Source organism: Saccostrea echinata, unplaced genomic scaffold (assembly GCF_033153115.1).
Source record: "Saccostrea echinata isolate AGI-Se365-2 ecotype Australia unplaced genomic scaffold, CSIRO_AGI_Sech_v1 ptg000028l, whole genome shotgun sequence".
Classification (NCBI taxonomy): domain Eukaryota; kingdom Metazoa; phylum Mollusca; class Bivalvia; order Ostreida; family Ostreidae; genus Saccostrea; species Saccostrea echinata.
The window spans coordinates 11,562,996-11,683,463 of NW_026889777.1; the positions used below are offsets into that span (position 1 = coordinate 11,562,996).

The 120,468-nt window shown below is 32.6% G+C and overlaps 6 protein-coding genes and 1 long non-coding RNA gene across 7 annotated transcripts; all 7 read left to right on the forward strand.

Annotated features, from left to right (window-relative positions):
* Positions 1-15,834: 15,834 nt before the first annotated feature.
* LOC133194121 (uncharacterized) lies at positions 15,835-114,557 on the forward strand. Its single transcript, XR_009722042.1, has 2 exons — positions 15,835-15,869; positions 114,176-114,557. It is a non-coding gene; the product is annotated as an uncharacterized LOC133194121 (long non-coding RNA).
* On the forward strand, positions 27,293-53,085 carry LOC133193871 (uncharacterized). The gene is made up of 21 exons (XM_061329786.1): positions 27,293-27,927; positions 30,633-30,740; positions 31,340-31,534; positions 32,570-32,706; positions 33,063-33,278; positions 34,129-34,260; positions 35,244-35,407; positions 35,782-35,853; positions 36,685-36,864; positions 39,355-40,474; positions 40,882-41,021; positions 41,323-41,460; positions 42,883-43,012; positions 43,326-43,469; positions 43,728-43,978; positions 44,739-44,886; positions 45,292-47,217; positions 47,439-47,491; positions 49,491-49,602; positions 49,939-50,054; positions 51,584-53,085. Exons 1-21 carry the CDS (start codon positions 27,293-27,295, stop codon positions 51,782-51,784), a joined length of 6,318 nt encoding a protein of 2,105 aa, XP_061185770.1. The 3' UTR covers positions 51,785-53,085.
* On the forward strand, positions 55,339-63,532 carry LOC133193872 (ficolin-2-like). The gene is made up of 6 exons (XM_061329788.1): positions 55,339-55,443; positions 55,617-55,635; positions 57,049-57,131; positions 57,491-57,587; positions 62,185-62,349; positions 63,294-63,532. The coding sequence occupies exons 1-6, from the start codon at positions 55,339-55,341 to the stop codon at positions 63,530-63,532; spliced, it is 708 nt and encodes a 235-aa protein (XP_061185772.1).
* On the forward strand, positions 65,601-71,613 carry LOC133193873 (ficolin-2-like). The gene is made up of 6 exons (XM_061329789.1): positions 65,601-65,921; positions 66,043-66,061; positions 66,524-66,606; positions 68,392-68,488; positions 70,677-70,841; positions 71,375-71,613. Exons 1-6 carry the CDS (start codon positions 65,601-65,603, stop codon positions 71,611-71,613), a joined length of 924 nt encoding a protein of 307 aa, XP_061185773.1.
* On the forward strand, positions 82,476-83,681 carry LOC133193874 (neuronal acetylcholine receptor subunit beta-4-like). Its single transcript, XM_061329790.1, has one exon. The coding sequence runs from the start codon at positions 82,476-82,478 to the stop codon at positions 83,679-83,681; it is 1,206 nt and encodes a 401-aa protein (XP_061185774.1).
* Positions 88,050-96,312, forward strand: LOC133193753 (polypeptide N-acetylgalactosaminyltransferase 11-like). The gene is made up of 12 exons (XM_061329686.1): positions 88,050-88,150; positions 88,344-88,731; positions 89,190-89,271; positions 89,657-89,823; positions 90,719-90,846; positions 91,120-91,364; positions 91,792-91,909; positions 93,412-93,564; positions 94,068-94,199; positions 94,767-94,859; positions 95,484-95,747; positions 96,171-96,312. The coding sequence occupies exons 2-12, from the start codon at positions 88,380-88,382 to the stop codon at positions 96,297-96,299; spliced, it is 1,863 nt and encodes a 620-aa protein (XP_061185670.1). The 5' UTR covers positions 88,050-88,150; positions 88,344-88,379; the 3' UTR covers positions 96,300-96,312.
* Positions 105,178-110,727, forward strand: LOC133194119 (uncharacterized). Its single transcript, XM_061330095.1, has 5 exons — positions 105,178-105,249; positions 106,702-106,730; positions 107,278-107,355; positions 108,853-108,994; positions 110,442-110,727. Exons 1-5 carry the CDS (start codon positions 105,193-105,195, stop codon positions 110,547-110,549), a joined length of 414 nt encoding a protein of 137 aa, XP_061186079.1. The 5' UTR covers positions 105,178-105,192; the 3' UTR covers positions 110,550-110,727.
* Positions 114,558-120,468: the final 5,911 nt, after the last annotated feature.

The window sequence follows — 120,468 nt, forward strand, 5'->3', positions numbered from 1 at the left end:
AACGGGGGGGGGGGGGGGGGCTCCCCCACCACTTTTTGGGAGAATAGTGGGGCTCCCCCACCACTTTTTGGGAGAATAGTCTTGCTATAGTTTATATATATATATATATATATATATATATATATATATATATATATATATATATATATAGTATATAAAAATTCATTTATTGGTTGCTTGGTCCCTGAACATTTTGTTGCAGTATATATCGTCAAACTCTGGCAAGTCATTGTATTTAAGGTTACATATCAAAATTAAGTTGAAGATAACAGTTATACTACAAATGATGAAAAGTTATAAAAAGATTCCCCTCGAGTATAGGCATTTTAGTAGTTTTTTTCGGGGGAGGGCGTGTTTCTTGTTTTTTGTTTGCTTGTCATTTTTTGGAAGGTTGCCCCCCCCCCCCCTTCATAAGCACGGGCCTGTCAAAGGCATAATAATGGCTCTTTAAAAGGCATAATAACGCCTTTTGAAAAGGCATAATAACGCCTTCTAGAAAGGTAATAACGCCTTTTTAAAAAGCGTAATAACGCCTTTTAGAAAGGCGAAATAACGCCTTCCTTTTAGAAAGGCGTAATAACGCCTTTTAGAAAGGCGTAATAACGCCTTTTTGAAAGGTGTAATAACGCCTTTTGAAAAGGCGTAATAACGCCTTTTGAAAAGGCGTTATAACGCTTTTTGAAAAGGCGTAATAACGCTTTTTAATTTTTTTTCTTCATAGATTGATCCTAATAGGCTTTCGTACAATGACGTACATATTAACTGATATATACAATATTTTACTACTTAAAACAATAAAATGTTTTTCTATGTTAATAAGGGTCTTTTACAAACAAAAAAATATATTTATCTAACTTCGTGGTGGTGGTGGGGGGGGGGGGTGTTAAAGGTTCTAAATTTTTTTCACAAACAAACTGCATTAATATACAGATGGGATAATTTGACTATGCTGCAGCGATAAAAATAAAGACGGGAGGTGGTTGTTACCGGCCTTTCAGTGAAGATTTTCAATAGTAAAAATAATGTTTGGAAAAAAGTGGGGGAGGGGGGCAGCCCCCGATACTAGGTGCCTGCTAAAAGTTTATATTCATATTGAATTCGAAATTTTTCTAAAGCAAAAAAGTTTTTATTAATGTGTCCCGAGGGGGCCACTCCTTTAGGGCGAAGGCATGGACACTTGTTTCACTGAGGCCCGTAGGAGGCAATTTGTTTTTTTTTTGGGGGGGGGGGGGGCACAGCCATTCATTTTTCATTTGACAGTTGAGGGGGCACTACCAAAAATTCCCTGAATTCCTTGACAAGCAAAAAAAAAGGGTCTTCAACTACCAAAATTTCCAAAAAAGGTCATCAGACGTTTTTATTGAGGGGGCACAAGCATATAGTATCTATGTTTACTATAGTAATCTATATATCGGCAAAATTATAGGGGGGGGGGGCACGCCCCCCCCCCCCCGGCTCCTACGGTCATGTGTTTCTTTTATAATTTATTTTTACCCAGTATAATAAAAACACCATTGCAAAGTATCTAACTTAGAATCACAGAGGACCCCTTACCCAGAATCGCAGTCATGTACACTTCCAGAGAAAATGTTATCAGGTTGTAATTTTGGAATTCACTAGAGGGAGGTAAATGCAAAAATTACAACATTATAACTACCGGTATTGTCTTCTACGATAATTTATCTATCCAATCATATATATGGCATGCTTGTCTTTATTTTCCATTTTCTCCATAAATAAAATAGCAAATTAATATCACACCATGAAGTGGAATGTATCTTCGGATCTTCGGTTTTTTCGCCTTCGCATCTTCACACTTTCGCCTTCGCAACTTCACAGTGTTAATTTTTTCCAAGTTTTCTAGGCCTGTAGAACAGAGGAGGTGTGTGTGTGGGGGGGGGGGGGGGTGGCGGGGGGTTAGCTCTGGTACTTTTTTGTGTGCCGCCGTTATTTATATTGCAGGTTGTGAGAAAAGTTTGGAGAAGGTACAAGGTTATGTTTGACAGGAATACGCGAGTTTCGAGATTGTAACTCTCCTACGATAGAGGCGCAAAAAGTATCCATATCAGCATGGAAATGGGACAGGTTGTTAATGTATACAAACACGCATAAATAAATGAACGATGGCTATGGCTTTTAAAATTCATTAAATGTTATAGAAAGATGATAATGCTTAGCAATGATCATTTTGATGGTTTTATAAAGCTCTACTGTACATATTTACAAAATTTACTTTCATTCAGGATACTAGAAATCGAAAAAACCGTCATAGTCTTTGTAAGAAAAATAATTCTTTGATTGTACAAACCTTTTCTAAAAAGTTATTGGGCTATTTGAAGTTATTATAAGGGAAAGAGTCATTCAGAATGCCGACGTACAATGATCAGATGCGTGTGTATTTATGAGAGATCCATATCTTTTCCCTCGTTTGATAAGTTCTTATCCTCTGATATTTTATTTTGTTCCGATTTTTATTTTCTTTTGTTCCGACTTTTTGTTCGTAGAAAAAATTGACGCCTTTACTTTAATTCGGTAATTTTCAAGTTGAAGAGTGCATCCCGACAATCAGTTATGATGGTATATCGATGATGTAATGTATAATTGTCCCACCTGCCTGCTTACGCGGGAACTCCCCTCCGTAACGAAAAAGCGCACCAAGGGAGATAATCTCGAAACAAGCGTATTCAACATAACCAAGGGGAGTGTTCTATTAGAATCCTTATATATGTTATCGTTAGTTTTAAAGAATTTTCTCTGACGACATCTGGAAAACCAGATCATCAAAAGTCAAAACGGTTACTACGACTTTTCAACACTTTATATAACCAGTCCCTGTGATAATTAAAAAAGAAAAACCCAGCCTATTTGACTCCATTTAATAAGAATGGAGTGCGCTAATGTTCCTATCTTCTCCTTGTCATCTGCAAACTTATTTTGCAACCAAAAATAAAAAAAAAAAAAATCCTGATTCAACACACAAGTACACGTACTCTGAAGCTAATATTATAATATTAAACAGATGTCTGAGTTCCTCATTGAGAACCAGCAATCTGTTGAAATTACCATTGATCTAATTGTGCCCTTTATTACTGTAGCACACTTTTTTTATGCCCCCGTAATCGAAGATTCGGGGGCATATAGTTTTTGCCCTGTCCGTCCGTCCGTCTGTCTGTCTGTTTGTCCGCAAAAACTTTAACCTTGCCCATAACTTTTGATTGGTTGGAGCTATGCCTTTCATATTTATATGTGTATTCCTTAAGACAAGACCTTTTTTAGGTACCATCATATTTGACCTTTTGACCTTGACCTTGGAGTTTGACCCACTTTTGCAAAATTTTATGAGACTTTAACCTTGGTCATAGCTTTTGAACAGTTGGTGCTTGGGCTTTCAAACTTCACATGTGTATTTCTTGTGACAAGACCTTTATTTGGATACCAACAACTTTGACCCTTTGACCTTGACCTTGGAGTTTGACCTTCTTTGAAAAAAATTTAACCTTGGTCATAACTCTTGAACAGTTGGTGTTAGGGCTTTCATACTTCACATATGTATTTCTTGTTACAAGACCTTCCTTTGGATACCAACGACTTTGACCTTTTAACGTTGACCTTAATGTTTGACCTTCTTTAATTTTGAAAAAAATTTAACCTTGGCCATAACTTTTGAATAGTTAGTGCTAGGGTTTTCATACTTCACATGTGTATTCCTTGTCACAAGACCTTTCATGGATATCTACATCTTTCATTTTTGAAAAACTTTTACCTTGGCCATAACTTTTAAACAGTTGGTGCTAGGGGTTTCATACTTCACATATGCATTCTTTGTGAAAAGATCCTTTAGATACCAATAACTTTGAACCTTTGACCTTGACCTTGGAGTTTGACCTACTTAAAAAAAAATTAACCTTTGCCATAACATTTGAACGTTTGGTTCTACGGCTTTCGCATTTCACAATCATGTGTATCACTTGTGACAAGACCTCCCCTTGGGCACCATGTGACCTTGACGTTTTACTTACTTTCAAAAAACTTTAACCTTTGCCATAACTTTTCAACGGTTGGTACCCGGGCTTTCATTCAAAATTCATTTCATGAATTATGAATTTCCATTCATAATTCAAAAACTTTTACATGAAAAGAATACGTCCCTTGTTGAGGCCATTAGTTCGACATTAAGTTATGTCGATGACGTTTTATAAATGAACAATCGCATATGTTGATCCGCATACCCAAACTGAACTCTTTACTAGAGAAGACATTGATGACTAACTGTCAACTAAATTTTATGATAAACGTAATAACTTTATTATATGCCATTATCACTTGCATATCGGGTTATTTTCTCCCTGGAGATTCGATACACAAGAGCATGTTCTATGTACAAACAAATAAGTTGATAATATAAGGGTATCAATGATCTCATGTACAGTCACCATTTTGCAAATTCTATGATCGATACAATTACCTTGTTTACAAAAACAATCTGTCGTTAGGTTGGTTGACTCACTTGACTGATGTCTTTCATACAAAATGATATGTTCATATGGAATTGACTGCGTATTTCTCCATTTTTCGATCATGGCAAAGGGCGTGCGGCTGGTGTAATCTCTCGACAGGGAAAGCTTACTCCTCCATGGCATCTGAGCCCACTTCTGATGTTTTAAAAGTTTGCTCTGCTCACAATTTATATTGTTTTATTGAACTCTCCAGCATGATTTACTGTCAATCAGACGGATCCTTGCGGTTTTGTCTCGATATGAGAATGTTTAACTCGAAGACGCGTAAGGATTGCTATATGCTTCCTCGGTTTGATGACGTCATAGATACCTTGTATGGAGCCAAGTTTTTCAGTAAACTGACCAACACCTACCAGGTCGTATATTATTCATGAGAATTTCTTGACGTTGTATTTCTTGAAATTCTTCAATAGCTTTTTACTGACATTAGCCCTACCAAGTGAAAGGTTAACCAGACGCTCCCTGGTGTCTTTTGTATGAGTTCATTGGGATAAATCGAGTCAACATATGAATGAAAGTAATTATTGTTAATTGATAAAACGTCGATATATCTGAATGTTGAGTTAAAGCCCACAGAAGGATTTTTCTTCTTCTCATAAAGGTATTTGAATAAAGTTTGCTTCATAGGATTATACAAACTGGAGCACAATTAGATCCCATCGAAATTCTAACACATTGTTGTAAAACATGGTCTCCAAAGACTACATAGATCTTGTGAAAGAGGAATTATGGCATATTTTTCACATCAACCTCAGAGTACTTGTTTGTAGAATCAGACTGTGTTTAAACAAACTAATTGTATAATGACTTGTCACAAGACAGGAAAATTTCCAAGTTCAATTTTTCTTAAAGAAGCCGTTCTATGATATCAAATCACCTAATCTTTAATTTATCGTAAGGAATGGCTATATATGAAGTGTTGAAAATGATACGTTTGGGTGTTACTGTCTTTGGGAGAAAAAAAATTATGATTTTAAAAGTTTTGAAAATGTAAAAGTTCGTCAGAGATTGTAACATCCATAATTTATATGATTTACACAATTTCGTGAATATGTTGAAGCATAGTGCGTTTTAAGTTTCTCCTTCAAAACAGTTAATATTTTTGTAAGAGGTAAAAATAAGAGATTGGTAGAACATTTGCTAGGACCTGCATGTATCTTTCCTGAAGTTAAAGAATCCGAGTAGATAGGATAAATCGAATTCACTTTCGTTGACAGGAAAATTAAGACCATTTAAAGACTGAAGCGTGTTTCTGAGGAATTTCATCCTTAGAGAGTGAACCTTGGAGTATAAGTTGGATTTCCGAAAAAATAAAAGAATTAAGCCCATATTCTTCTAGCAGATCGCTACTAGTAACTAGATGTCCTTGAGATGTGTAAGTCATGCATGGATATGAATTCTGCTGTTTTACAGATTCTATATCCCAATCAATTGATCAAAATTTCGGTTTCAAATACATACAGGTAAATACTGTTAAACTGGTTACCGGTATTTTTGTCGTACAATTTTGCTGTCCTACTGCCGTATGTACATGTGTATATAAAGCTATATAATCGATACAGGATACAGGATTCTACCACATCTTGTCCCAGTTTTGGGAAAAACAAAATAATAAAATCGTGCATTTTTAATCCTATTCGGTAGTTAAAAATGAGATATATATATCATAATAGACATCTGAGAGGAGAGGGGTTAAAGGGGGTCCTTTAGATTTTCATTCTACTACAATATGTAGTTCATCTTTAATAACTTTTGTCAAAGATGACCATGAAAAAAGATAAAAGGTGTACTGAACAACAAAGATTTGTATTTTTGGGACGCTATAGGTTTCCTGGTTTCAGTTCGATCTTATTATTATTTAGAAGAAATTCAAATTCTGAAACTGATAAAAAATTTATTAGTATTTAGCTTTACATATGAATCATACATAACAACTTCCAGATCGAACATAGGGCAAAACGCTGTTGTTGGGGGCCAATATTCAACAAGGTCAATTAATTATTTTCAACACGTTTATGTCATAAGTGCCGAAAAAAATAGATTACAAAGATGTTGAAAAATGACCGCGGGTATAAATTCCACGACTTTTGGTCTCAATTTTCAACGTTGAAAACCTCCCCTGGTTCAATATTCAACGTTGAAAAATGAACTTCGGGTCAATTTTCAACACGAGTCAAAATTCTACGTTACAGTCCCACCCCTTCTTCGTCATGTATGATCACGCCTCTCGCCCCAATAGCTGTCCTCGTTTTTATAGGAATCAATATAAATTTTATTTGCAAATAACGTTTATTAAATATTATCCAAAAATAATGTATGATATCCGAGTTAAATTGACATTCCTCTACAAGTGTTAAAGACAATAAAAAAAAGAAAGCACGCGTTATATCTTTAAATTTCATAAAACTATAGAGTATACATTTATGTGAAACTGTTGTATAAAAAAGTTTATCCCATGTTTACCCCCTTATCCCATGGATATGACTCATTGAATATTTTTCATATCCCACAGTTAAGTGCAGTTGTGACGTCACAATGGTTTTTGCGTTAGCGTGATGAAGTAAAATAAAGTGGAGTCCTATATAAAGGCCAAGGCTCGGGGATAAAAAAACACACAACTCGTTGGATGAAAATCATATCCAACTACAAATCATGGGAGATCCTATATTTAAATTATGATTAGTATCCTTAATATTTATTTTCGTCTTACTCATGTTGCCTTATAAAAGTTTGGGGGAAACATTCACATTAAAAAGCTTTCTAATATGCATGTTTACAGTTTCAACTAGCTGCAAAACTCAACAGAAAAAAAAGTTGGCGGATATCACAGATCTACGACGCTTGCTATTTTTGGACTTATTTTCCTACAAAACAGCCTATGTATCTCTCAAAATATTCTTAAGACATTTCTCTACTGGTGTTATAATTTTATTATCCTTTTCGAGGTTCGTGAAGACGCATATAACAGAATTTCTTAGATCTTTAGCAGAAACGTATTTATTTAGCTTTTTAAAAGGCTTGCCTGACTTATGCAATCAATATGTATAGAACGTATTTAACACACTCATTCAGTAGAACATTTCCAAAGAAAAGACACGAAGATTTACCCGTGACATTTGGCGCGAAAAAGCGCGAAGATTTACCCGTGATATTTGGCGCGAGAAGGCGCGATGATTTACCCCCGTGACATATGGCGCGAAAAGGCGGGAAGACCCGTGACATTTGTGTCCCCCTTTCCTAGAAGACAAATGGACTAATCCAGTAGTAGAGATCGAAACGCAGAAAAAAGGTTTCACGGACATGTCCGTTTAGGGAATCACATGGAATAAACAGTTGCATGCGAAAAATTAAAGGAAGTAAATGCATCAATATTTTGGATCAGTTATATTATGATTTTTAACTCTGCTAACTGATGTTGTTAAAACGCAGATAACAAATTCCGATGCAAATCAGCTTGTTCAAAATTTAACTGGGTAGCTGTCAACCTTTACTTTCGCACCAGAGAAAAAAAATTATCCCTTGCCTGCCTGCATGTCGTTCGTGGCGTCAAAAATGTCTTTAAAAAAATTGGTTTCAATAAACTGATGGCAGATATGTATTGTGAAAATAGAAAATAAAGGAAACCCTTTCCCCCGTGATATTGATTGCTGGAAAAGTAAAATCCATCTACATATTTTGCTTTTGCAAGAATTCCCGGTCTAGTATTTTGATATGCACATTTAAATATATTGACAGTTTTCCATAAATATTTATACAAAAGTAGCTTGTTTTTGGAAATTTGAAGGGGGGGGGGGGAGGGTTGGTGGGGGGTGTGCACCGCCAATGAGTGTCATACTTAAATAGGAATATATATGTATAGAAAAAAAAATCTTTAAAAAATCTTCTCAATAACAACAAAGCCATGATTAGTTATATTTATGTGGAAGCATTCTCAGGTAGTGTATATTTAAGTTTGTTCAAATCAGGATCCCGGGGGGGGGGGGGGTGTTAGGTTTGGACCACAATATACACATGTAGGAACAATGTTTTGCTTAGGGATACATGTATATATAGGAAAGATCTTCTCAAAACAGCAAAGCTGTAATCAATCATATTGATACGGAAGCATATTCGGATAGTTTAGTTTTTAAGTTTGTTCAAATCGTGACCCCTGGTGGTAAGTTTGGTCACAATATTTGATCAAAGTTTATGCTGATGAAAAACAGCAGGGCCATAGTATCTCAGGTGAGCGTTGTGACCCATGGGTCTCTTTTTCAAACTTTAGACGGAGTAAAAACGGATTATTGTTGATTCATACTTTCTTTTGAAGGAATTCTTTTTTAAGGATCTATCTTTTAAAATACGTGTGCATGTTCATTACACCAAGACGATTTTCACACATTCAAGCAAAAAAATAGCACGATTATGATAAAACTAATAACAAAGAATAAATAAATAAATAAATAAATAAATAAATAAATAAATAAATAAATAAATAAAATAAAGATATTAAACGATTCTATCAAAGGCATGGTTTATTCAATATAATTCCATACATTTACGGTGAAGTTACGTTTGAATTTCTTTTTCTCGACATTTTAATTAGAATGTGCAGCCGCACTTTCCGTCCGCTCCGCAATAAGGAATGTTACACTCCTCCCCCAAATCAGAAGTGGAGTAACCTTTACAATCCTTCACTGTCCTGCAAGTTCCTAGAATAAGAACCAAAAGTGTCAATTACTGTCGATCGATCGATCGATCGAGAGAGAGAGAGAGAGAGAGGAGAGAATTCCTTGCTAAGACTCATCATGAATGTTGATATGCCAGCAAAAAAGGTGTTTCCTCCCTCCTCTTATCCGTTAAATTAAACGTGTAGAATTTAAATTAACACCTCATCCAGTAAAAATGTATTTGTTAAATATCTGTAACATTTATTTGAAAAATAAGTCGCTTTGTAAAAACAAAAATATTTTGCTTAATGAGTAAAAACAAAATGTGAAAAAATCGAAATGCTCTATTCTGTTTTTGATGATCTGCAATGAAACAAGGTATCTCTTTTAGCTAGAAGTTACTCTCTCTCTCTTTCTTTCTCTCTCTCTCTCTCTCTCTGTGTGTGTGTGTGTGTAGACACACATACACGACTATATATATATATATATATATATATATATATATATATATATATATATATATATATATATATATATATATATATATATATATATATATATATATATATATAAAGTCATAATTATAATCTTCTACCAGATGCAATACAAATCGAATACTTACTTTCGTCGTGTTTGATGGCCTCTTTAATCTGTATATTTTTATCAGGCCTGTACGGGTAAACCTTAGCTCCATTCCTTGTTTTGATTCTCGCTATAATATAAAATATTTACATTTCCAAATATTTTTCCTTAAGCTTCTTTGCAAATTAGAAAAAGTTCATGTTCTCATGAACTACCGTGGGATGAGTAAGAATATTTCCATTGTGGTATGATTGAAATCAGAAAATGGTGTAAACTTTTTCAAAAATGATCGTTAAATGACAAAAATATGCGGCAAGTCATCAGAATTCATCAAATTCATCTCTTAAATAAATAAATCTCCCTGTAGGTCAAGATCGAAAGCATCATTGCAGTAGATTTATTAAATGAGAATATACAGAAAATAGCTAGATCGAGACGGAATGCAAAGTTAATGTCTTTCGTTTTGGGGGGAAACATTAGCAAAATCAGAGGCAAATGCATACAGTGTCAATATCAATTAATATACAGACGATCTTATCTTGAAAATCATATAACAATTTGATCAATTTCAAAGACCAACGAAGTAAGTTTTCCTCGTTGTTTCTACATCTGTAAAGATTTCATAAATCCTCATATGATTTTTGTTACCGATTGAAGAGGCACATATTGCTTCAACACCCCACCCCCTTCCTATATCCATAGTTATTGGATTCATCGAGCACATTGCGATTATTCTACAGTCACTAGTACTGCATATATACATGTATATACTTACTCAAGGAAGAGACTCCCAGGAAGAGAAGAGTTAAAATCATAAACTTCCAACAATACATGGTGTTCTATCAACAAATGGACCAAATGGACCGGATAACAAGCTTAATATAATATAGAAGTTTTAAGATAGGTGTCTTGTGTTTGATTTACAACATGGACAGATGTGAAGTTTTCAATATTGATATTTTTTTCTCCTTTTTAAAAAAGCATAAATGCTGCAGATTTTTAATTGATTGGATTTGAAGGGATGTTTACTGCAAAAGATGTTGACCATAGTTTGTGTTGTGTCTTTTTTGTGTCGCCCACGACGTATTGTTTTGGTATCTTAAGATTTGTAGAGTATAATTGATTAACATGTCTGTTATGTTATATCAGATTTATAAGAGCCATCTGACGCTTTATCGATGTACATATACTTTTGTTAACCTTATCTCCACTGTGTCGTAAGCAGGTCAATACCTGCCAACACAGGTAAAATAATAAAAACATCAATCATAAAAAAAAGATAATTAATAATAAATTAATTTTAAAAATGTCCTTTTTCATAAATAAACTTCAAACATCTTAATACAACATACCATAGACTGCAAAGCTCTCTTGTCTTTAATATGAAACAAACAAGTTTAAGGACATACGCAACGTAGTTTGAACTTTATTGTCTTTTCCCCTGGAGATGAAGAGTTCCAATAACTTAAAGAAACTGTGTGCTACATTTTTATGTCTATATATGCTGTTGTACACTTCTTCTAAAACAAGTTTGGATAAACAAAACATTTGGAATATATGTTTAGTAATTTTTGTATATTTTTCTTTGAATTATACAAGAATTCTAATTAATTGATATCTTTTCAAAACCCCTGGTAATGCATGCTGATTTTTTGTCTATGAACATCTGATGGCACTATAATCTTAAAGTAAGAATATCTTGAAAAATTATCAGTAGGTAAGGTACGTTGCGAATGTCCTTAAAACTCTTCGTATTATAAAAAAAAAAATGGTTGCATTTTTAAGTCTTCAGGACAATTTGATTTAACAATGCATATTGATTTAGCGAATGCTAGATTTAATCGTTGCTACAAGTACTGCTGAGAATTTATTCTGCATATCTAACTAAAATTTAGGAACCTATCGTTTTCCTATTAATAACACAGGCACTTGGGGTATGGACCCCCCCCTCCCCCCCCACCTTTCCATTTTTTTTTCTTTTTAAATCTGGGGTCGAGGCACCTTTTTCCTATTTTTGTATTCTAATATGCACTGTATGTTATCAATAATGTAACTCTTTTGTCTCTATAAGCTGTTTTTAAATATATCGTTTTCGACTGATACATAAAAAGAGAGTTCTCTTGGAAATGGAAAAGGGGGGGTCCATATCCCAAGTGCCTGTGATTTTGATACACTGTATAAACTATTAGAACTTGTTTTCGATTGACAACATGTTAATTGTTATTTGTCAGGCCCGTAGCAACGGTTTTAAAAATTGGGGGGGGGGGGGGTAACCTCCCAAAAATATCTGATAAGCTAAAAAAAAATGAATTTCACAGTGCTCGACCTAACAGCACCAAAAAAGGAGGGTTAACTAGCAAAAACTTACTAAGCAAAAAATTATTATAACAAAAGACTATACTCAGAAAAGGGGCGACTGTCCTCTCCCCCTACCCCGCGTTCTACGGGCCTGTATGTGTTGAAAATGTATAAAACAAGTACTGATTTTGTAGTGACAAAATTAAGTTATTTTCTTTCTGAAAGAGCATATATACACAATCATATATTCATATACACATCAAATGTACTTTGGGACGTTTGTATGTTATCTTAACACTATAAAAGTTACGAAACATTTCGTTTTTTATTTTTGTTTTCGTTTGTATGTTTTTTTGTTTTTTGTTGTTTTTTTTTTTTGCCAAATTCTGGTGGAAACAAGAATTTTTTTTACTCGTAGATACCAATAAATCTATATTTGGTTACTTTATATTTGCAGTAACGACAAGAAAGATTTTTTTCTCTCTCTCACTAAATCAGTCCAAGGAAAGAAAAGAAACAGCGATATACTAAGGAATACAATACCAACACCACAAAAATTTAAATGATCTCAACCCCTTACTCCTAACAATGAGAGCCTCTCCATTAAAAAGAACCACCAAATTTATATGACATGTATTTTAGCCTGATAATAGCTTGCTGTATATGTTGTCGAATTCACAAAACTCTATAACAAATTCAAGACGTTAAACCGATGTTTCTGCAAACTACAATATTTAGCGATTGTCCGCACAGGCAATAGAAAACCAGATGAGGGAAGACATAAGTAAAACTAGTGAGATTTCAAATTTTCTACAAATCTTGACAGTTGATATTAAAGAATTTTTTTTTTGTAGTTGTTTGTAATCCACTGTGATATCTTGAATATTCATCACAAAATAAAGAAAACAATTCAGATGACTAGAATATGGAAAATTTCTAAATAATAACACCCATGTCATTTCACTATGAAATTCATATCGGTCTAAATTTCAACAGTGAAATTATCATGATATTATATAATTGGAATGTTGGAAGGTGCAAAAGCTTTGGAAGGGCATACAAGTACTTAAGCCAGTTAAAGACATGAACAACTGAAAAATATAAGCAAATCAGACTCTGGAAAGTTAGCTTTTTATAGCAAAATTGTGAATTAAAATGAATATAAATTGCAAAGTTATTTAAAGCTACCTTTGAAAAAAAGATATAGATCTGTATTAACAAAATTAAGGATCACTGCCCATCCATTATATATTGAAACGGGTAGATACTGTAAACCCCCTATTCCTAGAGAAAAACGTCTATGCTATTCATGTAAATTGTTTATTGAAGTTAAGATGAAAAACATTTTGTTCTTTATTGTTCAAATATGACTAATATATATGCAAGAATACTGATATATTTAATTTAACACATATACTAGTGATAATCCCATTAGAAAAATTGTCAATCCTACAAATATTACAACTGCTATAGAAGGATATGTTGTTTCTTGAAAAAAGTGCTTTGACACTAGAAAAGAAAGTCAGCAATGAATACTTAGAAAAAAAAATACTCTACAGAATGTTTGTCACTTTGTATATGCATGTTATTAACCGTGTTAATTTGTTTTATATTATTAATGTTCATGACTGTATGCCGACATGGTGATTGTCAATAAAGTGAACTGAATTAAGGAAAGACTATTTGATTCCGAAATTTTGTGGAGATATATTATTTATTTCCATGCCTTTGCTGGACAGAATATTTATTTTCTCACTGAAAAAAAAGACTGAGAAGCAAAAAGGGGGACTATCCAAACTTGAAAAATCTATTTGGTGATTTGAGGGGGGGGGGGGATTAGTATCAACGGTCAAGTTCCTATTATTTCTTGCCAGATTATTTATTTTCAACATTTTAAAGCGCATATTTATTTCGAAAATCTTTCAATCCTTGCCTTTAAAAACAAGTGGTCATCTAATTGCTTATTTAAGAGATAAACGTTTAATGGTTTCGCTGTTTTAACTGCATGTATGAAGACTTATGCAAGTCGTAGATTATGCAGATCATACTTTTAAGCGACTCCCCCCGCGTTACCCGTTGTATATGGTGTAACAATTCGTTTGAAAAACCGCCAATCAAACATTCGATCTAACGACAGATTATATTTGCAAACAATGTCCTTGTATCTATACCACAGAATTTGCGAAATGTTGACTTTAAACGAGATCGTCGTCGATATATCTAATTGTCGAATTGAAGGCCTTAGCAAGATACTTTTCATGTAAAAGTTTGGGGAAATTCCGCTTTATAGAAATAGGTCTGCTAATGAAGGGGCACTATTTTTACCCATTATTATTACTACCTATTATTGGGTTGAAATTCCAACAGATTGCTGGAAGTCCTTGGTCACCAAAGACTACGCAGATATTAAATAAATATACCCTATGAGGAAGTTCTTTAAGACAGTACCAGAACTACCTTTAACTGAGCATACATTACAGGTAATATACACATATATATATGTACAATTATATATGATACAAGTAAAAATAATATATACTGCTGAAAACATTCATTTTCTGCTCTGAGAAAAAAAAATGTTAGTAAAAAAAATATATAGGTGAACAAGTTCATAATAATTAATTGATTTAAATTTAATTTCTGTTTTGCGTTCCTTGATCATTTCCTTTCCGATTTTTCTTGTTCCTTGTATTGATGTAATATATACATATATGTACAAGAACATGCATGGTATCTGTTCGTTCCTATTTCATATGGTCGTTGAAAGTTGCATAATTCTGATTCCAAAGTTTCCTTATAAGTTTTTTTAAGAGACAAAATTCCTAATTAGGACATGCAATCTCATTATTTATCTCCATAAATAACATGAAAATTAAACTCACTTAAAAGTTAATAAAGCTAAGAAAACTAAATACATCTTAGAACTCTTTTTAAAAGAATGAACGTCGACATATAGCCTATCTCTGAAACAAATCAGCTAGGTACTTTTATAATTACTGAAATCAAGGTAATGCCAAAGTATAGCAAACTCAGTAAGTAATTGAGCCCAACTGCAGGAAATCAGAGAAAATTATAGATTTTCTTTCTTGGTAGTATGTAAATAAACTTCTGTGAAAGTTCCATTGAATTTCAACTGGCCCATAGGAAGCAATTTTGGGATGGGGGGGGGGGGGTGTCAACCAAACAACTAAAATCGTTATTTTTTTCCCTGACGTTATTATTGAAGGACCATAAGCATAAAGTAGCTATGTTTCCTATAGTATACAATATATCTATAAATTTATCCCTATGGCCATGTTCTTTCAAAGGTTTAAGAAGATTGAGTTGCGTTAACAAAATGGCTACCCTCGCAGTGGCGTAGCTAGCAAAAAATTTACTGTATTCAAAAAAGACAAGGGGTCTGGGGGCCTCTTTGAGGCCCCCAGGGAGCGAAGCCCCCGGAAGCTCATGGAATTTAACAGTTTTAAATCAGAAAATTACCTTGAAATATTTTATTTTATCATATATGCGAATTCAATTCTATATATATCCAACTACAAAAAAAAATTAACATTCTCCATTTGAAATGTTACATTTTACTTACCGATTTTGAAATGTTACATTTTACCTATCGATTGTTTTGAAATTATAGTACTAGCACACTGCAGTAAATTTGGGTTTTAAAATTTTTAGGGGAATAGCATATTTTATGATTTTCTATTGCTTTGAATTGACAATATTATGAAATTCGTTCTTGAAATCACAAGCACATGTTTCGGTACTAATTTTTTAACCCATAGTTTAATAAAATACTATGGGTTAAAAAAATTATTACCGAAACGAGGTCCTGTGCTTGGAATACTAAAACCATTACAAGAAACGAGTACACTACATCAAAGATCTTATAATATAAAAGCTGAAAATATTATAGTTTATTCGTAGTGAAAAAATAAATCCATATTTTTTTTTTAATTCTAAAACATATATTATTTTGAACTATTTTTGAACTTTTGACACCTTTTTTTTTTTTTGAATTTTCATTTTTGTTGAAAAATCTGTGTACTCATTTGCGTTGTTGCGTAAAGGGCGCTACGCCACTGCCTCCGCCCTTTATCGAGTATACCGTAATTTGCTATGGAAAACCTCAAATACCCGTGGGATCAACTAAAAGTATTAAATAGGAGATGCACAATATGGCAAGATGTTGTGAAAGTCTCAATAAATCTAATTCGGTGGTATGGTGGGAGGAGTTGCAGATAAGGGACGGTACGGTACCCCCAATGTTATATATAGAAGGAATGGCAGTGTCCATGTTCTGTTGTGGAAAAACCTAAATTTATATATGTTTGATTGAAAGTAAAATAGGAGATGCACAATGCCACTATGTATAATGAAGATTTGGTGAAAGTTTCATTAAACATGTTAAATACATTTAATCACGGTGTCTTAGAGGGACTTGTGCACTATAGATTCTCCTTAGATTTAAAAATATTTTAAGGCTATAATAAAAAGGAAATCGCTAAATTTCAAGATAAAGGAGATGGGTGAACATGACGAGCGATAAGCCTATAGTGTGACAAACATGAAGATGAAAAATTAAATTTCAATTATATCAAAATTTTCCTTGATATTTCGTCTAACATTAAAATATACTTTATGTAAAATCTCTACAATTTGCATAAATCCCTCAAAGATTGAAATTATTTGCCTGTGAAATATTAGACACACACTAAAGCGGGCAAAAAGAGTCATTTTCTCATACTATAACACTATTTTTCGATATGAGTGGGTCTTTGCTCCACCTTTTTGAAAGTTAATCCTCAAAGTTTGCATAAAAATATACATTTTTTGGTTACCAAAAATATGGAGCAAAGACCCACTTTACCTTTAAAATATACTTTTATGACATAACATTCGCATCTTTACGAGAAATACTTGAAGTCCATTAAGTCAAGGGTCACATCACAAACATGATTTAAATGCCACTGTTCGTCAGGACTTGTGTAGTCTAGTAGTTAGCGTGCTAGTCTCGAAAGAAAATGATACTCAGGATTTTTATTGCTAGGGTTCGAACCCCACGAATACCACATTAATTTTTTTAATAAAAGAATAAATTTTGCTGAGAAAATTTTCCTCAGAAAAGTTTTGTTTATCACACTTTCATAAATTTCAATAATGAGAACTTTACTCTAAATATTAAATTCACAAACTGAACATGATATTTATATTTCTGAAGCTATAGGCTTTCTGCACGCTATGTTCGCCCATCTCCTTTAATTAATTCTAAATAAAATTTAAATAAATTCCACATGCAAAAACGTAGAAGAACGTGTGGTATAGCAAAAAAATTTGAGCATATTAAAGGAAATAAATGCTATAATTTCAATGACATCCGAGGAAAATATTTGTAAAAGTAATTTTTTTAAATCCACCTCTACAAGATTCTGCCATAAATTGTCTCGAATCACTCTTAGGGGAATATCGGTGATTAGCGTTAATAGCACTTGTATTGAGTTCAGCTCAAAGCTAAATCGGACGGGATTTCTTGGGATGTATAAGCCCAATCTGGACCAAACTCGCATGATGCATCTATGGATGGACAATACCAGACCTGCTTCAGATGGATCTGACCAATATTTTTCAGATGAATGACCAGGTTAAAGTTTTTGGAGCAGTACCATTCTAAAGAAACTACATGTATATAAGCCTTAACTATACCTAAACTTGCATGGAGGAGGATGCAACTAAAGGGATATGCACTACCAGACTTGCTTCGGGTGCTGAATCTGACTTATGCTGTCCAGATGAGTGACAAGGTTAAAGTTTTTTTGTAGTAGTTCTGTCCCTATAAGTAACTATACACATGTACATGTATATATGTCATGAATAAAATTTCATTTAAATGATGCGTCTATAATTTGGGATGGACATTTCTAGACTTGCTTCAGATTCTGGATCCATCTGACTTACATTTTCCGGAGGAGTTAAGTTTTTGGAGAAGATACATTCCCAAGTCACTATAAGTCCTGCCAAACTGAACATTTGCATGGATATTCATCTCGGGATGAACTACAAAAAAAGGTGCGAGGTTTGCCTTACTTAGATAAGATTCGTCGAGATGAGCTTCGTAATATCTTTGATTTAGTGCCTAGATGCTTTTTATTGTCTTCCCCATTCTGGTCCCTACCCATGTTTCTATTGAATATATTTAGCCTCAGTTCTGAAAGTTATGACAATCTTGGACTCAATGATATATATAGCTCAGTGGTTACATCGATGCATTATGATGATAATAATATATACTTTCTTTTTTTCAAATCTGCTTTATTTCTAATGAAAACCAATTACTGTTGATCAATGAACCAATAACCACAATGAACTTCCAAAAGTAAATTTTATATGGGCCTTTTTTAAAAAAATACACGTATATATATACGTTGCAGAAAAAAGTTTCATCAAAACAACGGCAACGTAACTGCTTATTTTTCATCTTGGGAGAAAGATAAGTCTTGGCACAATTCGACTCACTTTAACGAGGTTCGCTCCTGAGCTTTTGAGCAGATTCTTATCTTAACCTATATTTCAAAAATTCTGCATAATGTTTTAATTCTTACAATAAATTTGGATTCTACAATGCCAGTTTAACTATATTCAGTTAAAACTCCATGATTAAATTCCATACCAAAAGCATTAAGTGAGGAACTATATTTTGTGGCGGAAGGTTTTTTAGAAGAAAATGATCATTGATTTAAGAGTATGTTAAGTTTGGATTCCTATTTTTACATGTAGTCTGCACACAGAGTTCTTTTGTGCAGTGGACTGTTTTATACTGGTCCTAAATTATCTATTTAAAAAACTGTCATGAATTCTATCATCATATTTGATAAATATAGCAAATATATTGTGGAAATGAAGAAAAAAATAGCCCTAATTTAAGCTTAAAATTAGCACTATTTTAGTAATATCTAAAAATTAACATCACAGACCCCCACTTTTAATTTTCTTTTCTGAATATATACGATACTTTTAATCATTCTTCTTAAATTCAGTAAAATGTCATTACTTTCAAATGATTTTTTTTGCTTGTTAAATTTTAATACCAGAAAAATGAAAATGTTTGAGTGCAAAAAGGTCAAATAATTGAACATGCGGAGTAATTCAAAAATTTCTTCGTTGTTACAAATTTTAATGTGTCTATTTAAGATGAAATAAGACTGTGTTTGTTCACCATAATTTATTTGAACAAAAATATTGAAGGAAAAACTTTAAAAATTGATTTATGTGTAAGACGTATTTACAGTGCAAAAAGGTCAAACTAAATGCTCTGTAGCGCCAAAAGAAGCGCATTGACCCCCATTTTTTGTTTTGATTTTTAATAAAGCTATGTGTATAAATTCTAAAAATATACTTGATAAAAAATTCTCATTACTTTTGATGGCAGGATCCAACCTCCTTAAGAACGATTAGACATGCCACTTTATTTGCAAAGCATTGTGGGATGGAATTGTTAAACCGAAAGTAAAAAAAATATAGATTCCCACCTTTTATCGTTCTTATGTGGTCAGGTGGAAATTGTTTTTGAGGTTACGTAATAATTTAACAACTCCAAATCTTCCAGCGAAATCGCACTAGGAGAGAAGGCAATCTAAGGTAAAAGTGCGTGTTTCCTCTACAGATAAAACTGCTCTTTTTTCCTGCTCCCCCCTTGGCTATCTCTCTTGTTTCGTTTCTTTAAAATATTATGTTTTTAAAAGATAAACGCAGATCATGAGTCATTTTATATATACAGTATTGGAATAAATTGATTTAAAATGCATAAGTGAAATCCCAAACCCCCCAAAATAGAGAAAATTGAGATTTGTTGTCATAGCCAAAAATCTTCAGAGAGTTTCTGCACAACTTTTTACAGAGTGACAGGGATCAATGGTAGATTATATATCTTCCTGGACCATGTTACATAATATTCACCCCTGCAAACTTAGTACTGTGTCTCGGGACAGGCCCTCACCACAGAATGCCTCCTATATATCAACAATGTAGCAGAAAACTGCAGAATCGCTCTGAAACAATTTTTGAGAAAATAAACGAAGTTGCATTGAAAATAACGGGTGCGTCGATTTACCCAAATGGACCCAAACGGAACCCACATGGACCCAAATGGAACCCAAATGGAAACCCAAATGGAATATTAAACATATATTATCGTTTTCTCAAGTTGTTACATATTTAAAATGATGAAAATAATGAACTTGCAAATGGAGAATATTAATTATTCATTTCTATTATTGTATTTTAAAATACGAATTAATCTTTTATTTCTATTTGTAATAACTTTTGCAAATCATTGAATACAAATTTGAAGTATTTCACTTTAAAATTTATATAGTTTTATTGGCTGTAGGAACCCCGGGGTGGGGGGGGGGGGGGGAGGAGGCAAGGGGCCTGTTAATTAATGCGTATTTTAAAATACAGTGTTAGAAATGAATAATTTATTAATATTCTCCATTTGTAAGTTCATTATTTTCATCATTTTAAATAAGTTACAACTTGATAATACCATAATATATATTTAATATTCCATTCCGTTTCCATTTGGGTCCATTTGATTTCCATTTGGGTCCATTTTGATTTCCATTTGGATCCATTTGGGTCCATTTGGGTAAATCGACGTGCCGAAAATAACTGTCAAATTAATTATAACAAACCTTTTTGAAATTGTGGATACCTTTCATGCAAAAAAATTAAGTAATATAATGGAAGAATTCAACACTTTCTCTCAACATCTTTTATCGAAAAATTTACACACTTGTACTTTGTTAACATTTGGAATTTTCTGGATTGTTCATAGTATATGCACTGGGTTTGATAGACTTATCTGTATTTCTTTGCTTACATTGCCAACAGAGCATGCATTCTATTGTTAAACCTGGTCCATAGGACAGTTATCATTTTAATGATAGAACATTCTTCCTAAAGCAACCTACTTAAAAATACTAAGCACCATGACTCAAGATTGCATTTAGATTTTTATTATTATAAATTCAATGTGTCAAAATGTGTTTTTATCTGTAAATTTAGATGTAAAAATCCATATTTCCCAAGGTTTCTTCCATTTATAACCAGAAAAACAATGTTGGAACAATGTCAATTAAAAATCGTGTAAAATCTTGAAATGGAATATGTATCACATTAATAATTAGGACTAATATAATAGCGAGTGCAGTGAAGGATGCAAAGCCCTGTTTGCACTGAAAGCTCTTACAACAAGCCAGGGTGAAGAGAAAATTTGGACTGTTCACATTAATCCAAATTATTTTTTTCCGTGCGCAGTAACCTCTGGATCTACAATCCTTCACAAAATGGATCTCTTCATAATAGGGCTGGGACGATACAACTTTTTCTATATCGATACGTGTCACGATATTTGAGCCACGATACAATACATATCACGATATGTTGAATTGGTTATAAAATCTATTTTTTGTATTGAAATGAACAAAACATTTCTTCACAAATAAGAATAGTTAATTGAAAGTTGTATATCTGTTTTAAAACAAAATTATTTTACACAAGTGATGTTTATCATTATGTATTTCATATTTATATTCATATTTAGCATATTTCTTTTATATATTAAACCCAAAATGTTAAATAAACAAAGAAAAACATAGGTCAGAAATTTTTTTGGCAATATTTTGATATTTCTTCATACATATTGATATGCGTATCGTCTTCACACAGAATCGATATCTCGATATATTGTCCCAGCCCTACTTCATAAGCTACATTCTTGTGGTAACAACAAAAGTTCATAAAAATAACCTCAGCTTGTTTTAACATCTGTTTAATGGACATTGCAGATAGATAGTAGATTAAATGTTCTTTGCAAAAACTATGCACTTTTCAGTTCAGACTAAAGGTCATGGATATGCAACTAATATACGTCATGGAACGTCACAGTCAAGACCTTCTTAATGTCTTGTGCGATTTCAAGAGGTGTATCTAAGTTAAAGAAGTTGAATACTCAGTTTAGTATAAATATGCAACTGTGTTTACCCCAAACAGTCGCACCAACATATTAAACCAATATTGCCATGAATATTGAGTAATAAATTGATAGTAAAGTATGAAAAATTTTGTAGCAAAAGACTTGAAAAAAAAGTTTTAAAAATAGTTTCTGTTTTCTGTTGATTTCTATAGTGCAAAACACAAGTTTTACCAAAATTTTAGAGTATATATATCTCTATTTGTTTTTCAAATAGTTATGTTTTATTAAAATTCTCCTAAATATATTTATAAATATGAAAAATCAATCAAATGTGTCAGCTTCTGAAAAGTGACATGGAAGTATAGGTGGCAGAACAATACTTTGTTTGCATTTTTTAAAAACTGATTTTCTCTGCTTGAGGGAACACTTGAACAGTTTTGTGTCCTGACCTCGTCTTAGCCCTTAATGATAAAATGATAATAAGACTTTAGTTATCACAGGATGTACCAAACAAGAGATTAAAAGATTTTTCTCTCTCTCCAGGGTTCGACACTTACATTTTTAGGCTTAGTCTGGCCGGACTAGTGCCTCAATACTTTAAAAAAGAGAAAAGAAACGTCATTGTTTAATAACGATTAATTTAAAATAAAGATAACAGTGATTTTTTTTAAATAAACAAAGCATTTGTTAAAATCTCATGATCAGGAAGTGCGATCGTATTCCTAATCTCGTTTTGTTTTCTTTAATGTTATACATATCATCCAAAACATCTTTATGTGTTATACTACATCATGATCGCTAAAATATTTAGTTTCATATCAATCAGTCCCAAAATAAAGCGCCAAGTTGGCTCGGAATTACTTAACTACCCGCCAAGAAGCTAGAAAGCTAAAAATACATGCGGGGTTTTCCAGTAAAAGTTGTGGAGAATTGAACATCGTTAATTTATTCAATTTGTTTTCCAGAAATTTTTATTGGCCCATTCGGACTAATTAGCCACAGATTTTATTAGTCCGAATGAAAATGTATTAGTCTGAGACTAACAGACTAACATTAGTGTCGAACCCTGCTCTCTGTGTGTGTGTGTGTGTGTGTGTGTAATATATATTATATTAAAAATATTTATAATATATTTATAAATATAGCTTTAGGGATAAGCATGAGTTGTTGTATATTTTTAAAAAACAAGGAAGTTAATAATGCAAAGCAGTTCATTATTGTGATTAAATATAAATACTGATAATTGTTATATCACGAGGTTAAGAAGGGTCTGAAGATGGTATAGCTGGGAGGAGTTATTGTATTAAGAAAATTAATCCCCCCTTGCATCTGCAGTGCACCCCCTTCCACCTCCCATCTCAGGGGACCTTCAATCCAGTACAGTTCCATTTAAAAATACACAGTTACATCTGTACCAGCTGTTGAATCTATGTTAAAAGTAGTCTGTTGGTAGTTTTTAGAAAAACAAAAGCCAAAAAAAAACCCAAACTATATCCTGTCTGTAAAATTCATTTGAAATTAGGTTTAATTGTGACATATGGAATAAGATTATACACCAATATTTCAAGATATGATTCACTGAAATATTTAATGCGTAGATAAGCTTATCATCAATGCTTACAGGGAAAACATTTATTTAAGATAATTAAGACAATTGCAAACTAAAAAGCTAAGTTTATAAATATAAAATTGATAAATATGTTTTTTAGGCCCCCTGCCAGCCTTGACCTATATAAAATGTCATGTTTCCTTGTAGTTTAAAACCGCAGAGCTATAGTCAAACAAGGAAGTATTTCTGTGTAGACCAGCTCGAGTTAACTGCCTCACACATTGCCAAATTCACGGAAATTGAAATGCAGGGAAGCACTTATTCAGACAAACCCCAGTTAGTGTGCTGAAACATTATGTACACGGGCAGGTAAGTTGAATTATGATTTTCTTCATAATGGAACCAAGCATGTGTAAGTTAATTATGAAGTAAAAAATACATGATAATAAATTTGTCAAAAGTCTTTTAAAAACTGATATATTATTCCTCATGCTCTTTGTTAAGGAAATGATGCATGACAAAGGGCGTGCTGTATATGTGCATTACAAACATGTGTCAGGAAAAAAAAAAACCAACATAATAATTGGATTTAAAAGAACTTTTCTAAATAGGTTCAGGTAAGGAAGTGATATACCAATTTAGAGGTGGATATTGAGTGCACCAGTGTACAATAGCTAAATACAGAACTATTAATGGTGTAGTTGTGTTTGCATTATGGTGTTACATACCTGAGAAAGGGAGAAATTAACATCAGGTAATAAAAGATGTATGTTCTACCTAGATCATGATGATTTACCTCAAAAGAGATTGGTGGATCCAAGTTTTAGTGAAGATAATTAGATTTCATTTTAATGAGTTTATATTTAGTAAATTTCTTGGAATGTTCAAATCAAAACAGGAAACAGACAAAAGGAATGTAAAAATTCTGTTTATTTATCATGTCTGTGAGAAATGTCCTTTTGTTGAAAATTTAGAGATTTTTTGTGCATTAGATGGAGCTGCATACATTTAGCACTTTTATTTAAAGAAATGGAAAATTTACATACACATTGTTTAATGCAAAAAAAAAAAAAAATGTATATGAATTAATTAATTAACAAATTTCATATCTCTTAGCTGTTTATTTTTGTCCTTTATTGCAAACTTAGTATTTACTGTATATATTTCTTAATGAAAATATCAGTTTTGGATTTCAATGAACAATGTTGCCATGGTTACTAAAAATAGAAATTTCTTTGAAATACTTTCAAAATGCATGGTTACTAAAAGTAGAAATTTCTATGAAATACTTTCAAGATGCTACTCTTCCTACAGTTTTCGTCTGATTTCAATATAATTTGGCACACAAGTAGACTACAATAAGATGCATAATTCTCTTTATCATTTTTTTTTATTTCAATGAACAGTGTAGGCATGGTTACTATAGTTAGAATACTTTCAAAATGCTACTCCTTGGCATGCAAGTAGACTACACTGAGATACATAATTCTCTTAAAAAAAGCTTATCCTTTATTCAGGGGCTGACAAATAGATTTTTTAGGCACTTGTCCAAGGGCAAGTGCATGGTCAAAATTCACTTGCCCTACCTGAAATTTTGCTTGCCCCACCATGACCATAAACTAATACTTTATATATTTATATAATTTAATTCTGGTTGTAACGCTGTATTTGATTGGATAAAAAATTTACTTTATATCGTATAAAATGGGTTGCCTACGTCACAATGACTTGCGTCAAAAACGTATCGATCCGCCTGACGTTACATTCAAATTTTGTACAAATTGAAGTCAATTTTTAAGGACAATCATCTTTTTTTCTTGCACCAAATGAATGAAAATTAAATTATAAGGAATGAATTTAATAGCTACCCAAACATAGCTACAAAACTGGGTTGGAACAGTTTACGCTTTTTTATAAACCGCTTCGCGGTTTATAAAGCGTAAACTGCCCCAACTCAGTTTATACCGTATAAAATGGGTAGCTATTAAATTCATTCCTTAAATATATTAAAAAATAGGAAGACAAATATTGAGTAGATCATGCAAGCCCCTATGCCTAGCTTTATTTATTAGACTTGCATGTGGATTTAAATTTTTTTTAAGTCACTTGCCTGCGGACAAGTGGTTGATAAAATTTCACTTGCCCACCCCTAAAATTCACTAGCCCCGGGCATCAGGCAATGGAATTTGTCAGCTCAGTGTTTATTTATGCCCCGGTATAAAATGGCGGAGGCATGTATAGTATTACCCTGTTCCATCATTCCATCACTGACTTTCCGTTTATTATCTTGACAACAGTTGCATACATTCAACTCACATTTTAATATGGATATGTCATAGGGATATGCAGGTCAAGTTTGAATTTGGTCATGGTTCGATGATTTTTGAGAGAGTTATCCCTCTTGAACTTAGGAAAAAAAAAAAAAAATTTCCATTTCCACTCTCTAACTTTTGTAGAGATGTATTTATAAGGATGAAATTGCGTATGCAGGTATTTTACTAGAATATTTAGGTCAAGTTCAAATTTGGTCATGGTCCAATGATTTTTGACAGAGCTATCCCTCTTGAACTTAGAAAAAATAAGAAATTTTTAGTTTCCACTCTCTTACTTTGGTAGGGATGTATGTATAAGGTGGAAATTGCATATGCATGTATTTTACCAGAAAATACAGGTCAAGTTGGAATTTGGTCCTGGTCCGATGATTTTTGACAGTTTTCCCCCATGAACTTCGAAAAGATTTGTGCAAACAAATTTAAAACTAAATATTTGAAATTTTGGTGCATGTGGGGGCATTTGTGGCATTACAACACATCTAGTGATTTTGATGCTGTGGTGAAGTTCTACCTTTAGTTGATTTAATTTATTTTTGTTTTTTAGATCGGAATTACTTTTGTTTTTGTTCTCTTACCATTCTTTCTGATGCTCCTAACCAAAAATACAATTATTTTGTTGTAGAAGATGTCCATTTCCATTACAAGATTCAATCTGTTGGTTTTTTTTTTTTTAACCACGACTATTTGAGCAAATGCCTTTCTAAAAATATTAAGCTATTTACTCATTTGTACTTTTATCTTGGACAAAGATGTTTGGAGATGTAAAAATTTAATTATAGCAAAACAAGTGTAATTATATGAATGTTAATATTGAATTTTGTACAAGTTTTATGATTGGAACAATTATGATTACATTTTTTTGTATTTGATTATAATGTTGATCACTATTTGTTACTGATAAAACTGAAAAACAATTTTTCATTGGTCCAATATGGATCAAAGCATATTTATCATATATATCCGATGCAGATATTATTACATATTATAAATATATGGTATGTAAATGTATTGCTAAGAAAATGTAAATTAACATTTTAGCTATTTCAGTCTATGTGTGCGTATTTTGAAATGTGAACACCTTTATATTTCCTCTTTAATACTTTCAGTGATATATGGGAAGTTTTCCTGAATTTTTCAAGCCTTATATTTAATCATCACCTGTCAAATTGTTGCTATTAAATTTTGTTGTGTTGTACGGTTGACACACACTTATTTCAGGGCAAAGCAGTTTGATTGCTTAAAAACACGGATGTAAATAGAAATTACTCAAAATCACTAAAAAGCATGTGATAAATAATTTTGATTAATCGTATTATGTGGTAAATTAACACTTGGCTTATAGTTTTCTTTTTTTTTCCAGAAACCGTTAAGATCATTGAGATAAGTCCTTAAGAGCTATGAAGGACTTCGAGGAGTTTCCTGTCGTACAACGCCTTAAAGGCCGGAATCATTGTCTTGGTGACAAAGACTGTGTAGCGAAGGTGGTCTTCCACGGAAATTATGCAATCGGTACTTTAGACAAGTGTGAAGGAAAGTCCCATAAGGTTGCAGCTTCAAGTGCAGACATTACAAAACAACCACGGTATAACTGTCAGGGTCAAGGTTATTCAAAGGTCAATCAGAAGAAAAACCTGACAGAACAGGCCAATAGGAGAACAGTGGGTAGAAATGCTGAAAATTTACATGCAATATCTTACAACAAAAGAGAGAGACAGGGGGACAGGAAGAATATAAGTAAAATGAAGAAAACTGACACTGTGTCTGCATTATGCTCAGACAACAATAAGATTTGCCAGGAAAAAGGCAAAGAGGATAAACCTGAAAAGTTTGAGGAAGAGAACAGGGAAAGTGAAAGGAAGAAAATGAAAGTAGATCCTAGCGGCCAATGTAGCCACTCAGCCAGGAAAGCAGGAGAAAAGTATGAGTATAAATCAAAGAGTGTAGTCCATGCAGGGGAAGAAAAGAAAGACAGAGAAAAAAGAGACAAATCTGAGATAGACAGAAAAAACAAAGAAAGGCAGATCAAAATGAGGTAATGTCATTTGCTTTTCTTTTTTTGGAGACAAGTGCACATATAGCATTTACAGTGACTCCACAAATAAATTAAGCATGAATTATGTATACATATCCAGTCTGGTTTTGAGAATACTTGTATAAATTTGTAACAATATTTGTTTCTACTCCATCACTAACTGGATTCAAATAAAAAATAAAAAGAATTAAAAAAAACAATGAATTAAAGTAAAGAATTACTTGTAATTTGTATGCCAAAACTTTTTTCTCTTTTGTAAGGTATGCAAATTTTGATGATTCATCTTTGAATAAATTATCCAATTTGACAGCAACTGTATGTGAATTTGCATGATTTAAAAGCGAAAGTGCTTCTTAGGTTAAATATAACCAATTACTTGATTGATGACCCACATTTTGTATCCATGCATTTCAGATTAATTAAATTCAAATACTTTAACGTGTGTCTAGTTTTATCCATGTTTATAGCCTGTTAAACTGAATTTTGTGAAGTTAATTGTGCCATTTAAGTTTTACCCATGTTTAACCCTTTTAAATTTTATGAATTGAAATAATTGCATCATAAACAAACTTCATGTCAATGTTATTTCCTTGCTTTTTGCGTGATTGCATGTGAGGCATATGGGAAGTTTTAATTTCCTCCTACATGATCTTGAATGTTTAATTTATATAAAAAAAAGCAATGTCAGCTTTGGTCAATCTAATTTACCATCCGTTTCCGTATTAAGTTTTTGAACTGTTGTGCCAAAATTTTACAATGCTTGTGAAATTAATAAAAACTGAATTGAAAAATGTAAAATTGAGGACTTCCCGGATCCTTGATATATATATATAAATATATATAAATATTTATGTTGACTGGTGTTAGGTCTTATTTATTCTATCATTCATATCCCACTTCAAACAAATAGAAGATAGAACTGTAAAATAATTGATCACACAACATTTTAAAATTACAAAGTGCCACAAAAGATTTGATGGCAAAAAATTATAGGACTTAAGCTTTGTTACACATTATATGATAAAAATGCAAGACTTAGCTATTTAAGGAAATGGACAACTAATTTGACTGAAGTTGAACCCTTTGACCATGTTATACTGTATATAAAAATAAGCCAGTTATGACATGTGGGTGGAAGGGGGGGGGGGGGAAGGGTTCAAAACATGAACTAGCATTCATGCATAAAATTTACAAAGCATAGTAATAAAATTTACAAAGCATAGTAATAAAATTTACAAAGCATTATAGTAATAAAATTTACAAAGCATTATAGTAATAAAATTTACAAAGCATAGGAACAAAATTTACAAAGCATAAAAATAAAATTTACAAAGCATAGAAGTTGTCAGAGATGAAAAAGCTCCAAAATAAACATACATTGCACATGCATCCTTCAATGTACCAGCTACTTGTCATTGTGGGAAATTTAATGTAATATTTTAATTTAAATAGAAATTTGACAGTGCATGAAGTAATTGTTTTACGGTATACATGTAATTCAAGGTTGAGAATTTTTTTTTTAAAATTTGCATACTATTTCACAATTTCATTTTCTTATTTATACATGTTATATGAACATGTATTATTTAAAATTAGATACATTAGAGAAAATAAGCATGCCACCAGAATTTGTTGTGTGTGTTTTTTTTGTTTTTTTTTTTATGGTAAATTTGTGATATGCAGCTGATATTGCATATTTAAATATTTCACAATTTCAATTATTGAATATTTTATTGCAATTTTTTTTCCCCAGACAGTTAAAGCAATCATTGCAGACACCAGTTGATACATACACTTCAGAAATTTAATAAATTAAAGTCTGCTTGTGTTTAAGTGAAGTGGGCTAATTTGAACATAGCCATTTATGATTATATTGCAAGCACGAAATTGTACAGATTTAGTGGCGTAGCTCCATGTTGTAGGAGTATGGGGGCAGTGAACACTAAAAACAAGGAAGCCTATGTGAAATGTTTATTTTTATAAATTTACAGACATGAGATCTTCTAGCATTCAACTTCAAATTCTAGTAAACAGGATATAATAATGTTATTCATATCCATAAATAGATAAATATTGTATATATATTTTCAAGTACATGTATTGGAAAAAAAAAGAAAAATGGTGCAAAAAAAAAAATGTAAGCCAAAATGTAAACAGGAAATGATTAAAGGGCGGTGAAAAAATATCTTAAAAATAGATATATAAATTGAAAAAGGATATTATAATGATCAATTGAAAGTCAAGTGCTATTCAAACATGTTTAAGCAATTATGAAACTATGACAGTTGATTCTTTTTTTTTGTAATAGCTTTGAAACATAGACTAGATTAGAACTGTAATATTTAGGTACTGCATAAACTATCTCTGTGTTAATAACTTTTGAAAATGAAATTAAATTTAAAATTATGTTTAGTTCTGCAAATTTTGAATGTTAATCATTTTAAACAATTGAAGACATGTCTATATTTGTTAATGATTGAGACTTTTCCTTTTATAAGGCATCATAATTTTGTATATTGATGACAGTTCCAAAAACTTGTTTTAGCAGTGCTTTGCATCATAAATGTACTTGTCTGCCTGCAAGGTCACAGTTTAACCAACAAAACACAAGAACCTATAATCAAATCATGATTAAAACAGAGATCTTTGAGTTCAGTACCAGTACCTGCTTTGTTATATTTATTTCTGTCTACTAAATGTTATAGGTTGAATGGAAGAAAAGAGACATCTCCCAAAGAATTGTTGTGTGACCCAGTGGAGAAGATGGCCAGATACTGTGAATATTTGGAACCAAAGAACTGGACAACCAAAAGGTATAGGTTTATTGAAGTAGGTTCAGTCAACTCATTAACTCTTTAATCATGATAATGCTAATAAAGAGGTGAAGGAACATCAGCCAATGAAAATTGTCAAAATATTAAGTGCAGCAACCATTGAATACTGTAGGAATGCAGAGTAAGGCAACCAATGAAAACTTTCAAAATGATTAAATTTAAACATTATTCATGAACAAAATATTGGGATTAAAAAGTTTTTAAAAAAATGAACAATTTAAAGATTTTCAAATATGTTGAATTCAGAAATACATTACAAGTTAGATATGTAGTGTGTTTCTAGAAATAAGTATGTCAACTTGTTTGCAGTGAAAATTAAACAGAAAGTTGTAGCACTGTGAAGAAATTGTGTTGAATAAAACTTCATTTTCAAAATTAAGTACAGTCAAACCTCATTATCTCAAATATGACGGGACCAAGAAAAACTGAGAGATATTTGAGAATTCGAGATATCAAGGGTAAAATACTTAAAGAATAAGTCGCGGGACTTCCAAATCACTTTGACATATCCATAGTATTCAAGATATCAGTGTTTGAGATACTGAAGTTCAACTGTATTTCAAATTTTTGTTATCCAGAGATAGCCATGCCAAAGATGACAACAGATTCAAAGAGAATTTGGAAAAAAGTTTGAAATCAGAGAAGGGCACCAGCTTTAATGACTTAGAGAACCAGCAAAAGGAATCCAATATGAACACACCAAAGAACTCAATTCAAGAAAAGCAACTGACACATGGCACGAGTCAGCAAATTCACCAGCTCCACAGGCAAAAGTAAGTATTCTGGATCAAATGAAGATATACTAAATACATCTGTACTTTATCAGGGTTATTTTCGCCCCATGTTATTTTCACCCTTTCACACTTAAGAACAATTTTGCCCCATTCAAATTCACCCAATCACAGTTCTATTTATTTAAGTTAACTGTGTACTTTGAATTCACCTTGTTGTAAATTTGCCCACCTGTGATTAGGGCAAAAGGGGCAGAAATAAAATGGGGGTGAAATTTTCCCTGTACATGTAAACGTACATAAGATAGAGCACACAAAAGTGTAAAGTTCCTTTTCAACCGATTAGCACAATCATAAATAAGCACTCCTGAGTCTTGAAAACAACGTGTAATAGCTTAATCAATTTGTCTAAGTGTGAACATGAATTAGCGGAGAAGAAAGGCACTAAAATAAGTATGTTTGAGTAGCTGATTTTTTCAACACAGCAGTCACAGTCAGGTCAAGAGGTCAAATTTGTCATGATAAGACAAATCTGCTGTCAGAAAAGAACTAAATAGTGCTCAACAAATCAAATTTTGTTGTTTTATTATCCAAAGTTTGTAATTCACTAAACTTGAGAAATTCAGGTCTCATGGCATATATATCTTCCTGATTTTTACAATTGAAAATGGTGCATGTTTTAAGACATTTTTATGACAATGTTATTTATCTTTAATGCTTTGTACAGAAAGTATCAGTAAGTGGAATTTGAGAAATAATTATCTATTTTTTTTTGTTTAGTTTTTTTAGGGTGTACTTGTACATGTATATATATATATATATATATATATATATATATATATATATATATATATATATATATATATATATATATATATATATATATATATACACCCTATAAATGTGATTATTCATGTAAATGGCAAAGCTGTTTGTGCAAGAATTACTATTCACTATTAGAAATATTTCTTGTGCCAATAGTGAATCAAACAGTCATGCATGGACATGTGTATGAGTTTATGCACAATTAAATATCAGTTAACTTAGATATGTGTGTTACTTTGTTATCTTTTGCAGGAGTGCTGAGGAACACATGGGAGATCTAGGAAACCTGGTGGGGGATCTAAACTCTTTGTGGGGCCTTGCGTCCTTAACTTCTCCAAGTTACATAACCTTTTCACCTGAAAAGTTGTTCATTAAAGGCAGATTTAATGGTATGAAAAAATAATACAAAAACAAAAAAATAATTCTCTTAAAGTTCAGTTCTGAATAAGAGCTTAAATGTAGAAGTGCTGACAAAATGATTAATGTTTTTTCATTTTTTTATGGTGATCTTCATGGTTAATTTACTCATTAAAAAACATTATGATATATTGTGGAGAAAGAAAAAAAAAGAGTCAAACTGCATTTTAAGGAGAAACAGTAAACCCTTTGATCATGCAGTTCAAAAAAAAAAAAAAAAAGATTCCCTCTTGCTATTGAAACTAATTCAGACTTCAATGCCACAGAAAAAAAATCTTTCTTTTTTTTTTTAATTGCAATACAACTTTATTATATTTGAAATATTTAGAATGCAAAGCAAAATCAGATGAAGAAAATCAAATTTCAAAAGACACAGAGTACAAGACCAAAGAAGGATTAAATCTGGATAAGGAAGTTGGCTTTAAAGAGGACTTGGTCCCCGAGAAAGGGGAGAAGGAAACTAAGTATGACAAAAACATCATCAAGCACCCTAATGACCTTCAGAAAGAGATATCTGACCTTGAGAAGGACATCGAACAAAATGGTAATTTGATTTACTAACATATTGCGATTAGAAAATATATTTCATTGCTAAATTAAAAAAAAAATAGTCAGATAGTCCTTTAGATAAAACACAATAATCAATATGGACATTTCATATGGTCTTAGAAAACAGCTGCACAGACCTAATTTTAAATTTTTGAAACTAAGGGACTTGCATAGTCTAACTCACAAATTCAAATTATTTGCTATGACCGTATAAGCATACATTTTGCCTTCTTTGCAGAACTTGTCTTAACACAGTTCAGCATGAAACATGAAACACCTTTAATATTTACTTATTTTTCCCCTTTATTTGTTAAACCATCAGCCATTTGTCTTTGACAACATTCTGTAGCATTTTTTAGTAGAACTTATTAGATTATTTCCATGGAGATGTTTTTGTGCTATATTTGACTTCTAGTGTCCATGTATTTGTTATGCAATGATATTTACATTTGCCAACGCGCTTCCTTAAATGACAATTAATACTAATGAAATTGACACTCAATTTTTCATGATATGAAGTAAATCATGTGATCAGACTTTCGTACGTACAGCGGGCAAATTGCACGAGACATTTGGAAAGTATATTCTGTTGTGTCACATGATATCGTACATAAATGTTAGTTGCGCTTTCATAATCGAGTCTGAAAAGTGTAAATTGTTTATTAACAATTAATTGTTTTTTTAACAAGTTGGTTGCTGCATGATCAAATCTGCTATTTTGCCTTTCTGGCATTATAGGATTTAATCAGATGACCAACTTCATATCATATCCCAGTAAAACTCTAAATTTCCTTTATCTATTTTTCCATATAAAGTAAATTAATTGTTATTTTTAACATTGACAGAAAAAATTTTCCGAGAAATTCAGGAATGCATCAATGGCCTTGAATTTAAGTGGTCTCTATGGACACCAGAAATCGTAGAAGAAATGCTACAAGTATGCACTGTATATCAGCGTACATCCACAGCACTGAATGGTAAGATTATCAGAGGTAGATGTGTAATTATATGTGGAATGGGTTTCTGGATGAGTTCTCTCCCCTGATCCAGATCCTCCTAATATTACATATAGCCGTACTTAGTAACATATTGTGAGTCAGGAGTTTGTTTTTTGCCAAAACAATATTGTTATTTTTGTGCATTATGTCAATATTTTCTGTGTTATGCATCATTATTTTTTTGTTTAATGTCACGTGTTAAAGTGGGGGTGTTTCTGTCTAAATTTGGCATTGAATGAGTAATAAATGTTTGATTATTTCCGTCATGTTCGTAAATGTACACTTAGTAAAAAAATCTTTCCTTGTAATCACTTCCTCAAATTTTATGCATGTATTTGTATGTCCTTGTCTGGTTCTTTTTATAGGCGGCCTTTTATAGGTTTAAAAAAAAAATTCAAATGCAAAGTGTATACAGATTTGATGTTTTTCAGCACAGTAAAAACACATCCTAAGAAATATTCATCCCTGGAATTATAAGCATGTACCTATATATACAAGAAATTCATTGTTTGATGTAGACTTGTTATATAAGAGTAGTTGTACAACATTTGTATAGTTGTATGACAGGGGCTACATTTTACATATAAAATACATGGTTACTGCGTTGAGATATAAGTGATTTTTGAGCGAGGGTAAGAAAGTGTGATAAAATCTGAGGTTTGCTGAGCCTTATGTTTTTTCTGACCTGAGACCAAATATCCTTTATATTTTAATTAAGACAGTTACCACATATTTTGTTTATCCTGCAAGATAGTTTTACATTTGACCTCCCAAATGAGCTATTCTCAACAAAATTAAGACAGTTGAAACTATGATGCCATGGCATAAACAGTGCCAATTTTATGACATATTATAATGCTTTTAAAGAGCTATATTTTGACATTGATGGTTGTTGCAGGAAAAAATGCTTTATGTAGTCTGTATGTATATGTATATAAGTCTTTAATTTCTATTGTAAAAAGCATGCAAGAAAAGAAGACCTGAGGAAAAAGAACACAAGCGTCACATTCACAAAGCAGCTTTAAGCAGGCTCCCTACATCTGATCAGAGAAGAAAGGGAGATAAATTATTCAGCTCAGACCCTAGCGACAGTGATGGCAGGGGACATAACTCTTACAGAGGCAGGGTAAGATTGATATAAACGTTATTTTCTCTTTTATACTGTAAATGTATTGCATTTAGCTGTGTATTCTTTTTAGCGCCTTTCACGGAATGCAACTTCCACTAATTCACGTACAATGCTAAATGTCTTGCACATGTAGATATAAATTAGAACATACGGAAATGTGCTAAATCAAATCTTCGCTAACTTGTTCAAAAATCAATTTCCGCCAAATATCGTACACGCTGAATATAATACATTTACAGTATTAGTAATTTACAAGACACATTTGCAATACAGTGGTTAGCTTGAGTATGGAAATTTCCTTTAAATTTTTTCCTCACTGACTGATGAAGTTATTTCATTGTGAACAAATAGAAAGTATTTTTTTTTAATAGAAATCCAATGGAGAGGATCTTAGTGAGAAAGAAAATAGAAATCATGATGATGAGAAAGATAGAGACGAGAAGGTTGGTAGAAAAGGAAACTATCTCCTTATGACTGTATACTGAGTTATTTTCACCCCATGTTATTTTCGCCCTTTTACACTTGCAAACAATTTTGCCACGTTTTAAATTCGCCCAGTCAAAGTTCTGTTTAAGAAATGCTACTGTGTTCTTTGATTTCGCCCCGTTTTAATTTTGCCCACCTGTGAGTAGGGCAAAAGGGGTGTAAATAAAACTGGGGTGAAAATTTCCCTGTATATAATGGAAATCATATCAAGATGTGTTCTAGTTTTCAAGAGGAACTACACAAAAAGACTAACTAATATATAAATCTTCCTGCTCGGAAAAAAATTGCATGTGCACAGTTGTTAATGTATCCTGATTTTGCAAGTAACAAATTATTTAATTAATAAAAAATTATGAAAGAAATGTGTATGAAATAAAGAAGGAAACCATCTAAAATTTTCAATGTTGGTCTTTGGGAAATAAAAGTTTCCATCGTATATCTTATTATACTCTGCAAACAAACTTCAGGAGATGTGGGGATGAGGGTATGGAATATACTGATATCACCCTGTCCTGTCTATCTGACAAACAAACTTCAGGAGATGTGGGGGTGAGGGTATGGAATATACTGATATCACCCTGTCCTGTCTATCTGATTTTTTCCCATCTTTTAACATACACTGTATGTTTAGAGATTATCATTAAAACTGTTCGTATTATCTCTGAAGCTTCCCTAAGAGTGTTTTTTTTTTTGCTATTTGTTGATTTAGAATAACGGAGTTATCATTCCCATTAGGAAAGATCAGGTCAGAGACAGAATTTATTTATGAATATTTGACTCTAATTTAGGAGGATCCTCCCCTGAACAGAAAAGGACCGACACAGGAGCTGTATGCACGATCAAGGGAAGAAACTCCAAAGAAGATGGCAATAGATCCTAACTACAAGTATCGTAGAAAACACGGCCAGCTTCGAGATGGACTGAGACCATTGTCAGATTTTCTGGGACATTTACTTCATATTGACCAGGTAAGGAGGAAATTTAAGTCCCAGCATACTGCTTGTCGTAAAGACATTTTTATCAATTATATTAATGTTATCAATTATGATCAAAATCATGCCTACACATGGTTGCCTTTGTGAGAGAGATACAACTCAATACATTTTATAATAGTGAAAAGGATAAAAAAAAATGGAATGTTGATACAAGCCTTTGTGGGAAGTGATTTCCATAAATGGATGGAACAATGAATTACGCAGGTGAGTTAAGGCTAAATATAGGCATTTCTATGCAAATAATCTAATTAAAATGCCTAAGGACTATATTTATTATACAGAGAAAGTTAAAACTTATTGTCTAATACATACTTGATACCCACGACATGAGATAGCCAGTACACATTATGACGTCATATTATGACGTCATTGTCCTTTACTACACAAGATTATAAAGGGGATCAACAAAAATGCTCCGGCGCAAGGGCATGCTCTATTTTATTTAACTGAAACAAGGTATATTTAGAAGCAAAATATTCTAAATTTTGCTGGTATTGCTGCACAAATATCAACAGCTCAGTCGCATAATTTCTATTAGTAAAGTTTTAAGTTGAATAAGGGTAAAAATGTACAGTCCGGTATAAGTTTCCTCAAATTCCGATCAAATAAGAAAATGCCTGGGATTTGTGCAGCAGTTTTATTAATCTATAGAATATTCTTCTTAGCATTATACAATTTTTATGTAAAAATAAATAGGGTAATCCCTTGCGCCGAAGCTGTTTTGTTGATGTGATTAATACCTCCAGTAGGCAAGATCAGTGACGTCATAATATGACGTCATAATGTGTACTGGCTGTAACATATCGTGGGTACTAAGTATGCATAAGAAAATAAATCAAAACTTTCTCTAAATAATAAATATACCTCTTGTGCGTTTTTATTAGCTCATTTGCATAGAAAGGCCTATACCTAGCCTTAACTCACATGTGTATACTAAAATCAATCCTTGTTATCCTGAACTCGATGGGACCAAGAAAACACTTCAAGATATCTGATGATTCCAGATATCCAGAGTAAAATACTTAAACAAGAGGCCCATGAGCCACAATGCTCACCTGAGTAACTTTGGCCCTGCTGTTCTTCACCAGACTTTCCCCCATGTAATACACCTATTGTGGTCCTATCCTATCCCAGGGGTCATGATTTTAACAATTTATAATCTACACTACCCCAGGATACTTCCATATAAGTTTCAGCTTTTCAGCCAAGTGGTTCTTGAGAAGAAGATTTTTAAAGATTTTTTGTATATATTTCAATGTAAAAAGTGGATTCCCTATTGTGACCCCGCCCTACCCCCAGGGGTCCTTTAAAAAAAAAAATTTAGAATATACACTACCCCAGGATACTTTCACATAAGTTTCAGCTTTTCTGGCCCAATGGTTCTTGAGAAGAAGATTTTTAAAGATTTTTTTTCAATATATTTCAATGTAAAACTTGGATTCCCTATTGTGGCCCCACCCTACCCCCGGGGGTCATGTTTTTAACAATTTAGAATCTACACTACCCTTGGATGCTTCCACATAAGTTTCAGCCTTTCTGGTTCAGTGGTTCTTCAGAAGAAGATTTTTAAAGATTTTTTTCTGTATATTTCAATGTAAAACTTGGATTCCCTATTGTGGCCCCACCCTACCCCCAGGGGTCATGATTTTAACAATTTAGAATCTACACTACCCCAAGATGCTTCCACATTAGTTTCAGCTTTTCTGGTTCAGTGGTTCTGGAGAAGAAGATTTTTAAAGATTTTTTCTATATATTTCAATGTAAAAATTGGATTCCCTATTGTGGCCCCGCCTTACCCCTGGGGGTCATGATTTTAACAATTTAGAATCTACACTACCCCAAGATGCTTCCACATTAATTTCAGCTTTTCTGGCCCAGTGGTTCTTGAGAAGAAGATTTTTAAAGATTTTTTTCTGTATATTTCAATGTAAAAATTGGATTCCCTGTTGTGGCCCTGCCCTACCACCGGGGGTCATGATTTTAACAATTTAAAATCTACACTGCCCCAGGATGCTTCCACATAAGTTTCAGCTTTTCTGGCCCAGTGGTTCTAGAGAAGAAGATTTTTAAATGACCCCACCCTATTTTTGCCTTTTCTTGATTATCTCCCCTTGTAAGGGGATTTGGCCCTTCATTTTAACAATTTAACTTCCCCTTCACCCAAGGATGTTTTGTGCCAATTTTGGTTAAAATTGGCCAAGTGGTTCTTGAGAAGAAGTTGAAAATGTGAAAAGTTTACAGACGGACGGATAGACAGACGGACGGACGACGGACAATGGGTGATCAGAAAAGCTCACTTGAGCTTTCAGCTCAGGTGAGCTAAAAATAAGTGGTTGGGAATTCATAATCACTTCAACATATCCATGGTATTTGAGGTATCAGTGTTAGAGATATTTACATTTTAATAAAAATCAGCATTTTATTTCAATTTCTTTTTTGTATCAGAAATCATTATTCTTGTAGGATATTCCTCCAGATTTAATGGCAGAGGTGAAGGGCTTTATTGAGGATGTTAATCCCTGTCTCGTGCTTTGTTTGAAAAAACAGACAGAAAATGACCTTGAACTTTGTGAAATATGTACCTGCTTGATGGCCTTGACCACTCACTTTGGCAACTGTAACAGCGAAGTCTTGAGATGTAACCTTTGCACTCAACTTTTCCGACTCGTACAACAACATGTGCTTCTTTGTCGAGAAAATGACAGCAGTGCCACATGTCCTGTGCTTGTCTGTCGAAAAATTTCATTTTTGATTGATGAAAATCCACTATTGATCTTCACCAAAGAGGGCAAAATTTGGAGGAAATTGAAGAAGTATATGGGAGGGTACATTCAGAATAGAAAAGAGAAAACAGACACCAAAGTAGAGGATGTTGGAGATACATTATTCTCAATGACTAGCTTGACCAGTATAAATCCATTCGGCTTCCAGAGCTTAGGTACTCCAGTTAATCCTCCCACTGTGCAGAAAGTTCCGCGTCCTAGCACTCAGTACATGCCCTCACTGACAATAATTCCTGAGGACCAAGACAGGAGCCTGAATGTACCAGACAACCATGAGCCTCCCGCTCCCTCCAGAGTGTCCAGTTCTGAGCCCATTGTGAAGAAACGAGATGATGGAACCATTGAGTTTCTAAAACCAAGTTTTCGTCCTAAGATAAAACCAAGGAAACCTCTGCTCAAATTCGGATCCGCGGGGAAGCTACCAGTACATCCACCATCTCCCATGGTTACAGGGCCCCCACCTTCATTTACTATACCCAAAAATGAGCCACTCAGGTCCCCCACAGGGGGGAAACCGATCCGAAAAGTTTCCTTCAAAATGGAAAGGCAACTTTTTGGTAAATTTCGTGATGTAGAACCAGATGCCTTCCCAGAAGCCACCAGTTCTGTTCCGACGCCCGTGGAGAGTGAAGATACCTCGGAATCAGAGTCTCAGTCATCCATACCATCCGAACCGTCATCTCTGGAAAAAATATACGGCTTCCAGCTCAAGAGCATCCGAGAAGGAAGTCAGCGCTGGCATATGGAGGATCCTCAGTTTCTGTCTTTGAAAGAAAAACCTACTGGATTCCCTGGAATAGGTAACATTTTACAGTGTCAAGGGTCAAGACAGATAAATTTCATTTTCAGGAAAGATATTTGTTGTTTATTCAAGTGATTGTTACAAAAATTGTTTAGATAAATGAAGTGGCTGATTACAGAACCTATAAATGATTTGTTACGTGAGAAAAGGTACACATGTACATGTAGGTCCAGGGGAGGTGGTGTATGGATACATAGGAGGTGGTGTATGGATACAGAGATGTTTAACTTGACCTCATGACTTATTGTTGACATTATTATTACAGGGGAGGTGGTGTATGGATACAGAGATGTTTTACTTGACCTCATGACTTATTGTTGACATTGTTATTACAGGGGAGGTGGTGTATGGATACAGAGATGTTTTACTTGACCTCATGACTTATTGTTGACATTGTTATTACAGGGGAGGTGGTGTATGGATACAGAGATGTTTTACTTGACCTCATTAAATACTGGGAGGAGCTTAGATTGCAGTATAAAGAGTTTGGAAGACTGCTACAAAAGAGTGTCAAGGAGGAAGGAGTTATCTACCCTGACTGTAAAGTAAGAATAGGAGTTATTCATCTTGAAATGACATTTTTGTGTAAATTCACCTTGTTTGAAGAGAAATAAACATTTAAAGCACAGCAAGAAAATATGTTTATTTCACACATTTGAAACTTTAAGATGAAAAAAAACCCCACAAACACCATTTGACATTTTTATCATGGTATTTAAGTAATATTCCAATTGAAGGTGCCTGCCTCAACCCAATGTAAAACTTGCTTTTTAAGTGAAATGTTCCTTAGAGATTAAACTTTTTCAGATATCATTTTAATATTGAGATGACATTTTTTTTTACCAGAAAAAGCTGATGATCATGGGACACAGATACCAGAAAGATTTCCAGTGGGTTCGACTGACGCACCTTGGACGTGGAATGTTTGGGAACTGTCACCTGGCTAGCGATTACAATACCGACTACCAGTTCTGTATTAAAAAGGTCAGAGGCTAAATGTCAAGTGTGCAAATCAGTGTATTAATTGTTGTACATTGTAAAGCTTGAACCTTTAAGCATATTTTTTAACCTGTATTAAACTAGATAATCAAAGTAAATTTTTTTTACGAAGGTTGTCCGTAAAGTTCGTGGACAAACTGTACATTACAGCCTTGGTGTTTGTTTAGAGAGGAATAAGGCTTAATATCTTATTAATACTTTATTTGTACTGTCTATCAGTTTTCAAGAAAATCTAACTGTTTGAAAATATGATTATCAAGCTTTAAAAAGATTTGTTATATGTTCACCCAGCAGCGTCAAAATACGTCATAATATAATTGCAAGTTAGTATAAATAAAAATTCCTCAGATTCTCTCAACGTAATATCATTCAAGCAATACTATTTTGGTGTCATTTTGCCCATTTATAAAACATGTTGATTAACCAGTTTTCATTTCAAAAGCTTTTTCATATATGATGTAGTTTTAAATATCCCCCAGTTTTCTGAAACTTCATGCACCGTTAGAAATTTGTCAACATTGAAGACGTTGTGCACTTCGTGCAAACATCCTCCAATGCCTTAAGAACGTCCTTTCCTGTCACTTATCATCCTTCAAACTAAAAATGTGACTATCCAATAATAATAATTTATACCATTTAAATACAACTGAGCAGCTGACAATTAGTTTTTGATTCCTTTAGTTTTCTCTGTTCTTTTTTAATTAGAGTTCATACAAAACGTTAAAACTGCGCTCTGCTCCAAATGGTCAAAATTTCATGCATTTTTAGACAATCCACACGGACATAATTATGGATTCTTATATGACTTTCAGAGGCATATGTGAACGATAAAATTTTAACTCGATAGTCTGACTTAAGATTAGGCTTGTCTACTTCATAGTACAGTTTTTACGAGTTTTAGCGCAATGTCCATTGCAAAACAGAGAAAAGGATGTTAAAAAATTGACTTCGGTTATTGGGCAATTTTTCCATTACTCTGGGTCCCGATACCTCCTTATCAAAACCTTAAATATTACTTTTAATTATTAGAGTTTTTACTCAACAATGCAAATAAGAATAAAACCCTGTAAAAGGAAGGTAATAGGATATAGTTTTTAGGAAATTACAATTTTATTTGTAAAATTAGTGCCCTGTCCACGAACTGTACAGACAGCCTTTGCATTCTTTGACTGTAAGAAAATAATAAGACAGTATGAAAATCAATAGCAAACTTATAGATGTTATATACATGTACATGTACTCAGGGATTATATTGAAGGAATTAAAATTGAAATTGTGCAAATGAGGAAGGGATGAAAATATATTATTCAAAGACATTGATACTGCACTATACGCCAAAGGCATCACGGGCACTAAGTAAGTAAAGACGTTGGTAAAATTAAATAATTCTTAAATAATTGTTCACAGATCCACATCTCCAAGTACCGAGAGGACGAAATAAAGATCTGGTCTGACTTAGATCATCCTAACATTGTAAAGTTCCATGGAGCACTTCGACGAAAGGAGAAAATCTACATTATTTCTGAATTCATTCCTGGTATTTATATATTTAACATTTAGCCTTAAATCAGTTGTATGTGTATATACATGTATTTTCAAAGACTGTGTCAAATACTGAATATTGTTTTCATTTTGGATTATTCCCATGGAAATTTTTGCTTCTATGGTACCTTTCTGTTTGATGGGAATATATATTGACATCAATTTCAACAACATTTGAAAAATTTATGGTGTATTCTAAAGGATTTTCACACCGCACAATCAAGACAGTTGCACTTTTTTCTTCCAGTTAATGAGTATTAAACTGGCCAAGAAAATTTGATAAGTTTGATGAATTTCTTGATTTGCAGGAGGTAACCTCACTGAAGTCATAAACTCCCAGAGGACCTTGATGAGACGTCTGAGTCAGAGAAATGCTTTACGGCTTTTTAATCAGCTTTTAAAAGTCCTGATATACCTTGAAAAGAAGTCTGTTATTCATGAAGACATCAAATGTAAGGAAATTAATTTTAATTGATTATTTTTTTTTTAAATGTTATCTGTTTTATGAGGATTTGTAATTAAAGATGATTTAAAGCACAACTTCGGTTTAGAAGTGTATATTAATTGAAATCACAACAAATTTATTTGTTACCTAGTAACTTTCAAATTCAGAAGTACATTCTAAACAATATTTTTCAAATCTGTGTACAAGTATTTTTACTTTGTTCTTATTGTTCTGAATTTAATTTCCATTTATTCTTTGGTTCCAGCTGACAATATTCTCTTGAGAGAAGATGGCAAAGAAATAGTAGTGGCAGACTTTGGGGTCGCTAGGAGGCAGACTTCAAAAGTTTCCAATCTCGTAGGCACACCCTCCCACTTCAGTCCAGAGAAAGCAAAGTGCAGTGGGCATAATTTTAAATCTGACCTCTGGGCAGCCATGTGTGTCCTTGTTCATATTTTGAGTGGGCATCCCCCATGGGTGAAGCGGTATCCAAACGCAACAGCCATACATTTCCTGGTAAAGAATGCATTTTTTACCAGACATATGCATATATATATATATATATATATATATATATATATATATATATATATATATATATATATATATATATATATATATAGATATATATATATATATATATATATATATACGTACAAAATATTTAAATAAAATGCAGCAGAATTTAGAATTAAGGAAAAGGTATAGTCATTGACTTGGGATGGTGCCTTGGATCACCTGATTTTTTTCAGGACACCCTATTTTCACGCAATGTTATTTAAGCAAGACAACATTTTCACAAGTTCTGGTTATTGTTGTTTATAATCTTAAATAATAAAGATAAACACACAAATGATATTTTTTGGAGCAAACATCCTCGTATTTTTTGAAAAAGTTCCCGCAAATAAAAGGGATTTTACATTATAAACAGAGGGATCTATCATCATGTCATACCAATATTTTGTTGTGCATCACAATATCAAAATTTTACATTCATTCAATAATCATTTTCAATAGATATCATTCCTTGTTAAAGTATGTAGCTCACAGTCTAAGCCTGATATCTATATCAATTTTATTCTTTTTAATTAAGAGATATATTTGAAAGCTTTCTTTCTTTTAGAATTATTTTATTTGTGCACATACATGTATGTTTAAAGTTTTAAAAACCTTTCAGCACTCTGGAATTACTAGATTTTTTTCATACCTTTGAAACTATTTGTTAGCTATTTTAATATATATTTTTTTAATATATTTGGTTGAATTTAATTATCAGATCGCTACCAAGGAAGCACCCGTAGAAGACATTCCGAAGAACATACACCATGAGTTACAGGACCTGATAAAAAGTGGGCTAGAGAAACAACCCCAAAATCGACCATCTGCCAAAGAACTGCTGCAGCATCAGGCATTCCAACTTATAAGTAGGTTTAATTCTGATTGTAAGAAAATGTTAAGTTTATAAAAAAAAAAGGGATTCCTTTTAATATAATATCAGTTATTGTGATATTTCATTTGAAATATTGATAATTTTTCTCTGATAATTCTTATAAGTTTAATAGAAACTCATTTTACTAGTTTAGTAATGAAAAGTGTATGTATGTATACTGCAAATTTTAGAAAATCTGGTTGAAAATATTGCAGTGGATTTTATTACTAGCAGTAGACAATTTTTATTCAGATGAATACTCTTTTCTTTGTTTGGTTCATATATGTAGTGATAAGCTAATTAATATGTGATTATGAATAGAATGATGTATTAACTAGTGTATATATCCTCATCAAATAAAGGAGGTTTTAAGATTTTTGCTTCTTCATTATTTCTGTAGATGAAGGGGCAGACAATCTGTACTCAGTTCTCAATTCTGGGAGCTTGACTGATGATGACACGCGTCTGCCATCAAACACGCTGACGGGACCAACACGAGAGATACTAGAGGAAGTGGAAGAAAGCCTGAACAATCCTAATGAAATGTTTAAAGATCGCGTGGTCATTAGAGAAGATATTACAGATATTTTGGGCAAGACCAACAAAATGGAAGATACTGCTGCAGCCAAGGTGCAAAGTGAAAAAAAATTGAAAAATGAACTTCCTTCAGACAATGTAGACTTTAGATTTCCAGGGAGTATGATGGTCAGAGAGAAAGAAAACCCAAACATTTATTCCAAGCTGCAAGAGTTAGTCCTAGACGTTGGTTCAAAAGACTCAACAAGTGGCGGAAATCATTTTATTGAAAGCTTGAAGAAGTCCATCTCAGCCACTCCTGAGGAAATCTACAAAGAAAGCATGAAAGATCCTGAGGACTTGCTGATGCAATACCTTTATGATGACTTCAGTCATTTAACTCCCATAGACACGAACCTAACAGTTCTTCCTCTTTATTTGGCCGGGGAGGCAGACATGAACCACGAGAGCAGTACCAAAGAACCTCCAGAGGATGATAAACTAAATATTTCTGGAAGCTTTTATAACAATTTGCCAATTTTTTTGTTAAAGGATGATGAGCAAAAAGATGTGGATGATGATGAAGAATCCGAAATAGATAGGCTTCATGCAAGGGCCTTGAATGAGCAGCTTTCAAAAACAAGCAGCACCAGTGATCTTTTGGGAGTGGGATCCCAGAGTTCCCAAATCAATAGTGGTAGTCACGGGAGCAGTGAATTCAACCAGGACCACATCATCCAGACCCTAATGGAGGAGCCTGAAAATGCAATTGGGGCAGGGGGGAGCAGTTCAAGAAGTCGATCGGGGTCAACAAGGAGTGATGGGACCAGCAGGAAATCAAGTCATTCTTCTAGCTCAGCCATTAGTGAATCAGTGTTAAATCTTTTAAGTAAGCCTCCAGATGGTGTCAATGACAGCCACAACAACAGTAATGCAACAGTTGGAGGAAACCTTCCAAATTCCATCTTGTTTGACTTTGAGAGCTCTACTTCTAAATCCAAATCAAGTGAAAGGTACTATACCCCAAAGGAAAATATTTCAGGGGAAGATGAAGCGAAAGAGGAAGAAACAGGGACCAATGATTTGCCTCAGAAGACAAGAGATGAAGAGGGACAACAAATTCCTTCAGATTTGATAGAAGGAAATCAGGCTGCAGGAGACACAGTGACAAAATCAGCATCCAAAATGATACCCATTCCATTTGGAAGAGAAAGTACTGGAACTCCTCCATTAAGCACCATGTGGGAGGAATGGAGTAAGGATGCAGGTATTACAGAAGATGACCTTTTTGCTAGTGATGAGCCATCAAACGGCAAATCTGGGGACCTTACGAGCAAATCTGAAGGGTCCTTGAAAGGCAATTCCAGTTTAAATTTAAGTGGACAAGAGTTTAGTGGACCCCAAAGTGAATTAGTGGCTCAAGAACCAATAAGACCATTTAAAATAGCTAAGGACCCAGATGACCCCAGTAAGCAAGAAGTAGTCGTGGACCCGGATCCTAGTAAAGCTCTCCCCACTCCTGTCAATTTCAAGAGAGAAACTCCCAAGCTGAATCTGCAGATTCAAAATCCATCAAAACCAAGAGACAGTTCAAAGCGACTCTCCAACCCAGATATGAAAATGCCTTACAGTCCACTGACTCCCCAGAAGTATTACACTCCACAAATAACTCAGAGAAAGCCCCCTTTTTCACTTACAACTCCAACATCCGGGTACTATACCTCAACCCCAGACAGCATCCTTAGAGGGGCCTTCCCTTCCCCACGGTCAGCTTCTCCCAGAAGCCAAAAGGAACAAGATGAAGAATATGGTAAGATGAGTTGATATTTATGAGATTGTAATTGTAGTAGAAATTCAACAAAGAAGTGCTTTTGTAAGCAGTATCTCACACTGTAATTTGTGTTTTGTCTGGTATCATTCTTTTTGTGTCTCTTCGCACTTAGATCATGCTACTGGTAAATTGATGAATGTACTAATAAGGAGATTCGGGACATTTTAATTCTTTATATGAAATATGCTTTATTTTAACAGAGAAGCTGGTCAGAGATTTGTCAGTTCACAGTGGGGAACCTTTACATGAATTGGTGAGTGATTAATGTACCTAATACTGTACAGTAAAAACTGTATAATCTGACACCTATGCAATCTGTTTCACTATCTATTGCAACCTCATTTTTTTTTCATTTCCACCTTACTAATCTCCATATTGTTTACACTGTGCAATTTGACACCCTGTCTATTCTGACACAAAATTTGTCTCTCAGTGCCTGTCGGATCAGACAGCTTTTCCCTGTATCTGACAGTGATTAGCACTATATGCTCTTGGTATCAAGAGGGTACATTTCAGTATTGTACTGAATATCCTGAAAATGTTCACACCTGTTTTAAAGATGAACTTTGGTATCTTGAACACATATCTTAAATACCTTGCATATGTAATGTCAGCAGGGATTATTGCAAATTTTAGCACCTTTAGTTTACCATCAGAAGAATTGCTGCTTGTACTAGAGTGTCAAGGAGCAAAATGGAAATGACTCTTAACTAGGTCCAAGAAAAATAAGGAGTTGAATACAGAAAAAATTGGTTATTATATTGAGAATAATATATGGCAAAATCTGTATCACACCCATATACAGTCAAACATCATTATCTCAAACTCGAAGGGACCAAGAAAATACTTTGAGATAACCGAGGATTTGAGATATCCAGGGTAAAGTACTAAAAGAATAAGCAGCTGAGACTTCAAAATGACTTCGACATATCCATGGTATTCGAGATATCTGTGTTCCAGATACTGAAGTTCAACTGTATATCAACCCAAGACTCCAATATCAGCCTGAGAGCCATAGGCCAAATTCATAGTTCTAAATTTCATGAAGAACATTTTCAAGCCCACCAAGATTGTCATTGATCCTTTGTTTTCCCCTCTGGAATGTAGCTCAGTAGATCTGACACACCTTTTTGTAGGTTGATAGATGTAGTACTTGTTTAGTAAGGTAATATTTTATGGCCAGAATGCTGCTGTACCTGACTTGGCGGAATCTCTGTGTGTATAAGTATTGTAATAGCGTTTCTCCTTGCACTGTGATTTACCTTTCAGCTTTGTATACAAGCTTTCATCTGTGAGTGTTTTTCGTACTGTATTGGGTTCTGCATATTCATGATAAAGTTCTCTGTTGAATTTTCTGATTTTATGTTCATATAGTTCCCAAATTTTCCTCGTTAATGATTCTAACACTCTGTCCCCCATTTCTATCTCTTTTGGTGATCATTTTTCCATTGTTTACTTAAACAATAAAATGCTTTCTTTGGTTGTTAGTACAGGAATTAATGTTGCAGCTGTTGCAGAAAAAATGCATTACCCGCTTACGTGGGTTATGTAATTTTTTCAGCAATAGCTGCAATGTTAATTCCTGTACTAACAAACAAAGAAAAACAATTTTTTGCTTATATTTATATCTGCGCAAATAATCATTTAAAGTAGGATTTAGTAGATGAAATAGTGTGTTATTGATATGTACATCATTGTCTGTTTCATTGATGGAACAGCCACTGCTCCAGAAATCTATAGAGGTGATATGCTTAGTGGTGTTTACAGACTGATAAATGGCAATGGTTTTCTTAAGAAATAAAGGAGATAATATTCAGTTGATATAAATATTTAACTATCGTCTACTCCCAAGTAGAATAAATCCGAAGCACTCCAAATGAAAAATACAAAGATGTTCAGGAAAGGTTTGATACATGGTGTGATAAAGGATGAAATAATGGGTGATAAATAAATACAGAGTGTGTATTAAAGGCCATGTGCCTGTGTTCATATCAGGGATGCAAAAATCCTGTATTATTTTACAAACATATAGTAAAATGAACTCATGCTTACAGCGAAGTGATTTTCATTCCTAGTAGTTTAAAAAAAAATATCTTGAACTTAATGGTTATAATGAATTATGCTTATAATTAATCACAATTTTTTACCCCTTGCACTTGCTATATACATGTACTTTGTATATAAGCTTGGTTACACTGCCGATCAGTATGCCTTGAATACTTTAAGATAAATTTAGCCATGTTCTATTCTAGGACGAACCAACATATAATAGGACGGAGCTACAATCATCTTTGACCGAGGAAGAGGAGTTCGAGTACAGCCTTAAGTTTGTCATTGATAATTATGTCACCGCAGAGACAAATGGTAAGCACTGAATTAAATATCAGCTTTGCATTCTTACTTCTGTTTATCATGTGAAAATTTAAATATATATACATGTATATATATTGTACGTACTACAAATACATGTACTGGTACATATACATAAGTAAATACTACTGTGTCTCTAAAAAATTGTCATATATTGATTTGTTTTGGTCTGTTTAATATTGTGGGTAATATTTGATTTCTTATATGCAATTTCATAAGGAGGGGGTGGGGGAAGGGGGGTTATACTTGATTATTGGTATTTATTCTCAGAGATTAAAGTGATGGTCACATCTAATTTGTTACAAGACTTTGTTTTTTGGATTATTTCAGATAAAAGCATCAAAGTGGAAATTCTGAAGTTGGACGGAGAACCGTTTACAACAAAGTTGTCATATGAGTACAGTACCCGGTCGTGGAAAAATTTTGTAGAGGAAAACTTTTCAAGGGTATTTGTGATTTTTTTTTTCTAATAAACGAGCCTGTTTGTCTAAATGCCTGTGTGTCATTTGTGAATTGTGTGCTGTTTGTGATCTTGATTACATTTTCACATTTTCTCTCAAAACCACAGAGTCAGTTTCAATTATACTTGTAATAAGGTAAATGTGGATGCATGTAGAAATTCATTTTTTTTTTTTCAAATGAAGTACTTTGATCATTTTCTTGTGGTGGTGGTGATGGGGAGGGGGGAGGGGGTCTGGCTAATAAAGCTTTTAAAGTTCCTTCTTTAGGACCAATGAACCAAAAAAGACAAACCATACATAAAATATTTCTTAAAGTAGTATACATTTAACTTGATTAAATTAGTACATATACATGTTCCACTGATTGGGGCTAGGATTAGGTCTCAGCAGTTCACCAAAGTTTTACAAAGAAACTAAAATATATTTGTTGTAAGAATCATAACAGATCTTTATTGGACAGCTTGTAATACATGTAGTTATGAGTAAAAAAATAAAACCTTAAAAATATGCATGTAGTTGAATACAATGTAATAAGAGTGGACAAGGTGGGTACAATCCCCAAGCTGGTCTAAGAAATATAATTTTCAAAATTCATATAAGAATTATATTTGTTAAAAGATTTTAAACTTCATGAATAATTCAATTTATTAAACTTTTTTCTTTAAAGTATTTAAATTTTATTGCTTAATCAAAAAAAATTCTGTGTGAAAAAAGAGACTCATGAGGGATCAGATCTCTTGACAGATTACATTAAATGTGATATTGTAAACATCGTAATCACTGCGCTACGCAGTTAATTTGAGTACAAAAAATTAAGAAATTAAGATTGTAGAATTTTCTTGGTCACATAATTTTTCTTAGAAAAGTTCAACTTTTATACTGAATGGGTTCAGATCCCTTTTTAAAAAAAAAAAAAAAAAAAAAAAGCATAACGTATATTTTTCTATTAATTTTCTTTCATTTAAAATGGAGACTTGACCCATTCATATTTAAAAATCATTATTTATGGTTACATGTATAATTGACCCATTTTCCTCTGAAAATGCATGCCATAGCTGTCAACTTAAAAAGAAAATGAAAAAAATTCAATTGATAAGCAATTAAATAAATTAAAAGAATTAAATATACATTACATTACTAAAAACACATTTTTGGAAAGATAAAACTGAGAAATATATTATATAATTGCCTCAGAGTGGGGGATTGGCCTCCTGGTGTTTGCCCGGATTCCTTGCTTAAATCATACATTTTTGTAGTAAGGGTTGTCTTACTTTTCCATTATTTTGTAAATGGGTTTTTTTTCCCCATACAAACATTTTACTTGATAAATTTTTACTTGTTGAAAACATTTTTCTCAGCTCATTGGAGTGTGAATAATTTCAATAAGTGACTAATGTGAAAGAAAATCAAATGTAAATTTTATTATTTAGTTTTTATTATATTTTTGGCAATTGGCCTCAATTTTTTTTTCTTCCATTTAAAAATTAAACATTGAACATTTGTTGTTGTTTCAGATAAAGACAAGTGGAGTTGAAATGCTAACTCTGTGTTTTATGGATAACAGAGTGCTGGATCTACAGGAGAAACCTATAGATTGTCACCAGGACTACAGGGTGTCCCTAAAAGTGGTGGAAGTAACTGAACACGGTCGTGACAACTTAGCCTGGTACTGTCAGAATGGAATCTGCAGAAGTGGAGGAGGAATCCCCGTCTAAATATAGACTAGAAATTCCTGTCTGAAAATAGATGAAATACCTGACTAAAAAATAGATTTGAATTTGATGTAAAAATCAATTTTAATGATTTTTTTTCTATCTGTTTTATTGTTTAGTGATAAAAATCTTCCCAAAGAAAAAAGATCATTACTGGTTATGGGCCCAATATACATTTAATATCCTTTTTGTATCAATTGTTTTTAGCTCTACTGGACCATATGCATTAGGAAGGTCTTTCATCTGTCTGTCTTCCCATCTGTAAACAATTTTATAGAACTTTACTCCTAGAGCTACAGTCTTGTCAGAGACTTCTGGTCCTGAATTATTATTTTCTACTAGGATATATTAATGCAGTCATTTTGTAAGGATAGATTTGACGTTGAACTACTTGTCCTTGCTGATTTGTTGTGTTTCTAATGAAATCATTCAGAATGATTGGATTGATGTAAAGAAAAACACCATTACTGCTAACTATTCCCTTTAGCTTTAAATGATATATAACAAATGTAGAATTGTTTGTCCCTGGCACTTTACTAAAAGCATGTTTGAATGTATTCATTATGTACTTTACATTCATGTATAATTCAGTATTTTCTATGTGTGTTTACAAAGTTTTTGGTCAACTTTTTTGTGACTTGCTTTATATTTTCAACTAAAAATAGAATTTCATATGTCATAGTGATATTCATACATACATACAGTCAAGACTCATTAATCAAAATGCTTGTCTTCCATAGTAATCACTCTAATTAATTAGACATCCATAATGCTGAGATATTCGTTATATAATTGGTAGATATAAATGTAAACAAAGTCATCCAGATAATTGGTGTCCTGATAAATGAGGTTTGACTGTATGTACATTTATAATTATGGACAACCAGTGGTTCAAAAGAAATTTGCCAGATTTGACTGTAAGACAACAACATTTTAAACAATTAAATTTACTGAAAAGGAGTTGAAGTTTAGATCATTTTAGGCAAGATTTTGGAATACACAACATCTGGATAAGACAAGTTTCAGTTTGTGTGTATATATATATGAGCAATAAATTGAATAGGTTTATAATGTTACGTTACATGTACAGTGCATATTGGTCAACTGTTGTAGATTCTTTTCTTCACAAAATAGCCAATGTGGCTAACTCATAACTAAAGAGTTTGAATTTTTTTTAAATGATTTAAAAAAAAAAATGTGGCTAAATGGTTAATACCAAAACAAATTCTGCTTTATTATTTTCTTGCCTTATGTGACTATGCACTTTAAAATCATATATTTGTGCCATATTTCAGTTTTTTTTTAATTTGGTTTTTATTTCTTTAAGAAAGAAAAATTGGTTTTTGATTTAAGATATTTAAGTTCACTTTGAATGTTGTATTTTGAAGAGTTTTATATCTGAAGAGGTCAAATTTTGCTGGCATGAGAAATATTTCGATGTTTCGTGACTTCTCTAGTCTTTGGATACACAATGTTTTATGAAGGAGACTTTTGTATATATCTGGGAGTAATTTCATTTCAATTATTAAGTATTCTCAGAAAAAAAAATTGACTTGGCTAATATTGTTAAGCTATGACAAATAACTGTGAAAATGTGTTATGTTTTATATGAAAGGATGGTCTGTCTCTCAGAATGCAGCAGTATGCAATTTACCTTCATTTCCAAATAGACTAGAGATTCTCATATACTGTAAACGAACTTTTATTAATGTGCCTGAAATACCCCCAAGTTCTGCGACCTTTTACTTGCGATTGGAACTTCCTGGATTGATTTCAAACTGACAGATCGCGAATAAAAAGCGCCTCAAATAATAGTTGGTTTGTAGTACCATTAAAATTTGACCTACTTTGAAACACATGCATAATATAAATAATACATATACAATAATAAAGATTAGATTTAATATCTTACAACTGTTGTTTATGTATTTTTTGTCCTGATATTTTGTTTTCATTGTCAAGTGCTAAGTTGACGTTTTGTCATGTTTGTCTTTACTGTCGGATTGCTTTAATATTTTATAATTGTATTGGTTTTCATATTTATATTATATCACTTTCTTTACAGTCAAATAAAATTTATTGTATAGTTTAAAGTTTTTGTTTTTCTCCATTTCTATAATTTGTTAGAAAGGTTAATTAAGAAATGCTTCTACGAGTATTGACATCGGAATATAATAATGAAACATGATTCAAACAGCAATGATCTTCATATGAACGATAGAAGACCTACAATTAGCTGAATTAGTCATATAGAACTAAATTATATAAACCTCATGTGATGAAATTTGTTCATAATTCCATTATGACATAAAAACCCTGACAGAGACATTTTGGAATGCTCTTCGGTCCAGCAAGTTGCTTTGAATTTTTTAAAAAAAAAAAAAAAAAAAAAAAAAAAAAAGATCTCGTTTTAAAGTAGATCTTCAATAAGGCTACTTTTCTCCACTATGAAAAATCGATGTATGTCTTGGGTCTTCAGTATTGTAATTTTTTTTTCTTTCTTTTACCATTTGACAGACAAATTTATAAAGGGTTTCTCTAAATGCGCTTTGAAGAGTTTTTACAATTTGACTTTTATGCCAGGGAAAAGGTATTCAGCAATCACAGTGTCTACTGAGGGAGGTAAAAACAAAAGCATTCGGAATCTCTGGAGTCGCTACGAAAATCAATTTCATTTCAAACATCACGACCACAATGAGTAATAGAGGTAATGTAATAGAAAATGTTAAGTTTTCAAATTAATGTCATATTCATTCAAGTCACATTGTGTACAAATTCTTGAAAATATGAAAAGTAATCATATTACCTTGATTATGTTTTATACATTATTTTGATTTTAATTCCTGTATCCGCTAGCTGTATCTTAATGATTCGAAATCTTATTGTGAAAATGTAAATGTCAAAATCTCACTAAAGGCCGCGGACTTATTGTTAAAGATCCACGGTTGTTGGGTGAAAAGACGCGGTAATAGAAATTGAACAGCATTATTTCCAATAATTAATTTAAAAATATGCAGATTTTAGACATTCCATGTATAAGAATTTTGAAAAGGTTCTTCCGATTGACAACTTTGCAAACACCATATATCTGCCAACCAGAAGACATGTCGATATATATATATATTTTGGACAATAATATCTGTTGATTATACACGCGATTTGAAATCTTAAAATTGAATGCAGATTACATTTTTAAGTGAAACTAAAAACTGACAGATACCATAAGGATGGAAATACGCAGTTATTTTTGTTAATTTAACGTAGACATATGTTTATAGGAACGAGTTGTCAGTCCCTCATTCAGTTAATTCTGCAATTCAATTTTTTTGACGAAAATGAAATCTATTTCCAAATGTATGATACTTCTTCTATACCAAATTTTTCCCGTCGTTTTATCTCATGTCTTCGTCAGGAAGATAGGCCTTTCCCTCGTTCAGTCAGGGGAAATGTCTTCTACGTCGTGCATTTTGGAGGAATTTCCGTTTTTAATAAACACCTCGGCATCCCCACGAATAAAATGTGGGGTTGAGTGTAGTGCGAACCCACGGTGTGTTGGAATGGAGATCGCTGGAACGACGAAAAAGGTCTGCAGAATTCTGTCAGGGTTTTCTGCCTTGATTCCACCTCGATCGTCCACTGGAATAATTTCTCGGTATCAAAAGGTAAAAAAAAAAATCTTAAATCAAAGTTATAAACATGAAATAAATTTTAAAAAATTGATTCTTTATATTGTTACAATATCCTTCTAGAATAGCTTTTTAAAAAAAAAATTGTTGGTGTCGAATCATGATTTTGTTTTCAATCTATTTCATGCATGAATATTTGTATATTTCAGTTAGGAGGGAATGCGATGGGTAAGAATTTTATAATGATTATTATCAAAAAATATTTTATAGATTTTGTTAATAAGGTCATTGGTAAAATTTTATAAATCTATTAAGGATATCCAATCCTCAGCCAGGAAGGATGACTCTTAAATTTATTATTTTATTTAAAAAGTCTCAAAATGAAGCTTGAAATTGAGGTCTTTTCGTGCAACAATTTTCATTTTATGCATCTTCATATGATTCAAGGTTCTTTGAAGTCTTAGAAACGGTCTTGTAAAAAGTTGACATTTGTACCCAACAAAAGAAAAAAATGAATTCATTTTTAGAGAAATTGAATTTCCTTTAGTCTAGCATTAGTTACGACTGCTTATTAGCATGGTATGAAATTAGATGTGATATGTGATGTCTACCAATGATAGCACAAGCTTTTTACACTAGGTATTATACCACAATTGAAGTAAAAAGAGGAACCAAAGTACTGTATAAGCATAAAAAAGATGCAATTTTCTTCGAATACCTGGATACCTAAATTTTTCTATCCTAAATTATATTTGCTGATCAATTTTCAATTAGAAAATGCATAGCTAGTGTTTTTATTCGCATTTCCTGAAAATATATTTGAGATTTGATAATTTTCCGTATATAATATGATTAACTATAATGATGAACTTTGAAGAAATTTCATGGGTAAATTAACGTTATTATGTGAAATCAGAGACATTTTTGTGAGCATTTTCAATTACTGAAAAGCTGATTTTCAGAACCTGAGGATCGGACTACCTTAAATGAAAAACCAAAAAATGTTGAAAATTGCTAAATCTGTATGTGCCATATGCATATAGATGCAATATTAGGATTGAATGTCTACAAAGTTACATGTAATTAACGTGTTTATATGTACATCAACATGAAACCTGAATATAACCATTATATTAATGTTTTAAATTATTAATTCACAGAATTTAATACGAGCTATAGTTAAGGAGAACCTGTCATCTTTTGATGGACGATAGTTATAAAATATTGTTTTTCAGTTGTAATTCTATCATTATGTAAATTGGATTATGTATGTAAATTGAAAGAATTTCAATTGCATCTATCGTTATATATCAACTAGAATATTTTTTAATCGATATTTGTCAATTCACTATTTTTTCATATTTAAATGAATTATAATATTTTGTATTTTATATTTATGTTAATTTGAATATTTTCTCTATTTCATATTTATTTTAAATTGAATATTTTTTTATTTCATATGTGTGTTAATTGGAATATTTTCCATTTCATATATGTGTGTTAATTGGGATATTTTTTATTCCATAGGTATGTTAATTAGAATATTTTCTCATATTATTTTTAAGGCAAAGGCTACCTCTACACAGTACCTTTGTTAATCAGAATATTGTCTCATATACTGTCTTATGAATAATCTTTCAGGCAAAGACTTTTTTTGCACCGTTCCGTTAACGAATGTTCAAAATGTATCCACAATGTGCCACAAAGATACCTACACTTGGGTGGTAAGATTATTGTTTTTGTTTCGTTTTTGTTTTGTTTTTTTTTGTTTGTTTGTTTGTTTGTTTTTTGTTTTTTGTTTTTTTTTTTTTTTTTGTTTTTGTTTTTTTTTTTTTACATGTATTTGCATTAAATGAGGAAAGCAATCGTCAAACATACAACAAATTTCATAGAATTATTTTTGCTTACCCGTTTATTTTTCTTATGTTCACTGCGGCTTTATATTCGCCTTCACTACTCTCTCTCTCTCTCTTTTACACGACTTGCGATATTGATTTGAAAAATTACTTAAATTGTTTTATTTTATTTATTTATAAACTTACACACTAAGTCCAATAAATTTTTTGCATTTTGTCATCAATAGTTTATTCAGAGGAGGTTTGACGGGTCAGTCAACTTTAGTAGAAGCTGGAATGAGTATGAAAGTGGATTTGGTTTCATAGACTCGGAATTTTGGCTAGGTGAGTAAACTTACAGGATAGCATATGAGCAGATGTTTTATTTTACTGTATTTGAATAAGACAAAAGTCAACTAATTAATAGAACTTGTATTCACGAGAAGGTAGATTAATACATTGACAAAATCAGGAATTAAAAGAAAGCAAATGGTAAGACCCTAGCTGAAATATATCCCTATAAAATACGTACAAATAGTTATCTAACATAGTGCAAAGTTAAAATAAAAAAAAGGGTTAAGTTGAGAAAATTGAAGAGTTTGTCTGTGTTAAAACAGTATTTTTGATTGGTTGATTGTCCTTTGCAAAGCCATTTCATTTATATGAGAATTCACTGTCACCAGTGAAGGACTACTTTAGACCTTTACTCGGCACTCGGGGTCAGTGAGCAGTGAGGGCAATCGCAACTTCTCGGGCCTTTCCGACTAGCGGAAAAACAACCTCGAATGTATTACGTAGACGCCATGACAACCCCCCTTTTAACAAACTTTGAACTAAATCTGAGAAGACCTCTTATCTGTGGAGTATAAAGTTAAACTTTATTGAATGTAAAGATATTAGCTAAAATACACTATAGAAGGGACTTTAAACTCCGTCTATCCTATAGTTTAACAAATAGGAAGTTGTATAATTTTTTAACATCCGGTGATGTTAATACCGGATCTTTAGCGTGTCAACGCTTGCCATGACACGGGTCCTCGGTTTTTAAGGTGTATAATATAATGATCTGCTTACATATATATAATATTTATAGCTATATATAACCTAAAGATGGTCTTTATGTCTCCCAGTTAACTCGATAGACAAGAACTTGTACCTACTAAAAATTTCTAAATCGAGGAAGCTACCGACAAATACCGTAAAATCACATATTTTCGTGGGGTTCAATTTTCGTGGTTTTAAGAAAAAAATACTGGTTCGTAGGGACTTGATTTCTGAATTGCAAATTTTCTAATGTTGTCTACGGAATAGAATGTACCCCCATTATGGCTCATTTATGTTAGTGAAACCAAGGGTTCACTTAATAAAAGAATATCGGGGCATAGATTTCAAATTAACATTGGGGCCCAGCAGCTTCTATATAAGCACTTTAATTTACCTAATCATTCTATTTTGTCAATGAAAGTTATAATTTTAGAAAAGATTTACCATCATACTAATAGCCCATCACTGAGTACACCTTTCGATAGACAACGAGAAGAATACTGGATCAGAGAACTAGGCACGGCCTTTCCATAAGGTAGCAATGACAATGTCGATAGTGTTGGAAATCTTTCAAGCCCACAGTGTAGCAATGAGAATTTGATGGGACTTTTTAACAGTACACAGACGTAAGCGTAGTCATGGACATCGGTCATACAATAAACCTATTGTACACAATATCCTATGATTTACTACGATCTTATATAAATAAACAGTTAGGCCTTCATGACATTCGCATCAAACTTTACACTGTCCCTTTGAAAATTTTGAATAGTCTGTTTGTAAAAATCAAGGAAAGTCCATATTTGGATTCTTCGACACCAGAAAACAGGCTCGGATCTGTGATAATAGATATTGCAAATCATAGGTTCTTTAAACTGCCACGTTTCGCGGAAGATTCATTGATTGATTGATTGAATTTTGTTCCTGTTCTAGAATTTTTCACTCATTTATAGACGTCACCATATACCGGCGAAGGGCTTCAAATTTAGACCTTTACCCGGCACTTAGGGCCATTAAGCAGTGAGGGATCTTGATGGTGCCAATGTCTGCCGTGACACGGGGCCTCGTTTTTAAGGTCTCATCCAAAGGACCCGCAACTTTCATTTCAAAGTGCCGAGCGTTTGGCGAAAAAATAGTTGCTACCTATTTTTATCGACTTAGGTCAGTCGCGGCCATGATTTGAACACACGACCTTCAGATCACGGAGCGATCGCTCTACCGACTAAGCTACCGTGATGGTTCAGCGTTTTACGGAAGAAATTACCGCTCAAACAACCTGTTTGTACCTTAAACTTCAATATACCAACAACAGAATTGACGCAATTAAAACAAGCAATATTCTTAATCACAAAAAGGTCCAGTCTTGTACTCAACCATAGTTGGCCCACACCTTGTATTTCTTTCAAATATTCATCGACAATTGCTTCCAAACTTTTTAATTATAAAAAAAACTCTACAGTGCCTAGATATCGAGCATCTGTGAGACACAATCCTACAGCATGTTCATGTTCTTCTTCACCCTACAACTATAGTCCTGCTGGACAAGTCATTACTGGTGACGTAAAGATAGTAAATAATGAGGATCTTAAATCACTTATTATAAGAGGACCAAAGTTTAGGGAGCCCCGATCCTTCAACTGACTTCAAAATTTCATAAATATTGTGAATTCAGTAGAAGATTACGCCAGACAATGGGCTAAATAGGAAAAAGAAGACCTTGACACTTTGTCAGAATGGATTAAATGTATCAGATGGATGTTGAAATCGCGCATTAAGCGATTGAGGGGCCATATGAAAACCATATATCCTTCTGTCTTCGACAATGCAGAAATGAAACAAAAATAAGATAGGTTTACACGATCAGTATGTACTGGAACAGTTAACAACATTGTCTTTGTTTGTAAGGCTCATTATTTGAGTTGTATTTTAGAGGAACTAGGATTTAATTCTGGAAGTGGTTATCCAACTTATACCCATAGCTCCCTTTCTAAGGAGGAAATTCTTCAAAACTATGTCAGTTTTAAATATTTTTAATATTCCCAACAATCAAAATGAATTTAAATAACCATACCTATACTGGATCTCAAAATTCCATAAAAATCCACACAAAGATTTATAACAGGTTCCAGTAAATGTTCTACCAAGCCTCTTTCTTTACTCCTCACTAAAATATTTACAGCAGTATAGGAAAAACTTCATGAGTACTGTACAACAGTATATTTGAAAGTGATATAAACCAGATGTGGATACTTAAAAACTCCAAGGAACTTTTAGAAAATTTGAAATCACGAAATTTTAGCTAAATCGATAACATTAAAACTTACGACTTTTCAACACTTTATACAACCATTCCCCACAATAAATTAAAGTCCAGGCTTTTTGGCATCATAGATAGCTGCTTTTTCAATAAAAATAGAATTCGTAATTATAGTTATCTTGTAACTGGTTATTTGCAAAACTATTTTATTTAAAAAAAGCATTCTGACTGTACACACAAGTACTCTGAAATATTTAAAAGATGTTTGCTTAAATTTCTGATTGACAATATCTTTGTAGCTTTTGGAGATCAGGTCTTTCAACAATCTGTTGGAATTCCCATGGGTACCAATTGAGCCACCTTGTTAACAGACCTATTTTTGTATTCATATTAAGCAGAATTTATTCAAAAATTTCTACATGAGAAGACGAGAACACTTACTGTGACCTTCAACTCGACATTTAGATATATAGACGACGTATTATCAATTAACAATATATAGTTACTTCCATTCATTTGTCGACTCGGTATATCCCAGTGAGCTTCCAATGAAGGATACCACATAGTCTGACATATCTGTTTCATATTTGGATATTTTACTAGAAAAAGACTTTAATGGTAACCTAACAATAAAGCTTTATGATAAACGTGATGACTTCAAATATTTCAATCGTCAAATTCCCTTACTTATGCAGCAGTATATACTTATCACCTGCATATGGAGTTTTTGTCTCCCAGTTGATTCGATACGCAAGAGCATGCTCTACGTATAAACAATTTCTAAAACGAAACAAGCTATTGACAAACAAGTTGATGAAACAAGAATACCAACAGTCTCGTTTGAAGTCAGCATTTTGCAAGTTTTATGGCCAGTACAATGAACTTGTCAGCAAATACAGCCTATCATTAAGTCAAATGCTGACTGACGTTTTTCATACTAATTGTTAAGCCATCATTTACACACTGAATTGTCTACGGATTTTTCTGTTTCTCCCGATCATGAAAAGGAGCACACAGCGGGTGTGACCGGTCGGCATGGGATGGTCACTCCTCCATGGCACCTGATCCCACTTCTGATGTTTTTGGAGGCCAGTTGTTGCACTGCTCCCTATTTGTATTGTTTGGACTTTTGAGCTTGAATGCTGTCTATTATCTCCATCTTTCACGAAGAACTGTTGAGTAGTTGTACCTATGAAATTTTACATTTCGTGGTAGACATGAATTCGTGGGTCTCTTCATACCTTGAAATCAGCGAAAATATACCCCCACGAAAATTAGTGATTTCACAGTAAGTTGATGATAAAAGGGCATAGACGACCCCAAGTTTAAAGTCAACATTTCACAAAGTTTTTGATCGAAACAGTAACCTTTTTTTCAAACACAACCTGTCGTTAATTCGACTGTTGACTAACGTTTTTCCCCAAAATAAATTGTTGGGCCATTCTTTCCATACTGAATTGTCTACTGATTATCCTGTTGACTCGATAAAGACACAGAGCTCACAGCGGGTTTGGAAGGTGGACAGGGGATACTACCACCTACATAGCATAGATTCAAATAGGGCAAACATTATGGTATAATGTAGTTCACCAAAACCCCGAAAGAAATAAACATAAGACATCATTTTATTTCATGTTTTAGGCAATTCTCGTATTCATGAGTTAACCAATGAGGGGTATAATTATCTAAGAATAGAAATAATGGACCACGACTGTATTTGGAAATATGCAGAATATGCAAACTTCAAAATAGAAGGCAGTGTAGGGAAATATAGACTACACACTTCTGGATATTCTGGAAATGCAGGTATGATCTATCTTTTTCTCTCACCATAAGAAAGTTTTCGTCTTAAAAGCTTTCCCGGTAGGTTAACTATATAGAGAGCCTCCTTTGAAAAGTTTTATATAAGAATGTACAGGACTTATCCTTGAGAATCTGAGAATCTAAAGATTCTTAAGAAAATATTGAAGAGAAGAGCTAAAAGAGAATGCTAAAAAAATTGTAATAATTAAAAAAAATTCAAGTAATGAATAATTAAAAGAAAAAAAAAATTTCAAACATTCGACACTTTGGAGAGAATTGAAAAATGGAAGTACAAAGTTTTATGCGGAAATGTATCGGACAAAATTTTTAAATTTTTTTTTCAAGAACTATAAAGGCTATACATTCTCTGGAAATATTATAGATCTCAACTTGACGCAGTCGAAACAAAACTGACGTTATTTTTTTTTTTTTAAAAAAGGCCGCTTCTCTAATTTCAAAGAGAAAATATTATGGGAAGTGGTTTCCGTAATAAATGATTTCTAATATCGACAGCCATATTGCCGGCAATTAATTCTCATCTACTGGACATAGAAATTTAGCCGGCAGTCAGGTGTTGAGTTTAAAACCAATGAATATGCGACATTTCAATCAGAAGGAAAGTACATGTAATATATCATATTTTTAATGAAATTATTAATTCAAAAGTATTCATGAAAGCAAGGCTTTAAATTATCAAATTATGACAGAAAAAAAAAATCTTGCTATCAGTGGCTATTCAATTAAGTAAATTTTAGTCATTGTTACCGGGGGCATACTGAAGGCATTCAAGATTTGCAAAGAAGAAAGATGGAGAAAAAGTAGAAAATATGACTGAAAGAACTAGTGACAACCAGCTAACCGATATGGCCCTATGACCCATAAGCCTCTTCTTAAATTTGTAAAAATTCTGTGTTATCTACAGAGATGAAGTTATTTTAATTTTGCAGGCAATAGTCTTGAATATCATGACGGAATGGACTTTAGTACGTATGATAAGGATAATGATCTTTGGCAGTATAACTGTGGACTGGCAAGAAGAGGTGGGTGGTGGTACCGTTCTTGTCATAAATCAAACCTGAATGGAGAGTACGGAAACACGGATTATTCCAATGGAATCAACTGGTACTGCTGGAAGGGATTCTACTACTCTATGAAGGAAGTGAGAATGATGCTGCGGAAACCTTGAGAAACAGAATATAGTTTATTAACTCTTTAAAGTTATATTTTTGAAGCCTTGATTTTTTTTTTTTTAAGAATTGACGAGGCGAATACTTTCTATTTACATATCTCGGTGTTGTTTTGAGATGTATCCACAGTATTTGTATTTTTAAATACTTTTCACATTTGAAGAAACAGTTTTGTCTCTTTCTAGAAACCAACTGAGTTAAAGAGGAATAGATTATCAGTAAATGATAATTTTTCACGTTTTATGAAAAATGCTTTTGCAGTCTGATAACAAGTGTATAAACTTGAGGGTCAATAAATTTTGTAAAGTGTTAGCGTATTATGAAAATTTGTTCGTACAAACCGTTGCAGTTACAAGAATACATCTTTCAAAAAATAATAATTCAATGCTTATATTTATATTTTTAACATTCTGCCTCGTCTACAAATGTAATTTATATTTCAAAATCCGTTTATTATCCTTCGAATAATTTACAATTAATGGAAGAGCCATTGCAACAGCTAATACTGTTAAACTGTTCCATTTGAGCGTGAACAAACGCTGTAATTTGCACTTGCACGGCGTCAAACGTTTCTTCAAGTGACGTCAAACAAGAAATAATATCTTAAACTTTTAAACTCCCAGTCTGTGTTCAGGTATTTTGAATGCCATAGATTTCCTCATACTTTATCAGCAAAATACTTGTGGAATGTAAATGTGATCCTGTAGCAAAATGTTAAGAAGGAATTAAACTTAAGGTAGATCCTACTCAAAATGACGTCATCTTTTGTAGTACTTTTTACACTGCATTGAAAATATATATAAATCATTAGAAGACAATATTATAATTATTGTAGATCTTAACTTGTTTTTTGATGATATTGTATTAGTAGCGGCTCCATGTGTATTTCATTGCATGTTAAAAAGGTCTTGATATCAACTACATTTACATTACAAAATTTTGTATTTATATATACATTGTAGCATATACATGTAATGTTCAACAGTAATTTCAAAGTATAACATATTTCGATTTAGAAATAAAGATTTCTTTTGTTTTTCAATAAATAAAGCAATTTTGGTATTTTCTGAAGAAATATGTTTCAATGACATGTTTTTAAGGAGAAGATGATAGATCAATGTGTAAACATACATGTATATATTCCAGAAGCTATAGAAAGAAAAAAACAACGATCTGTTAAGTACTATATTCTTATAACCTTTTTGACAGCAGATTTAAATCTGATATTTTCAATTAGAAAATTATTGTAGGAAGAAACTTCTTACAGTATTACTGAGGTAATAATTAAGTGTCCTGTACAAGTCTCAAGAAATTCAGCAATGTTTACGATTTAAGACCAGTACATGAAACTATAAGTCCAAGTATTCTTAGAATATTCCAAAGCTTATGCAAAGCTCAGTCACACCACCACATAGCATAAAATAAATATTCTCGTCAGCATTTTGAACCACACACACACACACACACACACACACACACACACACACACAGAGAGAGAGAGAGAGAGAGAGAGAGAGAGAGAGAGCATGTATACCACAACACAGTGAATAGTACTAAAATTTATGGGGAGTGGAATCAAAGATAGACAAAAATTAGAAGAGTGTAATCTAAAGTTATTTATTTTTTAAGTTTCTATCTTATTAGGGATCATCTCAAAATGAAAATTAAAAATCTGCTCCTGATCCTCGATCACAAATTGTGCAGACGCTAATGATTGACAACTAAATGGACAAAAGTGGATATTTTGTTCTTGATTATTATTTATAAAAAAAAAATAAGGTATTAAACAGATAAAAAGAGTTATAGTTCATTTTCATTAACATGTATATTGAACTCTTTTGACTCCTGCGGTTATCCAATTTACGAGTTGATGTTTTGGATGTAAATGTATCGACCCGTTAATTTATTTTTAGAGAATTGCTTTTAAGTAAAGTCAATATAGAGTGTCTGTAAATTATAAGTATTGATATTCAGCTAATACATTGTGTACAAGGTTAATTATAAAGTAAATTTTTCGAAACATATCTGTTAAAAACACTAATTCTGAGAAAGTTTTCCATAGAAAACATGCACTATTCACAGGACCTCATTATTCTTGCTATTTGCCTTGTTTCTCCGATGGTTTTATCAGAATTAACAGATGGTATCTTTTCCTTAACACAATATGGAGAGATAGCATCAAATTCTTGTACTTTTAAAGAATTTTCGCTTGACAGTAGCACGGAATCTCCAGAAATACGATGTGGGATTGTCTGCGCTGCAGACCCTCATTGTGTTGGTATGGATATCTTAGAACTCGGAACTATCGCCTGCAGATTGTTACATGGTTTTCCCGCTTTTCTTCCTCTTCTCCCCACGTCATCAGTAAAATACGCACGTTTTCAGAAGGTATAATATTATCAAGAATTACATCAAGAAATTAATTCAATGTGTGATACTTGTGAAAACATCATTATATGTTTTCTCGGAATTGTGAATTCTTTGATAAAAATTGAGTTTTTCTTTGCAGTCAGAAGGAATCAGTATAGGTAAGAAAATCCAAATTCTTATTTCTAGCTCTATTTCAAAGAAAAACCATTTAAAAATTTTGTTTTAGAATTTAATTTAAAAAAATGTATAGAAATTATATATATATATATATATATATATATATATATATATATATATATATATATATATATATATATATATATATATATATATATATATATATATAGATAGATAGATAGATAGATATAAATATATAAATAAATAAATAAATATATATATATATATATATATATATATATATATATATATATATATATATATATATATATATATATATATATATATATATATATATAATTATTATTATTATTAAGCACACAAAGTTATGCATTTACTGATTGATCATTTAAATTAAAAAAAATAAGGTCAATAATGAAATAACGCCATTGGTGTCTAACAATATTACAAAATACACACATATTAAACTTAATTTTTTTAAGGCAAAGACTATTACTGTGATATTCAGCTGACGAACGGACGGGAAATATCAACCATTTGTCACGAGGATACTTATACCTGGATGGTAATTTATACTTTAACTTATCAATCCACGTTTTCCAAGTTTTTTTTTTATCTCTGTTAAGCGTACACATATCATTCAAGAACATACCTACAATACCTTATCGCAAAAATCACATCAGCAGGAAAAAACACTTTAAAGTAATAAAAATGTCATCATATGATTTGATATTATGATTATTCAACATTCTTTTTTTAATGGTATACGTACGAAGAAATATTCCATTTGAAAATCAAGGTACATGTAGTAAATGCTAAACTCATACCCAATTTAACAGATTCTCGACAAATATACAAAAAAGACATATCAAAAATTTTCAACCAAAATAATCCAATTTTAGACTATGATTTATTGTTTTTCTTAAACTGATAAGCCAATATAATCTCGAACGCTAAATGGCTTAAATAGGATACCTTGTATGGATAAAAATAGGATGAAATATGTGGAGATAACGAACAGCACCCGAGCCCAAAAGTCCATTAAACATTACAAAATAAGAGCAGAGCAAACACGAACCTCTAAAACTTCAAAGGTGGGACCAGGTGCCATGGAGGAGCGAGCATCCCCCGCCGCCCGGTCACACCGCCGTGTACTCCTTGCCATGATCGGGAAATAACTTAAAAATCCGTCGACAATTCAGTGTGTAAATAATGGCCTAAAAAATAGTATAAAAAAGTCAGTCAGCATTTGACTTAATGATAGATTGTATTTGCTGACGAGGTCATTGTATTCACCATAGAACTTACAAAATGATGACTTTAAACGAGACTGTTGATATTCTTGTTTCATCAACTTGTTTGTCAATAACTTACCTCGTTGTAGGAATTGTTCATACGTAGAGCATGCTCTGGCGTATCGAATCAACTGAGAGATAAAAACCCCGATTGCAGGTGATAAGGGTATATTGCTGCATAAGAAAGGGAAGTTGACGATTGAAAAGTTAAAGTCATCACGTTTATCATAAAGCTTTGTTGTTAGATTACCATTAAAGTCTTTTTCTAATAAAATATCCGAATATGAAACAGATGTGTCAGACTATGTGGCATCTTTTATCTCAAGCTCACCGGGATATATCGTGTCGACATAAGAATGGAAATAACCATGATTGTTAATTGACAATACGTCGTCGATATATCTAAATGTCGAGTTGAAGGCCACAGCAAGTGTTTTCTTCTTTTCAAGTAAAAGATTTTGAACAAATTCTGCTTCATATGAATACAAAGACAGGTCTGCTAATAACGGGGCGCAATTTGTACCCATGGGAATTCCAATAGATTGTTGGAAGACCTGGTCTCCAAAAACTACATAGATATTGTCAATCACAAACTCAAGCATCTTTTAAATGTCAACTTCAGAGTACTTGTGTGTCCAATCAGAGTATTTTTTAACAAAAATAATTTTGTAAATGACGAATGAAAAGGTAAGTAAATTACAAGTTCCATTTTTATTGAAAAAGCAGCTGTCTATGATGTCAGAAAGTCTGGACTTTAATTTATCGTGGGGAATAGTTGTATATAAAGTTGAAAAGTCGTAAGTTTTTATGTTGTTGATTTTGGTAAAATTTTGTGATTTTAAATGTTCCAAAAGTTCCTTGGAATTTTTTAGTATCCACATCTGATTTACACAGTGGATAATAGATTGCAAAATTAAGCCAAGAAAGATCCTCGTGAGATGTATTTTCACAACATATCAATGTATACAAAATTCATGTTGTATTAAACAAAGTTTGAATATTTTTAATTCACTAGTATGTATCATTATATTGCAAGAATTTTTTTTATCTTCTAGCTGTTCCAAAGAAGAATGGATGGATCAGTTAATTTCTGGAGAAATTGGACAGAGTATGAAAATGGATTTGGCTCTAAAGAATCAGAATTTTGGTTAGGTAAACGTCCCCCTTTGATTTTATGAATGAAACGATTCTTGGAAAAGGCAGGTTGATGGAGGCTGAACCTACATCTAGTCATGACGCCAAGTCTTTGCATTTAATCTACAATGATGATTACTTTTGTTTCCGTTAACACTTAGGAATTTTTTTAGTTTTGTGAGTGCTATTGGTTTATAAATCACGCATGTGTCACGTAGTCATATTTCTTAAAGCGGACAAGTGCTTCAAAAAATATGCTTACATGCAAGTCTTTCAAATACACACCAATTACATTCACAAACTAAAATTTAATGATTTCATATATATATATATATATATATATATATATATATATATATATATATATATATATATATATATATATATATATATATATATATATATATATATATATATATTCCACATGGATTTTATCTATAAAGTGTGTGGATAGGTACAGTATTCAAAATACCATAACTTGGACAGGGAGTTGAAAAGGTTACTAAGTATGATTCTTAATTATTTCGACGTCAGAGACGTTGAACGCTGTAAAGATACAACAACATGAGCGAAAAAATTTTAATTAATATTTTTTGAAAGATGTAGTTTCATAACGTGCTAACATGCGTTAATCAATTTGTTTGCACACACCGTTGCAGTTATGAGACTACATCTTTTAAAAAAATTATAATTCAGTGCTAACATTGTGACGTCACAATGTATATTTTTACGCGTGACTATACACGAAAATGGTATTTAAATCAATTTCATGGTTAGTTTAGTAAATAAAACCCACAGCAAATGTAAATATTTCGACATGATAATAACACAATATTGTTTTACTGGTATTTTAATTAAAGTGATATTAGAGAGGAAGAGAAAACGGGATACTATTATTTTATGGTCAGAAATCAATTTTGATAAATGGAATACGCACCTGCATATTTACCACTGTTCTACATGGCGTATTTAAACATTTTCTGTCTACTTTGAAAGTCTGTTGAGCGAAACATTTTTGTTGTTTAATGAGCAATAATTATTATTGTTCTAATGTAATTGTTAAAAATGTTCAGTAAGTTATCAGAAAATCACATCAGGGTAAAGTACAGTTGTGACTTTGTGATAAAGTTTTGAGAAAATAAAATTTATATATTGTATTTATTTTTTTCAGAATATACACTGAAATAAATCTTGGCCTATAAATTGTGTGGGAGTTTAATTTACAATCAATAAAAATGAAAGTAGTTTCCATTAATCGTCACCTTCGATAATCATTAAGTGTTTCCAAAACCAAGTGTTTCTGATACGCTCCCAAGCTAAGCATATCGTATCATTTCAAGAATCATTAAGTCACATGATTTAGACGCCATGGGTTGTATAATTAATTAAAATAATTTAATGGTTTTACAATAGGCATGGATCTAGAGCGATTATTTGAAAGGATCAATTCTTCAATTTTATTCTGCTGTGGCTATAGGCCAAATTAGATATTCTTACCAAAAGTGAACATTTATTTCCCTGGAATATAAAAGTCCAAATCCAAATGAAGACATTGTCTGTAAATACAGCTGTGCAAAACAATCGTTGATTTATTCTTAAAAAAGAAAGAAAATCAGAAATTTTGTAGAACGATAGGCCAAGGATTTGTTAAATATGGAAATAACGAACAGTATTCTAGCTTAAAGTCCATTTTAACAATACAAATCATGAGCAGAGCAAACACGGTCCTCCAAAAACATCACAGTTCGTATCAGGTGCTGTGGAGGAGTGAGCATCCCCTGCCAACTGGTCATACCCGCCTTATGCTCCTTGTCATGATCAGGAAAAACGAAATTCAGTTTGTAAATAATGGCCTAACAATTAGTATGAAAAACGTCAGTCAGCATTTGACTAATGATAGGTTGTATATGCTGACAAGGTCGTTTTCAACCATCAAACGTGCTAAATGATGACTTCAGACGAGACTTTTGATATCCTTTATGTCATCAACTTGTTTGTCAATAACTTGCTTCGTTTTAGAAATAGTTCATATGTAGAGCATGCGCTTGCGTATCAAATCAACTGGGAGATAAACACCCCATATAAAAGGTGATAAAGGTATATTGCTACATAAGATAGGGAAGTTGAAGAGTATCAAAAACGCTTGGCTCGCGAAAATTATATATATTTCAATCAGTATTCTTTTTTCCTTTTGATATGCAAACAGGCAACAGAGAAATTGCAGAGCTAACCAGCATGGGATACAGTTATCTCAGGATAGAAATGATGGACCACGATTGTACATGGAAATACGCAGAGTATAATACCTTCACTGTAGAAAACGAACAGAAAAAATACAGAATGCATGTGTCCGGATATAATGGAACAGCAGGTATGCTTCATTTTTTTTTTATCTTATTACAATATCATGCATAATTCATAAATTTATAAAGGTGGATTTTTTAAAAATGTTTTTTTTTTTGCACATTTAAAATCATTTCAACCTCTGTTGACGACATATTTACTTTATAAACTACTTTATATAAATTGTATATTTATATCTCACAGTAATTATATATAAACAATACATAAATGAAATCACGCAGAGGTCTCTATCATGAACAAAGGATATACCGTTCACGCATTGTTTTTGTCTCTACTTGAACTAACCATTAAAAGTTAATGTAATGTTTAAATACATGTATTACTAAAATATATTCTCTTCTTATGGGATTGTACGAGAAGTAATATTATAATAATAAGAGAGTTCAAGTTTTCTTTTCTTTCTGGAAGCGGCTCCTCCGAGACATACAGACAGATAGACGACGGACAAATCCCTAGGCATCTGACATGCTACGCAGCAAATAAGTCAACCCCAAAACATATTATCTACAGCACATTGTTTTGGTCATTTTTTTTTAACAGGAGACAGTTTTGCGTATCATAACGGCATGTACTTCAGTACCTTTGATAACGATAATGATATGTCTGGCTCCAACTGTGGTCAGATAAGACACGGAAGCTGGTGGTATCGCTCCTGTCACAAATCAAACCTGAATGGAGAGTACGGAAACACTGATTATTCCAATGGAATCAACTGGTACTACTGGAAGGGTTTCTACTACTCTATAAAGGAAGTGAGAATGATGCTGCGGAAACCTTGAGTTGAAGAATAGAGAAGGTTAATGTATCTAGATCACACAAGTGACGCTTTGAAATATATTGTTTCTTTTTTGTCTTTGTAATTGCATCCATGAATTTATCCATCAATTTGTAATATGCAGAGAGAGAGAGAGAGAGAGAGAGAGAGAGAGAGAGAGAGGTTATTGCCATCTTAACAATCATACCTACCATTAACCTAAATATCCGTATGTGATTCTCCAAGATACATGGACGGTACTCCGACTCTTCTGAATGGTCAACGTAAAGTTTTTGGTCACATCAATTGAATTAGACTGAAGAAGGAATTGTGCATTTAGTGATATGTTAAAGGTTTCTGCAATCTTTTGACTTCTTGCATTATCTACATTAGTTCTTCAAACATGTACATTTTTGTTTCCTTTCTGAAAAGCAGACACTTTGCAAGAAAAAATGCAAAAACATTTTAAAAGAGTTGGCTCAGAAATATCTCAATCTCAAAAAAAAAAAAAAAAAAAAAAAAAAAAAAAAAAAAAAATCAACCAAGGACACAAATTCTTTAAATCTTAATGATTCTTACTAGAGAACAGAGATAATTGATAACTGATTTTTCTTTTTCAGTTTGAACAGATATAAATCATAGATTATAGTTATTAAACATGTTGAATGGTTTCTGATAGATTACAATCCAACATCAGTTGAAACAAAAGAAGCTAACAATTTTAACCCTGACCAACTTTACAAAGTTCTTAAAATGCATGAGTACAAGAAGATATTTTTTTTTCATCGGCTAGTCATTGTATTCTATTAATATCTATATATGAATCAGATATAATCAAATCAACTGGGAGACACAAACTCCATATGCAGGTAATAATGGTATATTACTACACAAATAAGGGTAGTTGATGATAGAAAATTTGACGTCATCACGTTTATCATATTTTTGTTAAGTTGCTATAAACGTCTTTTTCTAGTAAATTTGTATGAATGAAATATGCGGAGATAACGAACAGTATTCTAGCTCAAGTCCATTAAACATTGCAAACAGAGCAAACTGGGACCTCTAAGACATCAGAGATGGGATCAGGTGCCATGGAGGAGTGAGCATCCCCTGCCGACCGGTCACATCCGCCGTGTGCTCTTTGTCATGATCGGGAAATAACAGAAAAATCCGTCGACAATTCAGTGTGTAAATAATGGCCTAATAATTAGTATGAAAAACGTCAGTCAGCATTTGACTCAATGATAAATTGTATTTGTTATATCGACCATAGAACTTACGAAATGATGACTTTAAACGATACTGCTCATATTCTTGTTTCATCAACGTGTTTGTCAATAACTTACCTCATTTTAGAAATTGTTCATACTTAGAGAATGCTCTTGTGTATCGAAGCAACTGAGAGATATAAACCCCGTATGCAGGTGAATATGAAACAGATATGTCACACTTTGTGGTAATTTTATTTCGAGTTCAGAGAGATGAATTCAGTTAATGCAGGGATGAAAATGGATTTTTTGTTAAAGATAAAACGTCGTCGATATACATAAATGTAGAATTAAGGCCACAACAAGAGGCTTCTACATTTCATGTAGAAGTTTTTGAATGAATTCTGCGTCATATAAATACAAAAGTAGGTCTGCTAATAATTTGCTAAAAGAAACCTATTGAAAGCAAATTATTTATCTCATTTATATATAATATATCAAAAGTGGTTTATCACAAATGTAAGATCACAATTTTTAAAACAGCCGTCATCGTCTTTGTGAAAAAATGATTCTTGGTTATCACTAGAACACCTTTTTAATGACTGATGCCATGACCAAGCAGACTGCCAAAGAGAATGGAAATGTTCTGATTCCATGATCACGTGATCATATAAAATATTAGGTATATTAGGGTTATTTTCTTCTAACAGTAGCCTGTCGATCACGGATTGGTAAAGATTCGGAGACAGACGGAAAACGAATTCTTCATTTTCTCTGAGCTTATTTCTACGTATTCGTTGAAGTAACTCTTTTACGCTGCTATTTTCAATGAAGACTTTTAGGCCTTTTGGGCTTATTGTCAGGGAAGCAAGAATAGCCTCAGTGTAAATACTGATATGTAGAATAAAGCAATCTGTTGAAACTGGGTAGGCATAGCTTTTCATGTGACATTCCAAAAGAGTTTCTACATCTTTCCATCCCTTCACCTTGGCTACTGTATAAGAACAAATGTTTTCATAAATTACTTTACGTTCTTTAAATAGGTTGGCCGAAATCAATCCATCATTTAAAGCCATGAAAACTAAAACACAGAAAATGTCTCTATTTCTGGAATCCGATGAATTGCTCATTTCAATGAAAAGGACTTTTAACGATTCCATAAATCCATGGCACAATATATTTTCTTTCGATTTGAATAGCAGAGTATTGTTAGCTATTATCTGAAAAACTACTTGGAATCCTATGTTGTCGCGTTTTGCTACGTCAGATAAAGATTTGACAAGACCTTTAATGCTTTCTTTGTCCGATTTTGAAGGTTGGAAAGGTATAGAAACAAGGAAATCCTTTTTGCCATCTTCTTGGTTCAACTTGGTAATTTCAAATCCATTGTTAAGCAAATGGTTCATCAATATAACTATTTTTTCATCTTCATTCGAATACAAAACCTGAACAGTTTGTGAACTCGGGAACAATTTGCATGGATCTGAACAGACTTTGATACCTTTTAAAAATTTTGCCCAAGCACTGTCTGTTGCGGTGAGCACAATGTACAACATCTTATTAGAAACAAACTTGGTATACAGCCTTTCAAACACTTCAAAGGCCTTTAAACAATGGCTTCGAAGGTATCTACACGCCTCCAATACACCACACATATACAGAACTGTGATACAGGTAGAATCGATATTATCCTCTATATTGTCTAGTGAACACGTAAATATTGATACACATTTCTTCCCATTTATTGTTTTACCAGAGTTTTCCTTTAGTACCCGAACAGCAATGGAAGTTTTTCCGCTCCCTCGTGGTCCAATGACGGCAACAGAACCAAATTTATCCAAATGTTCACTTAACGATTTGAACGCCATCGTCTTGTGAAAAGTGTTGTCGTTGTCCAAATAAGGTCTTATATCTGAAATATTTTAAGATGTTCCTTCATTATAAATATTAAACTGAGAGCAACGCTTTCCAACCTTTGAATGTCAGAATAATAACTGAGAATATCTTTTAGTCTAAATATGGTCATTATTTGATAAACGTATTCCGTCATCTCTCAAATTCATTATTAAACTTGTCACATTGGAAGCCAAGGGGAGCTATTGGAAAGTTTGTAAATTAAATACACTATAGCATTTGTTCATTTTGGTTAAGACAATTCAAACGCTGTATGACTTTAAGAACGAACAAACAAAGCTAGAAAAAGCGTATTGAGGAATTTAAGAAATGTTATTTAAAAGCTTAAGTAAATAACATGATTACAACTGTACTAGATAAAATATAAACAGTTATAAATTCTATAGTTTATATATGGATAATGATTTTTATACAGAACCTTTAAAACACTTTTAACTACTGCAAATCCCTTTTTTTTAATTCTCGATAATTTTATTTTCGAGTAATTATGCGAATCCGTCTGTTCGCAAAGTTTTTTTTTATTCTCTTTATTAAAGTTTATATAGAACAATAACCAGAATTCTTGAAAATTCAGTCTGATTAAAATCAAACCTTACACTAGCTCCTTTATTTTGATGGTCGCGACCATCAAGATAAAAGGAGCTAATAGAAAGTTTGATTTTAATCAGACTGATTATAATTCTACCTCACTTATACAATATTACTATCTCACAAAAATAAGGTATCAGAAAAATTTGGTGATTTACAGTATTACTCACTCATTGGAATATCAGGCAGGTACATCAAGGCATCTCTTCTCTCTGTAGAATTGGAACAGTCATTACAATCATACGAATAAAAGTCGGAAGAACTTTCTATATCATCTTCTGGGTTTGTTTTAGAATCTAAATTGACAGAAAGATAAAGATAATTGAATGGTTTTCTTTTCAAATATAGAATGTGACATGCAATCTGAGATTATAGAACGAAGTAAAAAATGTATTTCATTGTAAACCTTTTCAAAAATAATATTCATGGCACTCTGGGCACTAGTACATTATGTTTAGTCATTGGCTTCTAAATGCAGCTCTTGGATTTATTGTTTTCATGCCTTTCGAAAACATAAAGAATTTTACTGTAACTTTCTGCTGGATATGACTCTTAAAAGAGGTTTACCCATGTATGTCTAGCCGCATATATATCCTCGTCCTAACCCTTTTAGCAATGATTTAAAAAAATATATATGATTTTGCATTGCCCGAGGAAGCGTGTATATTTTAATTATGAATAAATGCTTTCCTGCTGTTTTTGATGATTATTTGAAATATTTTTTCTTATAATTTCCAATGTGAAAATTTGATCTCCTATAGTCGCGGTGATTGGTTTCAACTTCCCCTTAGAGCCATGATTTAAAGAAACTTTAATCTTCACTATCTGAGGGTGCTTTCATATAAGTCAGACTAACGAATTTATGCCCAATTCCTAATTGCTCAAACCCTTCATATTTCTTTATAAAATAACTACTAGTATAACTTAAAATCGGATTTGATAAAAGCTCAAATTTATTCATCTTTAGTGTTTATTTTTTCAAAATTGTCATGTGATGTAATTTCCCAATCAGTGATAAAATTTCATTAAAAGAGACGTTGGATGTCGATGAAAAAACGCCTAACAAGCATGCAAATGAGACACTGTATTGTTGTGGACTTAAAGTCAGAAGCTGGAACGATATCTAATATGTTGATGCGACCGTTTGGGCGAGCGCAGATAATTTGGATCCGTCTCTTCCATGCAATGCACGTGGCATTTGGTACGTCTAGACTCTGACGTCACATGATGTCGTATGTAAATTGCATTAATAAACGGAAGCTTGAACAATGCTTATTTTAAATAAAGAACGTTTAATCTGCTATTTATCTGCAATATTCTTTAAATCAAGGTGAGTTTATTTATTGGTGAACTTTTGTTACCGCGAGAACGTAGTTTGTGACGAGATGCAATAAGAGTAGCATTGTGGGATCAGAGGTTACTGCGGAAAAAAATTCGTTTGGATGAATGTGTACAGTCCGGATTTTCTATTCGCCCAGGTGTTGTCGTTAAAACTCGCTGCGCTCGCTATTACAGAAAGATGTTGACAAGTGTTGACGGTCCATCTCCTAATACAATGTGCATGCCTCGAAAACGTCGTAATTTTTATCAATGGATGATAAATTCAGGGCTTTTGCACCCTCACATATGTCTATTAGTTCTTCTATTCTTTAATGGGAAAGACAAATACATTTAACATTCAAAATCGGATTGAGATCAGCATGCTTTCCTGTTTTGTTTTCTCCGCTACGTCATGGTTGTCCCAGTCAGACGACCAAACGCCGCTTGCGCGTCTCTAATTTGAAGTATTCCAGTAATGGTAATCGAAAGTATTGCCATCCCCCCTCATTTTCCCCCATTTTTTGACATTGGCTCTTGAGACGAAGCTGAATATGTAATAAAGTTCACATATTAAACCAGACGACGAGAAAATGTTGATAAAAAAGTTTACTTGAGGCTCGGGATAAAGTTTGCTAGAGGACAAGTGAATATGATAAGAGCCACAAACATTTTTTTCACTTCATCAATAACCTAGCAAGCGTAATTTTAGAGAAAATTCTTATTAAAAGCTTATTTAAAGCACTAGGAAAGTTCAATCCTCTATTCAAATTTAATGTATTATTCATGTACATACCGTCCCCATTTTTTAAAAAATCCATCTTAATTCTTATCTGTTAAAAAATTAGTTTTAACTTCCGGTCACATGATCAGGCCGGAGTTGCCACTTATCAAAACATTATTAATATGCTATTTTAAGTGTGAACATGAACTTGAATTTTGATGTGAATCTTAAGTATAGTGCACGTTATCTTTTTGGAAAATAGGTCTGAGCACTATTATGATCGAATCTAAATATATTTGAATGAAAAAATGTACATATGTAAACATGTAAGAAATTGAGCATAAAATGTTATCCTTAGCATATGGCCCAGCAGCGATATAGTATATCTTAAACTATTACCAGTCTGAAATAAAAGAGTTTAATGAAGCAAAAATTCTGTTTAATGCAAATTTTGTGAAGAATAGATTTTTTTGTTAAAAAAAAGGTATTCTAAATTTAAGGCCCCTAATTTTCCTCCACAATGAAAATAAAAATTTTTGTGCAAATTCAAAGGACACTTTCAATTATATTTCAAAATATTATTTAACTACAGCTTAAAATGTTAAAGGAATTCTTACAACCAGGTTTTTTGTAGAAACCCATCATTTTTTTAAATCCTAGTTATAGGAGGCACATATCTCTTACTAGTACTTACGATTAGTTTCAAAATATTTCGTGTCAAACTTTTGAATTTATATACAATTTTTTATTATGTAATTTTGTTAAATGATATAACAACCCAGTAATCATAGGTATTTTGTACTGTTTCAAACAGGAAAAGACATATTGCTTTCAATACAAAATAATAAATATTTTCCATTCTATTTATTGAGAACACTATTAATTACCTATCAAATTGAATAATTAACAACTGGATGAGCTTCGCTGCACGGTTTTGAGAGGAATCTTTGTTTTCCTGAAAAAAAGTTAAACGAAGATTAAAAATTACACTTTGAGCTAAATTATAAAATGAAGGGAGGAAAGGAAACCGAGGAAGCTTAACTGATATAGAAAAAATGTTTATGTTCAGTTTTTGAATGCCTAGTAGGTAAGATTCATTAAGAATATTAATGTCCTCAAAGTGAATTGATTAATTTGAGTGTAATAATTTATCTCAATATTAAAACCTGAGTTCTATCAAAACAAATTTTGCAGTCATCATCTTCAGAAAAAGGTTGAAAATATTGGTCCATATCTTCAGATCCAGTCTGATATTCACCTCGACTCTTTGATGTTTCCTGTCTGTGAGATTCTTAAAGGTGTTTGCTCATAATTAGACTTGAGTTTTAAAACAGTTTCATTCACTTTATTAATTTCTCTTGCATACTTGCGGCACACTGTATCTGTATGGGTCTCTGGATTTATGTCAATGTGCAAGTATCTTTCAATTTATACACAATATTCTGTTTTAGATCATCCTTGAAATAACTTTCTTCTTAAATTACTATGCTCAGATTTATTTCCACACAATAAACAGATAAATTTCTTTGTTCTCGGTGTATATTTAATAAAACTAAAAACTTACTAGGTGTAGAAGCAGCCATATGAGTTCGCCAGTTTTAAGGACTGATAACAAGGAATGTAATTGCTAGCTGAGGCCATCTTTAAAAAAAATGTTTGGTTGTACTCTTCCGACCGACTGGCTAAAAATGGCCCGACTCAAAACTTTTTTTAACCTCCAGCGTACATTTTTTTTGCATATCGGAAAATAGATTTTGAAATTTTCTGGGGAAAAATCCCCTCCTACCTACCGATCCAATTTTTTCATCCTGAGTCGGGAGAGGGCAAACGAACATTATCTTAAAGTTGGCCTGAGCAAAAACAATTTAATTTTGTGAAAGGTCATAAAAATGTCTTGTAGAGCGATACATGATGACAGATATAATAGTGAGGCTGATTAGCCCTGTGCAGAGTTTAGAAGTCTCTATGTTTGTAAATATTTAGCTATGGTAGAGAGCAGAGGACAACAATACAAAAATGAACAAAAGAATTAAAAAAAAAAAAACAAAAAAACAGAGAGACTTGAGCAAGTCTATAGAGAACCTTGCATAACTGAATAAATGGGAAAATTCTTCATCTAATTTAGAAAATACACATAAAATAAACAATTCCCGTTTAATGGATATCTAAATAAATAACAAACAAAAAAAACCCCAATATATTCAAATATTGACATGAACAAAAGCTATCGTTCAAAATGACCTGAAATTATCCAAGAACGACTGAACAATTTATTTACAAAATGTTTTATGATAAGTGCTACCACACAATGATTGTCCTAAAAACAAAGAGATTCTTTGTTACATTCTAGTTAACAGCCTTATCGTGCCTATATTAGATTCCAAAAACTTAATAAGAGTCCTAACAAACAAAGATACATTGCAAGGTTCACTAAATGTTTAAACAAGTCTCTATATCTACTCCTCACTTAAATATTAACTGCTGTGAAGGACAAAATTCAGACATACATGTACTGTGATACAACATATTTAAAAGTGGTGTAAATGAAATGTAGATTTTCATAACCTACTGAGAACTTTTAGAATATTTTTAATCACAACATTTTCCCTAAAACAATTTCAAGAAGTATTACTTTTACAAGCTTAATTTTATACAATCATTCCTCACAATAAATTGAAGACCAGTCTTTTTACATTATCTTCAAACAAATGGAACTCGGATGTTAAATATTTATATCTTGTAACTGGTCATCTATACAATGTTACTTTGCTGAACATTATTGTGCTTCTACACACAAGTATACATGTACTCAGAAGTTGATTTTAAAATGATGCTGAAGTTCTTCATCGACAATATTTATGCAGTTTTTGGAGACGAGGTCTTCCAACAATCTTTGGGATTTTTTATTGAACACTATTTGTGCTCCTTTTAGCATTTTTAGCTCACCTGAGATGAAAGCTCAAGTGAGCTTTTCTGATCACATTTTATCCGTCGTCCGTCTGTAAACTTTTCACATTTTCGACTTCTTCTCCAGAACCACTGGACCAATTTCAACCAAACTTGCCACAAAGCATCCTTGGGTAAAGGGGATTCAGGTTTGTTCAAATGAAGGGCCACGCCCTCTTTCAAGGGGGATAATTAAGAATTAGTGAAAATTTTGTGGTATCTTTTAAAAATCTTCTCAAAAACCACTGGGCTGAAAAAGTTGAAACTTATATGAAACCTTCATTACATAGTGTAGATTCTAGTTTTTTCAAGTCATGACCGCCTGGGGTAGGGTGGCGCCACAATGGAGGATCAAAGTTTTACATAGGAATATATAGGAAAAATCTTTTTAAAAAAAATTTCAAGAACAGGAAAGCCATGGTTAGACATATTGATATGGAAGCATCCCCAAGCATTGTAGATTCAAGTTTGTTCAAGGCATCCTCCATTAGTAGGGTGGGGTCATAATGGGGGATCAAAGTTTTACAAAGGAACATATATAGGAAATATCTTAAAATATCTTCTTCTCAAGAACAACTAAGTCATGATTAGTCATATTGATATGAAAGCATCCTCAGGTAGTGTAGATTCAAGTTTGTTCAATTCATGTTCAATTCACAATATAAGCGTGAATGGTCAACTAACAACTAAACTATACATGGGTAACAGGTAACTTTAGAAATATTCCGCTATATCATCTACATGTGGTATTTATGCCTTTTTAACCATTCACTTCTTCCAATAAACCATTCCATCCAATTACTAGTTGAACTTAATTTTGGCAAGTCCTATGTATATATGAATATATTTAATGCTGCAAAGGATTTTACATGATTAAACTTTACAGCCGTTCCTTGCTCGAGTACGACTGAATCAACATTTTTTGTCATGTCATCTACATATTCTTTTTCACATAATGACGTCATGAATATGGAGCAAAATATTATGTAACACATGCTATTTATAGATCATGTATATTAAATTTCGTTTTGATCTGCATCTTGGTTGTGTAGATACATAAATAGTTCGCCAACTATTTGATCTATTATATCAATGACAGACAAATTGTTTAAATGTAAACGTTTGCGAAAAGGTTTGTTTCTTGTATGCACATATTTATATCTACAGAGAGCTAATGATTAGCATCTTATATACAATAACAATTAGAAACATTAATGACATTTTACCGTATAAATCATATTTATAAGTTTTATTTCAAAAAATATTTTCCAGTACTATCTTCAAATAAAAAAACAATACACTAGCGGTTTACTATAATCAAAAACTTCATTTTTTTTTATCAAATTGATTAATTAATTTTTATCATTTTTCTGAAACAGAATTTCATAATTATTTAATTCATTTTTTAAAATAAATAATTTGCTTTAATCCATTATGACGTCATAATTGATTTCAACTTAATTTTTCCCGCACTTCATGGCTGTAATAGAATTATGTACAAAATGAAGCATTCTCATGGAATTCAATTTGAAATCATGTCAAAAGTAACCCCGACACTTATATTCAATTAAATATCATTTAAAAGTAGAAGTCAAGAAGATACGAAAAACCGTTTTCTGAGAGACTGTGGGCAATATTGATACATTTCCTCTATCTGAGATGGAAAAAACTCCAAAATTTATAACTGACTTTCTTCATTTTACATTGAAAATGACAGTTTAAAACATGTTTTTTTTTCGTTGAGTTTACCTAAAAATCATGTCCCGATACACCTTATTTTACCAAGCTATATTTGTAAAGGATCATTAAAAGAACTCGCCCCTCAAATTTGAAAAATTTGTAGGCACCTTTAATTTACTAGATCTTGACCTTAAAGTACTCGAAACAAATTAATGCAGTAAACAGATTTGAACTGAAATATAAGCCATATTAGTCTTATTCTTTAAACCCTGGCAGGATTGACCTGTTTAAATGAAGTGTTGATTATAGTTAATCCGTAGAACACGTCAAACCACATCTAGTCGTTTACGTTTCATTTTAAGTAAATCAATACCTTCCTTTTAGTGACCAGTATGTAAGTGACCAGAAGGCTAAAAATAAATGAACGGTCCAGGCTAGAACAAAATTAAAGAGAGAGACACAATGATATGTTCAAGGAGATATCTGTTTTGGATTCTGTCAGCAGTTATGGGGATTGTTTCGGGACAAACAGGAACTAATCTAAAAGATCTGTATACCTACCTGTTTACAACGATAGGATACAATAAAGATATCCGTCCCGCCACGAATCAGGGCTCTCCTACCCAGGTGTCGGTAGATCTGCTGTTGACTGGACTCCAAGGACTTAATGAAGCCCATCAGCAAATGACATCCATGGGAATTTTAACTATCAAATGGAAAGATGAATTTCTGACGTGGACGCCCTCTTCTTATGGGGGAGCGACATATATAGACGTTCCCCAGGGGCTTGTTTGGAAGCCGGATATCCAGGTACAGAATGGTCTCACCGACTTTGCCGAACTGGGCGGAAGTTTTATGAATGTACGCGTGTTTAGTACCGGAGATGTTATATGGACACCTTATAAAGTATTTGACACCAAATGTTTGATCGAAATTAGATCTTTCCCATTTGATAGACAAGAATGTTCGATAAATTTCATAGCATGGAATAGTGATATAAATTCGGTGAATATTACACAGGGAACGAACGGCATGCAGCTAGATGACGATCTATATAATGGTCAGTGGACGCTCTCTAATCCCACCACTAACGTCATAATAGACGATGACGAATCAAAGATCAGCTTCAAATTGACGATAGAGAGGAAACCAAAAACATACGTCATCAATATAATAGTTCCCATGATGTTTCTCGTCGTCCTTGATGTGTTTACGTTCGCCCTTCCTATTGACAGTGGGGAGAAAATGGGATACTCAGTCACAATTATGTTGTCAATGTCAATATTCATGACTATTGTTGCCAGTCTTTTACCACCTACGTCATATTCGACGTCATACATAGAAATATATATAATTCTAGACGTGGTATTGGGAACGATAATACTGGTCATAACCACATTAACTATAAGAATTCATTATAGGACCCAAGAAATAAAAATACCCCCATGGGTACAGAAATTGACAGTTCTATCCTGGAAATTGCAAGGTAGACCATCGCAAAATTCTGTTAAGCAGAAAATGAACTCGGTGACAAAGTTAGAGGTTGTTAGTGTCAATGATACTGATGGGGAGAACGCAAAACCAATGGTGGGAAACAGCGAGATCGTTCTATGGACGGATGTGACGTCAGCAATAGATTATTATATGTTTTGGTTATTTTTATTTATTATTTCCTTATCAACAGCCGTTCTTCTTGGACTTGCTTCCAGTTAAAAACATTGATTTCTGTGTATATCTTTTGAGAAGTGATTTATCAATTTTTATGGTTTTAATATTCAGAAATCGGGCATAGTTTAAATTGTGGATTGACTTTAAAACTGAAGTGCTTTAACTTACATGTCAGTGCACGTGAACTGTTCAAAAGAATTAGCTTTAATTACTTGTATTTGTTGTTAGTTGGACATGCAGACATGTGACACTTATTATACCTTCCACCCCCTACCGTGATAACATAATTTGACTTTATAAGTGTAATAAGGTGTCATTTTTAGACATTTATCGGGATGTAAATACGGGTTGGCACGTGATCAAATCTACCATATTTAGCCCTTCGGGCTTTATGGGATTTGATCACATGACCAACTCATATTTACATCCCGATAAAAGTTTTAAAATGATACTTTATTTCTTAATTAAATTCGGGTAACAATAAGGTACAATAAAGAAAAATTTGCAAATGCGTAAATTAAGTAACATTAGACAAAATACGAAGGTAATCCACTGTATTATTATCGAAGTGAACAAAGGACATTTAATAATTTGAACTTGGATATGAAATTTATTTCACGAATGAGACACTTTTAAATATACTATATAGTAAGAAGCATGAGTGAAAATATTTTTTTTTAAATCCTGGCTCATGAGTACATGTATGTTCATTTTAAATAGCCAAGTTTAAAATTCGCCCAAAACATCATCCGGGTGAATTCAACAAAAATTTCCTGGTTTACAGGATTTTTTTTATATAAATTTCACATGATAACGTGTGTCAATCGTGTTTACTGATTTTATTTGAAAATAAAAAAAAAACTTGAGTAGTCGTGTATAATATATATCTATTTTATTTCGATCTTCAAATAAAAATCGGTGAATGGCAATACATATATAATTGTAAAACGTTTACTGCAAGAATTAACACGAATCTTATTGCAGTATATATATTGATGGTAAATAAAAATGGATCGACAACAAACTTGCTTGTGGATGTTTTAGCAATTAATTTTGAAACCCTCATAAACATCATAATGATAATAGCCAATGAAGTGCACAGGTGTTAGAGCATACATGTATAAACTTAATGAAGATTATTTATTTAAAGTTAATGCTGACCTTGAAGAGGATTATAATACGTGAAATACTTATTTATAATCCCTTGACTTGAATTTTGCTAAAAGCTTCAAGGTTGCAAAACCTCTCTCTCTCTCTCTCTCTCTCTCTCTCTCTCTCTGTGAGAGAGAGAGACTAAGTTGGATGAATGAAATGTAAAGATAAAGAACAGTGATTAAGCTCAAAATCCAATGAGACAAATTACAAACTGAGAGCAGGGAAACACTGAACCCTGGAAACACCAGAGGTGGGATCGGATGCCATGAAGGAGGAAGTATCCTTTGTCGACCGGTCACATCCGCATGACCGGCGGAGAGCACTTTGTCTTGATTAGAAATGGAGCAATGTGTGGTCAAATCAGTATGAAAACCATGATGGCCTAACAATTAATTTATATGAAAAGATATCAGTCAAAATTCGCCCCAATGACTGTTGACTTTTTTGGCAACAAAGTCATTGTGACGACCATAGAATTTGCGAAATTTTGTTAAACGATTGGAATAAGAACTCTGTAACATCAATTTATCTTTCCGTAGCCTGCTACGGTCGTACGTAGATCATGTTTTTGTGTACTTAGTATATAGAATCATTTGCAAGACAAGAACACCATATGCTGATGGTGATGTAACATGCACACTGGCGGTTTAGATGGACAGGGGGCCCGGGTCCCCCTTTTGTGTCCAAAATATGCATAAGATTTAATAAATCATATTTGGGGGTGTGGCTGTGGGCCCCTAACCCCCCCCCCAACTGCCCCACCCCCTTTTCAAGATCCTGGATCCGCCACTGATGCATAAGGGAAATTGTCTATAGAAAAAAATAGTCATCTCGTTTATAAAGTTTAGTTGTCAGTTTGACAACAATGTCTAAATATAAAAAAAACACAAAAGTCTAAGATAGAAACACGGTTCAAATATTTACTTGGTTTTGATGACACAAAAAGGACTTCCATCGTCGGAAACCCATGGCCAATCTCGCATACGCTTAATAAGCGTCTGCGAGATTGGCCGTGGGTTTCCGACGATGTCAGAATTTTTTTTCCAGTTTAGTTTTTTCCCCTTCATCTTTAACTTGTTAACATAGAAAATTATTTTTCAATATTTAAAATAATATTAAATTGTATTTTAGGAAAAGTATCAACAATAGAAAAAATAACGTATTTTATATAATAACGTCACGCTACGTTATCTCCTGCGTGTAGCGTATTAGGGCATATTGACACAAAAAATAAAATATTTTTAACCCTATTTAATATGGTATGTCATGTTAATCCTTTGGTTAAGACTTCATAAATATGACTGACATGTAAAAATGAGCATATTGTTGCACATGTTGGAGGTATCTATGAGGCGCCGTGTTGTTTAGTGATATCACCTATTCGAATAGGTGATATCACGTACCTATTCGAATAGTCCGAAATATCTGACGTTTTCCTGGCTTTTTTCCCGATTTCATATTTTACGTGCCAGGAAAACGTCCGAACCGGCGCCATTACGAAACCTGGAAATTCGCCGCCTCCAACTGGAGGCGGCATTCTCGGATGATTTTCTATACTTGCGAACCGAATTAAATGCTGAATTCACAACTTATTAATAGTACAATTCCTTTAGTACTCACCACCATCGTTTTTATGGGTTTATTTATGAAATATACAATCTGGTGAAAACATTTTATCAGACGGTCGAGTTTTCTTTTCATTTCGTGCATTTTAAAATTTCGCAAGTCCTGTATCGAAATGTGGAGTGATCTTTACTTTTCATCGATATTGGTGAGTACTAGAAGCATTGTGCTACTGATAAATTGTAAGTTCGGCATTTACTTCAGTTCGCAAGTATCGAAAATCAGCTCCGGTTGGAGACGGTGAAATTTCCAGTTTTCGTAATGGCACCGGTTCTGACGTTTTCCTGTCATGTAAAATATCAAAATCGTGAAAAAAGCCTGGAAAACGTCAGACGTTTTGGTATCACCTATTCGAATAAGTGATACCACTCATTCAAATTGAATAGGTGATATCATCTATTTGAATAGGTGATGTCACTTAAGTTCAGGATCTAGTAAATGAAAGGAGTCTACAGATTTCTCAAATTTGAGAAATAAATTCCTTTAATGAAGCTTTATAAGTATAGCTTGGTCAAATAAGGTGTTTCGGGGCATAATTTGTAGGTAAAGAAGACGAAAAATCATGTTATAAACTCTCATTTCATTGAAAAATGAAGAAAATCAGTCATGAATATGGGAGTTTTTTTTTCCATATCAGACAAATTAAATGTATCCAGACTGCCTATACAGTCTCTCAGAAAACGGTATTTTGTATGTGCTTATCCTCTTCTTTAAAATAATATTAAATTGAATATAGGTTTCGGGATTACTTTTCACATGATTTCAAATTGAATTCCAGGAAAATACTTCATTTTCTACATAGTTCTATTACAGCCGTAAAGTACGGGAAAAAAGAAAGTTTATTTGATTATGACGTCATAATGGATCTAGCATAAAAAATGCAGTGTAAAGTCATTTACTAGATCTTGACCTTAATTAATGGCAGTAAATACCAAAAGTACTTACTTATTTCACATAAAATATGATAGATATAATAGATCACGTGTAATTGATATTTATTTTTGATGCGTTCTTGAACTTGACTGTAAAACTTTCTCGGCATTTGATTGTGAATTTTCAGCATGTAAAAAATGGCGTCACAATCGCATTCGTTTACGAACAGCGCGGAGTTTCCCGAAAGTGACAGAGTTAGGGTAGTGACGGAGTTAGGAGGTTTGGCGATAATTAAATATCTTCACTTAATACAATAAGCATAACATTTATCTTATTTAAATATATTTATAGTATAGAACATATATAGATAAATTAAGCTAGTACCTATAATGATACCCTCCTTCGACTGTGTACTAATGAGTCTTTGTTAATTTGCCAAAATAATGAAATTTAATTTATTAGCCACGGTTTGTCAAATCATAATTCTCTAATTTAAAAAAACGAGAAAGGCACTTAAAATCTTTTCAAATGTCACAAATGTACATGACCATGATCACAAGTCTGCTTCGGATAAAATTAAATAAATAACGATTCAAGTAGAAACCGCTTATTTGCAAATCAGCATCCTTTTAACGTTTGGGGGAAGTGCCATTTATACTGATTGTTAAAGTAGCTCTATGATGCTGCTTTATTTTGATTTGGTAAAAAACCTGTACACTGAAAACTAAAAAAGCTTAATGTTAAAGTTAAAAGGTGGAGTTTGAAGAAAGGAACAATAACCCACATTAGCTGTCATTCATTCAACGTGCCTCTCTACAGCTTGATAAGCAGAAGTTTACCCGTGACATCGAATCTTTGAAAAGGTGGTCCAGCACAACCTCTTGATTTATCTTTACACAATGACATGTAGCTTGATTTAGCTATTCTATCACACTTTTTCCTTAAATGTATTATTTTTTTCATTATGTACAAAAGTCACATCTTAGTGCAGTGATGGATAATTCAAGCTTGAACTTTTCTGAAAACAATGCATCTTTGTTTTGTTTATAATTACAGCTTGCTGTATTCAAGGACCAAAAGTACTGAGAGGAGATGGTGTACGACCACCAAAATATGAGAAGAAGATTAAGCCTGAAATGCTGTTTAATTTGGTTTGGGATTCCCCTAACTATCTGGTTGACCTTTAACCTTTTCAGCTGGCACTTAAAGCTTTCTGCTGACTGGAATCAACCAAACAGGTTGAAACTGAGGGCAAGGAAAACCCTGCTCATCAGGAGGGACAATCAAAAGAAAGGTCATGAAGGGGAATCCCCTAAATTTGAACAGCAATGTGAGTCCCTATCAGAAGTGTTCAATAAAGCCCTGGTGAAACGGTACAACCTGACTGTCCTGCATTCCCTGGGTGTTGTATTAAGCCCAGAGGATCAGAAACTTCGAGATGAAGGTTAGTTTTGTGATGCTTGTATGATTTTTCAATCATCATTTACAGACATGACCATCATCCATATACTTGAGAGTTTAGGTGTTTACATCAGTTTCGATTTTGTTTGATTGCATACTATAATACATTTAATATGCAACTATATGTACATGTAACTGTTGCTTTCAGTATGCCAAGTCTTGGAGGCTTTACATTGTGCTTAATAATTAACAATGAATGATGAATAATATAAACAACCTTGATAAAAGAGAATTGTAAAGCTAAAAAAATTAACAAAAAGGATCAAAAAACAATTTTCATCTTATTTGTTGCTAATTGATTCTAATTATTTGATAGCTTGTGTTGTTTCAGTAGTCATTTAAATGTTGTGAATAGGATATAGTTACGATGATTGAAAAACAGGTCATGTACTTCTTTGTAAAATGTTTATTAAATTTAAACCATGCTTGTTTGTAATTTAGGTTACCAGAAGTTTGCTTTTAATGCATTAATAAGTGACAAAATAGGATTTCACAGAGCTGTCCCTGATACTAGAGATCCCAAGTAAGGCTGGCTTATACACGTAATATAGCAGTACGATAAATAAAGTAATGATTTATTTACTTATATACAGGGTATATATCTGATTTAATCAGGTAAATTGGTGCACATGCTGAAAGGCAGACAAAGAGACTTTGATCAAGAAATATAGGAGATGAACTTTAAGCAGCACTTGCGATCTTTCTCAAACATTAACATTGACTTTTTAAATATTTTCAGCAAAATCTTCCTGAAGTTTCACAATTTATAATACATGTAGTTTAGGATATAGCAGCATCTATCATTGTGCAAATTAGTGGGAAAAAAAAACAACAAAAAAACTCTTCATTTATTCAATGACATGATTGTACATTTTACTATTTATTTTTGGTTTGTTTATTTCTAACAGATGTCGAGATGTGAGATTTCCTTCCACAGACTTAGATGTCAGTATTGTGATCTGCTTTTTCAATGAACAGCCCTCGGCTTTACTTCGTACTGTGTATTCAATCATTGACCAGACTCCTACAGAACTGCTCAAAGAAATTATCTTAGTAGATGATAGTAGTACTTTAGGTTTGTAATTTAGTGGAATTTAAATTTCAATAAATTCTTTTAGTCATAAAATAAAAAATATGCATATTGTGATGGTACTATTGTCACCCTGTACAATTTGTTGGCTGCAACATTATGTACCTACACTCACTGCACATATTTTCGTCTATTGGTACATATTGAATGAGCAACAAAATCTACTTTGCATATCAACACAAATTGTCATTGGTGACAATATGAGCTGTGAACATTAGCACATTTTGTCATGAAAAAAATTGGTTTTGGAGTATGTTTCACTGTTATTAGAAAGAGATATATTCCTGGTATTTGTAATGGATTTATATCATCATTCTCCCTCTTTGCAGTGCAACTTGTATTACAGGTGCTTCAAGGGAGTTAATCATGACAATTGTGTGTTAAAACCTTGATTTGTCTTGTAGTGAATATGCAATCTTATGAAAACTGAAGATATCTTTTTCAAATAGAATACTATTTTCAAATTCCACCTTGCACTTCATGAGTCTATATTTACATATGTGACAGGTTTGTGTGATTTACATTATTACATATCCATAACATTCACAAAATTAAAAAAAAACCTGAAGTAACAATTACCATTGAGTGAGAATATGTGAAATGATGGTTATAGGCATATTTTGTCACTGGCAACAATACACATTTATTTTTTCAGCCAGTAATAATATGTTCCGATGTTGGACAATATATGATTATTTCAGTGAAAATAATTGTGTATTGTCATGGATGACAATATATGTACAGAATGATAATATTTACTGTCACAGATATCATTCATGGTTATATACTAATAGTTGAATGCAGTACATGTAACATTATAGCAATTGTACATTTTTTTTTGGTTTTTTTACATGTTTATTTTCTTTTTCATTCTGCACAGATGACATTTCTTGCCAGATAGAAACATATGTTAATCAGCATTTAAAAAATGTGAAATTTGTCCGTACCCCAGAGAGACAGGGTCTTATTAGGGCTAGGGTGTTTGGGGCCAACCATGCTTCAGGGAAGGTAAGGGTTAACTGCACCTGAGTTGAACCGAGTTGAAAATTTTGTATTCTGTAAAATCTGTAATCTGTTCTTAGATTTAGTCACTTCAACACTTATTTAAGAACAATGAAGAAGACACATTTGATCTACAATTTATGGTTACGGGATGGTATTTCCAAAGAATTTGTTAAAAAATATGTGAAAGATTCAAGTTCATTTACATGTAATTAATTTTTTTTTTTCTTCAGAAACATCTGAAATCAAGAAATTTTACAGTGCACTTGGATTTTGTAGGTTTTGGTCTTTCTAGACAGCCATTGTGAAGTGAACATTGATTGGTTAGAACCTCTGTTGCTAAGGATATCACATGACCCACACACTGTGGTTGTTCCAGTAATAGATATGATCAACCATGATACTATGGAGTACCAGTCCTCTCCTCTTGTCCGAGGAGGGTTTAACTGGGGCCTTCACTTCCGCTGGGATCAGCTTCCAGCCAGTGAACAGAATGACCCAGAGCTTGGGTCAAAACCTATTCAGTGAGTTATGTCTAGTCCAAGTAATGTTTATGTAGCAGTAAGAATTTGTGTAAAAATTAACATGTAAATTTCAAATTTACACAGTATAAGTGTATGAGTAAGTTCTGGGGCTTGAATTTTATTGCAGTTTGGTTGTTCAGAGATGATAGCTAGTTTTTCATATTTTGGTTTTTTATTCAGTTAGTATTGCTGATTAAGGTTCACTGACCTTCAGATAAGAAGGATAAATATTGCAGAAATAAATGACTTTTATTCCTTTATAAATTTATCAAGTTTAAAGTCCTTTTCAAATTTTGCTCAATTTACAGCATTTTGGTATGCTGAAATTGCATTTTGAACATAGATTAGAAAATTACTGTTAATGCAAAATTTTATTTGAGTGAGCAGATCGAGGGACAATAAAACCTTAACAAATTTTTATTGTCAGGTCACCCTCTATGGCTGGGGGGCTGTTTGCCATGAGGAGGGACTACTTTCATCACCTCGGGGAGTATGACCTGGGTATGGATATCTGGGGAGGGGAGAATCTCGAGATATCATTCAGGGTAAGCCGGTATCAGTTACAGTATATTTGTGGGTAACAAAGTACAATTTAACTTTGTTACCCACAAATATGATACAGTGTACTTAAGTACAATTTAACTAAAATACACTGTATCATGATTATAGATATAATCTCAAATACTATAGATACTGAGTCTATATTGAAGTGAGTTGAAAGTCCAAGCTCCATTTAGTTTGAGGAAATGAACGTTGACTGTATTTACATGAACATTTATGTATCTATGCAGGAATAAAATACAGGTGACTCTCGATGGCTCGAACTCCGATCTCTCGAAGTTCTCGATCTCTCGAAGTGAACCTCCAGTCCCGTTTTTTTCCTCTATATAACTAAGCAAATTTACTCCCGATCTCTCGAACTCCCCATCTCTCGAAGTTATCTAATTACTATCTCTCGAACCAAGATCTGGGTCCCGTTACACACATTTCATTGTTTTTTACTCTTTATCTCTCGAAGTTTTGATTGCGCATATATACATGTCAATCAAGCGTAAAATTAATGCACATTGGACTTACCTGGATAACAGTGAACGCCTGGGGCTGGGATGGACGTGTTAATTGGGTGTTTACATAAATGACACTACACCTGTGAATCGTCCGAGTGTTGAAATAATTAATTGGTTAACTGTTAAATCATAAACAGATCGTTTCACAACTTATTTTGACTGGACGAGACGATAATTTTGAGGAAATAATTTAGGGACGTGTCAGTAATTTTTCCATAGATTATGAACTTTAATATTATTAGAGTCTACACAATCCCAGTTTGGCAAACATTGCACAAGAAATCCTATCTCAAGAACTGAATACCGATTACGAACAATCTTGTGAAGGACCAATCAAGCCCGGGGGAGAGCCAATCAGACAATTTCTATTCAGTTTCATGTAATCATGAAATGAGAACTAATAAATATTGAAACTTAAAATAATCATTTTATTTATTCAAAATACGATCATTGTTCTTGAAATCGAGTGAATTACCTGTAAAATATGAAAGAAAACGTGTAATGACATTATCAACATATACTTCCGGTATGTATAATAGTAGAGCAATGATGATCGGAACTGAAAATTCCGGATTTTATTTACTTTCTATCTCTCGAACCCCCCGATCTCTCGAACTTTTCTTACGGTCCCTTGAACTTCGAGAGATCGAGAGTCACCTGTACAGTCAAACCTCTTTATCTCACACTCGATGGGACCGAGAAAAAAACTTTAAGATATCCCAGGCTTCAAAATTTTGAGGGTAAAATACTTAAAGATAAGTGGATGGGACTTCAAAATCAGTTTGACATATCCATAGTATTCGATATATCAGTGTTCGAGATACCAAAGTAAGCTTCTTTAAGTCTATCAGACCTACATTTGAAGAGAAAAAGATTCTTAATTGGCAATGATAGGACTGTTGCTTTCTCTGTTGAGAAACAGACTTCCTGTTGAGATATATGGATGTGTCATTGCTGATGAGTCCTGCCAATTTTAACAGATATGGATGTGTGGAGGCCGACTAGAGATCATTCCCTGCTCAAGGGTAGGACATATCTTTAGGAAACGTCGGCCGTACGGAAATCCTGAGGGTGGAGACACACTCATTAGAAACTCACTCAGGGTAGCTCATGTGTGGATGGATGAATACAAAGTGAGTTGAATCTCATAGGAACTCATTAAATAAGGAAAAGTAATTAAGGGACAGTGGTGTACATTATTTTTTTAGTATTTTATTTGGTATGAGCAGTTTTCTTTGCACAGTATACACATTTATTTACTGGAAATACCATGAGATTTTCCATGAATAAACGAAACTTGATTGTACATGTGTAAATATGATTAAGATTGTACAGTGTATGTTTAAAAACTAATACTCTCAGTACTTTTATATCAGATTCTGGTTGTAGTTGATCACACTGGATATAAACTTAAATAAAATGTATTAAGACTCATTGTCGCAAAACCATATTCAAAGTAAAGGTAAAAATTTGCATGAACAAAACAAAAACAAAGAAAAAAGTCCTTACATCTGTTGAAGGAATGAAAGCCATGAGTAAAGTTACACTTATGTCAGAAATAGTTACGGCAGCTATAAGAAACCACTTTTTTTAATGTGTTGTATACATGGTACAGATTATAATTATTCTTTTTCAGGAGCATTTTCTCAAGCAGAGACCTCAGGCAGAACATATAGACTATGGGGACGTATCAGACAGAGTTTCTCTCCGAAAACGTCTCTCTTGTAAATCATTCCAGTGGTATCTCAAAAATATATATCCTGAACAGGTATGTTCAATATCTCCCATATTACTGTAAATCACTTTTTATTTGCGAGAACTTTATTTTCGCCTAATTATGTGAGTCTGTCTGCTCGCGAAAATGTTATTCTTGCGTACTGGTATATTTGTATTGTTAAGGATTATATACAACAAAAAGCATAACTCGCGAAAATTTTGTCTCGCTAATAAATACCAAATACAATATGTAACTATCTCAGGAAAATAAGGTGTCGCGAAAATATAGTGATCTACAGTATATTAATTATTCTGAACAGGTCACATAAAATATCTCCCAAATAATTTGTATATTATGAACAGGAATGCCAAATGACCTGCCCATAACCAAATCCATTTAATGTGAAAAGATCTTGACTAATTTTGTATTGCATTCATTGGAATTGTACAGTACATTAAGTAATCACTATTGGACATATGATGGCTTCTGAAATCAAATTCCTCCACATTTTGGGCTACATTACAGTGTATAAGATACCTTGCTGTTGCCCTTTTAACATGTACTCTTAGAATTTAAAATATACATTGACATGTATATATGTCCCTTTGTGCATTGTAGGTTGTGCCAGGACAGGTCAATACTGGTGATATAAATCCTCATTTTCCAAGAAACCATAACAAGAAAGAACCAGTCGTTATTAAACATGGGCAGGTGAATCAGTTACTGTACTTTTTTTCCATAAGGTCAAATCAAAATTTCTTTTCAATCTGCGGGTAGAAAATTATGTGGATTTCTGAGGTTGCAACCATATGCCTTAAATGTACTTTAAGTACGCTTAATACATTAGCATACATACATTAGCATAAATTGATACCATGGGGAACAAAGTACTTCTACAGTATTTAAATCACTTTGATAGAATTACATGTTTACATGTTTAACATGAAAAAACACAAATATTAGTTTTACTTCAAAATACATTGTACTGTACATGATCATTTGTTGAAATATCCATCCATAAAAAGAACAATTTGTGACACAAACATGCACATGTGCCATTGATTTTAACTGCTTTGAATATTTATAATGTACATTTTTAAAACATCTGTGAGGCTAATGTTAGTGGTTTGATTTGATTATTTCATTTGAAAAATGTAGTTTATTTACAACAGTTGGCTTGGAGAAAGAATATTATGGTGTACTGAATTACTAACAATGAAATGAAAGAAAATGCACATTGTACATTTACTAGCTAAAAGTTTTGTTGATTTTATAATTTAATGGTGTTTTATTCTTCCCTAAATATTAACAAAATTCCTTTTCTTTGCATTATAGCTGACACATGCGGCTTCTGGTTTATGTGTTCAATCTGAGAAAAAGACTTACACCAAGAAAGCATTGCTCACTCTAGCACAGTGTGATAAAGAGACTATGGATGGACAGAAATCACAGATGTGGTATGAAACTGTGGACAATCAACTCCTCCTAGCTCAGTTGTTGTGTTTAGATGTAGAGTCAGGAATGGTTGGGATGAGTTATGCTCGATTGATGAAGTGTCATGGCAGTAGGGGATCACAAGCTTGGACATGGACCAACAAGGTGCATATACAGTATAGTAAATATGTGTCAATGTGTGAGAATCATTGACTCAAAATGCTTTAATGCTATTATGGCATATTTTTACCAAGTAGTATAAAGATTCTAAAATTTTCGTCCATATACTTGTCCATATACATGTACTTGTACAATAAAGTATGCTCAAACATTTATAGAGAAATGATGCAAAAACTGAAATTTTTCTAAGTTGCAGAAAAACAGTTATATGAACTTGCATGCTGAAAAAGATGTGATTTTCATTCCTTGTGGTATTTAAACTTCTTTACAGACATAATGATCAAATTATGTTTATAATGAAATTAAAGTCATTTGTCCCTGGCACTTCCTCTGTAAATGCAGAAGGTTGGTAAATAAAGAAGGTAGATATGTGATGATAACATTGACAGTCCTTTGGTTTTATTGTAGGATGGAATCTCAGTGCTGTATAATCCTGCTAGTGGAAAATGTTTGACAGTTACCGCTGCCACAGTAGGGGGAAACCTATTTTTAGATCTGTGTACCGGGACAAAGGGGCAGGCATTCAGGCTCAGTTGACAGTGGACAGACGAACCAAACAATATTGTATAGTAACATCACAGTAAATATCAAAGAAATATCAATTTCAAATATCAATATCAAATAGCAAAAACAACTGAAGATAAAATGGGCTGAGTTAGGCAAGTTTCCGATTCTGTTGATCTCTCATGATCCTATTTTTCTTGTTTTTGAGCTTCAGCTTATTTTATTGCCTGACGCCACGTGCGTCAGGCAGTATAAGGATTAATATTTCAGGGATCTGAAACTAAGCGATCATTCTTAATGAACTAGATTTTCTGCAAGCTGATTTACATCGGAATTTGTTACCTGCATTTAAACAAATACAGTTTGCAGAAGAAAGAATCATATAACTGATGCAAAATAATGATGTGTTTAATTCATTCAATTTTTTTGCATGCACATATTTATTCTTTGCGATTCTTTGTACGAACATGTCCGTGTAACATTTTTTCTGCGTTTCTAAACTACTGGATCAATCCATTTGCCTTCTACGAAAGGGGTGACACAATCATTTCGCGCCAAGTGTCACATGTAAATTATCTTCGCGCCTTTTTCTTGGGTTGTTCTATTGAATGGGTCTGATAACTTCTATGGAAATAAATAAAGTTTATTCTTTAAACATGATTCTTAATCTCCAGATTTTTTATTAACAGTAAATTTTATCTAATTTTTTTAAGAGAATACATTGTATATGGACAAGCAACACTAAAGCAATGGATTTGCTGATTATTCTTACTATTTATTCCATAAGTGGACTAGTCTAATCATAAACAAACTCCCTCCACCCAGTAAATGGGACATCCCTTCTTGATTCTGTTTTCCACCTAGCCTTTCTTTCAACATTACATTTATTAATAATGTACGTTACAAGGTAAGGTTTTTTAAAAAAGCTTAGAAAGTCAGCGAGTAGCATATTATTTCATGCTTTGTGATGAACAAGGGTTTCCTTTTAATACAGTGACAAGAGTGTAGGTCAGTACCCGTAGAGGAATGAGCTTCACTCCCGTAAGGTTCTAAGTAAAGAATCGGCAAAATGAAGAAGACATCAAGATCTGTACTGGTTTTCATTTCATTAAAAAGCACATTATTTTAATTATGAGAAAGGTCCTGAAATCGATTGAAAAGAAAAACTAACAATTTCAAAACTGTGTATAAAGATGTATTTTAAGCTCATTTATAATACATGTACTTGTATATGGTAAGACCATCATTGCGTGAGTTTTGTCCGGGGGGTGGGGGGTGGGAGGTGTTATTAGTATCTTGTTTTGCGCTAGCTATAAAGTGTACAGGTTATTTACTTTGATTTCTAGAGTAGCATTGAAGCATTTTTGTCTCAAACACTTCAACACAACTTTCCCAGTTGAAACTCTTCATAATTTACTTCGTCGTCGAGAACGACGGAAAACAGACCAGTCTATAAATAGAGGCCGTCTCATCAATCTATCACTGACCATGAAGAAGTGCGCCCTCTAGTAAGAGAGTACATGTAATATGAATTTCTTTAAAACGAATGATCTAACTATTTCTCCAGAATTATCAGTGGCGGATCCAGGAATTTCATAAAGGGAGGGCGCAGTAGAAGGCAGGGGGGCTGGGGGGCTATGTTGAAACCCCAGTTTTTTCCTTGATTTTAGGATAATGAACATATAAGTTCTACATACAAAAAATTCAAACGGGGGGGGGGGGGGGGGGGGGCGGGGGGGGGGACGCACGCCCGGCGCGCCTGTTCCATAGATATTGATTGATTAGTCAGGCAAGCTTTTTGAAAAGCTATTACTTGTGTTATTATATAACTTTTTACTCTTCCATGCCATAATACTCAGGTGACTGTTAAGGCCTGTGGGCCTCTAGTGTCAATTGATAAAACCTAACCTTTTCAAATTAGAGTTGTAACTAAAGAATATCAAATCTGTGGGTTTTATATTTATGAATTTTATATGTATAAGGATTTAAAGTAATATCAGTATTATGAGGGAGCTTATTCACATTTGTATGAGGTTTGTTTGTAATGTTGGATACATGTTATGTAAATATTTTTTTATAGAATTTATTTGTACATTTGTATCATTTGTTGCTGGATTTTATCTACTGTTCAATTTGGTTGTCTATATTTCACAGAAAACATGGGTTAATAGTTTGGTTTGGTATTAATTATTATTTTTTATTTGACAGTTTTTTTTCTTTTCTTTTTTTTTTTATTGAATTTGATATTTATGAGAAGAAGTCTGAATTCCATTTACTTCACTTAATTATTGAAAGAACTGATTTGTTTTCTTTTTCATTTTTTTTTAACATACCTGTACATGTAGCAAAAAAAATATGTACTTTTTTAAAAAAAATTTTAATTAACAACGTGTAAAAAAAATAGATGTTTTTTGAGATTACCATTATATAAATACTCATTAGCATTTGTCTCTTGTACCAGGTCAATTTTATATGATTACTCAAAAGGAAACCTTCCTTTCTGAGTATAAAATGCATGTTCATACACAATTATACAATATATATAAAATGAAAAAAAAGATTACTGTATTTGATCATATTTCCAATTGAAAATTTGTATCTTAAAAGGATAGAACATGTTTTATTTTATTATGTAATGTGTTCATTGTTGTTGTTAGCTGCAGAACTGTAGCTCTCCAAAAGCAAAAAAAAATGACAGACCAGAGAGCTACAGTGCCACCCATAGAAAAAACTATATTTATTGCTCATGAAAAAGTGCGCTGTTTCTTGATTTATTTCTCCATATTTTTAAACTGCAATCTCAAAATATTACTGACCGTGTGTTCCTAACACATTTTTGCACCATTCCCACATCAAAACATTTCCTATAATCGTTGTTAATAGCCTTCCTGGGCCTGAAATTAAGATCATTCAAAATTTTGCCTGTTAATACTGCCATTTTGGGTGGCTAGACAATTCGGCCAAACGCGCTTCGTAAAGATGTCAACTACAAGAGTAGTTGATAGAGGTCTAAGGAATTTTTTTGAAATCGAGCTTTTGTGCAGTTTAGGTAAGAATTTGGATAAATAAATCCAGAACCGAGCGCAACTTTTTGTGCGCAATAAATACACAGTTTTTTTTCTATGGGTGGCACCTGTAGCTCTCCGATCCGTCAATTTTTTTTTTTCCAGAGAGCTACAGTTCTGCAGCTATGTTGTTGTATGCAGTGTTATTTATCTTAAAAAAAAATATCAACATAAAGATGAAAAGCTGATAGGTTATCTCAGAAATCGTCAGTGTTACCATGTTTATAAACATTCTAGGCATTATATTACAGATTTATTTTTTTTAATGTCTTTTATTAGCTCACCTGAGCCAAAGGCTCAAGTGAGCTTTTCTGATCAAAATTTGTCCATTGTCTGTCGTCGTTGGCGTTGTCGTCGTTGTCGTTGGCGTAAACTTTTCACAATTTCAACTTCTTCTCCAGAACTACTGGGCCAATTTCAACCAAACTTGGCACAGAGTATCCTTGGGTGAAGGGGATTCAAATTTGTTCAAATGAAGGGCCACGCTCTCTTTCAAGGGGAGATGATAAAGAATTAGTGAAAAATTAATAGCATCTTTTAAAAATCTTCTTCTCAAGAATCACAAAGCCAGGGAAATTGAAACTCACATGGAAGCATCCTCAGGTAGTGTAGATTCAAATTTGTTCAAATCATGACCCCCGGGGGTAGGGCGGGTCCACAATGGAGGATCAAAGTTTTACATAGAAATATATAGGAAAAACCTTTAAAAATCTTCTTCTCAAGAACAGCAAAGCCCTAATTGGTCATATTTATATGGAAGCATCCTCAGGTAGTGTAGATTCAAGTTTGTTTAAATCATGACCCTCGGGGGTAGGGCGGGGCCAAAATGGAGGATCTAAGTTTAACATAGAAATATATAGGAAAAACCTTTAAAAATCTTCTTCTCAAGAACAGCAAAGCCATGATGAGTCATATTTATATGGAAGCATCCTCAGGTAGTGTAGATTCAAATTTGTTCAAATCATGACCCCCGGGGGTAGGGCGGGTCCACAATGGAGGATCAAAGTTTTACATAGAAATATATAGGAAAAACCTTTAAAAATCTTCTTCTCAAGAACAGCAAAGCCCTAATTGGTCATATTTATATGGAAGCATCCTCAGGTAGTGTAGATTCAAGTTTGTTTAAATCATGACCCTCGGGGGTAGGGCGGGGCCAAAATGGAGGATCTAAGTTTAACATAGAAATATATAGGAAAAACCTTTAAAAATCTTCTTCTCAAGAACAGCAAAGCCATGATGAGTCATATTTATATGGAAGCATCCTCAGGTAGTGTAGATTCAAGTTTGTTCAAATTATGACCCCGGGGGATAGGGCGGGTCCACAATGGAGGATCAAAGTTTTACATAGAAATATATAGGAAAAATCTTTAAAAATCTTCTTCTCAAGAACAGCAAAGCCCTAATTGGTCATATTTATATGGAAGCATCCTCAGGTAGTGTAGATTCAAGTTTGTTTAAATCATGACCCTCGGGGGTAGGGCGGGGCCACAATGGAGGATCTAAGTTTAACATAGAAATATATAGGAAAAACCTTTAAAAATCTTCTTCTCAAGAACAGCAAAGCCATGATGAGTCATATTTATATGGAAGCATCCTCAGGTAGTGTAGATTCAAGTTTGTTCAAATTATGACCCCGGGGGATAGGGCGGGTCCACAATGGAGGATCAAAGTTTTACATAGAAATATATAGGAAAAATCTTTAAAAATCTTTTTCTCAGGAACAGCAAAGCCCTGATAGCTCATATTTATGTGGAAGTATCTTCAGGTAGTGTAGATTTAAGTTTGTTCAAATCATGACCCCCTGGGGTAGGGCGGGGCCACAATGGAGGATCAATGTCTGAAATAGAAATATATAGGAAGGTATCTTCTGATGAAGAACTGCAAAGCCATGATTAGTTATTTTGATATGGAAGCATCCTCAGGTAGTGTAGATTCAAGTTTGTTAAAATGATGACCCCTGGGGATAGGGATGGGCCACAATGGGGGATTAAAATTTTTTTACATAGGAACATATTGGAAAATATCTTCTTCTCAAGAAATCAAAATTATGTTTAGTTATTTTGATATGGAAGCATTCTCAGGTAGTGTAAATTCAATTTTTTTTTCAAATGATAACCCCCAGGGGTAGGATGGAGCCCAATGGGGATCGAAAGTTTTACATAAGAACACATAGAAAAAATATTTCTTCTCAAGAACAGAAAAGCTATGTTTAGTCATATTGATATGGAAGCATCCTCGGGTAGTGTAGATTCAAGTTTGTTCAAATGATGACCTCTGGGATAGGGAGGAGCCACAATGGGGGATCAAAATTTTACAAAGGAATGTATGGGAAATTTTTTTTTAAATCTTCTCAAGTACAACAAAGCCATTTGTTATATTGACATGGAAGCATTATCAGGTAGTTTAAAATTCACCCCCCCCCCCCAACCCCCAGTAATCTTTTCAATACTGAACTGATTTGTGTCTAGCTAATGTGCTCAGGTGAACAATGTGGCCCATGGGCCTCTTGTTATATGTGTAATGTAATCATTGTTTTCCATTCTTTTATGAAATGAACTGTTACTTAATATGGATATACATGTATGTGTATGTATGCATGTACAGTGTATGTGTATGTATACGTATATAGTGTCAAAATAATCCATAATGACACTCAGATATACTGGTTTATATATAAAAAAGACTGTAAATTTTCAATGATGTTAGAATTATAACCCTGTGTTAAGTTATTATATCGATATCGGGTTATATTTCAGCATTAAATGAATATATATTTTTACTAATGAATAACAAGCATATACTCTGTACAGTTATATTGTATGAACTTTATCATTGATAGAAAGGGTGAATTTTGTACTCACTTAATACTAGTATACATAGTGACTAATATGCATTTTCCAGTCTTCCAATTTTGATATTGTTTAAGACCTAGAAAAATGTTTATTGACTATTACATGCTTATAAAAAAATGCAGTTGGTAGGCAGGATTTTGATTTGATTTTAATTTCTTTTTCTTTTTTAAAGGTAATTCTATGAAATACATTTTATTTAAGACAGTTTGACACTCTCTTTTTCTGGCCTGGTATAATTACATGATTACAGTGTAAATTTTGTAGAAGATTCGGTGGATGGTTCATTATGTAGGGGTGTCAGGTATATTGAAAATGGTGCTGTTATCACGTTATAAAATGCTTAATGCTAGTTCATGGTGCAAGGTTATTACATGTATATTGACAGAGTATCGTTAAATAAACATGTACACTAATTACATGTAAATACATGTATAAACATGTGTTTTGAATCAATAAACAATTATTGAAACTAACTTTATGGAGAGTTAACTTTTTTTGTTGTTGGGATAACCCATTTATATCCTGAAATGAAATTGAATTGTTTTTTAAATCTTGAAATTTAAATACGTGATTTTTCATATCATTTATTAACTTACATGTATTTGAGAGGTTGAATTAATCTTCTAAATCCTATTATGAAGCAAAAAAAAAAAAAAAAAATCAAAACTGCCTCTATCATGTTTGCATATATAATATGGTGGGCATCAAAGGACCGGTCGCCATGACCGCCAAATAAGGTATTATACAAGATATACACAACGACTGGTAACCATGGTAACTAAATGTTTAATTTCAGTCGATTGATAGGGTTTCAAAGACCCAGTAAATTTGAAGGCGGTGCTTATTTATCCCCCCCCCCCTTAAAGTTTGCTCCTAAAAATTTTAGCGATTTATTACACGTATGTATAGAGCATTTTTCTGAAAGACACCTTTTTTTGGCTGAGGTTAAAAACACTGCTTCTTCTTGAATACTACAGGTAATCAATTTTAATTGCAAAAATGACAGATTCGCGAACACACGTTCCTTAGCGATAAAATGTAAAATATACTAAAGAGCGTGTATCGATGTAAACGTTTGGAATATAGGTCAATTTTACGGTCCTATTCCTTTCTTTAGCTCGGTTTACTTAGCCCAATTACTTAAACAAAATTTAATAGTAACTTGATAGACATGATTAAAACTTTTGAATTGAAAACATCAGTTTGATTTCACGGGTTTTAATTGTATGTTAGTCAAATGAAATACCTTTCTTGATGCATCAAGATATTTCAGGGGGAAAAAATGGCAATATTTCATGATATATCAAATTTACAAGATTCTCCATATTTATTTATTTATTTTTGGTTTTAAGACAGGAAAGCGTAGATTTCATATTCATATTATTTACAAAAAAACAAAAAAATATTTTAAGTGTGTAATATTTTATGAAACCAATTTTAAAGCAAGTTGGGTTTGACTTTTTTCCGAGAGAGAGAGAGAGAGAGAGAGAGAGAGAGAGAGAGACTGAGATTTTGATCTATCAAAACTTGAAAGAAAGAAAGAGATGGAGAGATTTAAACTTTTTCCTGGTTTTTAATGAGTTCTTCCAATTTTATTTATGCAAATACAGTAATTTTGAAACCAAAACATGCGCATTTTATTCTTCCTGAAAGTATATGGAACCCCCCCCCCCCCGATTCTTCATGTCATGTATCGATGCATTGTATCGACCCCTCTGTATCACAATACATCGATATAGCGATGTATTGTTACACATCTAGACTGCTTTCCTCCTATTAAAATGACAAGATGTCAAAATATAACTCACAAAGACAGTGGCGTATATTCCTATCTGCTAATTAAATTGTAGGCTAGTGAGAAGTCACAGATTCAACCCGAGGTAAGCAAGGAGAAGGTCACCCCCCTCTCCATAGGGATTGGGGGAAGGGGTGGTTCGGTGGGAGCTTTTTTACGAAGACATCTACGATTGTCATCTACAGTTTGACAAGTGAAAATAATATTGTAAACATATTTTTTCCAGTTTATATAATGATATGAAGACTACTTAACAAAATTGAGAACTTTTAACTTATTTTTACTCTACTTAGAAAATAAGGAAACTTCCTTACTGAATAATCTAAATACGATCAATACATTTAACATGTTTAATTTCCTACTAACCAAAAAATATATTTCCAGTAATTGTAGATGACATCTATGATTGTTATCTACAATTTGACAAGTGAAAATAATATGGTAAACATTTTTTTTCTTCGGTTTATATCATGAAGACAATTTGACAAAATTGAGAACTTTTAACTTATTTTTACTCTGCTTAGAAAATATGGAAGCTTCCTTACTGAATAATCTAAATACGATCAATACATTTAATTTCCTACTAACAAAAAAATATATTTCCAGTAAAATCAATTTTTTCTGCACTAATCATGGCCTTCTGTTGCTGTCGATGATTTTGAAATTGTCTGATACAGACTTAATAAACACTTGAGTTTCTGATTAAAAAGAAAAAAAAAAACAGCTATAGGAAGTTTTGTCATTAAATATATAGTAAAACTGTCAACGTTGCTTGGGTAGGTATAAAAGTACGGATACCTAAGAATGCTATTTTGGCATTTGCAACAAAATAAAATCAATAGATAAGAATTATTATTATCTTTTCTTCCTTTTTTCCAACCAATTTTTTATCCCTATAAAGTGATGTGTAGGCTACAGTCATTTTGCCAGTATGGAATATACGCCACTGAAAGACATCAAAAACGTTTTGACTGTTCTTGAGCAGAAGATAAAAAAAAATTGTCCCTCTTGTGAAATATAAATTCCATTACAAACTATACGCTAAACATTTATTTTTATTTTACTAATTTTACTTTCTGATTAATTCATTATTTTTTTTTCAATCATTCATCATTCAGCTCACGGAAAAAGAATGTCCACCGTACATATTTTAAATTCTATTACAGCCACCTGTCCTGTTAACCTTGACATTAGATAGTAAATAAACACTGAAAATGGCGGACAGCCTGTCCGTCTTAACAGTTTTTGCGTCCTCTTTGCTGATCAAACAGGTAAGTTTAGATTAAATTAACAAATTGAAATGCTATTCCACATATTTGTCTCGAATATTCTTGTGCAAAGAGGCTGCAGAATTAGCTGGTTATAAATGTTTTCTTTGTCAGCTGTCTTCTGCGTCGATGTGGCGTGATTACTATCAGCTGTTTTTAGCAAGTGTTCTGAAATGATATACATGAATAGGCATGAATAACAAATAAACAAACAGACAGAAGAAATATCCTAAAGAATAACTAAATAATAAATCATTGTGGAGTTTTTATTCATTGTCACCAAAATTCTTTATGCTTTACCTGATTACGTCACCAAAAATAAATGGAGTAGGCCTATTCAATAGGCTATTGTTTTCTTTTACGAGAATGAAAGGTTTACGTGCCTACTTTAAAACAAGCGCGGTGTAGAAAATCTTGTATGTTTCATTAATTCAGATTTGTATACGAAAAAATATAAAATTTTCCCTGCAACCCTGAAAGTATAAATTGGTATATTATACCCTGAATTATAATTAATCAGGAGATTGCAAAATAATAAAAGATGTAAATACAAATATCTATTTTTTAAATTTCATTTTAATTTAGGTGCCAAGAAGGAAATCACATATTTACAACACAACTGCTTTTTAGGCTGAAGCAGATCAAAGTGATTTTATTTTACATTGTTTTCAAAGAATCGTGTCAATGTGTTAGATCAAGAATCAACATTAAATATGATATTCGAACTGATTTAATAAATTTATTGATTTGTGTTTTTTTCCTCTCTGTGTCAGTTACTTAGTACCTTGATATTACCGCTTACTTTGTATTACCAGGGACCTATATACTAACGGGATAGGCAACTCCCTCAGCGCCATGTTTATTTACCAAAACGGCACACACGACACTGCAAGTTTTTCAAACTACATTTTTTCCCAGTAAAAAGCTTGTTTTCTGATTTATGTAATCTGTTCTTTTTGTGTATCGGAATGGATGTTTAATAAATTTTAAAGCAAATATTATAAAATAATTTAGATATTAAGTAAACAACCACCAAAATCGGCGATTTCTCGGAAATACGGCCGATCAGGGGCACTCACTGATTTTTAAATAAACGTAATTACTCCTAAGATAAGGAGTAAAAACAGTGCTAGTAATAAATCTTGAATAATTTTGTGATAGATAAATTAAGATTTTATTCTGAAATATTTGATAGCAAAGGAGATATATTTAACTAAAATTGACTTACGAAATCCCGCAACTTACGAAATATCGCGAGACTTGCGACAGTTGCCTATCCCGTTAGTATATAGGTTCCTGGTATTACTTTTAAATTTTCATTAAAATAATTTCAGTAATTTATACATATAAGCCCAGCGTAGTCAGTTGTACAATACAGGATTATGCTTACGTAATATTCAGAGGATGTTTTGACCAATGCTGTAATACACAATTATTTTTACATTTATATTGCAGGTTGATGCATACTACTGTGATAGTGGAAAGTAAGTATGTTTTGTGCAACATAATGTGATTAAATGTCCTATATTTATTGTGATTTAAAATTTAGAAAATTTACAATTGTCTTCTAATATGCTATTTTACATTTTTTTTTTATTATATATCATAATGATAAATATAATAATTAATAATTTTATGTAAGGGAACTAGTACACAACCCACATGTCTTTATGTATTAACTAATTTACATACTAAATCTCCTTCCGTGAAAAGGGGGAGGGGGTATTCACTTGTCAATGAGATTGTTTAGTCTCCAATCCAGTGGGAACATGTATGTTCTTCTCATAAGCATCTGATAAAAATGATTTACTTGTAAACTCCTGCTGATTGATTTTAAAAAGGTACACCAATTATGTATTCTGTATCATACATGTAGTTGTACTATAGCAACCCCTGTTGATAGTAAATGGAAAGATTAAGGCCGGATTATAGAAAGATCATTTATGCTGAAATTTAACAGCACACCTTCCCTATTATTAGACGTGTGTTAAATATTTCATTAATTACATTGTTTGCTTGTTTAATTTATAGATGTGAAAACAATGAGTACTGCTGTGGAGAAAATATATGTTGTGTGTCGTACACAGTTTGGGAGCTGTGGTATTTCTGGTAAGTCATATATCCCCAGGGTTGGTCGGGAAATACCAGTGGTAAATACCGGTATTTCCCGTCCCGGGAAATACTACAAATTTTCTCTAAACTGGGAAATAGTGGCAAATAGTGGCAAATACAAACTTAAGTTAAAGTTTTTTATTTCTTTAATTCATTCAATCTTATACAATATTCAAAAATAAAATAAATATATAAACAGAAGATGAATAATATTGAATATGAATGTATCACTACTCTAAGTCCCATACCCATAAGCATTCCGAAAAATTTCCCTAGCTGTGTAAAACTGAAGTTTTTCAATTCAAGTTTCTTTTCAGTTTTGTAAAATTAGTAAGACAAGTTTATTAATTATAAATCCAAGAACAAAACAAACTTGTTTTAATCCTTCTATAAACACTGTAGTTATTACGAACAATCATGTTGTTTTAACAAATTGCTGTGGACAGTTTTGTGCTGTGCTCCTGTTTTGAGATATAATTACCTGGAGTAGAACTGAAAAGCCTCTTCTTAGGTTTGATATTTACACTACACTCTACATTTAAGAATTCTCTTAGATTCTTCTTTAGTTACATAAAAAAACCCAATTGGGATCATGGGTTCATTTCGTGGCCCTTTATAGACTAAATCGGACTCAAGCATGACACTCATGACTGGTATACAAATATACTGTGTTACTTGTATGATTATATAAAATGAATTACTTGGAAACCAGAATTTTTCAAATCAGGGACAGTGATACCTGAGGTAGATATCTTAGCCAATAAGATGTACTACATGTCAATATGAATGAAATATGTACTAATTTCTTATTTCCCAGTATTTCCCAGGAATACCAGTAATTCCCAGTATTATATACCGTCCTGGGAAATATGAATATTTCCCATTTTTTGCCAACCCTTTATATCTCTCTCTCCCCCCCCCCCCCCTTCTCTCATATCTTTAAACAAGGGAGGTAATTTAGATCTCTCATCATGTCTTTATGTGGGAAGAAGGCAGAGAAATTTAAGTTCAGATTTGAAAAAAAAAACCTTTGAAGGATTAGACAAAATTGGCTACATTATTGCACTAATCAGGCATGCTTGGGCATGATAACTCAAAAAACACAATCAATCAATAATTGGTTACTTGGAAGAAGATTGAGTAATCAATTATTAATCAGTTGTTCAACAAACAAAAAATATTTTGATCTGCCTTTTAACCATTTGTAACTGTTTAAGAAATAATTAAAAAAAAAAAAATCACCAACATCTTGGGTTAGCTCTATAATTTTACTTTAAAAATGAGACTGAAAATCTGTGCCATTTTCCCAGAATCAAGAGCCCTTCATCTATAAATTTGTGATTCTCTTGTTGCTATGATAGATTATAAAAGTTATGAAATTATCATTAATTAAAACGGCATTAATTATGTCACTCGTTATCATGATACATTTTGTTTTGTACTTCTTTATTTGAAGATTTTACAATAAATACTTAATAATCTCTTTTTGTCCAGGTTTGGTTTGGTATTTTTCATGATCTTGTTAACTTCCTGTATATACATGTGGCGATCTGGATACAGAGAGAGAATTATTTATTTTGGAACAGTCCCTCCATCCTACAGTCCTTTGTCTCACAAGGAAGCACACTTACAGACCGTGAGTATATGGCACTCGTTGCGAAGAAAAGCAGGAATTCATTTATATAATTAAATTCCTTTATGAGCACAGAAACCTTGCTTTAAATGCATTTACATGGTTAATGCAATGTCCAAAATGCTAATGATAAAGTATTAAAAGAAAATTATTTATAAAATAGGACTTATATGCCTTCAGTGCAAAGGAGAAACTTTGTTTAACTTTCAACAAAACTTGCATGCTATACAGTGTGTATACTCAAGTGATGAATGCTACTGTGAAATGACTAATTTTCATGGGGGTTTAACTTTTGTTGATTTGGACGTATGAAGACACACAAATTCATGTTGAACACGAACTGCAGAATGCTATATACATATCTACTCAATAATTCTCCATCCATGAAATCAAATCGCTACGCAGCTAGGATAAGGCTGTCCATAAAATATCAAACTGTTCCAACTGTAGTAACTTCTCTGAACTACCTAAATATGACGTCAAGTCACTGCATACTTGAGCTGACATGAATGGGAAAGTGTCATAATTTTTACATTCCTTTAATATGACATGCAAGGATTTTTTAGCGTTCTTGTTTGATTCAAGTGTCTGGATTGTTCTTTACGCTTAAGTGTGCTGTTATGATGTTGAACCTTTGCAATTTTATATCGTTATTCCTTTAACTTGTCAGATATACATATATTCAAACAATAACAAAAATTGAATGTGAAACACTCCCCCTTACACGTACGAGGACAGAGTTTGAATTTATAAATCGTGTATATATTTGACTGGCACAAGTGATTAAATTAATAACGATAAATTGAAGATATTCAGTGTGAATCTACTAGAGAAGTGTGTCTTCTAACTGAATTTTGTTGGGGGATTGTACGTAATTTATCCTATTTTGTATAAATTGCGATAAAGAGTGAAAAATGTCCCCTTGTATGTAGGCAAGTTGAATTTCCCGTGAAATATTTTCTCAAGAGGTAAAATTCAGACTTCCCCCCAGCACTGTATATGTACCAAACATCATTTTGAATTGACTTATGTGACAAATTTTTCTTAATAATGCTGGTTTGCACTTGTTCCGATGCGAATTTTGTGCATCACTCAGGAATTTATAAGTGTTCGTCACGTGATCAACAAAGTCATGTGACATCACAAAAATGCATTATTATAATACCTTATTACACTCTCATCACAAGTTGACTGCAAATTCCTACATAGATTACAAATTGAATTTAAAATCAAGCTGAAAAAAAAAAAATGTGTATTTTAGTGCATATTAAGCCTTCAGACAGCCTTAACATAGCTGCGCATGAACACATAGTTTTTCTTCAAACCATGAGAATTTGACCCCACAAAAATATGTGATTTTACAGTATTTTGTAATATTTTGGTTTAGGACTTTGCAGAAGCCCTTTTGTATGAATTCCACCTGACATTTGTTTTGTGTTCTATTTTGTAGTCCCGATACTCAGATGATTTTGGTCCCCTATCAGGAAATCCAAGAATGTCACCACCAGCTTATGATGAAGTCATCGTCCATGGTTACCATCAGAAACTCCCACAGTGATTGTCTTGAAATATCAGCAAGTGTTGGTCATAACTTAAAGTGAGGAGTAGAATTTGTGAGTTTTTGGTGGAATTTAGAAACAAAATATTATTTATTTCATAATTCTATGTATTATTTGCTGAAAGTTTCATATGAAAGATGGAATGAAAAAAAATGTATTTTAAGGTACCATTTTTCAGGTCAAGATTAATTCAAAGATTGATTTTTTTTTTCATATTTTGCAAATGTTTTAGTTTTCAGATACCTTTTAGAGTAAAAAGAGGTTCATTTTCAAATTATTACAGTCATAACATCGAGGCAAAATAGATCATTTTGTGTTTTGACATTCACATGTAACATGCATATCTGGATAAATTGCAGTACAAATTAATTGAACTAGCAGAAAAAAACAATGAAGGAAAACATTTTAGGTTTTAACTTTAACTTATTCAATGCTGGTGGATTGGATAAATAATTTACTTTATATTCGTATAAACTGTATTGCCTACGTCACAAAGTCACGCATCAAAAACATATCAATCCATCTGACATCTCATTTAAATTTTGTACAATTTGAAGTGATTTTTAAAGAGCAGTCTTCTTAATTTCGTACACTAAATGAATAAAAATTAAATAATAAGGAATGAATTTAATAGCTACCCAATTTATATGGCATAAACGAGGTTGGAGCAGTTAATGCTTTTGAAACCAGCACCAGTAACTGAAAATTTTATGTAAAGGATAAAACAGACATTTTGAGTGGTTTTGTTAGTCCGTATTTTATATATTTTTGATTTTTTGGAAATTGTAATGATAGCCAATCAAAACTCCTAATTAGGGATCATTAATGGTGGATCTTGAGGGAGTGTAATTTCCAGAAAAAGTTATCTTTAGTCATCAATTGTCTTTTTGGAATCAGACTTGAGAAATGGCTAACCTTAAATATCTTAAGATAGATGCTAGAAATATTTTTGCATACTTGTTGATTGTTTTCAAGTGGAATAACGTTGTTACTGTAATAATGAAATATAGAAATATTTCTACAAAAAATATTTAAATCAAAATACTACTGCAACAATAATCATGATACATTTAGTTGTTTGAAATTTTGTACATGTACTTTCGTGCAATAATGAGTAACCTAATTTTGTTGATAATGTCTTTGTAACATGACATACAGGGGGTTTAAATGAACCCAAACAGAGTAACATGTCATCAGTGTGAAATCATTTTCTCCATGATTGGTACAAGTATAATCATCTATATTATTTTATAAGGAAAATATTTAAACTCTGCCAGAATATGCCAAAAGGCCAGTTTAAAATCACAGTCAATTATATATCTTGCCAATTAAGTAATTGAGTCACAAAATTTCTCTTTCAAAGAAAAACTTTGAGATTTAAGAATGTATGATTACCAAATTAATGAGAAGATCCCACACATCATTTAGTATATGACATTTATCAGCTACCCATATCTGGTAGTGACCCTATGGTCAATCAGCGGTCACTTATTGGGGGGGGGGGGGGGGTTGCCACAGTCAGTTTCAGACAGTGTCCTTCATTTTAATCACTACTTCATTACATCATTGCTGAATCTCATTTTATCAGATATATGTAGTGTAGTGATACTTCAAACATTGATGTAGCTGTAGCTCATCAGAACTAAAAATTACTATCAAATTTTGTGACATGCAAAATGAGTATCAAGAATAACAGATTTTTTTTTTCTTTTTGAAATTTGGTCAATTTTTGAGATATTTGGAAGTTTTCATTGAAGCTCAAATCTAGTTCTAAGAAAAAGGGAAGAATGTTTAATGTATATGTTCCCTTTCTTATAAATATATCATTCCAAAAACTTCAGGTCAAGTGAAAAAAAATTTTATTTTTGAAAAGGAAACATTAGCAGTATTAAGGGAATCTTAAAATAGAAATCTATAAAGGAAGGAATTAACAATACAGTGATAAAAGTCAGGGTTGTTGTGATGGTGTTTATGTGATGTTCAGAGCTGAAATTGTATATATGTATGTGTTTTGTATTGTAAAGTATTTTTGCAAAATGTTTTTGTTTAAACATTGTTTCATATTTGTACATGTAATACTATATACATACATATATACATCATATGATTCTCTAGTTTTAGTTCATGAATCTGTTGTTATTTTTCTTGTTGATTTTATTTTTATTTGTTTGTCAAATAATTTCAAAAACTACTCTTGTCTTAGTAGATGTGAATTCCATTAAATCATTTCACATTAGTTTAATTTCGTTTTGTAATGAGTTGTTACATTTTTTCACATGTTTAATTTTAATTTTGGTTTGAAATACTCGCACATGTTGTCAGTACAGAAATATCCATATTATCAGGAAAAATTGTTGGGATATTTATAAAGAGGTTAGTTGAAACCTCTTGCATTGATGATTGGTATATGTACATGTATACGTTTATAAATTTCTCATTATATTCATTTTTTTTCTTTATTAAGATTTTTAGCACATGTCAATATAATGAACTGTAAGTACATTATTTTTCCATCAATGACCTATTTCATAATTCTACCTAAGCTAGCTTAAAAATATATAAAAAATAATGTCATTGGACCTTCATGAAATGTTTTCATGTAGCAGCTTTTATACAAGTTGTCATTTTTACAACAGAATTTTGTTAATGAATCAGTCATGCTTCAAAGAAAAAAATTACATAATTTGATGAATATTTTGTTGCACTTTGGCTAATTTACTTTGAATGATGTAGAACAAGCAGAAAAAGTACAGTATTAATTAATCATTTTGTGTAGTTAATTACTAGAAACTTCAATCAAATTCCATGGTGTTCATTCTTGAATCAAATTTAATGTAGCTTATACTGGCCAGGTTACTTGATAGATTTTGAAAATATCACCACTCTCATTTGCTGTTTAAGTAGGTCTGGATTCAATATTAAGAATAATGCTTACTATGAGATTTTCACATACTATCTCCCACTTTTTTGCAATAAAATACAATATGGAGCATTGTCACAAATGGGACAGAAAGGTTATTTTTAGAAAGGATAATACATGTAGTAACACTGTGATTAAGCAAGTACTTAATGTTGAAACCATCCAAATTCAGTAAATTATTAAAAAAAAAAAGATGAGTGCATTTTGCAGAGGTTGAATTTTTTTTTGGGGGGGGGGGGGAGGGAAATGTTGGGAAGAAGTTTTTCTCTGTTTTGTTGAAACTTTATCCCATTTCTCTAGCTTTTACATCATTTTTTGTACATATTTGATCTCACTGTAGTTTTGAATTTGATAATCAATTAAAGTCCTCTGGAGTAAAAAAAAAAAAGACTGCAAAGATAGTCGAGGGATAAGGATTTGCTAAGTCAGAATGAAATTATTTTTACTGCTTATTATTATTAGATTTAACAAAAAGCAGTACAATAGAAAATAATCAAATTGTCAATTAAAAAAACACCAAAAACTCTTACTAGATCTTGTCCAATTTATTTCCATCATTATTTTACTACAATCTTTGACATTGACTTTTTACAATTAGTTTAGAAATACATGTATCATTTATTCTGCATTTCATTGTCCACACAGTGTTTTTGTTCGATTAATATTTTTAAAGTACATATAAGTTCATTAATAGTGACCATGAAGTTTTATGGAATCAGTCATAGCATTTTCTTTCTCAAGATAAGTTATAGTTTACTCTTGTGTGAAAAATTAAGATATAGAATAGTAGTCTTTAAAACCCTATTTTCATTGTTTTTCATTTCAGAGAGTATATTAAAATTTTGATTCCGTTGCAAAATTATAAGAAAAAACATTGACTGCCTTAAGCTAGACACTCCCAGGAAATACTGTTATTTTTTTTTTCCAGATAAACATGCTTTATTGTTTAAGAGTCTTGTTTATTGAATCTGTGATCATGTCTCGTAATTGTGATATCATGTTTTGTCGAATTCATTAATCATGAATGTTGATTGTGATATAGTATTTTTTTGTCTCATTGTAAATGATTAAATCATCTCTATTTTAATTGTTACAGTGTTTTTGTTTATTTGGTTATGTTGAGCAAATAGTTAATAGCGATTCTCTGTAACCACTTAAACTTCTTTGCCACACATGGTCAACGATTTTGATGAAACTTTGCCCATCATTACAACTTGACACAAGAAACATAAATCAATAAAAATTTCGTTGCTATGTGTCTTGGTTGCCATGGCAACAGCCAGAAAAGATGGAAAAATTGATATTTTCAGCTAATTTGAATCTTTATTAAGCCTTAATGAAGACTTAGAGAAACAAACAAACCATTCCCACAAAAACGTGACACCTTGTTGCCACTTATGCTATAAAGAAACTATTTAGAATTTATCTCTAAGTAAGTGGTAACCATGGGTACATTTGGAATATATTTTAGATGCTGAAAAATGCTCAATATTCACTAATGATAGGTGTTACATGATCAAACTCAATCAACAACCTAAGAAAAACAAAAAAATGTTTGACCTTAAGTAATTAGGTACTGGCAATATTATTCTAAAAATAACTTACATGGTTGCCATGGTAACACAGTGTAACCATGCAAAATCTGTTGCAAAGATTGGGTTAATGCTACTATTTTGAGGAGAAACAATAAAATTCATGACTGGCAAGTATACATCCTTAAGACCATGCAACACTGACAACATAAGAAAAATTGGGATTGTAACTTTGCAGTGTAACCGTGGAAACAACGTACCAGTTGTTTAAAGTGATATTTTTTTGCTGCCTTAGGAATTTACTTGGCTTTTAATCAAGAAACATATTATTTGACTCAACTTGAATAGTACTTATCTAGTAGCACTAAAGTTGAATATCATATATTGATAAAGTTTGTTGAAAAATACAACACTGTTGCTATGGTTACCAAGAGGTGAAAATGTTCGATTTTGTTAATTTTATATCAATATTAAACCCTATGTGCCAGCTTTTTGCATCCAGTTAGAGATTGGGTGGCAGTCAAAATTGAAAGTCAGGTTAGTTGTTCATAAATATCAATCATAAAAGTTTTGGGAATCTACATACAAGAGTATGTATCCAAGGAAACAATATTTTTCAGATTTTTATGCATATTTTTTTCGGCTAATTTCCATAGCAACACTCTACTTAAAGAATTGAATTTGAATTTTTTGAAATGTGAAAATTAGGGTCACACCAACGCCTTTAAAAATTGATCATCAGTTATATAGAAATATGCATTTTAAATATATAAGATAAGATTAAAACACTAAGAGAGTAAATTTAAAATCCCTTCGTGGTATTAAAACCATGGCAACCATTGCCAACCAATAAGAAATATTATATTTCGTCCTTGGGATATGTTACAAAGATCTTTTGTCTATTATATTTGCTTGCATTTCAACCTATAATTGTTTTTGTTTTTATTCTTAAGTCTATGACTTTTTAAAATTAAATGAACAAAATTATTACTTTTGAATACTTTGTTTCCATAGTAACCTATGTAATAGTTGATTTACCAAACATATTTATCATGCATTTAAGACACCAGGCCTTCAACTTTCAGAAACAGTCATTGTCAGTTGTTTGCTTTGCTGCAAACATTAACTGTGGGACTCTGAACATGTTGAAAAATGCCATTTTTCAAACCTTAGGACATGTTGCTATGGTAACCATGACACGTAGCAGCCAGTTTTTGCCTGATTTGAGTTTACGGTATCAAAGACTTTTATCATAGAGAGTTTGAGGAAATTCTGAGACTATGCGTGCCATAGCTCCTATATAAAAGTTCAAGTCATTACAGAGAATGGCTCTTAATCTCTTTCATAAAAAAAAAAAAAAAAAAAAAAAAAAAAAAGAGACAGAGACAGAGAGAGAAGGGATATATTTCTTTATTCCCTGATGCACATTGACTTTATATTTGATTAATACAGTTGAGTGTGCGAAGTGAGACATTTCAACAAGGCAAAACTGTATTAATTTTATATACAGCTGCATGGACAAAAGGATCCAATTAATTATTTAGTTTGTATTATATATATGGTATATTATTTGTGATAACCCGGGGAAGATCTGAAAGTAAAGTTTCTTTCTGAAACTGAAGTAAAAGGTCTGATGCAAGATCCTCTACATGCATTACATTGTTGTGAGAAAAGAAGCGTTTTTAGTTCACCACAACAAAGTTGAGAAGGTCTTACTAAGTGTTGGTATCAGGTTCTAATATTCAGTTTTTGGAAAAGTTTTTTCGTCCCAAGTAACAACAGCACCGCACAGAAAAGCTATCCTGACAAAATTATTTGCAGAACAGTTTCTCGCAATGGAATGATGTGTTGCTCACTAATGAGTGCAAAATTAACAAAGTGAAAGCAAGGTCAAATAATTAAAGATATCTTTATTAATTATTTGAAGAAATCCTTCATTCAATGCATTTGGTGCACCAACAGTTCAATTAAGGACATGTTAACCTGACATGAACGTGATTGGAAAATTGAAAAATAGGTACCAACTGATAGAGAACAATTTTTTAATTAAAAAAATTAATACTGTAACTTACTTTTTTTCTAGGAGACACAATTCCTGTTCAATCCGTGAGTAGAGAATTATGCGGATTTCTTGCCGTGTCATTTTATAAATTAAATGCACTAAAAGAATTTCGCGGACAAATTATGACCGCATAAATTAATCCCACACGGACAAATTACATCTACAGTATATGTACATATAAAGTTATTTTCCATGGCAACAACCTCTCATGCCCTTGTTTCAAAAGATTAAAGCTATTAAGAAAATTGATTGGGCTATCTTTGAAACTTAACAATCTTTACATAACTTGTATGATTTTAAAACTGACAGGTCAGGAAATTTCCCACTAAAATCATTTAGGATGTTTATTAATCAACTCTGAATAATTAAGAAAAAGGAATTTTAAGTAAAGTAAGATTTTGATTTGAACAATATATTCTGAATTATAAAATCACATACCAGTGACCTTAATAAATGTCAGATTCTTTAAAAAATATTATAGGATTATTTCATTAGATAATAAAGAAGTTGAATTGTAATGAAAAGTAATTGTCGTTACCGATATTTGCATATCATCTGTAATCAGTACAACACCCAAATAGTCGCCCGCGTGGTGCGGTGGTTAGAGCGTCTGCGCTAGAGTCGCGAAGTAAGGAGTTGATCCTTACGTCGCGGGTTCGAATCCCACTGTGGGACGTGGAGACCGGTCCTTCGGATGAGACCGTATAAACCGAGGTCCCGTGTCGCAGTAGGTGCCGGCACGAAAAAGATCCCTCACTGCTCAATGGCCGTAAGTGCCGAGTATAGGACAAAATTTGCAGCTCTCCACCGGCTAGTTAGAATAATCTAACTGTGTCTCGGGACATGCCCTCACCACAGTTAGAATATACGTTCCATATACTTGCAATGTAGCAAATTGGAGTGGATCCACTCCGAAATGATTTTGAAGAATACAAAAGGAATTGCACTGAAAATAACTACCAAATTAATCATAACAAACCTTTTTGAGATAATCTATGTCTTTTAACCTAAAAAATAAGCCATATAAATACGAAAATTCAACTAATTTTCTCAACGTTTTTTCCTCGCTTCAAATTTAACGCCATGTTGACATTCGAAACTCTCTGGATTGTTCATTGAAAATGCACAGAGTGCGAGTTATCGCCCGTGTTTATTTTGCAACATTGCCAATACACGGAACGAATTCTATCGTTAAACCGGGTCCGTAGGACAATATCATTTTAACGATAGAACGTTCTATCTATCCACCGGCAAGTGGTGGCGTCTCCATATGAGTGAAATATTCTCGAGAGGGACGTTAAACAACATACAAACAAACAAACAAACAATAAAACACCCAAATATGAAACAGAGATAGTAAAATCAGTGATAACGTTTGTTTCGAGTTCAATGGGATATATGTAATCATCATATGAACAAGAGTAACAATTATTAATTGATAAAACGTCGTATAAATATATCTTAAATTTGCTTTGAAGGCCAAAACAGTTTTCTTAAAGGTTTTTGATAAATTCTGCTTCAAAAGCATATGAAAATAGGTCGGCTAATAAAGGAGCACAGTTTGTACCAATCGAAATTCCGACAGATTTTTGGAACACCTGGTGTCCGAAGACTACATTTTTAGTATTGGATAACAATAATTAGATATTGCTAGTGAGTAACCCCAGGGTCTTTTTAATATCAACTTCAAAATACTTGTACGTAAAAGCAGAATGATTTTTAACAACATAATTTTTTAGATGACAAATCACAAGATATGGAAATTTCCGAGTTCCCATTTTGAAGAAACAGTTATCAAAAAGTCTTGCCTTTAATTATCGTGAAGGATGGTTGTAAAACGTGCATTTGTGCTATTGATTTTGAAAATCTTATTTCAATTTTTCTAGATGTTCTTTAAATTTTTTTAATACACATTTGATTTTCAACATTTCAGGAGTACTGTGCAACAATATATTCGAGAAATGGTGTGGATACTTAAAAATTCCAAGGAACTTTTGGAAAATTTGAAATCACAAAATTTTATCAAAATCAACAACATAAAAACTTAAAACTTACGACTTTTCAACTTTATATACAATCATTTCCCACGATAAATTTAAGTTCAGGCTTTTTAATATCATTGACAGCTACTTTTTCAATTAAAATGGAACTCGTAAATTTACTTACCTTGGTCATCGGTCATCGGCAAAATTATTTTGTTAAAAATATGATTGTGATTGTACACACAAGTACTCTGAAGTTGATATTAAAAAGATGATTGAGTTTCTGATTAACAATATCTATGTGGTTTTTGGAGACCAGGTCTTTCAACAATCTATTGGAATTTCCATGAGTACCAATTGCGCCCCTTTATAAGCAGACCTATTTTTTGTATTCATATGAAGCAGAATTTGTTAAAAATCTAATACGTGAAAAGAAAAAAACACTTGCTGTGGCCTTCAACTCGACATTTAGATATATCGACGACGTATTGTCAATTAACAATGGTTATTTCCATTCTTATGTCGATATGATATATCCCGGTGAGCTTGAGATAAAAGATACCACAGAGTCTGACAAATCTGTTTCTTATTTGGATATTTTACTAGAAAAAGACGTTAATAGTCAACTTCCCTTACTTATGCAGCAATAAACCTTCATCAACTACATACGGGGTTTATATCTCTCAGTTGATTCGATACGCAAGAGTATGCTCTACGTATGAACAATTTCTAAAACGAGGTGAGTTATTGACAAACAAGTTGAGGAAACAAGAATATCAACAGTCTCGTTTAAAGACATCATTTATAAGTTCTATGGTCGATACAATGACCTTGTCAGCAAATACAATTTATCATTAAGTCAAATGCCGACTGACGTTTTTCATACTAATTGTTAGGCCATTATTTACACACTGAATTGTCGACGGATTTTTCCGTTATTACCCGATCATGACAAGGAACACACGTAGGTGTGACCGTTCGGCAGGGGATGCTCATTCCTTCATGGCATCTGATCCCACCTCTGATGTTTTAGAGGTCCGTGTTTGCTTTGCTCCAAAATTTGTATTGCTTAATGGACTTTTGAGCTTGAGCTTGAATACTGTTTGTTATCTCCATATATTTCACTCAGTGTGTTGTGGCACAGTACAGTACATCTGAGTGTTTCCTTTACAGCAGTTTATATTTTTGTGAAGTGTAAATATGGGGGATTGGTAGAGCATTTACATGACCGTGCAAATGTGAATCTCTGAACAAGCACATGTGGTACTATTATCTTAAATTCTTCTGATGAGTACAAGCGAGGTTCTAAAATGCATAACATTTTCTGTACAAACGGAAAAGATTCCCAAATGAAACTGAATCTAAAGCAATTCAAGGAAATTTAAAGGGAATTTTAAGGTGAAATATGGGAAATCTGGTAAA

Excerpts from the sequence above, each read along its gene's own strand:
- LOC133193873 (XM_061329789.1), top strand. The coding sequence starts at position 65,601 with ATGCACTATTCACAGGACCTCATTATTCTTGCTATTTGCCTTGTTTCT. Across the intron at positions 66,607-68,391 it reads AGGATACTTATACCTGGATG|CTGTTCCAAAGAAGAATGGA; the intron begins GTAATTTATACT and ends TTTATCTTCTAG. Across the intron at positions 68,489-70,676 it reads AGAATCAGAATTTTGGTTAG|GCAACAGAGAAATTGCAGAG; the intron begins GTAAACGTCCCC and ends ATATGCAAACAG.
- LOC133193874 (XM_061329790.1), top strand. The coding sequence starts at position 82,476 with ATGGGGATTGTTTCGGGACAAACAGGAACTAATCTAAAAGATCTGTAT.
- LOC133193872 (XM_061329788.1), top strand. The coding sequence starts at position 55,339 with ATGGAGATCGCTGGAACGACGAAAAAGGTCTGCAGAATTCTGTCAGGG. Across the intron at positions 57,132-57,490 it reads AAGATACCTACACTTGGGTG|TTTATTCAGAGGAGGTTTGA; the intron begins GTAAGATTATTG and ends TGTCATCAATAG. Across the intron at positions 57,588-62,184 it reads AGACTCGGAATTTTGGCTAG|GCAATTCTCGTATTCATGAG; the intron begins GTGAGTAAACTT and ends TTCATGTTTTAG.
- LOC133194119 (XM_061330095.1), top strand. The coding sequence starts at position 105,193 with ATGGCGGACAGCCTGTCCGTCTTAACAGTTTTTGCGTCCTCTTTGCTG. Across the intron at positions 106,731-107,277 it reads TACTACTGTGATAGTGGAAA|ATGTGAAAACAATGAGTACT; the intron begins GTAAGTATGTTT and ends TTTAATTTATAG. Across the intron at positions 108,995-110,441 it reads AGGAAGCACACTTACAGACC|TCCCGATACTCAGATGATTT; the intron begins GTGAGTATATGG and ends TCTATTTTGTAG.
- LOC133193871 (XM_061329786.1), top strand. The coding sequence starts at position 27,293 with ATGAAGGACTTCGAGGAGTTTCCTGTCGTACAACGCCTTAAAGGCCGG. Across the intron at positions 43,470-43,727 it reads TATTCATGAAGACATCAAAT|CTGACAATATTCTCTTGAGA; the intron begins GTAAGGAAATTA and ends CTTTGGTTCCAG. Across the intron at positions 43,979-44,738 it reads CAACAGCCATACATTTCCTG|ATCGCTACCAAGGAAGCACC; the intron begins GTAAAGAATGCA and ends TTTAATTATCAG.
- LOC133193753 (XM_061329686.1), top strand. The coding sequence starts at position 88,380 with ATGGTGTACGACCACCAAAATATGAGAAGAAGATTAAGCCTGAAATGC. Across the intron at positions 88,732-89,189 it reads TCAGAAACTTCGAGATGAAG|GTTACCAGAAGTTTGCTTTT; the intron begins GTTAGTTTTGTG and ends TTTGTAATTTAG. Across the intron at positions 89,824-90,718 it reads AGATGATAGTAGTACTTTAG|ATGACATTTCTTGCCAGATA; the intron begins GTTTGTAATTTA and ends CATTCTGCACAG.